The 129,607-nt window shown below is 34.6% G+C and overlaps 3 protein-coding genes across 4 annotated transcripts; 1 reads left to right on the top strand and 2 right to left on the bottom strand.

The window, feature by feature from the left end:
• The first annotated feature begins 26,336 nt into the window (after positions 1 to 26,336).
• LOC106136926 (cyclic nucleotide-gated cation channel alpha-3) lies at positions 26,337 to 118,037 on the top strand. Its single transcript, XM_060954551.1, has 13 exons — positions 26,337 to 26,445; positions 60,507 to 60,636; positions 72,909 to 73,049; positions 76,837 to 77,021; positions 80,402 to 80,899; positions 95,917 to 96,060; positions 111,429 to 111,621; positions 114,812 to 114,912; positions 114,992 to 115,129; positions 116,343 to 116,510; positions 116,755 to 116,896; positions 117,311 to 117,559; positions 117,950 to 118,037. Exons 2-13 carry the CDS (start codon positions 60,509 to 60,511, stop codon positions 118,035 to 118,037), a joined length of 2,175 nt encoding a protein of 724 aa, XP_060810534.1. The 5' UTR covers positions 26,337 to 26,445; positions 60,507 to 60,508.
• Positions 37,733 to 44,254, bottom strand: LOC132904352 (uncharacterized). Of its 2 annotated transcripts, none has more exons than XM_060954414.1 (3): positions 43,287 to 44,254; positions 42,531 to 42,653; positions 37,733 to 41,898 (listed from the first exon to the last, which is right to left on the bottom strand). In XM_060954414.1, the coding sequence occupies exons 1-3, from the start codon at positions 43,543 to 43,545 to the stop codon at positions 41,882 to 41,884; spliced, it is 399 nt and encodes a 132-aa protein (XP_060810397.1). In that variant the 5' UTR covers positions 43,546 to 44,254; the 3' UTR covers positions 37,733 to 41,881. The 2 variants fall into 2 exon arrangements, with proteins under 2 accessions (XP_060810397.1, XP_060810396.1); XM_060954413.1 differs by having other exon boundaries at positions 43,287 to 44,246.
• On the bottom strand, positions 107,234 to 108,886 carry LOC132904369 (uncharacterized). The gene is made up of 2 exons (XM_060954576.1): positions 108,661 to 108,886; positions 107,234 to 108,578 (listed from the first exon to the last, which is right to left on the bottom strand). The coding sequence occupies exon 2, from the start codon at positions 108,504 to 108,506 to the stop codon at positions 107,382 to 107,384; it is 1,125 nt and encodes a 374-aa protein (XP_060810559.1). The 5' UTR covers positions 108,507 to 108,578; positions 108,661 to 108,886; the 3' UTR covers positions 107,234 to 107,381.
• Positions 118,038 to 129,607: the final 11,570 nt, after the last annotated feature.

Raw genomic sequence — 129,607 nt, 5'->3', positions numbered from 1 at the left:
TTAAAAATAAAATGGGAGTAGAAAGGTGAAAGAGATAAAAATTTATACTCAAACAATATAAAACTGTATACTCAATATACAGTTTACAGAAACCCAAAAATAACCTAAAAATAAACATTCAAACAGTTTTGTTTGGTCATCTGCAGATTTATCAATATTTGAATTTCTTGAGGCTCACGATTAACCAATTATATTAAATTGATATCAAACAACGTCAACATTTACCATTATTAAAAGGACATAAGAAATTAAAATTTGCTATGTGTATAATTTTAGAGTAGCGGAAGTAATACGTGAGAATTTGGAAAAGGTTTCTCAAATTCATTTGCCACGATACCTATATACTTCTTTCGCTTCATCCACATTCATAAGTATTTTTATTTAAAGGCAATATTTAAATAATAAAAATTTATCTAGTGTGATGTCGTGCCGCAACGGTCTTCTCGGCGTCCCTCTTATATTAGCTCTCTTAGCCCTATAAAAGCGCGCACACGCGCCCCAGGTTTTCACCTTTGGACTATCAGCGTTCACCAAGTTAATTAGCTCGCTATCCTCTAGCGGCTACTTGCTATAGCGTAACCTACTACCTCTTTTAACTTCTAAAAGTAGTCCAAATAAAGTTTGTCTTTATTCTATCCATTTTAAATTATCTCTCATTTCTCTTACTTGCGAAGGTTTACTAAAATGCCACAAGAAATACTATAAGAAGGGAGAAAGAGAGAAGCGCTTCTTGCTGTCTTGCGTCCTTACCGTAAATCACCCACTTAGACGTCCGATTTAGGTGCGTTTGGAGTCTAATCTCTAAAGACCCGATTTGAACGTGTAATCTATACGAACGATTGCCATTACGACGTTGACATAAACCACTGAGAAATGGTGACGTAGCGAGTCCTGGGGCAAGTAGCAAGCCATGTCTTGCCACACATCGTTAATAAAATATTAGCATGTAGGACCTTCTTATCTCCTTTTTCTTGTGTTCTCCTAGACGAAGGTTCCCGGCACTATAGGACTACTGCATATCTTTCCATGGATGTCGTAAAAGGCGACTAAGAAAAAAACTTGGATATTTTCTTGTTGGCTATGGGCTAACCTGTAACTATTTTAATCTCGATTCTATCATAGTGGCTTCTCAGCTGAACGTGGTCTCAGTCTTTTTAACACTGTTGGCTCTGTCTACCCTCTAAGGGATATAGATGTAATTACATGTATATGTGTATGTATTTTTATATGTTTTTTGTTCGTAAATAATAAACTCAAAAATTACTGTACCGATTTTTTTTGTGGCACATAGACTAAAAAACTTTCAATAATACTTATTTCTAGAAATTTCGAGGGGAGCGAACAGACGCATCAGTCTTGAAAAAACTGAGAGGCCACGTTCAGCTGTATGACGTAATGATTGAATTGACATTCAAATGAAAATACTCAAATAATTCATAATATTAAAATATTCGTACAAATCTTCTATACGATATTAGTAGGGAAGTATGGATAAACGTCATTTTTCGAATAATATTAAATAAAAAAAATATATCAAAAAGCGGATGATGAAACGTAGCTGTTCGAAATATTTTCATCTGAAAAAGCGGTAAATTTCAAGTGATGTACAAGTGGAATGCGACGCATATCAACGCTTTCTCGTCCCGAAACATTCGGGAGTGAGAGCGTCAGGCAATACAAATAAATATTGGTTATGTACGATGACTGTAACCTGTATTTACGATTACATATCTGCTTCGACGCTGGTGTTTTCAAGAAGGTTTGTATTTAAAGAAATGTCGAATTGAGATAAATCTTTGGATATTTTAAAATTATATATTTTTAATCTGTTATAGTTTTCCTTAACAAAAAATCATTAAAATTAATAAAAGGCTAGCGAAATTATGTATATGTGGCTGCTATAACAACAAATACTAATAATAAAATAATAAGGGTTTCCCCTCACAATAAACGTTTATTCTCGTATTAACAGGTACTTAGACGCTTAAAATTTGCAGAGAATTTTAACTTATATATTACCTTTCAAAATAAACAATTAATAACAATATAGTTATTATTAACGGGGACTCCTATAAAACAAACGTAATTTTTAAGTAATTTTTCTGACGATTTTAATAAACAGGTAGAACGTGAATATAAAAAAAAATAGTTACAAACGTGATGCACTTGGCCGGTTTTTTGAAAAAAGTAACTTGTCTATGCACTTAACATAGTAGCAGAGATTCTATGTGAGAAATTTAAAATAATCGAACATGTAGCAACAGAAACGGCGCGTATCGGTTTACCGGCGGCGATTGTTCTAGAGACGTCTCCGCAAATTGAAAATGAAAACGGAGAGGGAACAATTAAGATGAAGTATCGGACGGATATAGCCCGACATTCGATATCGAAGCACAACTAGTGCTGGCTGTGATCGGCAAACAACTTTATTGTTATGTGACTAATTTCATCTCTTGTAACACTTTACAGGGGCAATAAAAGTCGACTTTATTATATATCTACAAAATCGTAAAGATATCTGTGTTTTATTGCGCTTAGATAACTCAATTGTACGATAAGATAAAAGGTACAAGGAGATCAGAGATTTCTTTCTAAACAATTTACTTTGGTAACAGTAATTAATAATACTAACAAGATAAAATATAATAAATATACATAAATTTTTAATCCTAACGGGACAGACAGACAGAGCCCATTATGTCAAAAAGACTGGAAGATAAAGTTCAATAGTATGTCTTTATGATGGTATTTACATTCAAATAGTGACATGTTGCTAGCCCATCCTGTTAAGAAAGAAGAATCCCAAGATTTTTTAAGCCTTTCCCTTGATTTACTTTTATAATCTGCACTTTGACAACAAAAATCAAAAAAGGTAATAACTTATTAGTCATGACCGAGAGCTACAATTTTGCATACAATCCAGTTGCCAACAATAAGGAACTATTGAATCATACAGTGCTACGCACGTCTACGCCAGTTCGTAGACCACCTACGGCGTAGCACTAAATGTATTACGATTCCGTTCACTCAACTAGCCGATCCGACGCCTGACGTTTACCAGAACAATATAAATCGTCATAGTTTTAGTAGAAGTACGTATATATGATTGTTATTGCTTTTCACGCAAACTATTTTCAACGGCTTTTGTTGAAACTTTACAGTTATATAGCCAAATATCAGAAAAATCTACTGTTATAATCTAAAGCCATGTCAGCGAAGCCGCGGGCGGGCGCATTAAAATATATCCTCCATGAGGGATAAGTCCACATTTGTAATTTTTATTACCACTTTTTAGGATAAAGAATTCAAATTACATTTACATACATTTTCACAGGGATGTAAAGCCCGGGATTAACGATAAATTGTAATTTAAACATAAACAAATGTACTTATCTCTTAAAATATATTTTAAAATTCTCACATCGTTACCAAATACGGTCTGCTTTTCCTTTTAATTTAAAGAGATTTTGTTATTTATTCCTTTTGTATGTATTGGATTGTACCGCATAAAAGTTAACAAAAAAAGGCGGCCTGTGTGGCGCAGCGGTAGTGCGCTTGTCTGTGACACCGGGGATTCGAATCCCGGTCAGGGCATGATGAGAAATGAACTTTTTCTGATTGGCTTGGGTCTTGGATGTTTATCTATATAAGTATTTATTATAAAATATAGTACCTATCATTGAGTTAGTACCTATCTCGTAACACAAGTTTCGAACTTACTTCGAGGCTAACTCAATCTGAGTGATTTTTTCCGTATATATTTATTTATTTAAATAAACTTCAGTTTCGCATATTAGTTGGGACCTGTCACTTTGTAACAGAAGAGATGTCACATTATTAGTATGTACTGTCACATTTGACGGTCGATTAACTGTAGATATAAATTATAAGTTAACAAAGCTGTGAATATAGAGTAGGATCGGATCATAATTAATTCCAACTAGTAAAACTACAATATTAATTCTAGTTAGAATAATAATGACGCGAGTAAACTCCAGTACTATTTATACACTTTGATGTAACAGCGCTGAGTTATGTGCTTTTGATAAATTATTAATGTTGTTATACAAATAACATAAATTGTTCAAAATTTTTATGATATAGCTTTACAGTTGAATGTGGCCGAGACCGTCGGCTCTGTCTATTTCGCAAGGGATTTAGACATTATCATTTAGTCGTATAATAATATGTATGTTATGTTTTATGATAAACAAAAACTTGCTTCAAAGCTGGTCTGGTAGTGAACATAAAATATAGTGGTGAACTGTTTCCTTTCCCCGCATTCAAAGTGAACGTCAACCAAGTCGATCAAGAGATGGGGAAGGAAGGAAGAAAAATAAGGATTCTTCCTTTAAGCAGTGTGCTAATTTGAAATTCTATCAAGCTATACATATTTTGACTACTGGCTCTGCCTTTCCCGTAATGGACAAAGACGTGTTATGTGTGTGAGTAAAATCAAATATTTCTGACGAAATTTACGCTATATTGAGTAGTAAAGCAAATGAGAGAATGCAATAGATTTCGTAGCACGCTGAGTGCTACGCCGTAGGTGGTCTACGATCGTAGACTCTCGTAGCACTGTAAGATAATTTTATATGCGTATTATTTTAAATATCGACCAAAAGCAACGGTTTTAAGGGTTTTCTTTGTCAACCTAAGATCAGCTCAGCTGTCTTCAATTTTCATGGAATATATAGGGTGACATTTAAAACAATTGCTTCTGAGCTGTTTGAGCCTATTTTTATTTAAATTAAACGTCGTCATTTTTACATTTAAAAAACCCTCAAGAACTACGTCACACGCTTTGTTAAAGACCAATACTACAAAAAGAAATTAAAACTAAACATGTAAATAAATGTCTGAAAAATAAATTATTATTCTAGTATCAAGATCAAGTATAGTACAGAGTTGTCGAGATCGCTCAGCTGAATGAATTGTGTCGTTGACCTCTGAATCTTACGCGTCGCTTTTCCGCCGGCCGGGGTGATATGACGTATTTAGGATCGTGGATTTTGATACTTTTATTTTTTTTCGTACTTTCTAAAATATGAACCGATATTTTTCTTTTAACATTTTTAAATATCCTTTAGATGAGTACACTTAACAGTTAAATTTATGCAGTTGAATTAAAAGTCACCCTGTATAATGGTATTATCATAACCGAGTCTTTGAGAGCCGTTTATAAATAAACTATATATTGTAGAGCGAAATGAAATGTTGGCATGTTTATGTTGTCAAGTTTGCAGAAAGCGCATTTAATAACCAACCTTTTGGTTACAGAAGCCGAATCATGGAAGGAGTGCGCTACTCTCGTACAAATGCTCTTTAATGCCCCTTTAGTTGTTTAATGCCGTATGTTTTCCAGCTCTTTACAATAGGATCTTTTCATATCTTCCCTAAGGATGTCGTAAAAGGAGACTTAGGCAGGGGCTAAATAAGGTCATCACTTACAAGTAGAATCTTAAGTTTATTAGCCATTCCCTAAGTCACCTTTGACGTCATCCACGGGGAAGATATTATAGATAGATAAGTGCTTTGAAGATATGGAGTGATCTTATTATAGAGTGCCGGGATCTACGCGGTATAATGGGTATATATTTCATGAATTGCCCGCGGGCTGCCCACGCCATGTTTGCATGGAACAAAATGGAATGCTTAGACCCGAGGTGTCTCTCGTATCAGATGGCCGACGAGCACGTTCCGTTTAATTTTAAATGCACACAAGTAGTACAGTAATATTAGCATTTATGTAAACTGAAGTGTTCCGCCTTCTTATTTCGTACACCACAGACGTTGGGAATAATGTGACTTTTTTTTTGGTAAATAATAATAGGATTTTTGTTAATTTAAAACTGTAACCGGATGTCCCGTCACTACATTACTAATTGAAATGCTAAGCCCTATAACTAGCCACATTTTGGTTTGTCCAAGTTTTAATGATTCTTCTAAGATCGTGAAAAAAGTAATGGAGCTATCAAATCGGGAACGAATGTTCTTTGGAAACAAAAGATGGGTATTTTCGAAATGTCCCATACCAATGGTTTGTAACAATATTAATCAATGTTAGTTGTTATTGGCGAAGAAAAACATAGCATGCGCACAGCTTTCTTTCCATATAACTTCCGGTTATATATTAAGTCAAGTTAAAATGTGCCTTTGAGTCTTGTGAACAACTCTTTCTACCCTTTACGGGAATTAGTCATGATATCCGTATGTGTTAATAAATTAATAACTATTAACTACATTCGACGCTGAAGTAAGTTTTATTTCATTCCTCGACACGCACATGCCACATCGCCTGACAATCACGGCTAAGGCCGGCCTCTTAGCCGCCCGTGGTAATCTCGTGAGCTCAATAAGGCTTATGTGGATCCCCTGCAAATGAACTAGCCGGTTCTCGCGTGCCCATTGTCTGTAGGATTGAAATCAGGAAGTTGGGTACACGGCTTTAACTATGAAGAAATTTAGCAAACGATTTTATAACATGGAATCAGTCTTTAATTATACCCTCGGGCCACAATTCCTAATTTAAATTAATGAAAAGCAAATATTTCTCAAATATTCTAAATTTAAATTATAAGTAAATGTTAAAATGGGCTCGGAATGAGATTCTATGGATTAAAAAATAGATCGCGGAGTAAAAAAGTATTACTTTTTGCCTGTGTATTTGTTCGGAAGCATGATATAACTATATCACTCACGTACCTACAAGAAATTCAAATAAAGATTCATGTGACTTTCTTATATTTTGAGATTGATTTAACCATAGAAATCTATATTTCCTTTTTATTCTGAATTCAAATAAACTAATATATCACTGACGGGACGGTGTTATATAGTCGCATCGGTTGAAAATATTACAGCGTTTAACGTTCCGAAACAGTTATTTATACTTTTTTTGAAAGTTTACTAAAACAGCGGCCAGCATTTAAATTATTGTTCAAAATAAATGCTTCACCGAAATGTTTGAATGGTCTCCAATTTTTAAAATAATATTATGTATGTGCCATGTAGTTCCCGCCACCAATTGAAAAAAGAATAGGACCACTCCAACTCTTTACCATGGATTTTGTAAAACGCGTCTAAGGGATATAAAATAAAATTGGAATTCTTCTTTTAGGTGATGGGCTAGCAACCTGTTACTATTTGAATCTCAATTCTATCACTAAGTCAAACAGCTGAACGTGGCCAATCAGTCTTTTCAATACTGTTGGCTCTGTCTACCCCGCAAAGGATATACGTGATTTTATGTATGTATGTAACATAAACTATCCTAAATATGTATTTATGATTAAATACTAACCTATAACAATACTAAGTTACTATTTTTAGCCAATCACTAGCAATCATCATAAAATCAAGTATCAAATTATTATTGTCTCTCACTGGAGGTGAAGGCAGAGACTTCATCTTTCCATTTGCTACATTACTCTTCTGACCTTTCGCCAAGACGTCCCCAATTCCAGTCCGGGATTTCCCCTTTCAACTTTACAGTCACACTCTCCTTGTATACTTGGATAGTCAACGTACTAGAACTGAAATTCAAATTTTATGAACTGTATTTGAATTGTCATTGTTTATGCGCAGGCGCAGGGCGGTGAGCGGAGGCGCGCGCGGCGGAGATGGCTGCGCCGGCCAGCTGATAGCATGCGGGCGGCGGCGCGCCGGCCCGCCCCGACCTAGCCGATCGCACCACGACCGCCACATACACGGGTAAATATTAGCTAGAGCTTTATATTCGACTACAAATATTTTAATGATTATAAAATTATTTAGATAGTTTACTAACTCTTAGTGTCATGAATTTCAAAAGTATTTCGTGACCCAGAGTGCTTTCAATACTATAGTGGAGCAACTCTGTTACTACGAGTGTAGATCACGTCAACTCATCTGTAGTCATATTTAGATTTCGTTAAATAAAAAAATGTAATTAGGCAACGGACATTAATGACGACAAGAAATACCTACGCATAGTTACCAATACATTAGACACACACATTCACGACTTTCATATACAATAATATACTTACTCAAATACAATAATATACTTAATATTTACGACCTCTACTATGAGGGATACGTAGAACGATAAGTAGTTTAGTAGTTAGTGATTTTTTTTTCTTTATGAAAAGCCTCTAATAATTTCCTACTTCTGAACTATTTATATTCTCTTATTTAAAGGCTATTAGTAAACTCTATTTATTTTATTAATAAAATCGTTAAAATCATCTTAATAAGAATAGGTTTTGTACTTACTAATCTTATTTAATTTTTTTAAATAAAGTTGTATTAGAAATGATTTGAAAAATGCACCTACTATCGTATACTTGCACTTTGGGCAGGAATCGGTGACCGCAAGTGAAGATGGCTCAGTCAAGGACCAAATATTTTGCTCGCAGTGTCGATGCCCTTTCTATGGGTAAGTTACTTTGATGTGAGGTCCCTCTCCAGCCTGCCCAATGTGATGTAATCTCGTGATTAGAACCAGCATGGAATCATGCCCATTATTGCCCATGGACCACAAGGGTATTTTGTCAAATTGACGTTTTATTCGAAATCTGCTAGATGAGTTATTATTGATTGTTAATGTTAATGTTGATGATTGACTCGCAATGAGTGAAGTACATATTGTCCAACAATAATTACTCATGTTACCACTTCTCTTTTTCCTGAACACCCCAGAATGCCCATCAATAGTAACCGGCACCACTGTTTTCTTACCCTGTGAAAGTGCTAAAACAATTTCATAAAATGTGATTTTTATATGTGCGAGTTTAACCTTACCTAAAAGTACTCATCCATCATTAGTTCCTGAAAAAAATCTTTGCATTCTCATAGAATTTGAAGGTTAGTGTTCCTTTTAGTTGCATTTAAGAGAAGATTTTTAGACGTGTATTTTATAAATTATCAATACTAATATTGTTTGTCTTGTTGTTATTTGTGTAATAAAATCTCTAATGTGATAATATACTTACCTGATAAATCAAGTCACACCGTAATTTTTGTAATATTTCGACTTTTTGATTTATTATTTTTCAAAACAAATATCAATTAAAACGATTGTATATGATGTAACCCAGATATAAAGGTAGAAATTAGTTTTGAAATAATAACAGGTTCCCAGCATATAATCTCTAGCTCAGTCCCACAACAATACAAAAGTAAAGATGCAATTGTACTATCATAGACCTGCATGAAGGCAAGGTAAAATAAGTTCGGGTATGATAAAGTAAAGTAAACTGAAAAACTGTAAAGTTTCAGTTTTGACCAGTCCTATGGAAATTTTGATATTCCGCACAGTTTTGGCAAATTGGAGAGTTACAAGCTTATAAATATTGATTAGGGTGACTGTCAGTAATAGTTTCAATAGTGCCGGACCTCGGGCTGTGCGATTGGAATTACTAACGAATATTTATTACTTATACAATGCCTGTTAGTGTTCTTGACGTACGACGGATTGCTATAATTCGCAAACTCGGTTACAAGGGTCGCCGATATTGAATTATGCCAAAACTTGTTCACCCTTAAAATTACAGACATGCCTTGGGCTAAGGAGCCTTTGCACATTCAAACCTCCGGTAAATATGATCAAATGTGAATGACATTCGTATATTTTCGACACAATGGTGCGCACTTTGTATTGCTTTGTACAAGCTAATAATTTTGTTATTTGTAAGATACTGAGGTACACTGTTTTATGGACTGCAACATAATAAACAATACAATTACAGTTATAAAGTACGCATATTTTAAGTTGTGTTGTTCAATTAATTGGGTATTATCTTAAAACAGCGTCTACTACTACAGACTAATTATGGGGCATACATACCTATTTTCAATTATTTTTAATGGTCTGGAAACTAAAATATCTCACTTGTCAACTAACACCGCGAACACATTCTAAGCTACACAATAAAATAGTCTACTGGGATTCAAACAATTTACTGGGACAGGTAAGCGCAGTACCCTTATACAGTAAATAAATAAATAAATATATACGGGACAAATTACACTGATTGAGTTAGCCTCGAAGTAAGTTCGAAACTTGTGTTACGAGATACTAACTCAACGATACTATATTTTATAATAAATACTTATATAGATAAACATCCAAGACCCAGGACAATCAGAAAAAGTTCTTTTCTCATCATGCCTTGACCGGGATTCGAACCCGGGACCTCCGGTGTCACAGACAAGCGTAGTACCGCTGAGCCACAGAGGCCGTCAGTACAGTATAACGAAGTCCCTAAAATATTCCTCTTTTTCAAGTTATTTGGATAAAAATAAAAGGAAGACAGCCCTGTTGTGGCTCGGGGGAAATTTTTGACGATTACATTTGCCGTTTGTATGTGGCCATCCTTAAAATTTATTAGCTCGTTCTTTCGTTGACGACTTTGTAAACATAATAACTCGATGTTATTTAAGGGTGACACATAGAGTTATGACAGCACTTAATATAGAAATGGTAAGAAGATGTAATGCCAGCCACATTTTACTGGCAGTTTGTGTATTAGTTCATTAGCAATTTACCAGTTATACAAATCATGCATGTATTTATATGCAGAATTTGTATTTTGCCAGAAATCTAAAATTTAAAAAAAATATTTATTCGTGTTAAGAGTACCATTATAAAATATGCCTCATCAAAATTTTTTTAGTTAGAGACAAAACTATGTCAACATTCATATATCTATTATGTACAATATTATTTAGGGGATATTCTTCTCGATTTATTTTGATAGGACGGGGATGAAAACAGTTATTAATATCCAGTTTAATTATATTATTATGGCACCAAAGATAACTGCCTGGTGGGCGTTCCTCATTTTCTGAGAAAGCATCCATTTCCTTATACAGGAGTGTGAAATAAATTGCTGTATTATTGAAACTTTAAAATGAAGAATGTAACGACTTTATGAAATTTGCCAAAAGTTTCCGAATTGTTGACGATTCTTCAGTACGGTCGAGGGGAGGCGATTTAAAATTGAAATATATGTGAGCGAGCGCTTTTTTTTAAATCAAAGACCTACTATTTCAACATGGCTTCGCATGGTATACATTGTATAATGTTTTAAATAAAATTTTGGAAAAGAATAGTCTAAAATAATGAAAAATACGCTGGTGCGCGGTTTTAAAAGTAGAAAGAAGCTTGGAAACAGATTTATTAATAGGTGGAGGACGACTTTGTATTATATATGTTAAGATTACGTTTTTCTTAGTAAGGACTCACTGAATATTAATATTTTTTATTAAAAAAACTTATTTAAAGATTGCATTTTATATCTAAGGAGAGCCTTGTGTATTCTATTTTTAAATTTATGAAATCCTAGTTATTGCAACAACTTTAAAATCACGATGAAATGAAGGCTGTTTATTTATGAAGCCTCGGAGCCTATCATTCGTTTTAGTAGTCTGGCAGGCGAGCGTGATGCTTTTAAATTTTTCTAATGAAACGGCCCGCGCGCTAATTAGGCGCACTGCCTGCAAAACTGCCTCCTCAAAGTTTGGATCGCTCCCTTGGCGAGCAGCTGGGCAAGCCCAACTTAAAGGGAGACTCGTAATACAAAAAGTTAGTGCGCCACTCTAGAGACGATAAAAAAATTGCAGAATTCTATTTTATTTGGAAATTCTGGGAGCTCCAAACTACTCGACTAAATTTTTATATAATTAGACTTCAAAATGCGATTTCTGGTGTGAATAAATACAAAAATCTTTAATAAGGATGTTAGTAATATGAGATATAATATTGCTGAATGAAGTCAAAATTGTAACTTTAAATTATGAAGGAATAAAAATTAGTATTTTTGATTATATTTTTATATTAGCTATACGTTAAAGTCTCCTCCGCCTCTTACAACTACTTTTTAATAAACAACCAATGCTAGAATGCTTTTATTCCAGAATAAGTTGTCACTTCGCCGCTAAATCTGTAATTTTTTATGAGAATTCAATGAAAAATATTTGCTGTGACAAAATATTTTAACTTCATGTTCGTACTACAAAGGCTTTGTAACTTTTCGGGAGAGGCTCTCAGCATGCATGAGTGGAAATTCGTCTCCTAGCAACGGGCAACTTTTTCTAAGACATGCATGAATAAGTAAAGGCACTTGTCGAAGAAAATGAGAGATTTGTCGGCAGTCTAGTTAAACGCAACACAGGACGTGTTTGTGTAGGGCGGGACGGCTAGCCCTTTGCCCACAATGGATATTGTTACTATTATTTACCCACCCTATTTTTGGAGAGCGTGGCCAATTTATGTATTACAAAAATAAACGGCCCGTAGAATATTTTATGTACGGCGTCGGGGATATTTTAAGGCCGACTTTTTACGCTATATTTTTTTTTGTCCTTAGGCATATTTTGTCTAGCTGTCTCATAAGACCATTTTGTTAGTAAACACTGTTGTTTAAAATAGGAATACTAGAATTTTCTACTAAAACACTTAAAGCGCTGTCGAATAAATTTCTCAATGAATTGAGAAATTTAATTTCATTTTTCTTGGCAATTAAACAAAAAGAGTGCAAACCTCTCATATTATTATAAGCACTAGTTTCGCATTTTCCTGACTGCGTGTTCTTTTTTTCTAAGATTCTTACTAGCATTCGAGAAATATTGCCTCGGAGACATCATTGTAAGTTTGTCTATTTACCTCCTGTTAAGAAGAGCCCAGGGTATGACAAAATCATGATTCCAGAATGGAAAATCCCGCTCAAACTCGAGATACGATTGCCGTCTGACTTTAATGGATTTGTTATAGGGAATCCGCACATACATATATTAAGCTACATATACATATTAAGTTTATTTTCTTTTGTAACAGCAACATTTAGTCAAAGAGAGCGTGTGAAGCAAAGCTATAATTAAACCCGTGTTGTTCCCTCGTTTGCTCAGGACTCCCGACGATAATGCAAGAGTAAATATTTTTAACCCTCAGGTTCTTTGCTTAATACGTGTTAAACATCTAATTTAAATTGCTGCACTATCCTATGTTTTCGCTTCTTGTGTGTGTTTTGCATGTTTGTCTAGTTAAACGTAATCTTCAATTAAATAAATTTCGGCAGATATATAACGATATTAGACACAGCTGAACATAGCCTATCAGTCTTTTCAAAACGTGATTATGTGTATGTATGAATGTAATAAAATAATTCAACTATATTGTGGTAATTACTCCTCCAGGAAAGAGGCGTGATTTATGTAGGTATTTTGTGGTAATCCATACTAATATAATAAATGTGAAAGTGTGTTTGATTGTCCGTAGTTCACATCAAAACTCTGAATTCATCCTTATGAAATGCAAACATGTAGTGTTGAGTACGGAGAGCTACATAGGGTATTTCCACGCGGGTGGAGCCGCGGGCGAAAGTCAGTAAAATATATTTATGAAACTAAATCAAATCAATATGTTATCAGTTAACATATGCTTACGTTTTCTTAAAATACGTGTTTCCTTTAGTCGTACAAAAGGAATATAGTAGACAATATTCTGGCTGGTATATATGAATATATAATGAACGCATATATGCGCATAAATGTATGTTCTCGAGAAAAACACGCGGCGATTGTTGCCGCAGGGCTGGAATTTCATGGATTTGTATTCCTTTTTGTGGCTTCTTCTGAACATAGTTCGTATTTGATTCAATACAGTTTACGATCGTTTCTTAAAATCGACAATAAAATTGAAAATTTTAAGCTTAGTCTATTAAGGGAATAAGGGTATGGTCATATTGTTTTCTTCTTCCTGGTGATTGTCCCGGTAATATCCTCACCATTCTGGAGAGGAGATCGGGACGCGCCAATGAGCTGTGCATATTATTATTTTGCTTATAGTTTTAAAGGGGTAAGGTCTTCAAAATCTTTAACTTTTTGTTGTTATTTCAAAATACACAATTTTCAGATATTCTGTCTGGTTGTAGTACTAAATAACATTTATGTTTATGTATAACATAGATTTCATGGCATAGCCTTTTGGGACGATGTTTATCCATAAACCGGGGAAATCTTAGACCACACACTTAAGTGAGGAAATCCGATGGTCCCCAGTTGACAGTCCCTTGGCAATAGCCGTTGTAATGTTGGTTAGTTTCTTAGTAAAATGAATCCATATCTTTTTAAACAAAATTTAATTTACCAAGAAACGAACCAATGTTTTACATAAGTGATCCGGCAACTGAAACCAGGGTGTGTTTTCGTTCCTGTCAAAGCAACTGAAAAATTATTCAGGCTGAAATTATTGATTTATAAAAATAAATCTGTAGACATTACCGAAAGATATTACTTTCAGAGAACAGTCAGTAATTCATATTTCTTCTTCAGATTTCAATCTCTTTGTCGATAGATATTGTTTCTCAAACAGTACTTTACATAACAAATATGTTTTCAAGGATCTCAACAAGCGAATTGTCTTGAGACGAATCTCGGGGTATCGGCGCGCGTGACTCACGGCGAGGAGCGAGCATCTACTTGATTTTCAAAACACACTTGTTTGTTCGTGCATTATATTTGAGCATATAGTCTCTTTATACAGGATATTGTTAGAAAAAACTATTTAAAATTAGATATATATTTATTTTTCTACATAAAGGGGCAACAGCGTAAATTGAATATGAATATTTTTGCTAAACTTCAATTAATGAATTTATACAGCAATCATATCAATCGTTTATGAATCGTTGAAATTTTCACTAAGTAAATTCAAGTAAGTACCACATTTTGTTAGAATGTCATCGTAAACTACGTCCAAATAATGTTCATGGTAATATTTCGAGAAATTTATAACAGCATTCTATTAGCAAGGAGGTAGCGCATAATCTCGGACGGTCTATCCTCTAGTTTGTGAGTAGGAATGTGCCTACAGTACACATAAATATGTGTTTTTTACGAGATCTCTCCTAGCCTTCTTCCTCTGCTGTCTCTCATAATAATGGACTACATTCTTTACCTTTAAATAAGGGCTGATATTATATATAATTAACGGTAGTGTTTATCATTTAATAGCGTTTTGAGGAGTAAACTTAGGATTCTTAACTTGTAACTCCTTTGTCTCGTACGATGCATTTGGATAAATTATATATAAGTCTTTTTGTACTTATTTCTTGAAAATACAGAATTGAATGAATTTAATAAATGGCCGTAAGAAAGATGTTATTCATATATAAAAATATACATGCACGGCGGCCTTTACTTCATTGAGAGCGTGTTCGTGGTTATTTTATTAGCGGTCTGTCAGAGCGATTGCCGCCTAATTTCCGCAACGTTTAGAGTTGGTCATGTTTAACGTGGCCTATTAGTCTTTCAAGACTGCTGGTTACCCCGCAAGTGATATAGACGTGATTATTTATGAATGAACGAATGAATGTTTAACTTACCCTGGAATCACGCCACTGAATTAAAAAAAATGCATATAACATAGTCGTTATTCATAAGTACATTAAGGCAAAGTTTACTTTACGTCAGCCTTTTCTTATGCCCGTGAGTGCCCTGATATTATCTGATCCTAAGCTAGGCTGATACTGCACTCTACTGCAACGCTGCGACAAAGACTTTAATATCGCGTCTGAGATCATTATTCTAGATAACTGGAAGAAAATGCTATTGTCATATTGCTTTTATAGGAAAAACGTTTGATGTAAAAGCTTTGATACTGTTGCTGGTACTAAAATAACTACAGGATAGAGAGCGTTCTTTTTTTATTTCATTTGTTTTCAAATGCTGGTGAAATTTATACAATAGGCTATTTGACAAAGTTCTAAAAACTATCTTAGGCTATTTATTTGTTTATAAGGAGCCCTACAAAAATACTTTTCTGCCTTTATTACAGCTATTTTATAAAAAAATCGAAAAAGAAAATGCAATATTCAAATATGCCGCCAAAACGCGACTTTTAGCAATATGGCGGCCATGGCATGCAGTGACGTAAATTTCGTGTAAATATCATACAAAGCTTGTTGGTGTTTCGAAAAGTTTTGATTTTCTCTTGTTTTATTTAACTTGTGACACGTCATATGTGTGAAAATTATTAAAATGAGTTCCTATAAATGTTGTGCAGTGCCTAAATGCACTAATACAACAATAAAATCTACTAAATCGTTTTTTTCTATGCCGATGGATTTGAATATTCGCAAGAAGTGGTTTCAGATAACGATCTAAGATCAGTGGTTACCAAGATATACTTACATACATTGATGTTTTCACATTCCTCAGTTCGGCAGCATAGAAATCTGGATTGTCTTTGAAGAAGACGCTAACCATTATTGGGTCCACTTTTGCCAAAAGTGGACCTACCAAAAGTCTTTTGGTAGGTTTCGACTGTCAGCTTTCGCAAAATTGGTTTCCATTATTAAATACCTATGTTATCTGAGTAATCCTGAGCGATCAAACACTTATAAAATCTTGAAAAATAATAGCGAACACTAAGGAACGGTACGATCCACAGTCTGTTTATGGATAATTGACGTCATAATAGAAATAGCCAATCACGTTCGTTTTTAGTCACGTGACAGCTGCATGAAAAACCCTAATTTTCTGAGACGGATTTTGTTAAAATAATGCAATATTTTTATCTCGCGTTATTACAAATCGCTCCAAAAAAATAATATTAAGACTGATGACATAAAAGAAATGTATATTTTTATTACAGTCAAATAGCCTATACTAGCTCAATAATTGATGCCTGCTATTTCGCTCGCAGGGCTAGCACTAATGCAGTCACGACAGAGCTAAATATATTTTTGTCTTTAAGCGAAATTGATTATTCTTCATCTGATAATATTCTTTTTATGAGATTTTTACTTGAATAGGCGCCCATTTACAGTTTTAATAGTTTTAGTGTTCTTTTGCTTTTTAATGGCTTCATTTTAACGTGAAGTTAAAATAAAAGTCGGTTTATTTATTTAACTATGATAGTTAAATAAACCTGTTTAAATGACACAGATACGATACATTATTATACCTCTCTTTTTGGTCGGCAGTTAAAATCAATAAAGAACAATTTACTTTTATCTTACGAGCCTGCAGAGAAAACTAAAATCCCAGGCGTCATAAACATTTTCCTAGTGAAAGGGTACATATCTTTATATCGATTTAGTGTGGATATATTTTTATTTAATGTACTAGTGGTTTCTGATCTAACAGTGAAGGAAAACATCATTAGAAACCTGCACAATTAGGCAACTGGATGTGTAACCATGATCGGTCCAATACGGGTTAGGATCCCCTGCATATGTAATGGCGGTCAGATAGGAGTCGCTTCGTGTTAAAATCTGACTCACCCAATCCAGGTTTCATTGTCAAAGGCTTAACTCAGGCTTTTCTTCAGAGCAGAAAATGCAACCAAGACTAAAGCCAGGAGCAAAAAGTACCGTGTGTTTCCTGGCGTTTTAGCATGGGGCTACTCCACCCCCAATACACTCTAGAAATTGAAATTGTACTTTAGGCTCCGTTACATGGAGAAGACAAGCTGGAGATGGTGGAGAGTCACTCACAGTCAAAAACTTTATTACTAAAACAAAAATATTAAAGCAGATGTCTTGTTCATCATTGGTATGTGAAAAAGATGAAAAGAAAATCATATCATCTTAAAATGCATAACTCTTTCATAAATACCAATATTGTCGGTTCACCTATTTTGTCTGGATTACCAATGATAAGTGGCCGAATGAACAGTTTCATAGATTAGTCAGTCACGCTTCCGGAACACATGTACGTGGCTTGCGGCGCGCACGCCTGCCAAAGCATTAGTGAAGCGGATGCCATTAGGTCACTCTATTAGAGACGCATCCGTACCGTAATCCTGATTCAAACAGGAGATTACAGAACGTCAGGATTGCGAAACATTGACCTTATATACACGCTTAATATGAAAGGTCAATGTACTACCATATCTTTATCATATAGTATGATCACGCCTCTCTACCGATATATCTCTTCCACCACCTTCTATTTAGAGTGAACTCTTAATCTGATGTTTCTCAATTTTTTGTATCATTGTGTAATATGTAGTATCATTACTAATTATGTAACTAGCTCTTGTAGGTAGAGTTAGAAGGCATATCCTTCGTTCTTATTTTTTTGACAATATTTTATTTGTTTTATTTGGCTAATGTTGAAATGATTAACATTATTATAAAATTCCATATTTTGTTGTGGAATGGGCCTTAAAGTAAAATTATAAATCGTTGCCATATGAGAAAAACATATTTAAATTTAAATTCTTATATATATTTATATATATATTTTTAATGCAATAAAAGCAGCAAATGTGTATTATATAACAATTCAAAGATTGGATCTTCCGTTTTCATCAATATGAGAAAGGTTTGAAAGCAACCATTGCTAAATCCAATCTTTATATCATGAAATTTAACTTTTCGTCCGACGGCGCTTAATTTTGTATTAATAGGTTTAAAGAGATTCGAATTGAAAAAGGAAATCCGGATCAGATTGAATTTAAATCGACGGCGATCGGCAGTACTTACGGTTACCGACAATTTTGGATTTAACGGCATCGGTGACGCCTGATATCGGAGTTGTCGGAACATTATCTGCAACATAGGAATGCATTTTTGATGATATAAAGTCCCAGTGGTCAGAATATTTAGATTGCTATGTTTCTTTTTCTCACTAATCATTTGTTTTATGAAATGAATTTTTAATAATAATAAAAAATATAAGTACAAAAATGCTAAACAAATTAAATGGAAGAGATCCCTCTATGGGATAAGTCCGCCATCGCATGTGATTTATTTATTTTATAATTATGTACTATTTATTGCAACTGTGTAAATAATAAAGTGCAATAAATATATTATATACAAAAAACAAGAGATTTTTCCCAAAGAAAGATCAAAACCTTGTGTTATGGTATACTACCTCAACGATGCTATTATTATAATTTCAACAAATATCATCATCTATATACATAAATAGACATTCAGGACTTAGACTTAGCTATTTGAAAAAGTTAATTTTACGTTTTGATCAGATCGGCGATCAAATCCTGGACTTTGTAATTCAAAGTCAATAATTTTGCCTTTGGCTCTGAGTTAAATATGCCGTCAAGATGGCTGTATCTAAATAAAAAATTAATTACATCTATCTACTCTATTTACCTAAAAAGTAATTCACAGTTTACGAAAATCGCGTTAGTTTACAGTTGTACCTGGTTGTTTTTGTTTACGTAAGGTTTACGTTATGTTTGACCATGAGAAATACGATACTAATGATTTGTTTATCATTTTGAACTATTAAAATACCTTCTACAAACATCCATAGGCTGAAGAAGATATTTTAAGTTTACATAAAGATTTCTTGACATAAATGTTTTACGAGAGTTACTTGGGAATGTACCTATATATCAAATTGACATTAGTACATGGATATTTTGTTTAGAGCCTTGCAAGCTAAATATTTTATGACCTTTCTGGGTAGGGTCTATAAATCAAATGAAACCCTGTCTTACCCATGATGTACGTATATCGTCTGTTCGACCTTTCAGAACTAAATTTGGCACGTTCTTCTTTCAAAGAATTAACTTTGATAGGTACTCAGTGGTTTTTAAAAGTTAAGTTGCAAATCAATGATTTTACGTATGACATATGAGCTCATCTCTCCAGTTTGTAGATCCATGTCGCACATGATTTGGAAAGCTACTCGCTTGTAACTGAATCGTTGATTTAAAAAATAAGGCTCCGTAGAGAGGCGAGAGGCGTTGCAACTGGCCGTAATTTATATTTTAATCAACGTGCCCGCTCGCCCCGGATATGACTGACGTCCGCTTCGAATGCGCCAACGGTCTATTTATGCCCATAAATATTACAGAATTCCAGACGATCGGCTTTCGCATGCTCTGCAGGACCTCGCTATATATAGGGCTAATGTAATAGGATGTAGGCCGTTGGATATTTATGGGTCCGTACTACCAAGGCCTTTCGATAAAACATAATTCTAAGAATGACATTCATCAAAAACATTGTTTGAATAGTATTTTTATTTTTCAAATAAAACTATTGTTCCGTGTACAATTAAGTGTTTAGGCATTTCTACTAAATAATTGTGAGCGGTTTCTGTACTTGAAAGGTATTTGCAAAAATCGATAAGGGGACACTATAGTTATATAATCAACAAAAGCCAAATATGTGACTATTAGAATTTGTGTCACAAGAAAACTATTGCTGCGACTTGAGTGTGGTTTCCTAAGAAGTGTTCGGCTTGGTCCAACTTAAAAATTGGTAAACCATCCTCACCCCTCTAAAGGGCAACGAAGTCGGGTCTTTAAGTGAACTTTTACGGCGAACGAAGTCGCGAGCAAAGGCTAGTATTATATAATGTACCAAATCATATTTTACATGAAACCAACACAGCGCACAGAATGGAAGCTCGACGTTATTAAGGTTATTTTTCACCAGCTTAGGATGCTTTATTGCAGCGGCCATATACTTATGGCGTATTAACTTACTTCCTTTAACAGCTTTTGGCACACGTCCAACAGGGAAGTCAGAAGACAAAACTTTGTAGTCACTAATCAAACGCTCTCTACTTATTTTTATACCCACTGTAAGTCTCCTTTATCTAGGCCCCAATATGAGTCTTAATGGTTTGAGTGGAGGAATATATCACGTCTTTAACTGTTATATGATTTGAGGATTACCTACCCTTCGTTTTCGCCCTTTCTACTGGTTTGTCGAACTCATAAATTTTGCTGTTTAGATAAAAATAAACATATTAATACTAAGGTACCTACTGATACTACCATCATATCGAGTGTAACATTAGATAAAGAGAATAATTACTTACATACGCTGGTTGTTTGCAAGATACATTAGTATATGTCTGATTTTCTATATATTTTATGGTATACTTTAACTTTAACCCGCAGCTTCGTCCGTCTGAATTTAGCGTCACCAACAAAATAATACAGGATTTTCGCAAATCCCACGACTGGGATGAAAGATACTCTAAATTCGTGTAGATCTCTTTAAGCATATGAAATATATATAAATCTTCTTGAAAATTGATTAAGTACAAACCGCGTGAAGAGCAAACAAGCAAACAAACTTACTTTCGCATTTACACTATTACTTGGGGTTTAAAGTGATAACTATGTAACAATTGTTCTTACGCTGACTGTATGTTTTACATCTAAGCAGATAAATTACAAAATGGCATGTCAGTAGGCGCCTTTATTTTAAGATATATTGGGCATATTTATTCAAATACGAGTACAAAGCTAATAAGGCATGATATGTATTTCAAACTAAAATTTATTTCGTATCGCTAGAATTATCCGAAATGCGCATGAGTATGTAGCTCTGACAAATAGTGACTTGAATATAAAATTGCTTTTGTAGTCCGTATTTCATGGAAAACTCATTGCTGTATATCGAAATTCATATGTTTTCAATAAAATCCAGTCCCTTTCAATATGTTTAAATAAAATAAAGTAGTTATAGTAATAAACTAGTTATATTGCTGCTGCATCTGACAAACAACTATAAGTTATGTGAATGTGTCGACATTATTATGTTTTAGAATCTACACATTTATACAACAACATTTATACAGAAATATGTACCACTAGATTACAATATCAGATGATTTTCGTATACTATATACTTTTAAAACAACTGTAAAAATTGGCTGTTTTTGTTATCCCGATCCCAAAGTAAAAGCATGCAAAGGTTCAAATTAGGCAAGCCTATCTCCTAGTTCCTTTATGTCAGTTTAGTCTATTTTTAGTTTCATTTTGTCAAATCTTTTCTGAATCCCTAATCGATTCGTCAATCTGAGTCAAAACTTTTAATATTAATCGGAAGTTATGACAAAAGAGAGCCTTAACTATTTTGTTAAAATATTAAATATTGAACAAAAACAGGTGATAACAATTACGAGATCGTGACAAAAAAAAAACCCAACATATCCTAAAGACAAGTCTACAGTATAAATGTATCGTGCATCATTGTAGTTCTACGCTATTTGGCTAAAGAACATTCGAAAAAATGCTAATAAATTAGTGTCGTTGAGACGGCCCCTGAATATGTAAATGTAAGTAAATGTTTCAACTACATTCACTTTGCATTTTCATTGAGTTCTTCATTATGAACATCGCTGTCTCACGATGGCTAACTAGCGAAAAATTATGGATATAAAAAGATGACGTATTATTTTGCAGGCAATACATAAAATCACGTATCTTTTCTAGAGAGGTAGACAACATCTTTCACTTGCCCAATCCCTGCATATTTATTTTGCTTCATCCAAATTCATAACTCTCTTCATGCAAGGACAGCGATTTCGAGTACTCTTCACCTGACTAAGCCTAAACGCCTAAAGCCGATTTCATCAAGGTACGTTCGTCCAGGTCTTCCCACACCACGGTTCTCATTCAAATTCTCTTTATATCTCCTTAGTCAACCCCTTTCATTCATTCTCTCCACATGATCAAACCGTCTAAGCAATCCCTTTTCTATTTTTGTCGCTATGTATTCTTTAACATCACAGCTTTTCCTTATCACACTCAAATGATAATGATTACCAAAATGTTTTAGTAAAAACCTTAGACAATTTTTATTGAACGAGCATAAATATATTTAATAATTATGAAAATGTGTTTACGTAATTTATCGATGTCATAATGGTTGCACTGTCCGATATTTACCGGTATAATTATTGTGTAAAATGTTCAAGTGCTCATTGTTGCATGAATAAATTTAATCAAGTACAGTATTATGTTCATTTACTAATATTTTGCGAGTTTTGTACACAGTAAGTGCTTGTATTACTTACTCGTGAAAACGAAAACATAAAATGAAACCGCACATTATACCGAACATGAAATAACCGTAAAATATAAAAATCCTTTTCTGGAACAATGCACTTAGATTTGAGAGGGATAGCTTAAGAGGCCATACATACTTAAACATACCTATAATAACGTTCATGAGCTAACAGTCTCGAAAAGTCTGGAAGTCTGTATGGCTTACTGATGGAATTGAGATTCAAATAGTGACAGGTTGCTAGCCCATTGCCTGAAAAAGAATCTCAAGTTTAATTTACTTTATGAACTTGTAAATAAAAACAAGATAAATTTCTTCAGTCAGTTTCGTCATTTCATTATGATAAACCTATCATAAATATAGCTTTCACATAATGGTTGCACATATTTTCCAGTAAGTAAATGGCACCAAAAATATACTCCGCGTGTTATGACCCATTTGACTAAACATATTGTGCTATTATTACCTGTTTTATCTATCACATTTATGTTTTGGGGTATACGATATTACCTTCGCGGTTGGCTGGTTAACTTTATCAACACTTATAACTGTAGAATGGCTGATGTGCAGACTGATGATAGCACGTACATAAACGTTACTTGGATTATATAACTTTTGCATCGCCATAAAGAGGTACAATTAAAAACTAACGAGAAGACTGGCGATTATTTCCGCGGGTTTTTAAGGAAATCTTGTCAAACGTACTGACCAAAAAACCTGCATGCCAAATTTAAAACTTCCTACACCCGGTAGTATCGACTGTTCGTTTTCAGTCAGTCATGAGTCATTCAGTAACGGAAGAGATATATATATATATATTACCTATTGGACTTTTAATATTAAACTTCACAAACTTTATATTCCTTCATTTCTAATAATTGCATGTTCTTACGGTGTGAGAAAAATTGTGGAAACAGACTGTCTCAGATGGGCAAAGCAGCAACGAATGCAAGATTGATGAAACATACATTAAATTGAGACAAAGGACATTCCATCACCCTTCCAAAAACATGAATAAAATACACTGGAGTCCCGTTAAGTACTATCAGTAAACTACGCTACTAGTATTTTTTTTTGTCATTCGGAACAAATGTCGTTAGATACCTAACATTACAACACATAAAGTAAGCCAACGACTCCCCGAGGTCTCCCTTCTGACTCTATCATCCGGCCTAAGATGACCTCTTATCTCACAGGATAGTGGAAGCTGAAAAGATCTATCAATTTCCCGTCGAATTTTACTGAGTATTAAATAATATATAATACTAGCATACCTACTGTTGGTTTTTAAATTGAATTTCGTTTTGAGTTTTGCACGGAAATTATACTGAACAATTTTCTGTGAAGATTAAAAAATATTGTTTATTTTGTGTAAAGTCAAACCTTTAAAAAGGAAGTGGTTTTTAAGATAAATTTAAAAACCGCTTTGTGAAAATGACATGGAGTGTTCCAGACATTAATTAAGAGATTTTGATAAATAATAATTAAGAACAGTCTATTAAAATTCTATCTAATGGTTTCCGTTTCTAGATATATTGAAATTTTAAAAAATGCGAGCTTGAACATCATTCTAGAAATCAAAAATGTAAGTGAATGAAACAAATGGGATATTCTATACAAGATAATTTTGTGAAATTTATGAATGTGTTTCCAGTAGAATAAACTATAACCTGCAGTGGCTATACTTACACTTTTTCTGCTTTAGAAGACGACAAAAAGATCTTCTGACATCTAGTGAATTAAAACTCCAAGGGATCTGCTGTCACGCAAGCAGACCGTATAATCTTTTAGTTCCAATCAATTAGTTTAACTAGTCATGGATGTCGCAAAAGGCGACTAAGGAAAAGGCTAATTTACTTGGGATTCTTCTTTTGGTGATGGGCTAGCAACCCACTATTTGAATCTCAATTCCATCATTAAGCCGAATGTGGCCTTTCATTCTTTTTAAGACTGTTGGATCTGTCTATCCCGCAAGGGATATTAGAGATAATTACGATTGATACCTACATATGTATATATATTTAAGTAAACAACAACGATTCTATTTCAAAGTCTCAGAACGTCCTGTAGTTGCTTCCTAATGATACTCAAGTGCTACTTTGTATAGAACGTAAGACAAGGATATTGCGTTGTGCATTGTTGCATGATGTAAAGCAGTAAAGTTTACAATAAAGGTAAGTATCATAAAACATTCATGGAGATGAGGTTTTGAAATGGAATTACAAAGAAATGGATATAAAAAGCTTAGATTTTCTCTGCATAGAGTGCATTTATTTTAAATTGTTTGCTTTTTTCTAACATTTATGTTTTTTTTATAAGTAGGTAATAGGTTATGAACCATTTTAGCAATGGTCTATTATATTAACGACGACGCAGAGATTATATGATGTTGCCTTCACTCAATTTGAATAAGTCCACAATTTAAACATATACTTCTTGTTCAAATTGTGTTATCTCAGTGTCATGTTTAGCGATACAAGGATGCAAATACATTTTAGTACAAATTTATGAAAGCCGGTTTACGATAAAAATATTGTCATGATTTAATATCAGGGACTTTCCGTACTTTTCCGCGTGAAGTAATGTCGCCTTACGCGCCGTTGACTTTTATTGAAAGGGTTGGTATCTTTTAGCGATTGATTAAAATCTTTGATCTTTCGAAACGGAGTCGGCAAAATATTTTATTTCACTTGTATTTTTGTTCCTTTGAAGATTTCTGTGACTAAACAAATGTTATTTCAAGAAATGTTTTTGTGAAGACATGATGGATTACGATCTTTATAAGATGAAATACAATTGAAGTCGTACGAGTATAGGAACGTCAACTGATACTTGCTTGTCTAAAAATCTTAAACTTACAAGTTCTACACAAATATCGATTTTATATTTTTGCCCGATGAGCTAGCAACCGGTCACTATATTTAAATCTCAATTCTATCATCAAGCCACATAGCTGAACCTGGCCATTGGTCTTTTAGAGACTGTTGGCTCTGTCTACCCCGCAAGGGATATAGACGTTATTATTTTGGCCTTGCTCGCTTTGCATGTCTACTTAGAATATTTGATTAACATTTAAGGTTTAAATTTAAAGCATATATTAGGAACGTAACGATGATAGGTAGGTACCTAATTTATTTGTAATTTTAGACATAAGATAGTACCAATGAGTCGGTTAAAAATAAAACCATTGCTAGATAACCAAATTTTAAGGTTCGCTTGAAGTGCGGTGAGGAATCTCATGCAAGAATACATTGAATTTGATTCAGGCACTGCGCGCTTTTCCAAAAGGTGTTGGCGCTTCGTTCCAAATCGCTTTCTTGAATGCAAGATGAAAAGACGACAGCGGAAGGTGTGAATGGTATTACAGGTAAATTGTATTGTATGTATCGGGTACCTCTTCGAGTAAGGAATAAGGAAACGAATGTGAATTTCAGAAGGCGAATCTTGGTGAAAAATTCAACATACGAAGATGTCAATGTTATCGATCTGTATTTCGCCTTATAGAATATAAACAATCTTGTCGCATGTAATTGTAATGTATGTATTTGTATGATTGCAGGCGCGCTGGAGACGGGCGCGTTGGGCGGCGGCGGCGGCGGCGCGCTGGGCGCGCTGCGAACTGCCGGCTCGCCGCCCGCGCCCAGCCTCGGCGCCAGCCGGCACAGCCTCATTGGTAAGTGACGTTTATCTCGCTCTTTCTCTAATCGTTGCGTCGTAACGTTAATGTAATGAAAATTTTGTGTTGAAAATATTTATTTAAGCTAAGTTTTTTTTACCAAAGCTAATAAGGTACAATACAAATAAGTAGCTTGCGTGTTATACGTAGGTACATGTTTTCAAACTTTACATTTCATTATATTATTGCGATACCTATAAGTCATTTACATACAAAATATTTCATACAAAACGTTTCTTACACTTATGAAGGTAAAAGAAAATAGAAAAAATAGTTTTCGGCTATTTAATCAGGGAAGCTATTTTACTACACTTGGATCATACCACATTTAATGTTCTTTGTTTGAAAATGTTCGTTAAAAAATTCTTAAGATTCAAGAGTATTTTTCCCGAATAATGAGCCTCATTAGACGAATTTCTCTGAATCTAACGACTCTGCCCTCAGGCTATGTCATCATCCATTTACGTGATCATCCATTCTTGGGACAATGAAAAAATTTGTCGTAAAATAAAATAAAACGTAAAATTATTACGTTTCTGCAAAATGTTTTGATACAACTCTCGACTTTTCAGAACTGAAAACAGAAAATAATAAAGACAAATACCTGCAATATGTGTCTACGATTTTATTTTGTTTCTTTAACGGAAAATGTATTTTTTGTAAGTACCTTGTTTATTTTTAGTTTCAACTAAAAATACTTCTGATAATATTACTAAGAATCATTATTGTCTTTACCTAATATTTTGTTGGAACCAAGATTCCAGGCCATTACGGTACACTAGCTTTCGCTTTCCTACGCGAACCATTCCAATTTTTCGCGTTTCGTTGGAAACTCAAAAGCTGTTAGGTAGTACTTCTTCACAATCCATAAAAGGTTTCAGCACTATTGCAGTATTTTACAGCCTTGAGGTTTCTGGTCTGTCAGTCACTCCTCCCTTTTTATGATTTCGCATACCTTCTATCGATGAAGCTATTGACTACTAAAGTAGAGTAGTAAAAATATTCACAAAACATAATTTAATATTGAGATATTTCCTTCAAGAGCATTGGCACTCTGCTGGAGGACTGGGATCGCCAGTCGACGGTAATTTTATGTTAATTAGAGAATTTAATCACAGCTGCAAGTCTTGCTGTGGAAAGGTTGAAAGAGTTTACATAATTCACTTAATCCGTGACCTTTTGAAGCATTATGGGTACTTTGTATTTACGGCCTTATCTCTCCTCTAAGAATCTAGATGAGCTTTTTATAATTAACTTTAACTTGAACGTGGTAGAAATTGTAATCTATACAAATACTTGTAATATTATATTTGAAAGTCTATCCGTTATGCTTCACGGCTAAATCGGTGGATTGCTTTTCATAATCTCACACGGAAGTGAATCCCTTAGCCCCGGGCAATTATAAGTATAAATCTATACCTAAATGATACCCTGTTGTTGTAGTACTAATGTTGGATCTATGTACTTATATAAATTAATCATAATGTTACATGTTATTGATGTGTATTTATACTGAAAGGAATCGAAACCACGGCGCATCTCCTCGATTGCGCCGGTTTAATTTGGCGGCATAGTTTAATTAACAGGATTCCAAGTGTGTCCTGAGGAAATTGATGAGTTGTGTAGTGCGAGGGAGGGTGAGACTGCTGGTAGGGCGCGGGGGATTGAGGTTACTCGTAAATTTACGCTGCCTACCCCGCCTTGATTAATTTATTTTCGCAGAATCTCTCAACTCATCTGAAAACGTATAATAGAATAGGCCTTCCAAGGCCTTTGGCTTAGGGTTTTAGCTAGGGAAAATACAGATATTCCAATTATCTTCCGTGCCTACATATAAAGGTCTTGCGCTAGTAAGTGAATCAGAGACTGAAAGATAGCGCATAGAAAAATACTACTGGTTACAGGAAGATACATTTGCTATATGATATGTTTTGGGAGTGCCGTGTGGTTTCCGGCAATAATATTAAAAAAAATAGGATCACTGCATCTCATTTTCCACGGATTTCGTAAGAGGCGACTAAGGGATATACTTATAAACTTGGGGTTCTTATTTTAGGCGATGGGCTAGCAACCTGTCATTATTTGAATCTCAATTGTATCATAAAGCCAAACAGCTGAACGTGGCCTTTCAGTCTCTTCAAGACTGTTGGCTTTTTCTCCCCGCAAGGGATATAGACGTGACTATATGAATATAAAGAATATGTTCCTTAGGAAGTTAAGGTGAGTACGAGGATAGGCCATCCTGAAAGAAACGGCAAATAAACGAGATTATGTATTATCTGTATTTCTGTTAGTAACTTTATTATTATATTGTTGCTAAAAACACAGCGACTTGCCGCTTTTTACTGAATTATCAAGTTCCTTTATTGTTTGCCGGTTGACTGGAAGAGATCCCTTCACGGGATAAGTCCGCCATTGCAAGTGATTTGTTTCTTTAAAACTATGTACTATTTTCTTGTTACTATGTAAATTTCTATGTAATAAAGATATTACAAACAAAAAAAAAACAAATAATGTAATTGATATAGTATAGTAGACGAATGCAGTTTTCAGTTTCGAATAACAATTTCTCTGCCATCCACAGGTAAACATTAAACAACAACCCGATGACAATATGATTAAGTTTTCTTAACAAAACTGATTTCCGTAGCAATGTGTAGACCGTAGTCGATACTGAATTTACGAGTACTTATCCTGCGGTTTCAACTTTTATTAACCTCGTCAACAGTTCTACTTACAATCTATGACGACATTTTACTTGTGATAGTGTAAACCAATTAGTTGTTGTCAAACAAGATAAATGGAAATTTTATTAAATTCTGTTCTCGTATAACATAGGTAAGAAATAAGTTCTCCTGACTTGTGTTCGAGTTAAAGATTTCGTCGAATGTCTTACCGATTTTTGTATTGCAAATGAAACTTTTTGATACCTACTCATTATATATTCTTAGGTTAAGGCATATTCGTCTGCTATCATATTCTCACATACATGAGTTTCAAATCGCTGAAGAAATTGAGGTAAACAGAGCTAAGAACAACATCGATAGATAGGTTTACCTAAAAGTACATTTAGTGCACATACTTAAAAATCTAGAGATTTAAAAAGGCATACAATAAAAGACGGTGACAATTTAATACAATTTCGTGTCACATTCAAAACAAATAACGCTAAAACCTTTGATTTGTCTTCTCCCCCAAATCAAAAGATTTATTTAACCGATGATAATACATTGTTTGTGTTTCATATTTGAACGACTATTTGAACGCAAACAGGGTCGTACGTGAGGAGAGAGGAGCTTTATGTAAATACACCGACCTATAGATTGACGTATAGATTGCACTGCGATGACGCCTTTCGTGTTTTGTTTCTACACAAAACTAAAGTACAACCTTCCGGTTATACCTACGAGCCGAATCATGGGAGGAATGCGCTGCTCTCACGTTTGCTCTCTATTAACCACATAGAACCTGTAGTCTAATTTTAAATCTCGGTACCTGTAGTAGTTTGTTTACAAGTCAATGGCCTTTTTAAACAAACCCGTAAAACTTTTCAATAACATGAAGTTAACTGTTCTAAAATGTGTTGTAAACGCACAACATACATAGGTGCATGTCGTAGTTCAATTTGTCAAAAACGTTTATATCATTCATGAAATTCTATACATAGATAACACATAAATTTGTGCTAAAAATTACGGAAATTAATGTTGAAATTCCATGGCAAGATTAACTTCCGTAGGTGCTTAAGAAATTTCATAACACATTTCAATTTTTAATGTTTGCGGTCTGCGTTCTCGTTTATACAACGTTTTACATTCCGCGAGCAATCGCAAAGCTTTTATGTGGAATTGTGTTACCGAAACGAGATTACAGTAGTAATTTCCCGTCGCCGGGTAATTTGACAAGTCACGTTGTGATAACGATAAATAAATCGGAACTCCGCAGGCATTATCGAATTACTGCATAATGACAATTTAAAATGCCTATCGATAAATTTAAATTGTGAACGTCATCGAAACAAGAGCTTCAATTTGTGCAATGTTTAGCAAATTTCGGGGTGTAAGGCGCCAATAATTTTGTTTTCGATTATATTACAATGTTGCATTTCGTATTTTATTCATACTTTTAGATACTTAGTGGTGATTGCCTACAATCCTACATGTCATTTGCATCTCGTCTCGGGTTAATTGGTTTAAAATTTTTCTGTACGATTTTACACGTTATCATCGGGAAATGGTTAAAAATATTCTTAAAGTCAGTTAGCACACGTTGCACGTCTAATTAAATTGATCACTTAAGGGAAAGCGGTTCAAGAATATGTAGTCCTTTAACAGTGGTTTTGGCATGTGCATCAAGCATGCATAATGGATGCTTTCACGTGGAGAGGAAGTCTTATTGAGGCTTAGTGGGGTTCGCAACTTCGGGGATTAGATAGTCAGTAATTGAAAACTTGCCATGAACCTGTGTTTATAGTTAAACAGCGTCATTAGAGATGACGTCTTGGGAAATAACTTGTCGATATCAGTCCATAACTCTGTGTATTAAATTACTCATGGATGCGACATTAGTTACCTACGTGTCTAGTGATCCATAGCTTTAGTATTGAAAGTTATTATTTACAACGGTGGGGTCCAAAAAATATAGTTAAGATGCTTAGCTTGCATAGCATGGTGCTTCTTTATACTACGTGTAATGTTGGTCCCGATCAGTTATTAAAGAAAAAATGGTCCTAGTTTTCATAATTCAGCTGAAAGATTCTTTGGCTAAAACTAAGACTGTGTTAGGTTGACTTTTCTAGATTTCTGTTCATTCATGAAATTCAGCGTACATCGAATTCCGTTGCCAACGAAAATTTCTTTCATATTGTGGACATTTGTTCGCAAATGTGATAAGGATCGATTCTAGCGAGCGTGCTAGTGACGTGGCACGGGACGTGCCTGACGTACTGCGATGGAATCAGCATAATGGCACGCCGATACCAGCGCCGGCACGTGACGAAACGCTCCATGTCTCAATATGCGCTCGTTTGTCGTCAGCTCATCCAATTTCAGATATGTGGAGCTAGTCCTAGTGACGTCAATAGTTTCTTGTAAGATTTATGTCGTGGACCGTGTAACAGATTTTTAATATAATAATACATACATACATATGGTCAAGTCTATATCCCTTGCGGGGTAGACAGAGCCACCAGTCTTAAAAAGACTGAATGGCCACGTTCAGCTATTTGGCTTAATGATAGAATTGAGATTCAAATAGTGACAGGTTGCTAGCCCATTGCCTATTAAAGGATCTCAAGTTTGTAAGCCTATCCCTTAGTCGCCTTTTACGACATCCATGGGAAAGAGATGGAGTGGTCCTATTCTTTTTTGTATTGGTGCCGGGAACCACACGGCACATTAATATAATAATAAATGCTCGTATTGAATTTTGACATTTGTTTGTAATGTAAGCATTTACACCACGTTTTTACTACATTATGAAAAAATTCGCAAAAACTTACTCTTCAAGTGCACGCTTTTATTAACCTGGCGATCAGTACCAATGTTATGAGGTTGGCAAATATCAACATTTTAATTGGGAACTGCTACCCAGAAAAAATGTCATTCATACTTCTTCTTTCCTTATTTATATAAACTGGGTGACTAAATCATTAAACTTAAATTAAATTAAATCTGTGATCAACTAATTTATCTCCAACTACGTCAGTCACAAAAAGGAGTAATAACAGCATCAATAACTCACTACAGTACCGCTGCCCAATCAATTAGGCCCAAAGCTGAAAACATACAAGTTAAATGGATAAATTGTAGTTGGGATGCGTCAATGATTAATAGCGAATCGTGTCAGTAGGTTTCCACGCGTCCGAGCTGACCTGTCACGCAATGTCCCTCATTGTCACGTGTTGACCCACACTGTCACGCGTTGACACATCTGTCACCGCGATATCACCAAATTGAGGAAATGACACTTATATATGTCGATAATATCCCCCGCAGGGAAGACAGAGCCAACAGTCTCAAAAAGACTGAAAAGTCACATTCAGCTGTATGTTTTATGGAATTGAGATACAAATATGCAGTGGCAGGTTGTTAGCCCATCACCTGCAAGAGGAATACCAAGTCTATAAGCCTTTCCTTTAGTCGCCTTTTACGACATCCACGGGAAAGATATTGAGTAAGTAGCTCTATTGTAAATTGCCAGAAACCGCACTGCAATAATATAATAATGTGTTTGTAGGTATTAAAATTAATTATTAATTACTCAGTGAATAAAACTGAACATGTAGCATGTACTAAACAGAGCAGTATCCGATTTATTTTAATTTGTACCATTATTATTTTCCAACTAAAAACGAGCGAGTGCAGATTTTCTGTATTTTACCAAAAAAGGCAGATTTTTTTTATTCGTCATGCGCAATTAATTCTATTCGGCCCACTACAGTTTCAAATTCTATTGAATTCGTCGAAATCTAAATTTAAAGCTTCAATCATGGCTGGGCACGCTGATGTAGTATCGATTTGCGTTATATTTTTTCGATGCTAGCGTAATTCGATATTGCCGTCGTCCGCCTCGATGTGGCCCGTCGGAAATTTAATTGCTTTTAATAGCTAATACGAGTATGTATTACGTAACAGGAAAAAGCTCCAATGACTTTTTTAGGTATAAATCAGTTAAGAAAGGCAAATGAAAGATGTAGAGCGCAGTTGAGTAGATTATATCTATTATTTATTTCAAATTTATTGCTACTTATATTGGTTGTGATTGGAATTTAGGACTGGAAATAAAAAAAAAATGTTTATAAATCAAACGGTTGGGTTGGGTTTACGACGTGACGCCAACGTTCCGCGCTTCAATAAAACTGGTAACATATCCGCGCTATGATATACCGCGTCCGCATAATAGAACCGGGGTAAGAACGTAAAACTTTCATGGGAGTCACAGGAAAAGGGAGAACAGAAGTTTATATTTCAATTTTTCTTTCTCATCATGTTTTATGTTAATACTAGCATTGATAAGTGTAATTTCTAATCAATACTGCAACAGATTAATAATGATAACTTTTATTTCTTAACGCAGGCTTTCGCCCAATTTTTGCAATTCATCATCCGACTCATCCTGGGAAAATATCTAGTATTCAATACCATTCTAATGAATCTTACGAATGAATTCTAATTTTCATACGTATTTCTTGAGGTATCGTACAAGGCCATGGATTGAAATCATCACACATTCCAAGAAACAAAATTTAGGTTTAAAGAGTTATTCTGCAACCTTGGTTGCAAAGGTGAGAAGGGAGTTGCTTAGTGTTAGAACTTGTTTCAGGATTAAGTTATAGGTGTATCTCTATGACTTCATTCAATAATCTTGAAATGATCTCCTTTGGCCTTTCCGAGGGACGTAATTGGGCACTAATCAAATTGACTTACTACTCAACATCATTGATGATAACCTTCTGTGTATTATACTTACTTACGGCGGTTCCCCTTCAATATCCGGGTATATGAGTAACACAGTCGATAAACTGCCATTGCGCACGTAATTCATGGATTTAACAGGATTTTCAAAAACTTTTTACAAAAAATGTAATGTACCTACCTATGAAAAAGAATATATTAAAAGTATTTTTGTGAAGTTTAATGAAGGTTTTATTCATGTGAGAAGTATTGATTAAAAAGAGTACAATACAATACAGAACATGATATTTTAATTAAGTCTGTGTCAATATTGATAAGTAAAGTTGACCAACCTGCTTGAAGAGACAAACAAGAAAGTATCTTTATGCCCTGACGCGTATTACAAGAACTGTCTTACGAGTATTCAGAGCTGCTACTTAAATGTGACTCTTTGGTATTTGTTGGCTATAATTAGATATTGCAAATTGAAGCTCTTCTACAGTTAGGTACATGTAATTTGCGTCATTAATTTGTATCATTCATAGATAATCTATAGTGTAGCTCGTATAAAAAAATGACGATTAGAAATCAAAATCATTGAGGTTACTGACAATTAGGTACGTTATTATGCTTGAATATACGCATAAGTATCCATTGGAATATAGCTCCGTTTAACAGGTGATATAGCCTGAGTGTTCACTTTTTATTGCTATTTGTCATCTTCGGCTTGATTAATTCTGAAGAATCGACTTTTGGTCTATTGGGTGATATATAAGAGTGCCTATACATTAGATTAGTGTCATGCACGTGAGTAACTTAAAAACTAATCAAATTTGCTTATGGAAAAGTGGATCATCGACTTTTGATTCATTAGCATTCATAAGAGATTTAATAAATGGAAAATCTGCGTCTTGTATGAAAACTATTATGTATGGCTTAATCTACATAAAAATTAAGCAATTATGATAAAGACATTTTCAACAATTCACGAAGAAATTGCTCATTAAAGTAAGAATATTCGTACCGAAGAGCTTTCTTTTTTTTTTCTAGAAAAAAAAGCTATTATTACGGGGAACAGACACAAAAAGAATATGTTTGTAAATGCAGACTGGAAATAAATTAGGCAAAAGGTAAAAAGCAAGGAACGAGAGTCACAAAAGAATAAAAAATATTAGTAACATTTGAATGGAATCCTCGACACGATCGAAAAAAGGTTTATACCTTTATTTTGTTACCAGAAAAAGTAAAATTATGACTGTGGAGATCAAAGACCGTCATTTTAATTATTGATTTCTTAGGTGTTAATAATCCTTCAGGTTGATCTGAAAGAAAGAAAGAAATAAAGAAATCGTTTATTTGTAAAACAAGAAAGGTTATTATAATACTTACATACATACATATGGTCACGTCTATATCCTTTGTGGGGTAGACAGAGCCAACAGTTTTCAAAAGACTGATCGGCCACGTTCAGCTATTTGGCTTAATGATAGAATGGAGATTCAAATAGTCCCAGGTTGATATCCAATCGTCTAAAAAAGAACCCCAAGTTTGTAAGCCCAATCCCTTAGTCGCCTTTTACGACATCCATGGGAAAGAGATGGAGTGGTCCTATTCTTTTTTGTATTGGTACCTGGAACCACACGACACTTTTTTACAAAATTGTAAATATTTAAAAAAGTACTGAACCGACTTTAATGCCCTACGAACTAAAATATACTAGAATGTTATAGACGGGAGTCGCTTCGTATAAAAACCTGGCTCACCCAATCTAGGATTCATGGTCAAGCGCTTACCCCGGGTTCTTCTCCAGAGAAGTGAGGATGCAATAGACAATAGCCAGGAATAAGAAGATTGGCACAAAATAAACTTAGCGAATGGTAGTGTTAACGTGAATTTTATTGTGAAGTACATTAAAAGCCCAAATTTAACAAATATTTAAATCTCTGAAAAATGGAAAAGCAACGCCAACAAGCGGCGACAAATAATGTGTGAGCCTCAGTTGGCTGCCAAAATTTTTACCCGATGTTCTGGTAACGAGGTGTCCAAATATTTCATTTAAATTGTAAAATGTTGGTCATTGTCAGACTTAAAATATATTATAAGTGTTTTTAAAGTTGATACACTGGCTTTAAACATGTTGATTTGGTATCGCACTTTCTAACGTTTCGATATTAAAGCTGTGGTACATAGGTTTTGACACTAAAACTTTGAAAAGATATCCAAAAAAATTTTCAAAGCCTGAGGTCGAGTTGATTGTAAGATGTTATTACAAAATTCAAAATAAGAATGGTTATTTTATTTCAAAGTATTCGTTCTATTTCAAAGTTGTGGGTGCAACATATTATTCTCGCAATGGCAATACCAACACGCTACACACCAGGTCTTCATTTCCATTTTCATGAATGCAGAGTTCAAAGGATAGTCGGAGTTAGTTCTGAAAAGTTTAGTTTAGTAGAATACTGCATACATAGGAGGCGCTAGAAAGCACAGAAATGATAGTAGAGTTTTTGGTTTGTTTTTGTTAGTTTGCACGATGAAAATGCATGTCTGATAAAAATTAATAAAATAAAATTTCAATTTAGGTAGTGGTTTTAAGTTTTTTATTTTCTATTTTCTTTCTGTTATTGCGGATTATGAGTTGAAAATAATGAAAATGTAAAAGTGTACAAAAATATATTATGCGCACTTCCTAGTAAGCAGTATGTTTCTCACAGAAAATCGTGCTCTTTCTTAGCATATGTTACTAAATGACATTTGTTAGACTCAAACAGTACTTTAGTATAAAATAGTTAGGCACCTATATCATTCAAACGATTGCTATGTTTCGCAAAACAGGTCCGATAGCTTTACTCCTTCAAAATACCTTACTTGTCTAAGTCATAATAATAGATTTCGATTTCCTTAGTCTAGAAATTCGAATAAAACTACAAGATGTTCAACAGTTTGCATTTCCTGACGATGCAGTGAGGTCTTAAGCAATAGCTAGTTTTATATAGGCGTTATAATAGAAATCGTCGCGATAGGCGGGCTGAGGGCGGGGGCGACAGACGACGCCGCATATCTACTAATTGAATCTGAGAACTTGCTCACAACTTTCCAAGTTGCGCGAAATTTGATTAGCTCGTCATCTTTCTTCGGGCATTGAGTTTTTTTTAAACTTGGAATTAGTATTTATCGCTTGATCAATCATGATTCATGACGTCGCTGTATTGTGTCGTCTTTTTCTAAAATAGATTGACAAATGTGGTCTTAATTAATCACACAACATAGTTTTATTAAAATACTAGAGGCCGCCCGCGACTTCGTCCGTATAGAAATCCTATCAAACCTGCGGGAACTCCGGGATATTAAGTAGCCTATTTGTTACACACCAAATTTCGTCGTAATCGGTTCAGTAGTTTTTGCGTGAAAGAGTAACAAACATCCATACTGACATCCTGGCATATTCACAAAGTTTCACATTTATAATATTAATACGATTTTATAGTAACACTAGCGGACCCGACAGACTTCGTTCTGTCAAAAAGATTTGTAATATGACAGTTTTTTGTTCCTGTTTATTAGACCTACATTGCTTAGACAACAGTGAACTTTATACATTAGCAATAAAGCTCAAATTGACTGTACGTATTAGTTAGAAAACGTTTGTATGGGATAAAGGAAATGACTGTTTTTAAGGTTTTTTAGGCAATTATTTGGTATTTTTTCTCCGTAAAAACCATCCTTGAGAATAAAAAGAATTGGCCAAATTGGTCCAGGCGTTCTTGAGTTATGCGCTTACCAACACATTTAGCGATTCATTTTTATATTATTGAAAAAGTATGTAAATGGATAGATTGTAATGTAAAGTGGACTGTATGTATTGGACTGGTAAAATAAAATTCCTTGAGTTAACGGACAAGACTCGTGTCGCTTTATTGCGGTGACCAACAGGAAGGAAGATCGGATGTACAATGTTGCCATATCGAACAAACAAATTAAAAAAAAATAAAATATTTTAATGTTGGTGTTCCAACATATTGCCGGGGCAAAAGAAGGTTATATTATGTGAAACATTTTACAAACTTAATATACCGTGAGTACACTATAATAGGTACATAAGTAGAATGACATAATATATAATATTAAATATAAAGATATGTAGTTGCCATGCATTGTACATAAAGTGAAGTTAGAACTGCACTACAAGTTACAATTACAGATTGTTAATAGCAGTACAACACTTAACAGACATGAAAACATATGTAAGGCGTTTTAAAATTTACATTAAATGTTTAAAAACTATGCATGCCCTTTTTTTAATTTAAAATGTAACATTCTTACTTGTGTTTTATAGAAACACTAAATTTGTGCTTGTTCTATTAGAAAGAACTAGATAACAAAAAGTAACTTAATACTATTTATACGAAAATGTATGTAAGGCTGTTGCTGCGCCTATCCCTACGATAGTAAACACATATCTCGGGGTCGGTACACAACACCAATAGGCGCAGCTACTGCCGTTCTTCCGTATCTAGCGGTAGGACACATATTTTCACTACTGCTCTTCTATGTATATGGCCGTTTGAAGTTTTAACTTCAACTACACGGACCTTTCCATCATCGCCTGGATAGGTATTAATTACTCTGGCTAAGGGCCAGTACATTGGCGACAAATTTTCGTCCTTAAGTATAACAAGTGAACCTATCTTTACATTTGGTTGAGAGATCTGCCACTTAGGTCGACATTGTAATAAATTCAAATAGTGCTTACTCCACCTTTTCCAGAATTCTAATTTCATATCATTACATATTTTCCAAAATTGAGATTTAGTAATAACAGTAACATTTGCATCTGGGTATGTATTTAAAGCAGTACCTATCAAAAAATGTCCTGGAGTAATGCAGGAATAATCAGTTACATCATTAGATAGTGGCATTAAAGGTCTACTATTTAATATGGCCTCAATTTGACATAAAACTGTGTACAATTCTTCATAAGTTAAAATTGCCTTTTGTAACACTCTAACAAATTTTTACAACTTTTTACACCACTTTCGGCCAAACCGGCGAATGTCGGGGAATAACAAGGTAAATGGTGAAATTTTATCCCTTTTTGAGCTGTAAATTGAGAAACTAATTTTTGATGTTCTATGGAGTTATGTAATTTGTACAAAGCATCTAACTGCCTCTCCGCACACCTGAAGGTTGAAGCGTTGTCGCTGTATATGTCAGTAGGCAACCCTCTTCTGGCAATAAACCTGTTTAAACATGCAATGAAAGTCTCCGTCTTTAAACCTGAAGCAAGCTCTAAATGCATTGCTTTGGTTACAAAGCATACAAACACACAAACATAACCCTTTGTGATTATTGGCTTTCTAACTCTTGCTATTTTCAATGATATTGCTCCAGTGTAATCTAAACCGACTTTTTGAAAGGCGCGACATGCTTTCACCCTATCAGGAGGCAAAGAACCCATCAATTGCTTAGAAGCTTCCGCTTTTAATCTAAAACAAATGGTACACTTGAATAAAACTTTTTTAACTTCTCTTAAACCATGTACTATCCAAAATCTTTGTCTTAATGATGACAGAGTCAGCTTAGGGCCTGCGTGAAGGTTTCTCAAATGTTCACTATGAATTATTAAATTAGTGACGCGCGAGTCTCGCGGCAAAATGATTGGATGCTTCTGCGAATATGGCATATCAGCATTGTGCAACCGGCCTCCAACACGCAGCAAACCACTGTCATCAATAAAAGGAAAAAGAGATTTTAAATTGCCTTTGACAATTGCCTTACCACATATTAAAGCATGAATATCATCCTTAAGGAACTTTTGTTGTTCATACATCACAATAATTGACAAAGAGTTATTAAGTTCCTGACTAGTTACATAGTTGAGCTTATTTCTATTACCCTTGGACTTTGCATTTTGACAAAAACGTAGGACGTAAGCTAACACTCTTTGCATTTTATTGATATCTGAAAATTTGTCCAGAAAATCTAGACATAATGTTTTTGAAATAATATTGGTGGAAAAACAAACCATAGCGCTCAAGCATGTGGAAGAGTCCTTGACCTCAGGCAATTCTTGTGGCATTGTAAAATTTAAATTGGGTTTATACTCACTTGAATGTAAAAATGTTGGTCCCCTCCACCAGAGGGGGTCAGCTAACTCGTGAGGTGGCACTCCTCTACTGAGACAATCCGCTGGATTCTCCTGCGAGCTAACATGCGACCAAGTGTGCGCATGTGTGAGTTGTATTATAGCCTTAACACGATTGGCTACATACGCTTTTAACGTGTTTATGTTAGTTTTAAGCCAAGCTAAAACGATTTGTGAATCTGAATAAAGAAACACATCATGGATTTTTATTTTTGTTGATAGTGTGTCATGGATTCTGCTAGCTAACTTAGCGAGCAGTAAAGCAGCGTTAAGCTCCAGTCTTGGAACAGATAAGCTTTGTGAAGCAGGATTTATGCGCGATTTTGAGCATAACAAGGAAACCTTAACATTGGCTGCCTCGTCAACACATCTTAAGTATACACAACAGCCATAGGCAGTAGTGCTGGAAGCATCGGCAAACCCAATAATTTGTGCAAAGCTGCTATTGTGCAACCTTATGTAACGCTCTATAATTAGTGGTTTCATTGAAATTAAGCTAGTGTAAAACTCATGCCATGCTTGAAGCAACTCCTTATCAGGTAACGAATCCCAGTCTATTTGAGCTTTCCACAGTTGTTGCATGATGACTTTAGCACCTACCACTATGGGCCCAGCAAATCCTAATGGATCAAAAAACTGGCTTATAAAACTAAGAATCTCTCGCTTACACTGAGGCATATTACCAATAGGTTTTGGACTTGACACTATAAATGCATCTGACTGAGTATTGTAACACATGCCCAAAGTTTTTAATAAATGATTATTTGTTTGTAAATCTACCTCATCAAAATGTTGTCTATCTTGTGGGATGTCTTGTAATAATTGTTCTGAATTAGACACCCACTTATGTAACTGAAAACTACCTAGACTCAATAGTTTACATAGCTGCTCTCGGGCTTCTATCAAGTTATCCGAGGAACAGTCTGAGAAAAGAATATCATCAACATATGTACAGTTATTTAATATAAATGCAGCCAATGGGAAGTCATCCTTGTATAGCTCAGCTAACCATTTCAAACACCTAGTTGCTAAGTAAGATGAACTTTTCAACCCATAGGTGACAGTGTTTAGTTGAATGCACTGAACACTATCATTGGGATTATATCTCCATAGAATATTTTGTAAAGACCTGTATTTTGGATGTAATAATATATTGCGAAACATGTTTTTTATGTCTGTTATGAAGAAATAATTATCTACTCTGAATAGTAACAAAACATCAACAAGTTCCTTTTGTACTACAGGCCCATTAAGCAATAAATCGTTTAAAGAAGTCTTATTGCTGGTTTTCATAGAACCATCCATAACAACACGACATTTTGTTGTTTTCTTTTGTAAGTTAAGAACTGGGTGGTGTGGCAGGAAGTACACTGGATCAGTTGTTAAATTGTATTGACTGATGTCAATGACTGTACCATGCCCTTGATTTATGTATTCATTAATGAAGTCTGAATACAATTTATAAAGACTAGGGTCTTTTGTAAGTCTAGCTTCTAAGTTATAAAATCTTTGTAAAGCTAAATGTAATGAGTCTCCTAAAGACTGATTAATAAAATCTAAAGGCTGTTTTAATGGCAGGACAACTTGCATTTTGTTATTTTGTGTGTCCAGTTGAATATTTTCTAAAAATATATTTTCACACAATTCATGTTCAGAATGTGTTTCTGTAAATGTTTCAGGAACCTTTTCACATTGCCAAAATTCAGTAAGAGTATGATTTAAGCTAGAAGTACATGTTTCACAAAATAAGGAGGTTACTGCTTGGTTGTGTTTCAAATAAATATTATCTGAGTTAATGCTACCTGCGACTACATGACCAAACTTTGTATTAAGTAACGGAGGTGAAGCTGTGATGTCCCCATGCCCCGCACAGTTGTACCGGCTAACTCGAGGCTCAGGCGGCAGCAACACCTTAAACACAATGTCAGCACCCAATAATATATTTATGTTACTGGATTGATTAAATGTCTTGTCAGCCAATACTATATTGGGAGGCAAAACTAATTTATTAATGTTGAAAGTCTTCTGCGGCAATTTTGAAGTGATTTTTTCAAGTAAGTAGCACACAACAGAAATGCTATAGTTCTGTGTCAGTGAGTGTAATTCTAAATTTACTCTTTGCTTTAAATTGTTAAAAGTTTGGCCTATGCCTGTAACAGGAGTACTGGCAGTCTGAATCTGTAATTTTAATAACTCTGCTAGCTCTTTGGTCACAAAGGATACCTGTGAACCTGTATCAAGGAGAGCCTTGACATAAACCTCAGTTCCGTTGCTCGCTAAAAGTTTTACCTGTGCTGTAGGCAACACAACTTGTTCAGTAGCAGATCCAGCCACCAATGTGACTGGTGATGGGGCCTCTTCCACATGGAGAAGAGAGTTATGATCATTTTTACAGATCTGACATTTAAACTTATACCTGCATGGCTTATTGTGGTTATTCAAACATATTTGGCATAGATTATTAGCTGTAACAAACTTAATTCGCTCACTTATTGACATTAATTTAAATTGAGAACAAGAAAAAAGTTTGTGGTTAGACTTACAAAGTATGCAGCTCTTCTCAGCGCTGGCAGGCTGTACCTTCTTCACAGTGGCTACGTGGACAGCCTTCGGAGCCCACAGTACCTTATCTCGTTCCACATTCTCGAGCGCTAATGCTCGCTTCTCTAAAAATTCAATAAGGCTTGTTACACTAGGTTTTTCTTGTCTACCAAGTTCGAATTCCCTGTTGCAAATCATATCCAATTTTCTTGTTAAAATGCAAAGAGTGATAGGATCCCACTGATCAACAGAGTGGCCCAAGTTCCTTAATGCAGCTAACTGTTGCTTAACAATAGACAAAAAACTTCTAATATTAACAGCTGTGGATTTAGTCATAGGGCTTATATCTAACAATACATTTAAATGGTCATTTGTAATCTTATACCTATTGTTGTATCTATCATTTAATATTTTACGAGCTTCCTCATAGCTTTCAGAACATAAAGGTAGATTTTTAATAAGCTCATGAGGTTCATCCTTTAAATAAGATTGTAAATAGAATAACTTTTCAATACTTTCTAAGTTACTATTTTTATGGATAAGAGCATCAAAAAGCCCAATGAAGGCTTGGTAATCCCTGTATTTACCAATGAAAGTTGGAATTACTACGTTTGGTAACTTAATTTTACTTTGTTTTGAACTTTGACACATCACTACTGGGTCCTGATCATGTATTGAAGTTTGACACGACACTACTGGCTTCTTATCATGTTTTACAGAGAGTCTTCCAATTTTAGTGAGCGCTTCCAAATACGTACTTTCAACGTCGTCCTCGGGGTCATCAGGATCCATCGCTAAAATGTCGAGGCGTAAGTCCTCCCACTTAGAAAATGAAGATCGCAGACGTTCTTCTCTGACGCACAAAGCGTGTTTGTCTAACTCAGAGGCGCTTGGATCACGCAGGGCGTTATGCAATTTGGTGATAACACCTTTAACGGCAGCGCGTTTGCGTCGAAGAGCGGCCAAATCATAGGACTCAGCAATTGCGAATTCCGATTCGCCCTTATCTTTAGACATTTTGTTAAGACGGCGTAAACACTTATTTGTACGTAATTTGCACTGATGTAACGCACTGATTATGTTTATTTTACAATATTACTCGCAACACGATAATTAACGAAACTCAGCTTTGCTGTGATGTAACAATTAAAATGGCGGGCGAAAGTTGTCGTCGTAGTCTCGACGACAGCGCATCGGACCAATGATGCGCGTAGACGCCGCTGCAACAGCGCCAAATAGCTTCTCGCGTCGAAAATCGGCAACTTTACCGCGCCAATGCATCAATCAATGGGCGCGAATCGTGTAGGTAGGCGCGAACATGTATCGTTGAAATTGAATTGAAAATAAAATTGACACGCACCATGAAATGAAATGAATGTAAATTGGCAATGGATGATGCCACTATAATAATGAATGCAACATGTAGGTACTCCCGTCTATCCGGTGCACTGTGATGGCGTCTTCCCGCGTAGCGTCTTCTAACCAAAAGGAACAATGCGGAATTATGTACTGCACATCACTCACACTAAACTTTTGGAAATTTACTGGCCTTGAAGGACCATGAAAAAGTATGTAAATGGATAGATTGTAATGTAAAGTGGACTGTATGTATTGGACTGGTAAAATAAAATTCCTTGAGTTAACGGACAAGACTCGTGTCGCTTTATTGCGGTGACCAACAGGAAGGAAGATCGGATGTACAATGTTGCCATATCGAACAAACAAATTAAAAAAAAATAAAATATTTTAATGTTGGTGTTCCAACAATTATAAGATGTAATAAATAAATATTGTTACAATATTATATTGCAATACTTTAGGAGGCATTCAATAGTATATCATAAATCCCTCTGATCTATATCCTACTCTATGTTAATTTCCCCCATCGCGTAACAGGGGTGATACTCTGTAGCATAGTATAATAAAGAGGCTGTAGTGTCGTGATATACGTGAGTACAAGCAATGATTGTTACAATCAAAATATTTTGAAAGGCTCCAATCTCCCCTCCGGGCCCTACAAAAGGCTCGTGTGAAAGTCGAATGGATACATTACCGTGACAATCGCCCTAACGCACTCACGAGGGCCAAACGTGTCATTTATCAGCCCTTCCTCTTTCTAAGGTCATTTGGAAGGTCCTCGTCTATTAATTGCTGGGTTTAGCCGTTCGTGCATTCTGGCGTTATCTTCTCTGCGAATGAATTAGTGGACAATTAAGGGCCAGAGTTGTGAGATTACGAGATCACATCGTAGCTAGAGAAATATGATGGTACACTTCATTTGTACGGGATCACATTGCGTTAATAAATCAAAAAATCAAATACCGGTATATTGTCACTATTCAAGCAATGGCAAATCTCCATTTTGATTATACATATATATCCTTCACAATTATTTTTTTAAGTTTGTTTTTCAAGTTACGTATACCACCAGTTAGGTATTGTAAGTTTTGGGTTTAACCTGATTTGTATTATTTAACAAACATACATACATATATAAAATCACGCCTCTTTCCCGGCAGGTAGGCAGAGACTACCTCTTTCCACTTGCCACGATCTCTTCATTCTTCCTTCGCTTCATCCATATTCATAACTCTCTTCATGCAAGCTCGGCGGTTTATTATTATTTAACAAACAAATGTCTAATTTTTTTAATTTTATATTACGTTTTAAAAATAAAAAACAAAACCCTTGACAGAGGATTAAAATGTTTTTAATATTCAGATTATTATCTTTGCCAATATTACCTATCTTTATACAATGCTACAGCCCATTTTCCTTTAATTTTCGTCATCCTTTTCCGCCATCGGCTAATACCTGAATGTTACCGCAACAATTATCGTGATAATTGATGCGTTTCGCAGATGACGCCCTTATTGGTTTATTGATTGCCATTTTGCCCCTATAGGTATAATAATGTAGTGAGAGGGTGAAACTTAAAAGAATATTAACGTTATGATACGTAATGTGGTTACATTTGTGCAATTTTCATATTATTCGGGTTTGTATGGTTCTTTATTATGCATTATTTATATCACAAGCGTATTTTTAAATCTTTATTTATATACGTTTTATTCATATTTTCAATTAAAACTAATTTAGATTATTTAAAATAGGTTAATTAAATTCATAACAGAATAATCACTGCGTACTTACAATCTTTGTAACGATTTCCACCAAATGTTTTGTCATTGCCCGTTCGCAGCCGCAAAAATGGCAGCGAAAGATCTTTGAAGGGCTCAAGAGTTTTCCATTGTTTTCATTATCCACGTCTGATGGAACTCGACAAATCTATTCTCATTCAGATTACGTATAAAGAGGAATGAAATTAATTCTTTTCTTGTTAAGAGATTGCTTCGACTCCATTTTTTCATATGAATTTACACGATACCAAATCTTTTTTAATCTACCTCAGTTGGGGAAAAATCCAAAGATTATTCGCGGTGGTGTTGTAAATACCTTGTAATGAAAAATGATATGCCTTAATTGCTCTAATTTGGTAAGTGAATTACCAAGAAAATTATGGAAATTTGCTTTGAGAAATACTTGTTACTTAACAAAATGAGATTGTGAAAGATGAAAATAAAATATATTTACCTATTAGTACCATCCTTCAAGATTTTATTTTTGTTATAAGTTTGAAACTTTGATATGTATATTCAAAATTATACTTTGTATGTGGTAACATAGTTTCGAGGGCAAGAAATTACAAACAACAATTTTTAAAAATCCCAATACATGAGTAAATGGTCGATGAATCTCGGAGGTCTATTCATACGAATATATTTTAGTGACACTTAGTTTATTTCTATCATCATTAAAAGCCAGTAATAAATAAAATATTTTTCTCTAGACCCAACGGGCTCGCTGCTTCGCCTTAACTGATAGCGGTTGTAAGTAGCGGTATAAAACGTGAATTTGCTCCGGCGTGCCTTTTTTACAAAGTCTGACCCCACCACATATCTTATTCATGGTTTGGGCCCCGGGAATGTTCTGAGGTGAAAGTTAGCCGGCAATCGTGTAAAAATTGCTGAATTGCAATGAAGTTGGAATTAAGTTCAGGTGAATACATGAACCGAGGCTTTGAATAAATAACTTAGAGCGATGATTAAGTAAAAAAAAAAAATAAGGATAAATCTAATAAGACGAAAAAAAGGAAATATTGTTATGAAATGTATGAGAGAGACATATGCATCGACAACAAACGTATGACGATTGCATGAACAAACTACATAAACAAATATAAAAAAATCCTCATGACACCAAAAAGTGGGGGTATATTTTGTAATTTATCTTTTCAGTTTACCCAAACGCTTATTAGAGATTAAGAAAAGTTACGAGCGCGCGTCCTACATATAACTCGACAAAGAGCTAAGTTCGATTTCATTAAAATTAGGACAAAAGGCGGCGTGCAGGTCTTATCAGTATTAGCTGATCTCTTGGCGACGAGTTGGCAACTTCGGTAATTGCATGTTCACCGCATAAGGCCTCCACGGACTTGTTATGTACTTTTGTGTGACGACAAAATCTGTACGATGTAGGAATACTGTGCATTGTGGGCGATGGATGTGATGGTCATCATCAATCAGTGGGGTTAAACACGAACGTTGGGAATGACTATTGTCTTTTTTAGTCTTATCTTCTCCCTTAGACTTATTATCTCTTTGATTAGGATGGAGAGCCCTCCTGATACTTAAGACTTATTGAAAATTCTTGAGTACTCTTTCTTTATTTTCTTGTGTTCCCAAGTTGCACCTCTCCCACAATAGTAATAGCCGCCCAAGTAGCATTCGACTTTGAAGAATCTGGCTTCGGCTTTTCGACATTTATTTGTGCACTTTGCCGATGGGTCATATAACGTATCCACATTTTTTGGTCACTACGTCTACGTGTGCCCCGGAGGAGGTAGCATGGAAATCCAATATTTTATATCATAAATAACATATTAACAACTTAAACTCATCACTTTGACAATTTCTGTTATAAATTTAATTTACATATAGCAGGATAATGATAAAATAATAATAAGGTATATAAATATAGCCTGTAAGTATAAACTAGCAACTAAAGTAAAATCGTACATTGGCACTGAATGAGAAAAACTGAATAGGGAGACGTAATTGATGGCCTGCGGAATCAGTTGTAGCGCTAGCAGCATACAAATGGACGCGGATGTCACAAAATATAGATGAAGTACAAGTAAAGCTCTAGTTCATATGCGTACTGTTAAAATAATTCATAAGATACTCACTGCTTTCCGAATTCCGGATTGGAGGCAAAATACATAGAGAGCCAACAGTTTTTAAAAACTATATATTTTATTATGGAATTTATATTCAAATAGTGACAAGTTGCTAGCCCATCGCCTACAAGAAGATCGACAAGTTTATTAGACAGATTCCCTTAGTCGCCTTTTACGACATCCATGAGAAAGATATAAAAAGGTCGTATTCTAAAATGCCGGGAATCACACAGCAGTTTTGTGCAGATACATATTATTTAACTGTTTATGGCGACCTTGGCCAGGGCATCTGTACGTCTGTAGGTTGCCATTTTGTATAAGATACTAAGACGTTTCCTTTTTGGCACTCATGCGTGGGAAGGGACGATGAAGGTCTCTGATATAACTATCTAATGTAAGTGCAGAACAAAACGTACTTATTGCCAGCGTGAAAGTTAGATGTGGTAAAAGAAGAATGAAGGAAGATATGATCGGTGTAAAATTGACTATGCACAACAAATAATAGGGTGGTATAGTATCGTTGAGTATGACGTGCCAGAAGTCTGGAACTTATTTAAGGCTAGCATAAATATGTATGGCATAAATATGTGTGGAGCAAATTACAAACATTGTGTTTGTAATTTGCTCCACACATATTTATTTATATTATAAAAGGTATATACGTATGTAAGGAAATCAGTATGCGTTGAATTTAATTTGTGATACAATCACTATTGTGGCTGCCGTTATGCGGTCACAAATTAGAAAATGGAGTGCATTTACGCAATTTGAAATTGTTGGTTATGGGGACATATTTATTTGGATTTTGTGAGTTTTTGATAATATGAACGTTTAAGTCAGTTATAAATTTATAAAGATGCCTACCCCTCCGGGAAAGGGGCGTGATTTTATGTATGTATGCATAAATTTATATAATATATAGGTAACTTATTTTATTACGTTTTCTCTGTCAACTTTGTCTGAAATTACGATTAGAAGCTAAATATATGTTAATTCGGGGGTTTTCTATATGGAATTCCAAAAACATCGCGAGGTCGTTCTGTGTTCTTGCAAAGCAACATTCTTTTTCCATTATACAGATTTACTTGGATTTAAGTACTATAATACTATGTACTTAATATTTTCATGTTACTGTGTAAATTTCTATGCAATAAACATATTACAAACAAATGATCATAATCGGTGAAAGATGATTATATTGAAATAATAATATCATTTAGTGTCAATCACGCGTTATACTAACTACGTAAGTAATCTTACTGTGGCAATTCCCCAGACATTTGCACAAGTTAAACTCCGTTATAGCTGAAATAGTTATCTTCCCAAACTGGTTTCCTACTAATTCCCGGTAAAAACACTAAGTTCCCAGGTGCAGTCACTAAGATTGAGATTTCAACTTACAGTTGCACTAAAACTTTAGGAAGTTACATTCTGCAGGAAATTAAGGTATTAAAGGGTCAGAATGGAAACATTTTGGAGTAAAACTATGTGTTAATTAAATCACCATTAATGTTTTGATATCAAAAGTAATGATTAGTGAACAAAGAAATATGCAGTCGTTTACAATTGGTAAAATTTCTACAAGATTGATTTTGTAATTGCATAATATTCTTGACATAGTAGTACATCACTTTTCATCACCAAGTATTTCATCGCTTGAAATTCGCTATGTACTTACTGAAATGAAAGTTATGATCACTTGTTTCAAATGTAACCATGACCAACTTTAAGCTGAACTCCCAAAGTTAGCCTTTGATGCCAAATAGGTGGCAGCAACATGTACGCTCAAATTTCAGTTTATCGGTGGATGAAACACCAATATTTAAAGTTTCATCTTGATGTTGGATAATAAGTAGGTACATATTTTCTCTTACACGGAGCATACCTAATACGCAAAATACCGAATTCACTTTATGATTAAACTTCATTTCCTATTTACATTTATCCTAACTCCCCATATGTCTAATTCGCTTAAGAATCATTTTGCTATGTAACTACCTGAAGCTCACATGGTTTACATAGCATTATGCCTGAATATCTGAATATTATCTAATTGCTAATTACATACATTTAATTCGCCTCGTCCCTCGCATTGTACTTAATGCTTTTGTTTTTATTCCCTTTGAGCTTTTCTACGTGTTTCATTCTTACAGTATTTAGCATATTTTAAGGTTAACGCTGCTTTTGACTCTATTAAAATATTATACACCTAAATGCAATTTTATTATTATCTACTCCATGTTTGCTTTTTAAGGATTTACTTTATAACATATAAAGTCTTTTCAATGATCCATTCTCATTAACTGAGCGTAAAACGCCCGATAACGCCACTCGGCACTTCGACGTCTAGCTCCTCACCTCACTCCGGATTCCGCGCCTCACTTCACTCCGATTTCCGCGCGATCAGTCACAAGCCGGTTCGGAACCTGCTTCCTTGATTTTTCACGGACATTTTCTCTGGCAGATAAAGCGTAACTCTTTTGTGCGAAAAAACTTTTATCTCGGTAAAGTCGAGCGCACATGATAGAAAAGTTGGGGAAAGTTACTCGGTCGTATGCACCAGTTGATGCCACTGAGTTTTGAGGGAAAACTAGAAACTTCACTAATGGACAAGATAGTTATTTAACTGAATTTATTAATATTTTATGCTCATGAAAATATAAGCAAAATAAAAAAAAATACTTCATTACGACTTATAACTGGCTCACTAACGCCATAGTCGTGATGGCTAATTTTTATCTTATGTACCTATATACCAAAACAGTGAAAAACAAGCAACCAATAACCAATTTTTATAACTTAAGCGGATATTCACCGGGTGTATAGGTGTGTTAAGGTTAATAAAGTTGAGTTACAGAAGTGCTAGTTATATCCATATGACATCCTGTCTGACCTCCGCATATCTTTACAGGAGAACCTAATTCATATTGTATCATGGCATAAAAGCTGCACTAGGTCAATCTGCCTATTCCCATAGTTGTTTTTTCTTCTTTCTGACTCAACTAATTTATTTTTGCAAATAACGAGCAATGCTATCAGTATTAATTAGGTAAGTAAGTAAACTAACATTTAATTTAAACACAGTATCGTAATTCTGTGAAATCTGACTTGAAGTCAGTAACTTTGAAGTTTTTACTGCCATGAACGGTAATTACCGTCTGAAATATCCGAAATCAAAGGCACATTGTAGCGCGGTCCTTAATTGCGAAATTCCCGTTTAATTGAAAGTAGGTTAGTTATTAGCCATTAAAAACATTGTAACACCACGTATATAGTACCTACATAGTTGCAATGGAAGATGATTCGGATAGTGTATATTTCTAATAGGTTACTAAATAATACGGGACTAATCACATAGATTGAGTTAGGCCCAAAGTTTGAGAATTGTGTTATGCAATATGTAGAAGACCCTTGTTGGGTCTTATGGTAAATATATTTCATAAAAAATATCCATATTGTATATAAACATTCATATCTGATGACGATAAAAAAACGATTATCAACAGGATGTCACCACATCAATCCTTGGATCTTGAGATCCAAAAGCATATCACTAATTTGCCATCATTTATTTGTAATTTTGTATGTAAGCTCGGAATATTTCTTGCTCGAAGATTCCCAGAAGAGTAAACCAGGAACAGTAGCTAGTGTTGGTGAAGAAAAATTTTCATTTTATACGATGCCTATCAAGAGAAACGAGTAATGGGAAATGGGGACCCATGTTACATAAATCATATTATTATGCTAATTTGTGTCGTTTATGAGCAAGAGATACGGTAACGGTATTGAAAGAGCAAGTTTTATGAGAGCCGTGAATGATGCGAGGTGGGTGCGGGAGAATGTCGCTACATATTTGTAAATAGAATTATTTTACCTACGTAGTTATATTGATACTAATAAACGTTCTATCACTAATTTATTTTGTCGCCTCCACACGGATGATATACAATCAATACAAATCAAATAGATAAGCTAGCCCCTAAGTATGTTCGAGACTGGCTTGTAATAAAGAAAATACTTGCGGGGTAAATAGACCTAATAGTCTTGAAAATACCCCCTACAGCCGTATAGGTATATAAAGGCATTCAGAATTAAATAGTGGCAGCTTGCTAGCACATTGTGACACCGGAGGTCCCGGGTTCGAATCCCGGCCAGGGCATGATGAGAAAAGAACTTTTTCTGATTGGCCTGGGTTTTGGATGTTTATAATTATATGTAAATATATTATATAAGTTTGTATTTATTATAAAATATAGTATCATTGGGTTAGTATCTCGTAACACAAGTCTCGAACTTACTTCGAGGTTAACTCAATCCGTTTAATTTGTCCCGTATATATTCATTTATGTACTATTGTGTAAAATGGTTCGGCAATATAAAGTTGACAATAGGAAAAACAAAAAGAAAATTAGTCAAGTGATGAGTGAATATGAGTGAGTGAAAATTTATGGACTACCAAGGAAATACAGAAGCATACGTCATGTGTTTACAATGAAATAACATACAAAACAGTTGCTTCAATAAGCAGTAGGTAATTAACGAAAATCTATATTCCTACACAAAAATATAGGTGGAGTGCGATTTCATATAATTTTTTATTGATTTCAGAGCATTAAGTAAGTGCATTCCCAGACACCTGTCTCTTCAAACTTGTTTAAGATTCTATCAAAAACAGCTTAATAGTGTTGGCATTAATTAGGGATGTCTACCATCTTAACGAGCACCGCGGTAATTACTGAAACCAACGTTTATAAATCATCTTTCCCTTGGTTAATGTCTCCGGAGCATCTAAATTAAATATAATATTTATTTTATGCTTCAGATTAAACAATGTTTTCAAATATTATAATCCAGCCTACAAATTGTTATTTGCTTGTTGTCTTTATTGGACTTTGAAAGAGCGAGAAATGAATGTAAGTTAATAAAAAATAAAGTAGTTTTATATTGTACAAAGTCATACTCTTTAAATATCTTTATAAATGTATCTCCGAAATTTCCTGGAACCCAAAGTTCTGGCTTATTGCTACAGATAAGTTGAAATCTTTAAACAATTATTAAAAATATATAAATATTTCAATTGATTTACATTTTAAAACAATTACACAAAGTTCTTTATGTATGTCTAGACCAGCTCTTAAAATGCATTAACGTAAGATGGAGATTTAATCTTGAGAAGGCGTCTTCTAAGGAAAACCTTTGTAATAATAGTATGGCTTGCATTCTTCCAGCCCTGCTTCGTCACTTTGTATTAAATCTCAATTTCCCTGTCGAGACAGCAGAGAGAAGTGAGGATGATGCATTAAAGTTAAAATGATAGTAGAAGTTTAAATAATTAACAGAATTTGGCTCCAAATCAATGGGAAAAGATTTATCTAGAATGTATATGATGTAGAAAAGTGGTGCAGTTTTTTCTTAATAACTATAATTACACGTTTCAGTGAAAGAAATAAGGAATAGACAACATGAACATTTCGTAATTGAACATGAATTTTGATCAAAATGCTTATGTTTTTGTAATTAAATAATTTGTAGAAACCATTCTGAATGCCGAGGGTTTGTGGGGTGAGTGGTTACGAAAACAGAGTGATTCTCTAGAGCCCTACTCTTTTAGAGTTGGTTAATTTAGCGAAGTATCCAACAAAATTTGAGCCGCATCTGGCCGCCAAGCGTTCCGCACGGAACGTGATAATAGGAAATATTCATAGCAAAGTGGCGAAATAAAATTCCCAAGAGACCTAACTAATAATACGTTTCCACCGCAGTCGTTGAGTTTCCACAACTTTTTGAGCCTCCAGGCCGGCCGTTAATTATGTAATATTCCTTTCGACTACAGAATAAGAAAGCCGGCCTCAGTTATTTCTATGCTCTGTATTCCAATAAGTCGGCCCGGAAAATATAGAATGGAATATTAAATGACTTGAATTGCAATTCAATAAAGAAAATTTTGCCTCAAAAATGGAGACTAATGTATCAAAGGTTCCGAGAAAGTCTGAATTTAGGCTGGGGTTCTACTATTCGCAGAATTATATCCACAGACTTTACGACTAAAGTGCCGTATAACAGCCGCCGACTAACAGTTCTTCATACCTAAGGACTGGACCGGGATCACAAGGATGAGTGAGAGAGAATTTTAGTTACAAAGCTCCGTTGTCCTTACCTACAAATTAACCTTTCCATTCTTGCGTTCCGTGTTCTTTGTCTTTAGAGTTACGTGTTTGAACGTTTCGCTGACTAATTGATAAGTGTATTTGCTTGGATTGGGTTGCTAGCACAGAGATAGGTACTAGTAAATTTTAATGATGTGTTGCGTCGCAATGCGGCGTGCCCCAGGCGAGTAATGTATGGAACCACAAGCGGTTAAAGGCGTTGCAGAATAAACCAGTTACACCACGCTCGGGACATGAGATTTTATGAAACAGTAAATTATAGTGTATAAGGTTGAACAGAAATACTCATATATTTTGTATTGTTCACAGATAGTTTGATAAATTTAAAATTTATATTTTGTTGTGACCTACGGTTTATATTATGAAATGGATATTTTAAATAATCTTTTAAAAAGAATAATTATGAAAAATTCGCATTGCAACAAAACTAGAACGATCTAGTTATTTAGTAATCACAAGATCTTTTCAAGTCCGACTTATTGAGTAGGATCTTTATCATCCGTACTAATCATCCCTCATTTCTTTTTTATCTCGTAATTACAGTATTTGGCGTTCACGAGTTCATTGAAACTGTTGACGTTACTTAACAAGGTTTGCTTAATAGATTCCATATTTTTTTACATTTTGGTAGGTAGACATATTTAGGGGTGCCTATTTATTTTGAGGATTTCCATATTGTGCCGACTTTGGTAGATCATATTTTACGAGAAAATGGAAACCCCAACATCAAAATGGAAACATTCACTCTATAGGTTGAAACAAAATATGTCTGGCAATAGCGCATAGCTTCAGTTTCAAGTCGGCACGAATGTAAATGTCAAGCAATCAGATGCGAGGCATTATGTAAAGAGGCGCGCCCATTCAGCCGGGTGACGGCCCCGCCGCTACTCAAAAGTTATTGTGCTTATTTCAAATTGTACTCGACTCTCGTTTCGCTTACCTTTGAAACTTTATTGTTTATTTTTAAAAGCAGAATGCAACTCATTCTTATTTTTATATTATTTTCAGACAGTTATGAAACTTCAACAATAAAATGTTTTTTTTTTAACAAAAAATCTGACGTTTGGTTTGGTCGTCTTTGACCGGAGTAGCGGTCAAGTAGATACGTAATTAAATTATATCGGCTAATATTCGAGCTTCGTGATCATGTTTATAGAGATATGTCACAACCTCCTTGTTCATTCCTCATTCTTTAAGAATTATAAAGTGTAAAATGGCTACCTTTTCTTCACTCAATCACCTTAAATAAAAATTAAACTCGTATTTGCATATATTTCATAAAAATGCAGAAATACAACTCTTTCTAAATAGCCTCCACTCACGGCCTCTTTGAAAATTTGCAGCTTTCACTTCTCAGTAAATTATATTTTTTGCGGTTTTAAGGTTTATGTTGTCCCTAAGAAACTTGGTTGAATAAATTAAATGGCCGATGTTCTTTGCAATAATAAAGCTAGTAAACATAGAGTACCTACTTGAAAATCAAAAAGCGCTCATAAAATATTCGGATTAAATGCATTTTTCTGCTTGCCAAACGTCTGTATTAATTCTGTAGTGATGTCGGCAAAACCTGTATATGTCGGCGAAACCTGTAGGGGGAAGTCCCGTAACGCCGGACGGCACCTAGGGCCGGACACTCGTACTATTCAGGCGAGTATAAATCAGTTCGATTCAAAATACAAGTGAAAGGGATGCTGGGGCACACAGGTACAAGATCACGCGCCGTGCCTCTTCAGTGACGCACACGGCCGCGGCAGGAGTAACCATTTGCTGTTTTAGGCTCGAAATCACGGCGTCACCTAAATATCAATGTAAGTAATTCTAGTATATTTATGCATTTACATTTGAGTAGTATTCAAAGATAAAATCAGTACTCGATTGTTATCCGTAAAATGGTTGAATATTATTACATCTTTTAAACAATTTTAGTAGGTACCATCTAATGAACGAAAATGTGTGTCCCTTCGCACCGGACACTAAGTCGTCCCTTAGTGCCGGACAGTAAACATATTGATATTGCTTGTAAGAAATTACGTTTTTTATTCTAATTATTTAAGTTTGTTTTAGAGTATAGAAGAAAGAAGATAATTAAAATGGAAGAGAAGAAAAAGAAAGGATCCTGGGATCCAAAGAGCTTACAAACTGCTATTGATAAGGTTACGTCAAAAGAACTGAGTGTAAGACAAGCTGCAATGCGATACAATATTCCTAAAAACACTATGCATGATAAAATAAAGGCCCTAAATCGATGAGAAGAAGTAACAATGAAAGCAAAGTTAGGTAGGTTCACTAACACCTCAGCAGCGTATGAAGAAGTTTTAGTGGACCACATTAAAGATTTATCGATTAGATGCATGCCCCGCTCATGAAAAAAAAAGTTTCTAAAATTAGCATACTCATACGACTTAGCTGAAGTCATGAAGAATCCTCATCGATTGAATAAAGAAAAAGGCAGTGCTGGTAAATACTTTTATTACGACTTCATGAAAAGGCATTCTGACATTTTGTTGAGAACATCGGAATCGACAAGCATGATGCACGCCGTATGATTTAACAAACCACAAGTGGATCTATTTTACGACAAAATTGAAAAGCTGATGAAACAGTACAACATTCACACTCTCAAGAATTTATAACTGTGATGAAACTGGTGTCAGTTTCGTGCACAAATATTCGTCCGGTACTAGGTGCCACTTTTTAAAATTATGTTTTTTGTTACCAAAGTTTGTTTGATAGTATTAATTATTTTTTAGCAGAGGTTGCATTTTTGTTAATTTAATTTGATTTCTAACTTTGTTATCTAATATAAGTCATAATATTATAAACATTCCTAAAATATTTTATGTTTTATTTTTAAATAACCTTAGGTGTCCGCCACTAGGGGACTTCCCCCTATATATCGGCGAAAGTTCCCCGACACCGGCGGCGGTGCGTTAACTATCTTAGTTTCCAACTTCGAACACTGAATTTTATGACCGGCCAGTGTTAATGTAAATTGAATTTTTAAAGCTTGGTCGCCAATGGATTTAACTTTCCTTTTATTCTTAAGATGTATTTTTTTTTATAAAATATATTTGTAAGTACATCATCTATGCAAAGTAATTCTGGTCAATGAGTCAGCAAATGTTCAATCAGTTAGCTGAAGAATCTCCCGTTCTTACATACTTACTTATTTCATAAATATGTTTCTTTTACGTATTGCTAAGCTTTTTGAAATAAAATTTTGTGCACATTTAAAGCTGTTTAGGTGTTCCAGTGGTTATTTATACTTAGAAGACAATGATCTAATAAATTACTTTATTACATACATACATATAGTCCCCTCTACATCCCTTGCGGGTAAGATAGAGCCTTAGTCTTGAAAAGATTGAAAGGCCACGTCCAGCTGAAATTCAAATACTGACAGGTTACTAGCCCATCGCCTACAAGAAGAATCCTAAGTTTATTAAGTGACCTTATTCCATGTGTAGTGATTATATGTTATTAACAAAGACAAAGAAAATATTGTTTTACTGCACAATTCACTCAACTTCTCAAAGCAATAACGATGATAAAGTAACAGATTAAAACCTTGTAAAAATTCTAAGGGTGCCTTTATTGGAACAAGAAAGGAAAATTACGGGTTCTTTACTTTTTATATTCTCCCCGGGACTAATTAAAATAGAAAGAGTTATTAAAGAAATTGTTATTACGAGTTTGAGAGTGAAGCCTTTCTCACCAACCTGCGCTGAAACTTACTTATTTATGTAGAATGTTAATAATTTATTCTTAGATACTTTTTACTTTAGAAAAAAGAGCGTCGGTAGTCGAATGGTTAAGCCCGGCTAAAATGCGCAAGACATGCGTGTGGGGCACGTTCAAATCCTACGGCGGCCATGACCTAATTCAACTTTACTATTTAACATTTAAAAGTTCATGAATTTTAGCTCAGAGATGATCAATACTGTACAACGTTACCGAATAATATATTGCACACCCACACACATAATACAATATTGTTTTGCCGGTTGACTGGAAGAGATCCCTTTATGGGATAAGTCCGCCATTGCTAGTGATTTGTTTATTTTATAACTTTGTACTATTTTCTTGTTACTGTGTAAATTTCTATGCAATAAAGATATTACAAACAAACAATCTTTATTCAGTCTAGACTTGACTGGAAGAGCACGTTTAGCTGGATGACTTAATGATAGAGAAGGCTATGTGAGTTTTGATTAACTTTTACGATCTGCGTGAAAATATAAGCACATTATGTTTTATCTTTACTACTATGCCACTATGAATAGAAACAAACATATAGTCACGTCTACATCCCTTGCTGGGTAGACACAGCCAACCGTCCCAGTAAGACTGAAAGGCCAAGTACGCGTATATGGCTTAATGATGGAATTGAGATTCAAATAGTGACAGGGTGCTAGCCTATCGCCTAATAAAATAACCACAAGTTTATAAGCCGTTCCCTTAGTCGCTTTTACGACATCCAGGTGAAAAATATGGGATGGACCCACACCACATGGCACGATGTCTTATAATCAGCACCGATTTGAAGAAAATAAAAACATATTTTTCTTCGAACCGTACATTTGCGAACATACGTACGGACATAACGCATGATAAGCAGGCGTTATGTTAACAAGGCTGCCTTCCGCACTGCGACGCAACATGTCATTAAAATTTACCGAAACCACTGCGAATGAAACAATCCACGTACGCTCGCATTTACATAATAGCTACACTTAGTTGCGTGACGTCATCTAGCATCCGATTCTTGTTTCTTTGACAAATGACCTCTTTTGGCGCCGTAGAAATGTTCTTCGTTCAGTTACTTGAATTTCTGGGTTCAATTCGCGGTTAGGTCGAAATGGATAAATACTTATTTATTTTTGACTAGTCGTTATATTTGTTGTATTGAGTAATACTCATCCAAACTAATATTATAAATGCGATAGTTCGTTTATTTGTTTGATTGTTACGAGTAGGTACCTCTTCACAGGTTATCTACTGATTTAAGTTTGGAGAAGGATATATGGCACCTTTCATCCCGGTAAAAACTTTAGTTCTCGTAAAATTTGCGAAAAACCTGAACCTTCTTTTGTAGGTGGCGCTAAATTTGTCGCTTTTTGTAGGTGGTGCTTAATTCGTCGCTTTTTTAGATGGCGATATATTCGTGGCTTTTTGTAGATGGCGTTGAATTCACGCGGCCCTGGCTGCGGGTAAAAACTAGTAATCCATAATCATAAGACACACGTGCGACGGTTGTTTGATTTGTGTAAAATACATACATACATACATATGGTCACGTCTATATTCCTTGCGGGGTAGACAGAGCCAACAGTCTTGAAAAGACTGAATGGCCACGTTCAGCTATTTGGCCTAATGATAGAATTGAGATTCAAATAGTGACAGGTTGCTAGCCCATCGCCTAAAAAAGAATCCCAAGTTGGTAAGCCTATCCCTTAGTCGCCTTTTACGACATCCATGGGAAAGAGATGGAGTGGTCCTATTCTATTTTTTGTATTGGTGCCAGGAACCACACGGCATTGTGTAAAATAATTCCTACTTATAAAGTCACGCGTCTTTCCTGGAGTGGTAGATACTTATGTAAGCCGTAATATTAGAATTGTTTTTTTTTGCATTTTCATTTAATTGATAGGCCCGCAACAACAATGTTACTATGAAGACAGAAAGAAAAGCTAACAAAGCCACTTATCTTCAAGTATTTTAAAAGTTCAACAAAGAAAGAAGGGAAATTAAACTTTTCAGGTCTGTTATTCAATTTGCTAAAACTATCGAGTTAATAAAAGTATTCACGTGGTTGTCGTTTTAAAGTTTAAGCTCTTTATTTTCAGTTCATTAGGTGACTTCTCGGCCAGTCGAGTTTCTTTCGAATCTCGTAATTTGGTTCGGAAGTTAGAGTGGGTGCGGGTGGTACAATGAACAAAATTGTGGCAGACAGCTTATAAAAGAAGTGCTCCAACAATGGAATGATTCGATTTGGGCCTTTATTCATTTCTTTCGTTTCATAAGGCGGTGCGTGTTTAATGCCTATTGACTTTTAAATAAGGCCTGAGATAATTTTTAATTAGCTAATTTTATTTATACCACTCATTTAGGTATACCAATTTGAATAACATATAGGCGAATACAAAATTTCATATGTTGATATTAAGTTTATATCGATGATTTTGCACAAAATATATAAGTGCCTGAGTTGGTTCCTAACAGGCAGAACCTAACGTTAGTTTCTGTAAGCAAAACTTTTATCGAAATTTAAAAGTTATTTGTCGGTCCCCTTACTCATACATTCCATCATTTCTGTGGAAATCATAAGAAGCGACTAAGGAATTCAGTTATGCACCAGACGCTCTAATTACTAATTTTATAAACGCTTAATTTCCAAGCTAACCTCATAAGGTCCCCATGTTAACGGTAGACCCAATTGCCCAGTAGTAAATCAGATAGTAAAAATTAGAAATGGTCATAGGCTCTTTCTCATGGAAAACATTCGACACCGACTTATGTTATTAATGACAATGTTAATGACGACATCGACTTATGCTATTATTTTCCGACAGAAATGATGACGTGCCGACTGGGCTCGCGGCGGCTGGGCGGCTCCCGCGGCTCGCTGCAGACCGGGCCGGGCTGCACGGCTGCCAGCGAGCTGGACCTCTCCACGCGCTCCAGACGTGCACACAAAGCCAGGTATGTGCGTGTGTGTGTTTCTAAGCTACGTGTGCATATTCTTCATAAAATATACCTAACATTACCATTGAGATATATGGACTTAAGTTTTTCAAATATAAAACTGCTAATTCAAATGACTCTTGCTGTATACAGTTCCATCATACTTGCGTTTAAACATGTTGTCTGTTTCATTTCTATTCGCAAAGATTTATGCATTCGCTGTATTTAGCATTTGTATGCTTAAATGTAGTTAAACAGATAGGGTAGACTACCCTTAAATTGACATTTATATCGTAAGTCATTATGTTTATTTTTAACTTAAAATATTAATTTTCTTATAAGGTACTTATGTACGCTTAGACATGGTAGTTTCACGTTAAAAGCTTACTATCGTTATAGATGTAACAGCGAGAAATTAGACGACATGCAGTAAAATTTATAATTGCTGAAAATAAGAACAAACCGTATATCAATAAATAATTTTACACACAGAATTGTATCTATCTATTCAAATATTTTTAGAAACCTGAAATAGCTTCATCCAATACTTATCGCTTCGAGGAGGCGAACGAAATGTCGTATTACACGATCTACCGAACTTGAATATGTCATACCGTATCAACGGTGAAAATGATTTAACTTCGCGCATCGGTGGGCTAGTGGTGGAAAATTTACTGTTTGGCTTACCGCTTATGATGATCAGTTTTGAGTATATATTATATACCTATATTGATTAATAACAAATAAGACAAGCAGCTAAAAAAGGATGCCTTCAATCAATTCTGATCGAAAACTTTGTACAAATCTTCTTATACTTAAACACATACATATCATGTATAAAGATATATATCAGATTAAAGAATCTTTAGCTCGACAGAGGTAGACTATAGAAGCATATGTATGTTACCATATATACATACATACATAAAATCACGCCTCTTTCAGAGGCAGAGACTACCTCTTTCCACTTGCCACGCTCTCTGCATATTTCCTTTGCTTCATCTACATTACCGACTATATATATATGTATGGTTTCTAAAAATACACGCTTACAAAAGGCGGACTTAATGCCGTTTGGCATTCTCTACTAGTGAACCAGCTAACCAAACAGAAAAAACTATATTATTATATAATTATCCAAATAGCAAACAAATCTCTAAAAACCAGAGTAAATTCTAAATGATATTACAAAAATACGCGAATACCAATAAGACATCATATTCGTTCAACCAGCAGCAAGAGATTTTTACTCGGTTGTGTAAACTATTTATTTGTTCATGAATTCAACATGGTTACAGAAAATGAACTCGCATCAACTTATAGGTCTCTGGAAGCCCAAATTCTGAAAGTTTTATTGCTATTCAAACCTTTATAATATAGTTTATGACTACATAAGGTTTAATATTATTTACACGAATTACCTTTTCACTTTATTATTCGTATTTTGTATTTTTAGACACATTTTGTCGTATGTATAAAAATAATAGAGTACTATTACATTTTAAATCTTATATTTAAGCTTCCTTTAGTTCTTGAAACCCTATAATAAAAGGAAATTAGACAAGATGCAGCCTCTCCAGCGTACAATGAAAATTTTCGTATCGATCTGCCTCAACGTATCCGATACTAATAGATAATGATATATTATGATTGATACGGTATCTCAGGATATAAATATCCAAGCTGGTATTGAGATCCTCTCTAAGTAGTTTGTACGTATTTATGAAATTGCGATTGAACTTTAATTACTTATGTGAATGAGGAATAACAAAACTACTCGTATATAGATAGTAACTTAAATATATTTACTATATATACTATGGACATTTTCTTTATTATATTCGCTCACAGCTCCGCCTGCATGAAAAATGGTTCAGTGGTTTTGAAGTGAAAGGCGGACAAACAAACATACAAAATCATTTATAATATTAGTATAGGTTTCATGATATCTTCTTGCTAGAAGTCGTGGAAGATGATACGCGAGCCAATGAACTTAAAGCTGAGGAGGCCAAGGACCGAAGTAGAGAGGGGCTTCTAATAGCGTAGCGGTGGAGGGTGCCACCACCGTAAAGATCGGAGAGATGAGACAGATATTTCATTATAGGTATATTTAAAAGAAAATAGCTTAAGTAGAAATTATTAACAGAAAAACGTAAGTAGATATAAAATGAGTAAATTCAGTGTACTTTTCTAAAAAAAATTATCCATATAGTTCTAGCTATCATTTTATCCCAAACAGATTGTTCACTTAATGTGATCATATCGTCTTTTTCATACGTTGTGTAATTCTGAATCTTTAAAAAATTGGCCAGGTAAGAGGGAATAATATATAGTAAATTTTCTTAGGTTAAACGTGCAGTCTCCATTAGGCCGCCGGTGGAGAGGTTCGAGGGCCTGTCTGTTGTTTGCCCAGGGAGCCAAGGGCTCTTGTCCTGAGCGCCGCTTTAACAAGTGTTGACTGGAAGAGACCTGGCCTATACGTAAAAAGAGCCCACCTCAGTTGTCATACTTTAATAATTTTTGTTCAAATTGATAAAATGTATGTAAATTCAATACAAATATCAAGTTTATATCCCTTACGGGGTAGAGTTTCCAGTAGCCCGAAAAAGACTCAAACGCCATGGACAGCTGAATGGCTTAATGATGGAATGGAGATTGAGATAGTGACAGTTGCTAGCCATCATCTAAACGAAGAATCCTGAGTTTATAAGTCTTTCCCTTGATTGACTTTTACAATCTACGCGGAAAGAGAAGGCCTAGCAGCCTAGAGTATCCACTTAATTATTCTGGCACCCTTGGCTGACACACGCGGCACGCACGTTTCTATTTTTCGCTACAAACAGTAAAAAAAAATTAAATATTTTTACTTTCTCATAATATTTTCGTTATTATCTAGATCAAAATAAATACAATAAAAAAAAAGATTTGCAATATTTGAATTAACATTATGTTTTAAAACTTTAGCAATGTTAAATGCTTATAATTCTAAAGATTTGCAATTTGGTAAAATGGAAGTTTCATCGAATTACGTTCCGGGCCAGAGTATCAAGCAAGCAATTGAGCAGGCACTCCTTGCAAATTTCAGCTGATTACTATAGCATACTCTCCTTTAGGTAATCTACATATTTATTTCTATTCTTGAGAGAAAAACGCTGTAAGAAAAGGGAGGTTTCATTTTGTTTATTATCGCCTTTGCCAGTAAATTCCAGCGAGACTTACAATACACATAGGTATTATAATATACCTACTCTATGTAAGAGATATACTAAGCTCGCATTGTACACTTGTCTCGCAGTGAGCAAACCTCGTTTGACCCGACAGCAGTCGTAAAGAGGCGAATTAATCGTTCCTGTCTCAAAATACCTCCCGTTATATTAGTCTTACTGTAAAAATGTCGCCCGTTTTCATTAAGACGTGAAATTAAATTAATTTTGATTCATTTTATGTTAATATAACTGTATGCATGTTGATAAATATGGGAAAATTGATTATAATCATTACATTATCTTTGATACTGTTTAAGTTTATTATTTTAGTATAAGAAAGACTTCTTTGGTTTGCCGTTAGGCGCTAGTGTCTATGTAAACAATAATTGTAAAAGGTATAACTAGATGGCGTTAAAATATTTTGAGTTTGTTTTGAAACGCGATATGGTTTACCTTATGATTTATTATATATGTTTGTGGCTTTCAAGCCTCGTGGCTTCACGATCAGCCCATACGGATCAGGATATTAAACATTGGTCCTATCGTATCCGGATATTTTGGCGCTAGCGGCGCATTGGATCCAGCGCACCTATGGGCAGTGGATCGCTGTTCGGGGCGCACTTCATCGGGTGACAGGTGCAGGTGTACTTGTCAAGACCTGAAGGCGGCGGGGCGAGGTGGATCTTCCCTGGCGAGGCAGAGGTGACCCAGAGGCGAGACACAGGAAGACTTCGAGGCGAGGCCGAGGTGGTCTTGCTTGAAGTAGTGAAGTGAAATTGCAGTGAGTGAGTGATTCAATCAATCAATTGGATTCAACTGTGAGTACTTTGAAGTCATAAGTAGTCAAGCAAAAGTAACCCTTAAATTGTAGAAGATTTGAACTTTAACTTTTAGTGCTAGAAATTAGGACTTAGAATAGTTTTCCCAACTCTGTTGAGACGGGGAACCTATGTCCAATTTCACCCAGGATTTATTTGTAAAAACACTTGTAAAATTTTCACGATTTGGTGTGAACTTAGAAAAATAATTTCAATTTTATTTGGACTTTGAAATATCTGACAAGAAACAAAAGCTAGTGAACATTTATTGAACTTATAATATTTTCAATAAGTTGTATCGTTTCATCTTTGTATTCAAAAAGTATATTTATCATTCAAAATGGAAACTTTACTATGTAAACAGGATGATCTTAAAGAAAGAATAGAAAAGTCATTCATAAATTATAAGAAATCCCCTAAGGAAAGAATTAAAGAAGCTTATGTTGAAACTAGGTTAGAAAATCTTGAAACGCTTTGGCTTGAATTCACGACTAATCATAAAAAGATAGTAGGTGTCAAAGAATACAAGCAAAGCACTTATTGTAAACAAGACATGTATGATAGTACAGAGGATATTTACATTGATTATAAATCTGAATTGAAGTCTGTTATGTCACAATTTAAAGAACCAAAGAAATGTGAACAATCTACTTCTAATTACAATGAGTGCAGTACACAATCACAAGTTCGTTTACCTAAAATAACAATACCTAAATTTTCAGGAGATTATCTGGATTGGCCTAGTTTTAAAGACATGTTTACTTCGCTCATTCATAAAAATCAGTCTATTGATAAAGTACAAAAACTTCATTACTTAAAAGGTTGTTTATCTGGAGAAGCCGAACAAATTGTAAAACATATTTCTGTGTCTGAGTTAAACTATGAACGTTGTTGGAATCTATTAGAGTCTAGATACAATAATAAAAGATATTTGTCACATTGTATTCTAAAACGGTTGTTAAGTCAAAAGAATATTGTTACTGAATCGGCTAGTGGTTTAAAAAGTTTGTTAGATACTACGATTGAATGTTTGGAAGCTTTGTCTAATTTACAAATACCAGTTGAGACATGGGATATTATTATTGTTCATTTGATGTCATTAAAGTTAGATACTGAATCTAAAAGGCAATGGGAGTTAGATGTTTCTAATATCAATGGTACAGATGAATTACCTACATTTTATCAATTTAAGGAATTTATTGGGAACAGATATCGAGCGTTAGAATTTATTGAAGGTAAAAAATCTCAAGGTAACTTTTCTAAACCTAAAGTACTTCACGCTGTGACAAATGAAAGTTGTTGTTTTTGTAATGAAAGTCATCGCATAATTTTTTGTAAGAAATTCGGAAAACAAGACGTTGATAGTCGTCGTGAATTTGCTAAAACAAATAAGTTGTGTTTTAAATGTTTGGGTGCAAGTCATTCAGCTAAATTTTGTACTAGCAAAAATAATTGTCGTATATGTAAACGTTCACATCACTCTCTTTTACATTCCAGTGTCGGAAGTACATCTGGGACAGGTATTTCTGAGGCCAATAGCGTTCAGAATACTGATGTTAAACCACTCATCGAAAATAAAGCGGTTGCCAAGGATTCTGGTAACTCAGTGGGAGAGTCCTCAGTCGTGTCATGTTTTTCGGCAGATCGCTCTATTAAAGAAGTATTGTTAGCTACAGCTTTGGTAAGTGTAGATACACAAAAGGGTATGCAAACAATCAGGGCAATTCTTGACCAAGGCTCACAGGCGTCTTTTATCACAGAGGCAACTGTGCAGTTTTTAGGATTGAAGAAAATACCAATTAAAGGTTTTGTTTCAGGAATTGGTGAAAATTCTCAATTATGTGCTAAGTCAATTGTTGACATAAAATTACACTCTGTCTTTGATAAAAATGTCGTTATCACGGTAAAGGCGTATGTTTTAAATTCAATAACGAGCTTTTTGCCATCGAAGACAGTGGCCCTTGAATGGGAGGAATTTAAAGATTTGCAACTAGCTGATCCTCAATTCCATACACCTAATAGAATTAACATTCTATTGGGAGCCGAGGTATACGGCATGGTTTTGCGTGATGGAATAAGAAGGGCTTCTAGCGGCACACCAGTTGCCCAGGCGACATCGTTGGGATGGATCGTCTCAGGTGCTGTAAAAGAAACATCTTCAGCCTCGAATAACATCGTGGTTATGCATGCGCATATTGATGACAATGAGATGTTGAAAAAATTTTGGGAGCTTGAGTCTGACGCAGGGTTGAAGCAGGATCGTATTCTGACAGTAGAAGAACAGAAGTGCGAAACAATCTTCACAGAAACTACTCGACGGGATTCAGAAGGTAGATATATAGTAAAACTTCCATTACGAGATTCTGAAAATATGTTACCTTCAAATTCACGAGAGATTGCTGAGAAAAGGCTGCTGTTGTTGGAAGCAAGACTCAAGAAAAATGAAGACCTGAAAAAAGAATATAAAAAAGTTATCGATGAATATATAGAGCTGGGCCATATGGAGTTGGTTCCTGACTCAGAGAAGAATAAAGTAAATGCTGTTTACTTACCACATCATGCGGTGGTAAATTTACAAAGAGATACAACCAAAGTGAGAGTTGTATTCGATGCATCCTGCAAGGGAAAAAATGGTAAATCATTAAATGATGCACTAATGTTAGGACCTACCTTGCAACCGGAACTTCGGCATTTAATAATCAAATGGAGAACTTACCCAATCACACTGTCAGCAGATATTGTAAAAATGTACAGACAGGTGAAAGTTGATGAAGAACACGTAGATTTACAGAGAATTCTGTGGCGTGATAATGAATGTTCTGAAATAAAAGATTATCGATTATTAAGAGTCACATTTGGTACAGCATCTGCTCCTTACCTGGCAGTTCGAGCACTCCAACAGGTAGCACATGATGAGGGTGGCGTCTATCCAACTGCATCTGAAAGAGTAAAGAATGATTATTATGTTGATGATCTTATGTCAGGTGTAGAAACAGAGGCTGAAGGAATTAAATTGTATGAGGAAATGAACAAGTTACTTGGAAAAGGTGGATTTACGTTACAAAAGTGGACAAGTAATAATGATGAATTTATAGAAAAACTTAAGGAAATAGGAAGGAAAAAAGATGAAAAAGGAACTAATGTAAAGGAAGTTCTAAATTTAAAAATGGATTCTACAATAAAAATACTTGGACTTACCTGGTGTCGCGAAGAAGACTCGTTCAAGTATGTGGTGAAGTTAATGCCACCGAAGATACCTGCAACTAAAAGAAGTATTATATCTGATATTTCTCGTCTATTCGATCCTTTAGGTTGGGTCGCTCCCAGCATTATTATAGCAAAAATAATAATACAAAAAATGTGGTTGGCTGGAGTAGATTGGGATGAGGAAGTACCAGATAATATAGTTCAAGAATGGTTTAAATATCGAGAAGAATTGTTAAAATTAAATGAAATTAACTTACCTCGATGGTACGGCACACGCAAAACTGATGAAGTTGTAGAATTACATGGCTTTAGTGATGCGTCAAAGTTGGCATACGCTGCTGTGGTGTATATTCGCATCATAGACAAGGATGGTAAAATACATGTCGCTTTAATCTCAGCTAAGACTAAGGTGGCTCCAGTTAAGCAAATTTCCATACCACGCCTGGAACTTTGTGGAGCAGTTTTGGTAACAAGGCTGCTAATTGAAATCGCGGGTGTTCTTAATGTGGAGAAATCTAACCTCCACGCGTGGACGGACTCAACTGTAGTGTTAGCATGGATTAATAATCATCCTAGTCGCTGGCAAACGTTTGTGGCAAATCGTGTGTCTGAGATTGTCACGACATTAGAACCACAACAGTGGTCGCATATAAGCACTAAACATAATCCAGCAGATTGTGCTTCACGGGGAACACAACCTGCTCAATTGGTAGAAACACCAATATGGTTTTCTGGTCCTGATTTTCTTCATGAATCTTCTATTACCTATACTAAACTTAAAACTGCTACAACAGATTTGGAGCTGGCAAAAGTTCATTGTAGCACGGTAGAGCATTCAATAATAGAAAGGTTTTCTTCTCTCACTAGACTCATACGAGTAACAGCATATTGTCGACGTTTTTTGAAGATGAAGTCTCCTCGTCAGGCTGTTTCTAATTACTTAACTAGTGAAGAATTGTCTTCAGCTTTTGATTGTTTAATAAAAATAATACAATACGAACACTTTGAAAAAGAAATAAATAATATAAAATTAAAAATTGATATAAATAAAAAAAGTAAAATTCATAATTTAAATCCATTTATTGATAATAAAAATATATTGAGAGTTGGTGGTAGATTAGAGTTTTCATGTTTACTTGAATCTCAAAAACATCCAATTTTACTACCCAAATGTCATTTGACTTCATTAATCATTGCTCACGCTCATCAAACCACAATGCATGGTGGTTATCAACTAATGTTGAGTTTTTTGAGGTCAAAATATTGGATTCTTGGCATGAAGCAATTGATTAAAGGACACATAAGAAAATGTGTCAGGTGTATAAGATTTGCAAAGGCCCCTCCAACACCATTAATGGGACAATTACCAACGGTTAGAGTGACTCCAAGCAGACCGTTTGCGAACAGTGGAGTTGACTTTGCCGGTCCGATCAACATGCGATCAGCTCGAGGACGTGGACATCACTCCTACAAAGGTTATATCTGTTTATTTGTTTGTATGTCCACCAAGGCTGTACATATAGAGGCTGTTAGTGACTTAACAACTAATGGTTTCTTGCAGGCATTTAAAAGGTTTGTTGCTCGTCGTGGTCCTTGTCACAATATGTACAGTGACAATGGAACTAATTTTTTAGGAGCATCCAGAGAACTCGAGCGTATGTTCCAGTCTGAAAAAAGGGATATTTCTCGAGAGGTAGCAGAGTTTTTGGCAACTAATGGAACCAGTTGGCACTTTATACCTCCTCGAGCTCCTAATTTTGGAGGCTTATGGGAGGCCGGAGTAAAGTCGGTTAAAGGTCATTTAAATCGTGTAATTGGCGATACGACACTCACTTACGAAGAAATGTCTACGGTTTTGGCTCAAGTTGAAGCTTGTCTAAACTCGAGACCTTTGTCGCGTTTGGATAAGGAAAATGATATAGGCATGATTTTAACTCCGGGACATTTTATTACAGGTGATACGTTGGTTACTGCGCCAGATTATAATTTTCAATCTTCTAATGTTTCTTCATTACGAAGATGGCAGCATACCCAAAAAATGCTACAGGATTTTTGGCGTTGTTGGTCAAAGGAGTACCTGGCTCAGTACTATTGTAGATATCGGTGGTCAGTACACACCCCCGAACCTGGTATAGGGGAGGTAGTTTTGGTTAAAGAGGATGGCTTGCCTCCAAGCCGTTGGTTATACGGTGTTATTGTTGAAAAACATCCGGGAAGAGATGGTGTCACCCGGGTAGTTACCTTGAGAATTAAAAATTCTCATATCAAGCGGCCAGTCTCAAAAATCATTGTACTTCCCGTTACTTCATAAGAAGTTATTGTTTTGTTTTTGAATACAGTCCATTGCTTTGTTTTTTGTTTGTATAAGTTAATTGATAACTTTTGGTTTACCCACTAATGATAAATCAGGGATCCCCTCATGGTGGGCGGATATAAATTGAAGGACAACCCTGGGTTTGTCCTTGGTGGGCGGTTATGTTTAAGTTTATTATTTTAGTATAAGAAAGACTTCTTTGGTTTGCCGTTAGGCGCTAGTGTCTATGTAAACAATAATTGTAAAAGGTATAACTAGATGGCGTTAAAATATTTTGAGTTTGTTTTGAAACGCGATATGGTTTACCTTATGATTTATTATATATGTTTGTGGCTTTCAAGCCTCGTGGCTTCACGATCAGCCCATACGGATCAGGATATTAAACAGATACACTGGATTATTTTACATAACTTTGATTCTTTTTTGAGCCTAAAATTACAGGAGCTTACTTTTATACAAAATTATTTATTTACATCTATCACTACAATTTAATTTATAGACTTTTTATAAAATTCCTGACTATCTTGAACCTTATCGATTTAACCAAATGTTAGAATACAGTTATACTATATATTTTGCTAAACATTTCTATTTTATAAAATAAAGTGTAAATAAATAATACCTACCTACGCTTTTTAAGAACAATTCATACAGAAAATAACAAAGGAATAAATAACAATAATTATATGTTGCCTTTATATGTTGTGGAAAATTTTCAAGTCGAGCATCTCAATACCGCCAAACATAACATTGAATGTATTGAAACGGCTATTGAAATAATATCGATTTGAACCGGCACGGTTCTGAAACGTTCGCGTCTTGGCTGCGTATTATGTAACATACAGTAGCAGACTTCAGGAATAAATAGATCTGAAACTGCACTATGAAACCAATTTCAATTAATTTTTTAATGTATGTATGTGTTCGCATGTTTAATAATCTGTTTTTGGCACTTCAAAGTAAATGTAGCTTTGCATTCGCCAAGGGAGTGGGACTCAATATAGGAAGATTACTTATGTTCTATAAACGATTCCTCTCCTACTTTTTAGATAAATTTTCTTATAAAATTGTGTTTGTTCAGTTTGTTTTTTTTATTTGTGTGCGGCAAGCGATGTGAGTTTTTAAGCGAGTAAGGTCACAAGCTCAAATAACGGTTAATATCTAGAAAACTGTCGCAGTGCTGGAATCGAAGTTTTAGTTGTTCTCATGATAAAATAATTATGATAAAGTTTTTATTTTTCTAAAGTCTATGCAAGGAGCAAGCAGCACAGCATCGGCGGCAGACCCCGCCGCATTTCTGAGCGGTTTATATCTCGTTTCACGGTACGACAGCTCGAGCCGAAGCTCTTTTAGCCCCGTCCCGATGTCGCATTGGCAAAACCAATTTCTACCGGTGGCTGCCCGCGTGCTACTAAGGCGATTGAACTTCAAACGAGTTTTCCCTTTCTGAAAATCTCATATCTACATGTAACTTTGTAGATTACCGCAGGTTTTGGGATATCGGCTTGGTATGATTGGTTCTGTTTGCCTGGATAAGCTGATTCTTTTTGTTGGTTATCTATTCATCCTTCTTTTAGTATATCACACCTGTGTACTAATTAACTTGATTTTTATTTGTTTTATTGATCTATTTTACTAAATTTTATAAAGATATAAAGTTTTTAACTTTGTTTGTAAGGGCTAATCTTCGGAAATATTAAACCGACCATGACAATTCTTACACTGTTAAAAGGTAAATTGTCTGCAGTTATTTGCAAGTATGAGCTATGTATGTACTTAGTTTTTTCTGGTTCACTTGGAAAAAAATGCTCTTGTTCTCTGTAAATAAATATCAGCAATAGCAGTATTGTTCACTGTATTAATGTCTTGGGATGTTGATGTAATTTTGTTAATTAAGAAATAGCCATTTAAAATTGCGTACCGTGCCATTATAAATAAAGGTTAATACCTGTTATAAAATATAATGACCCTACCAGGACTATGGCTGATACAAAGGAAAATAATAATTATATGAGGCTTTTATTTACATGCTCCATATAGAAAATGGATGATACGCACGCCTAGAGGCGTATCAAATATATTACTCGCAGATATTCGGTACGCGCCTCGGAAGAGATGCGAGGCCTATTATATTTCCATAAAGTGTTGGGATCATGTCATCTAAAACTGAAAAAGCTCTAATGTGTCGCCTATTTTATTCATAGAAACTCAAACTATCGCAGAATTAATATTAAAGGTGCACAAAATTGACCTTCGGCAATCTATATTTACAATTTACGATACGATATTAGCCACAAATGTAGACACATTTTTATTTGCAAAAAATATAGAGTTCACCACCTGAGGAAAAGCTCGGGTCCGCTTTTCTTCACGATTCTGGATTGGGTAAGTCAAGTTTTTACAAGAAGTGACTCCCAGCTGACCGCCGACAGATTGATCCGCAACCTTTCCGGGGGAACTAACCCTTAACAGTACATGGTTGCAGGTAATATGCAGATTTCTTCATAATATTTTTCCCCAACGCAAGAGCACTTGTCAGCAATGAAATGAATGCTACGTATGTCAGAAAAGTTATTCATACACGCCCACTGCAGGAAGTAAAGTGCATCTAGAACAGCCACGCTTGTTTGAGCTTTGCATTCAACCGACGATGCTCATTCAGCAAAGTATGTACATATATAACCCTTGACATATTAAGACCTATTGTATCCCATACCCCAGCACTGACCACAAACTTTTGTCCAGATTAAAATTGCTGGGCGCAAGCGAAGCGCCTCTACTGAGCGGTTGGCGCAGCACGCCGCACACGCCGCATGCGCCTGCGACGCCAGCGCCGCACCACTCGCACAACCACCTCGCACCACCCCACTGCAACGGCACTGATAGGTACTTTGCATGTTTTATCCGTAGAAGATAAATATATCGTTTCTTATGCCTCCTGGAGTTGATTCCGGTTACATCATATATGCTCTTGCGACGCCGCAAGAGCACGGTACTATGCATGCACCCTTTGTAGATAATTTATCCTTAACATACTTATATAATAGAGGAAATATTTTTTATTTTTGTACTGATACGTTTGTTTTTCTTTTTGTTCATAATAATTGCATTATCATCATATTTTATAATTTATATATGTATATTTGTTATTAACAAATGAACTCAAAAAATAATTGGACCGAACCCAAACCTTTAGGCTTGGAGGAGGAGGAGATATTTAGGATACGTGTGTGATCATGAACCAGATATTTTAAGGGAATCTGGTCTTGGTGAAGTTGGGATCATAATTACACGTTCTATTCTTTGTTGATACGAATCCCAAATCACTACCTTTTATTGATAGCTAGTCTTTAAACGAATTATCCCGTCATTTTTTCATTCTTGCGGGAATTTCGCAAATTCCTCTGTTTGTGTACCCCTTGAAAGAACACAAGAAACCAATTGTTTGACCAAGCGGGTTTTGCTGTCAGTTATACGTCAATCAATCAGTAAGTGTCCTCTTTTATATATTTAGATTATTAAATCTTTATTAACTTTGTCTGACATGTACTTTTATTAATACTAATTTTTATATTAATTTTACCCTTCCTGTAACCACAAATCCCCAAGGAACTTGAATAACTTTGTCAAATTTCTGTTAACTGCGGCAATAGTTTATTAGATTATATATTGTCTGTTATATTTTAATGTTTAGTAGTGGCTTTTTTTTATTAATTATTGACATTTGTGACAATAAAATTCAATATTATAATCGAGTTGATTTAAAAGATATTATGTTTTAGTTTATTATTTGTATGATCAAATAGAAATCAAACCAGGAAATTGGCAATCTTTAAATGACATACAGAGGCTTCCGAAAAAAGGAAATTGAACTAATGATTTTCCTTATTCCGAGCTAGTCCCATGAATTTAACAGCGGCAATAATATTCTCATTACTAAAGCGATGCTATGAATACATACTAATTACAAAGTCAAACACAAAGCCTACTGAATACAATGAGAGGGTAATCATTTCGCATCGTCACAGATTAATAAAGACCCTGATTATATGTTATTGTTCATTTGTGTTGCAATAAGTACAAAGTCATGTTTTACCCATCGTTAAGGGAAGTTTTAAGTTGACGGTCATCATGTAAAACTTAAGTACTTAGTATGAATAAACTGTTCTGGATTCTACGTGTGATTTTGGACATAAAAGATTACAAAAAACAAGCGAACAATTTATCTACTTATAGCCTAATAAGTCTTTTTTAAACAGAAGATGTGTTAGGGGGTAATTTTTTTATATTATAATGTTTCATCCTCCGTATGCTCGAGGTGGGCATCATCAAACTGAGGTATATATACGTATGAGGTTTAATAATAATGATTAAAATTACACAGATGCTATCCTTCAACTAAGATTCCTTAATTCATCATAAAATAATAAGAATATTGTTATTTAAAACAATAGTATACCTATTGGCCATCATCATCGAACAGACTTCATACCATTACACTCAAAAGTAAATACAAAATTTTATAATGAACTTCATTCTCAATGGCCGACGACAGTTTGTTTTTCATCAAAACCTAACTAAGAATATCAAATATAAAGGTTAATTATAATTACTGTCAAAGCAAAATCGTACATAAAACAAATTACAAATAAACAAAATCATTTACAAGAAAAATGGTAGAGTCTGCGAACGCAGCAACTGAACAAAAAGGTCAATAGAGATTCCGTAGCTCTTAATGAAACAGTGAAATGGCGAAATTGTAGCCCGCTCTAATAAACACGTTAATAAGCTGTGTTGCCAGCTGTCGAAATGGAAATCCCCGTGTGTACATAATTAAATAAATATGTCAGCCGCAACCGATGCGGCCAAATTAAGGCACCTACATTCTGGTATGTTTATTAACGAATAAGCTTCGTTGGACTTGACTTGATATACTTTACTGAAATTGCCAAATGAAGTTCATATTTTACATATATTTTTTTGTTTTAACTTACAAATTGAAATCCTTTTTGTTACTTTATATTTATATTAAACAATACAACTGAAGGTATATAGATCAGATAACTCAGATTAGCTATAATACAGAATTCTAAAGCGTTACAAAAATGCTTACCAAACTTGATTATAGATAAAAAAGGAAGGACAATTAAAGAATTCCTTTATTTATAGAAGTGGTTCCATTTATTTTATCAAAGACTTCGATTCTAAGAGAGAGACAGAATACAAAAGCTCAGTTTTTGTCCACTTTGATCAAACTTTGCTACAGTTAATAAAAAAGTAATATCAGAAGTCTGTTGTTTACAAATTATGAAATATTTACCCATATCTGGTTAATATAATTAATAAGTTAATAAATCAATGATTAATTAATATATCCATCGTAACCCTTCGCTCGGTTGGCTTCAATACCCCTATTGGGATTAATTGGATATCCATTTGATATCTTTACAAGGAACCCTCAGGTGGTAATCCTAATATTAATAAATGATTAGTAACTTTATACAGTACACACATCTTCACTCAACAGCTTAATTCCACATAATCGGCTAATGCAAGCCATTTCACGCGAACCTATATCCATTACTAATGACTACTAAGTTAATTGTTTTGATACCTTCATATTCAATAGATCTTTATCTATAGAAATGGTGACTTCTGTAGAGTAGTTGGTGCGTTTGCCTCTGAATCAATTGCCGATTAGATTATTAACTTTTTTTTTTAACAAGTCTTCAATATATTAAGCTCTTGTGTTACTGAGAGCACATTGAAAAAAAACTTCTTAGAGATCTTGTTAGTTAGACTCCCAAATATTCCGACGAGAACGGGTAATCTACAAGATTTCTTTTAAGGCCTAGGCAAATCAATAATTCAGATTTTCAATAATTTCACAACGACAACAATGGCGTGATCACCAAAAATCAGTTACCTCTTTATTATTCTGTTTTGATAAAAACCGCAAAGATTAGAAAATTTATCAAAGATCAGGGTCATTAAGGATATTTAAAAAAGTTTAAAACTGTTATCAGCCCAATACTAGCCAACTTTATTTGATCTGGAGTATATAAACATCTTAAAAGTATTAAATAATACTAGCTGCTATTTTGTGCATAATGGTGATTTACTAAGTATTCAGTTAAACGTTAAGTAATTCATAACTCGTTCCATATTCAAGCTTACTGTCAGTACTGGTTGAAGAGTTTCTAACTATTAATTATTGCTAACTAGCAGTAAAAGCAACTCTGATGAATTACATTACATTAATGTTATGCTTACGAAGATCCAAGATCTGTCTGGTGAGCTTTAACTCGAGGTTAAGTGCTGAGCAGTGAATTCAACAGATGAAATGCAATCAGAAATACACTGTAATGAGAGATAGGTTTAGCTTACGTTCATATGGTACCAACTATAAACTTTTAACATCGCATAAATTTTACTCCACTTCTAATTTTCACTTTACTAATTACCCGCTCTGTTGAGTGCCAGAAGAAAGCCCATCTCTTTTAAGAAAAATGTGAAAATATTCTGATGGTTAGTAGTACAAGTAGAATGCGACGTACACATTGCCATCTCAGTAATATGTTTTCTCGCCTTTTATCAAGAAATTAATAAATTAAATCAATTAATTATATTTCATTTTAATTATTTATTTTTAATAATACCGTTTTGTCCACAGTAGCAGCAGAGGACTCCGGCGGAGGTCAACGTATGCTAGCGGTCGCCTGCGGTCGGGGCCACATTGGTCCTTCGTATTCGACCCTGCGGGACGGCTGTGCTACTATTGGTCTATGGTCGTCTCCTTAGCCTTCCTCTACAACCTTTGGGTTATCGTTTATAGGTTCGCCTTTCAAGAAATTAATGGTGAGTATATTATATTTTATTTTTAAAGTAATAAAAGTAAAATATGTAATTGAGACCACGTAAAGGTAACAAGCTGTCTCTAGCGAACCTCGAACTTCGAAGAAAATATCTGAAAATTCAGTTGAATAATGAGAAAGAAAGAGAAAGATTTTATTAGTAGTAAAATACATAATAGAATTTAAGTAGTCATTGAGAAATAACTTTACAATACCTATGCGTAAAACCGGAAACTCAAAGTTTGTAAGATGGGTTTCTAACAATATTATATTGCATTCAAACCTTGCAACTGGAAGTATAATCGAATGTCAAAGCGTTCAGAAAATACGAGTATATCGCTGAGTGTTTGAGTGCTCACTTCAATACATACATTTTGCGAGCAAGAAGTGAAACTAGTACTACGTACCTACCATAAACTTTTCGTTTGCAAAATGCATGACGAATATTTCGGTACATGTTTCAGTCAAAGTTGTTGTTGTTAAGATGGCTCTCGATACGTGAATCCCAACTAATATTATTTATACGAATGTAAGTTTGTTTGTTTGTTTTTTCTTCACGCGTTATCTACTGATCAAATTAAGGACGTCCTGGTAAAGGGTCAGGTCAAAAGTACCCGAAACCGCCGAGCTTGTATGAAGAGAGTTATGAATGTGGACGAAGCGAAAGAAGTATGCAGAGATCGTGGCAAGTGGAAAGAGGTAGTCTCTGCCTACCCCTCCGGGAAAGAGGCGTGATTTTATGTATGTATGTATGTATGTTATCTACTGATCCGATCTTCTTTAAATTGTATCATCATAATTATGAGTATGGAGAAGGGTATAAGGTACTTTTTATCAAGGAAAAAACTATAGTTCCCGTAAAATTTTCATTCGCGTGTATTCTCTTGTAGGAGACACTCAATTCGAGCGGGTGAGGCTGTGGATAAAAGCTAGAAAGGCTATAAATAAATCTGAGACAGTTGCTAGTGCTGCTGTTTTAGATAAATATTCAGTTGTGGTCTTGTTGATGGGTATATAAATTCATAGTGATTGTTTAAATTTGGTTCGGACATCGTATAACTACATAGGCTTCTTTTCTTTCTAGAAGATGATACCACGGGAGCGACGTATACTGTGAGATAAATTAATTATTTGTCAACTGTAAAAACTGCTCTCGGAAAAGATCAGAAAAACTAGAGTGAACTGGGAATGTAGTTAAGAGAAGAAGATAGATTTCAATAGTATAGCGAAGTATAATCACGTCTGTAAATCTAATGGAGTAGACAGAGCCAAAAGTTGTAAGACTCGAAGAGCACTTTTTTAACTGGATAGTTAAATTATCGAATTAAAATTTAGATATTTTTACATAAAATTCGTGACATAAATAGACTACCATCTGCAACCGTGAAAGTGTAGTGACGTCACAGCACCTTTTCAGTCAATACTCGGTGACTGCAGCCGGCGCGAGCTTTTGATGCATCGCTTTCATACACTGAAACTTTAGTTCAAACAAAGCACACAATCCCACACTGACGGAATTCGAAAGTAACTGTGAACTACATTCACTGAATTTTGTCCTTGAATCAGTTGAAAATTTTACCTTCTCAGATCAAAGTTACTCAAGTATTACGATTATTTTAGATTTAGTATATAGATACTATATTAATACAAACTGCTTCTTGATTTATAAAATAGAGGTACTAGTTTCTTTTTTTATTATTTTTATTATCGGTCTTCATAAAACTGCATCTCGTTCGAGATCCGATATTTATGGCTACGGCATTTGCAGGGAAGAAGGAATAGGCATAATTTGAGCTAGTGTGCACCACCTTAAACGTTATCTTAATTGAGGTCAAACGCATTAAAATTCCCAACAAACATATTCAAAATTGAGATTCAAAATAAATAATTGGTACTTTACACTTTGCCTAAGGAATCCGAGAGAAAAAGTCTCCAAATATCTCAATTTAAGATAACTGAGATTCGCCGGCGATCCAAGTTTCGTGACTCAATGCATAGTTTCCAGGAACTCGCCCCTCGAAGATTAAATTGCTCACCTAAATAACTTTTTGTAAGTAAAAGTTTCGAGTTTAGAATCAAACTTAAAAAGTTTTAGTCATTGAGCATTAGCAATTTTTCAATTTAAAACTCGTAATCACTACCCGCTTGTGATGACAAAGAAAAGATTTTATTTATAAAAGCTGATTGAAATTTTATTGTTAAAGAAACAATAATAGACATGTACCTTTATCACCAGCGCAGTTGCCTTTGCGCCAATTAAATTATTTAACAACCCAATAAAATAGCTTCGAGGTAAATGTCTGCGTCAAGCACAAAACAGTCTCACAAAATATAAATAGAACAAAAGGACAAACATTCAAGTGAATGTATTTATTATAATTTTTTTTCGTCAGTTTATGAAATGATTTTTTTTTAATTGAAAATGTGCATCAATTTTTTTTAATAAGCACTAAAATCTGTCATGATTTGTATAAATCAATCTTTTTATATCCTTCATTGTGGCGTGTTCCCAGTTACATCCTCTGTTTTGGATTTCGGTGCCTGGGGTTCGATAAATCTATGTATGTAATGCAAGAAACACAAAAAAAACTTCAAGATTAGTTGATGTAGCAGGCATACATACCTCCTATAGTCTCATATTCAATATTATGTACTATTCGAAATAGAAAATAATTATAGCAAGCGTTCTCTTACATGTATGTATGTATGTATGTTCTCTTACTTAAGTACCTTTTATTGACTATTAAACATATAAATATGAACCGCTCTTTTAAGTGTTTTTTTCTGTATTATTTTTATTTTGAACCAATGTAAAGTCGAAGGGTGGGTTTCGATGTTTTGCCTGAGCCGAGGTTCCTATTGTTCATTGCCTCTTGCTTCGATGAGTTTCCACAATACGTAATCTTATTCGCAACTCTTTCAAGTTTTTGTTTTGTAGGAAATTGATAATTTTTCTTTGTAAGGAAGTAAAATATGGTAAACAAAGAGAAAATTTATTCATTTTATAAAAAAGCTTCATCTCTAAAATGATTTCACTCTATTCTTTACTTAGTAGTATACTTTTACCAACCATTGCCTTCTATAAGTTATATCTCGTAGTGAAAGGTTTCGATTAATCTTTTACCTACGGATTTTGCCTATCACCACGGAGTTTTGGGAGTCACAAGTACAACATACCTTTAAATTTCGTGTTAATTTTAGAGAGGGTTTAAGTAAGGCTCGTTTGGTATACAACGTTATAAAATTAATCACCTTCAATAGGTATTTGTCAATTAAACGTTCAAAATAACTCGGCATATAATCGTAATAAAATCATAAGATGTGTACAATAAGAAATAAATATTGCTTATAAGAATCTAATAAGAAAACTCTCTTTTGTTACAGGCGAGACTTTAATAGTCTGGTTCTGCCTCGATTACTTTTCGGATTTCCTCTACTTGGCGGACATTCTGTTCCACTTTCGTACCGGGTACCTCGAGGACGGCGTCCTGCAAACCGACGCGGCGAAACTAAGAGCGCACTACATGAACTCCACGAGATTCTACATAGACTGCCTTTGTCTACTACCACTGGACTTCCTCTACCTCTCCATAGGATTCAACTCGATACTGCGCTCGTTTCGCCTTGTCAAAATCTACCGCTTCTGGGCTTTTATGGACCGCACGGAGCGACACACGAACTATCCAAACTTGTTTAGATCAACCAGTTTAATTCATTATTTACTAGTGATATTTCATTGGAATGGGTGCTTGTACCATATAATTTATAAAAACAATGGGTTCGGTAGTAAAAACTGGGTGTATCATGACACTGAGACGGCGGACGTAGTGAAACAGTATCTACAAAGTTATTATTGGTGCACGTTGGCGCTCACGACGATAGGTAAGTCCATTTTATTTCTCAACTTATTCTTTTCATTTATGTTCTAGTCGTAGAAACTTCTTTTTCTTAACCATTAACAATGGCGACCAGTAACTGAAATGCTATACATACGTATCATGTGTTTTATATTGATAGACATTATGTCATCTTTTATCTTCGCTTTTATTGACGTTATGGAAAATGTGGCTTCATGTAAAATATTCATCATCATTAGCACTATTCAGTGAACCTACATATTATAAAGTGAAACCCCTATTTTCTCTGTATGTATGTATTCACTAATCTCGGAAAGTTGTGGACGGATTCTTCCTGTTTGAAATGTTGAAAAGAGTGTTTTCTGAGGAAGGTTTATAACTGCAAATGCTCGTGCAAAGCCGAGGGTAGTTTTGGATATTTAACATCTAATTTTATTCTTAAAGTGGTTCGAGATCTGGGTTTCCAATTGATTGGCCAATACGTGTGTAATATTTAATGGAACTTAATATAATAATCATTTTCTTTTTGTAATTTTACTTACATGTTCGTCAAATCCTACAAGCACATCATCCAAAAATAAATAACCTTGTCTAAAAACGTACATTCTTAGATATTTTGATCTCATTAACAGGAGGCAGATATAGCTTCGGGTCGTTAAACCTCAAAGCCTTTAGTATGTTAAGCTTATATTTAGATTGGATTATAACAATAACCATGGCCTTAACCGAAACGATCGTACAATGGGGAGACTGGTTATGATTTTCACTAAATTGTATTTTTAACGTTAGAGATTCGTTCACTAAATTGTATTATATAACATTATACATTGCATGTATCCGACGCAATACGATTATCGTTAAGAAGATTCAGCTTTACCTTCAGCGAATAATAATAACTCTGGTCTTGTTCATTACGACGGCCCTTCCTTGTGGCCCCTTAATTTACCTTTGAAGATAGAAACTTAAAGGCTTCTGGCGCGAGGTGGTATACATAGGGCCCTTGAATTATTTAATCAGGTTAAACATCAATTGATCCACTTATATTGAGGAGAAGGTAGGGGAAAGCATTCCCTACGTTATTTGATACTGTTTTTTGCGATATAATACGTAAATTGTAAATGTTTGCTTTATCCTAGTTTATACAAATTATACAAAAAACAGCTTTATACAAATTTCAAACAAGAAAACTTTTTCCCACAATCTATATATATAAAACTCTTCCGTTACTGAGTGACTGACTGACAGACAACGCACAGTCTAAACTACTGGTCGTAGACAGCTGAAATTTGGAATGTAGGTTCCTTGGGATATGTAGGGGAGCACTAAGAAAGGATTTTTGGAAATTCAAGCCCCAAGGGGGGGAAAAGGGGTAAAAACGTTTCTATGAAAAATCTTATTCCTTGGGTTTATAAACTTGAAACTTGGCATGAACACGTACATAGGCAAGAAAATATGTTTGACATTATTAGTTTTTTCAAACTACCCTCCAATCGTGATTTAGGGGGTGCGATTGGGTGACTGATTTATTAACGCACAGCCGAAACCGCTCGGTATAGGAGTCTGAGATTTTGAACAGAGGTTCCTTTAGTAACATAAGTGAGCACTAAGAAGGGATTTTTGAAATGTCAACCCCCAAGGGGGGGAAACGGGATAAACTGAGCCGGGGCTGCGGGAAAGTTCTAACGAGATACCGTGGCCCCGGAACGCAAAGGGCAACTGAAGGCGAAAAAACGCTATATATAACCGAATACACGTGGGCGAAGCCGCGGGCGGAAAGCTAGTGAATTAATAAAATTTTTATTTTTATTTGAAGAAATATCCTCAAAATACTAACAAACTAAAAAAAACTCTTCGTTTAAAAAAAGTATGTGATTGACAGACTAAATTAAAAACCTCAGCAACTTTTATCTTCTTTATAATACCATTCCGGGCCCAAAAATTGTATGAAAACAATATGAGGGTGTTCAGCGAGCGCGGCCCCGGAACGGTCGTCGTTAAAGTAGATGACGTAGATTATGTGACGCCATTTTAATATAATTTCGCATTTAATGCTCGTAAAACCTCTTGAAACATCTAACTAGCGTTCTTGGAGAATTCTTAACGTGAATTATGCGTGTGTGCATGTGTTTGGATATTTATCGGTGAAAGATTTAGTTTAATTTGAATTTAGATAGTAATAAAAATAACGTATTTGGTATCACGAATTATTCTATAGTACCTGGGCGTCCTTTCTCACCGATCACCTCTGGATCATTTATTCTTGTTATAAACTCTTGTGGTACAATATACTGACTTCCTTTTTGAAAAAGAAATACTTAATTAGTATTTTATTGAAAAATATATTAAGCTGCCTGAATATTGAACGCAACTGCGACTTTTATCGAGCGATGTCAGCTCGAGTGTCGACATACTGATCACTGTAACATCGTTTCTACTCATGTGGTATTTGGTACTGGCATAATATTAAAAAAGAACACTATTAAGTTTTCTACTAAAAAATATATTAAGCTGCCTTAATATTGAACGTTAACTGAGATAAAGCTCCTTGTCTCGAGCGCTGTCAGGTCGAGTGTCGACTCACTGATCACCACTCGATCGTTTTATCTCGAGATGTCTGACACAACGACGTGTGAAGATTAGTCTGGGCTAATATAACTAGGCTGTATATGTAATATTTTTACTTAGGTTTGATCTTTTTATTAGGTTAATAAGCTAACTTAGGTTAACACAGTAATATATGTGTAATGTATTAAAAAATGCTTTCGAAATTCTGAACTCGCACACGTGATAGTTGGAATATTTTTTTTTTCAAGATATTATTATAATATAATAGCCTAGCATTCATTCTCCTAGTAGGTCTACTAGCGTAGCATTCATTTTCGTAGTAGGTCTACTAGCGTAGCATCCATTCTCGTAGTAGGTCTACGAGCGTAGCATCCATTCTCGTAGTAGGTCTACTAGCGTAGCATCCATTCTCGTAGTAGGTCTACTAGCGTAGCATCCATTCTCGTAGTAGGTCTACGAGCGTAGCATCCATTCTCGTAGAAGGTATACGAACGTAGGCCTAACTGTGACTACTAGCCATTGGTTACAACTTATTATCGGTACTTAACAGCTGGCACACACACTATGTTTTTCTTCATTATCAGCCCAGCATAGAAATAGTACAAGCTTTTCATTTTGATAATAATCACATAGATTGTGTAACAAATTTATTCATAGTTCTGTTAAATCCATGAATACAAACAACATAAACTAGCTTAGTATTAGTGTGCTCTCATATAAAGTCCAACTATTGGCTTCACTGCACTCTATTTCCGCAAGCAAAGTTGATACAAAGTTAAGCAAATGTTGCGTGAAGTTGCACGTCCGAAAATTGTTTCATTTATCTTCCGTAATAATAAAGCTCCACTAAATTGTATGAATAACACGCGAGGATGAAGTATCTGGGAGCTTTTCCCGTACAAATATCAATCGTTTGCACAAGCAAGAATATTTTCATTTGCATTTTTGTTGGCATAAAAGCTCCAAATTTGCTAGGTTTGTAAGCTTTATCTGAAATATAAGTGACACGATTTTAGGTTACAGATCCATATAATATTAGACTCTGCCATTACCTGTTATTGAGTAACTGGACAATGCATAGCATAAAAGTGGTCATTCTTAAAAAAATCACAAAAATTAAGTTCCTTAATTTTTTCGTGTTCAAGAGTTATTCGCCGGCTAAAAAATTTTCGTATTAAGTTGAAATAATTATACATTACAGATATACAAACGTTCAGTTTAAATAGTAACGTTAAAACCACATCGAAAATAGCAAAACCGCTGTAAATTTGTACTCAGTCAACTATGTACCGTTAAACAATTACAATTTGTAATAATACCGTACAGTGAATAACAATAGTCGTTGTGTGGCTATATTTTAGACCTTATTTCCTGAACTTTGTCGATGGCAGTTCCCGATACACAGGCTCCCGGAGGTCGCCATTTTCCGGTATAAACATGGAGTTAATTGCAGGAAAGATAGCTTATTCCTTCGGTGAATATTGAATAAATCGAAGCTCTCGATAATAAGTGGTATATTGTGTTGTCTGTACGTCTATTTTATTATTTATGGTGGAATGTTCTCTGCTAGGGCGCCTAAAGGAAAGGTAATATACTTGATTTATTTTTTGTAGGCTAGCAACCTGTCACTATTTGAATCTCAATTCCATCATTAAACCATACAGCTGAACGCAGGTTTTCAGTATTTTCCAGACTGTAGGCTATGTCTTCCTCGCAAGGGTCTATATCCATATCAGTCATTATATTTATGTTGTATGTAACAGGACATAAATATAATGACTTTTATATCCCTTTACTTTTAACCCAAAAGTAAACAGGCATTTGACCTTGTATCATAAGGAAGATTGAAGTCAAACTCATTCCAGTGGAAGCACATTTCTCTCTCTCTCTAAATTTCTTTAAAAAGTATTTACTAATTAAATATCATGCCAGGGTTTTATATAGGGGGAACGCAGAATGTTCTGGTCAAAAGCCAGGATCAGGTCCGGCAAGTAATAATCGTATGAAGGTCTCGACCCTGCTAACAGGGAAACCTAGTAATGTAGGTATATTGTTTAAATACGTCGATAATGTACAAAAAGAGCGTAAAGGACGTAAGCGAAAATACATAATCTTTGGCTATCCCTGGAAAAAAGGCTTTATCTAAATTAAAGTGGACATTTATAGGTATGTCAGTTAAACAAACTAACATATCAACGGTTGCTTGTATTGATTTGAAGTTAGACCCTGTCCTTAAGTAGGAGAGCAGTAAGAGAGAGAAATTCCCGAAATAAAGGGTTTTCTCGCTACTTACTCTACTTTCTACGCTGGCGAAGCCACAGGCGTTCTGTAATATATCAATACGTAAACATCAGCTACCTAAAGATAAACGAGAATACTGTACGTGTGTACGCAGCCGCGCAGTCGCTACAGACTTACTGCGGTCTTGCAATTTCCCCAAAGACCTGCAACTTTTCTTACTAAAGTTCCTACAGGCACATTGTCTGATATATTTGTTTTGTAAATTTAAACAATTTGAGAAGGTATATTGTTGGGTAACTGAACATTTATTTGGTACTGTTGGTGGATGCGATACATTATTGGAATTTGAAAAAAAAAAACACAAATTAAACCGGAACAGATATGCCGATAAGATTTTACATTTATTTAGTTCAAAATGAGATAAAAAGTATTATGATCATGCATGCAAACGTTTTAAATAAATTCTATAATAAAATTTAAAAGTGACGTTTCATTTTTGTCGACATTGTTGGGTGTGTCTTCTTCGTAACAGATAAAGGCGTAACAGTGACAGTGACCAGTGTGGTCTGTTAACAGTAAAAACAAAGTTTTAGCCAGCCAGGAAAGGTTTTAGGCTAGGGCTAGCAAACTCTCACTACTTTGAATCTCAATTTCATCACAAAGCTATCAAATTAAACGAACCTTGAGTTTTGTAACTGTTTCAGACCTGTCCATATCCTAAGAGATAGAGACGCGATGTGTGTGAATACACTGTAGGTGACGACGTTCGTTAGACACTTGTTCTGATGCGTAACTTTTGTAACGTTTTATTTTTAGGTTCTAGGTAAAGATAAAATCAGATGTGTTTAAAAACTGTGACAATAAAAAATATTATGTATAGGTATATTTGGCGATGTTTACATAGCTCACATAATGTTAATACAGTATTAAGATGATGACATAGCTCTTCTTTCATAAAATTAAAAAAAGCCCCTTTAACGATTTGTAACAAAAACAGTTCTACCTTTTATTGTTTCCACCTGTATGTGAACCAACCACATTTTTTGTCAGCGAGAGAAAATTTCTGTTATTTTTTTATTTATCGGTTTTTTTAACAGCAGCTGACAATTCCGAACCATTATTTGATAAAAAGCGAGGAAAATGGGATGAGAAGCGGCATTCAATGGCTCCACAAAGCATTCAAAAATCGTCCTCAAGGGACTCGTTCGATCAAAAGATAGCGTGAAATATGATAAGAAGCGACGTTAAGTATAAACAGACTTGCTGTACAAAGTTAAAGTGTATTTGGAAGGTTATTTTTATTTATATAAGAGGAAATTTTTTATAAATTTATCTCGTAGAAATATTGAACTTATATGGTACTCATATAATTTAAAAATAAAAAAAATATATATTTACTATTTTTTTAATATATTTAAGTACTAAATATCTAACATTTTTACATACATACATGTAATATCCCTTGCGGGATAGACAGAGCAAACAGTCTTGAAAAAACTGACAGGCCACGTTTTGCTTATTCATAGAATTGATATTCAAAAAGTGACAGATTGCAAACACCCCTCGCCTAAATAAGTCTCAAGTTATTAACTAGCCTATCCTTCAGTCGCCTTTTACGATATCCATGGGAAGGAGATAGAGTGGCCCTATTCTTTTTTGTATTATTGCCGGGAACCACAGGGCACTAAACACACTTTTTACATATTTTATAATGCCTTGATAAATAAATAGACAAACATTGACCGCATATTGTACTAATTAATTGCTTTATTTTACATTCGTTTTGAGTTTAATTAATTGATATATAATGTCAAAGGCATCCCGTTGCGTTGTTATAAAATGATCGAGTGAATTTATATTGCCAATATTTCAGAAGATACTAACCGCAACACAAAACAAAAATAGTCCAAATTGGATTTTTAAAACCAAAACTAACCCAAACTAAACAAAACTACTTCCTTATTAACATTCTTAGTTAGAAGAATAACAAATACCGAAGGAAATATACGAAGTTTACAAAAATATCTCAACTTCTGATCGGTTTGTTTTACCGATATCCGATTGGCAAATAAAGCCAAACTCTTTTGTAAGGTAAAATTCAAAAGAGTAAAATCGGTTTCCCTCATTCTTGCCTTCCATTCAGCAAATATTGATTGGAAAATGTTTGAAATGTAGTCGCGAGGGGTGTATGATACCTTGTATTGTGTGATCAGGTTTTGTAGGGATGTTGGGCCCTTTCAGGAGTTATGACATTTTGTGACGCAAAGAAAGACTGTTGTGCGACTTGTCGCCCGCGCTAAGGGACCTTTTATTGATGGATTTCATCCGAAAAAATGTTCTATCTATCATCTGTCCTTATTATATCCACTAATCGAAAAGTGCTTCGCTTTAGCTTTTGTTTAATATCGAGCCGATATTAAATTTAATAGGCTGTGATCTTGAGCCCCAAAACTATATTATTTAATAGTATATTTATGTACAACACAGTTTTTGAAAGACTGACTGGCCACGTTCAACTGTTAAGCTTAATGATAGAATTGAGATTCAAATAGTGACAGGTTGCTAGCCATCGCCTAAAAGAAGAATAACAAGTTTATAAGCCTATCCCTCAGTCGCCTTTTACGACATCCATAGGAAAGGGGACGGAAACTACCCGGCACCAAGTAACAAATATCAAATCTGTAAATGTTATTACACCTACGATAGTAATTTGGACTGTCTGATAGCGGCGAGAAAAGCAGAGGGGAATAGATCCAAATGCCGTAGTCCAAAGCGATGGTGGATCTGATTGGTGTTTTCAACCTCTTAGCGATCTCCGACAAGTTGGAAACATCAATTTCCCTGCATTGCACCAAGCAACGAATCGCAACTGATGGTAGCAAATGGTTGACAAAATCAGGAGTAATGATACTCAGCAACGAGTTATCTATTAAGAAGAAGAATAAACCTACATGTACCTACTACAATATAAATATTTGATGCAACACGATGACAACGACAATATTCGCTTACTTCTCTCTTACAAACTTAATAAGGGTTTACCATCACGTATGTCTAGCGGTGGACAATTCTATAGTGCCGAACAGATAATGAGGCTATCTGTGTTACCTGCAATTTTTTATATGTTTATGATTACTATGTAATTTATGTTCAAACATTTGAAATGTTAACCGAAATAATGACAAGAACTATATTCCAACATATTAGTTAAATCAACATGATACAAACACGATTTTCTATAATTCACATTATCTAAAGCGCCATATTCAAATTCATGTTACTTTTAATTAAAGCCCAAATGAATATAAATTGATATGATCATAAACAGATAAATTGTTCGTAAATTCAAATGCGATATAATTAGTGCACAGAGTATAAAGAGGTACAGAGCGTTCATTACACAGTGCATAAATTAGTACGGTGTTACGCTTCAGTTCGTTTTCATATTGTAGTTGCTAAATGAAGCCAGCATCGACCGTTTAGGTCGAATCAGCCAATTGTTATGCGAACTTGATAACAGTTTCGTTAAATTTTGTGCTAATGATTGTCTGTTTTGTTTTGAAAGGCCTTTTTGTGTGCAAAGAGTGGCTAGTTCATGGTTATTCTTTAAATAAAACTGCCACAAAACAATACGAACATATTTTTTTCTTTCGAATATTTTACAAGACATCAATAATTTTCTTTTATTGATAAATCAGTACAAACTTAAAGTAAGCTAAAACTGACAGATTAAATATCAGAGATTAAATTGACGAGAATGTTTGTATGAAGAAACAAGTTCCAATTTAGCTTTCTAATTACCTACAGACTGAAAAGAAACTACTGTTTGATTAGAGTTACGCAACTGTGAAGTAAGTTATAATGAGATTGATTTACTACTATTGGTCGAATTATACACCACAACTTATATACCAAAGATAATTGGGAAAGTTTAAATCAACTCAAAATCTTGATATACCTATTTCTTAAAGACTTTGTAAGTGTTATAAAACGGCGGTATTAAACAGAAAGCCATTAAGTCGTACAATTTGTATTTCAAGTTAAACGTGGTCTTTTCGAGACTGTTGTCTTTTCGACACTTACGGGATAGACGAGTCTGTCTATCCCGTAAGTGAAGAAACCTGATATTTGTAGATATGTATCATTTGATAACATTAAAGCGGCAAGTAAAGATTCAGTGCTCTCTGGTTCTGCACATGACAAAGATCTGCAAGTCTGTGACTGTTAAGAATTTTATGATGTTATTAATTTGAGGTCTTGGTTACATCAGTAAGTGCCACCAATTTCAGTCACCTGTTAACGTACCAGAAAAAAAGGTATGCGTTAATGAATTAATCAGGGTATCGTACGTATCACATCGAAAGGCTGTGTACTTATAAATAATTAAGTTTATTTTTTAATCTATTACAATTTATTAATCGAAAATATTGGTATAAGAATCCGCAAAGCAGGTTTATGTCACAGCAGAGAAGAGCCAGTAATAAAATTATATAGTGTGTAAAAATTTATCAAATCTTTACACACTATATCATTAATTTATAGAAACTTGTCTCAAATTGGGTTATTTAAAAATATTACGTCATAGTAGTATAAAATATTTCATTATATTTTCTCGATGTATTTCCGAACGGCACGAAGTGAGAATACAGTGACTGGTACCGACGTGCTATGCCTCCGAATGGACCTCGCGCGTCACTGTCATACCCTCCTCACGGTGTATGCCGGCCGTTTGTGGAAATATGAACGGTGTAGATAAATAATTTAATTTGTAGCGGTCTTCGGAAAATATGAATTGAACCCCTTTTGAACTTTTGATGTTTGGTTACATCCGGTTATATTCTGGCATTTATAGTAAATATTACAGATAAATATAAGATTGATGATGTATAAAGCGAGTTTATTCACATCGTAAAAGTCCTTAAATTATTCTTCGCAATAAACAGCAATTTTTGTAACAAATTTTTTAATCCAACTTATATTATAAATATGAAAGTAATTTGTTTGTTGGTTGTCTCTTCACGCCTTATCTACTGAACCAATCTTCTTACTCTTGCTAGAATGATACACAAATTATAACACAATTTATTTCGTAAAATTTAAAATATTAATGAATGATGGCCGGTCGACCAGACACATTAAAAGGATTCTTTGTAACATAATATTGGTTAGTCTGCTGTTTCATTGTTGTTATGACATCGGATAAAGGTCCATTGTATAGAGAGGATTCTATTAAAATACCTATTGCTTCCATAAAATAATAAATATCCATTTAGGTATTTGATCCCCACGAAGTATTATAGAATGCTTAACTATATTTTATGTTTTTTTTATTTAAAATATGAATTATGTTAATGAAAAATTAGTATACCTAATTAATGCGCACGAAAAATGGTTTAGATTTCCGAGAGGTGAAAAAGTTTATGCCAATTTTTCTGGAAACTTTTTCAATTTTTCTTTTCTCAGAAACCTAATCAGTCCTTTTGCGAGATATTATACCCAAAAACGTCTAGTATTTTTAGACGGGTATAAAAACATAAAAGGAAAATGTTCAAAGAAAAGAATATCGTGAATATGTTAAAAAAAATCATATCAGATTTCCTATGAATTTTAATTTATTTTGCAAACAGTTCCCTCGCTCAACTTTGACACATTAGTTTTCTTAATCAACATTTGAGCGGCTTTACATGTCTAATCTCCGTGCATTAAATTTACATAGAAGAATACCTTGCGGCGCGAAAGTTGTTCACTTGTCTTAAGACTTAAGTTTCATCGGGATGCGAACAAAGGCAGTCTAAGGGACTCCGCAATGTCACTTTACAGAGGAGACGTCCAATCTACTCCGCTCATTTCATTGTTTGTAAACTTTGGCAGTTTCAAATGAGTGGTGACATTTTAAATCAAGAATTTAGCGTATTTAAGCGTATTTCCATTGTGGTCTGTGAAAATATACAATATACATTTTCATCGCGATAGTTTCATTGCCAAATGGCAAAAAAGGAACCCTTATTGTTTTGACCCTCTATCCACACAACAATTAGGGCAACCCCATACTTGACGTCTTTCGAGTCGTCGTCCTACTAACGTCTACGCAGCGTAGTTGTAAGATGCACATTAGCGCTATTCGATGCCGTGTGACGCTGGCTGCGACGACGACGCCTGAAAGCCGCCAAGTGTGTGAGGGCTCTAATTCGGGGACTACGCGTACAAAGTTGTAATTTGGAAGTTACTCATAGTTGTAATGTATGAACCACTAGAAAATGCCTTTAATATTATACTGATAAATAAAATGTGAAAAATGAAAAAATCTAATGACATGGAATACAAACCATAATTGTTTTGAACAAACTTGATAAAAAAGAGGGAACAAAATTGTAAGAGAAAAAGGAAAATTTGAATATTTCGATTAATAAGTATATTTTAATCAAAATCTGTTATCGTGCCACTTTACAAAGGAAAAGGGTCACAGCTGGACTGCAAAAATTATCGTGGTATAAGCCTGCTTAGCGTCGTCGGCAAATTGTATGCTAAGGTATTGATTAATAGAGTCAGGAATGAAACTGATGACAAAATATGGGATGCTCAAGCGGGATTTCGAAAGGGAATGGGATGTACTGATCAGGTCTTTTCCTTGCGGTGCATAGCCGAAAAGTTTTTGGCCAAGAGTCAAAAAGTCTATTGCACATTCGTAGATCTGGAAAAGGCCTATGACAGAGTTGAGAGGAATGAATTGTGGTCAGCACTTTCTATGCATGGGGTGAGCAGTCTCTTAATACGAGCACTGAAATTATTATATGAGGATTCGAGTGCTTGTGTCAGGATAAACGGAGCGCACACTGAGTGGTTTAAGATTGAGAAAGGCGTTAGGCAAGGATGTGTTGCGTCACCGTGGCTGTTCAACCTATTTATGGATAGCTGTTTGACAGATTTGAAAGAGTCTAAAAGTGGATTAAGGATGAATGAGTTACTCGTCAAATGTCTGCTCTATGCCGACGATCAGGTTATACTGGCGTCATCAGCGGAGGAGTTACAGGAGATGGTAAACTGTATGCATGAAGCTTTAAAAGAGAAAGGAATGAAAGTGAACGTAAGTAAAACTAAAACACTGGTTTTTGAAATGGAGAAAGAAATGACAGCATGTAATATTTTGATTGGAGGAGAAAAAGTGGAGCAAGTGAAAGAGTTTGTATATCTAGGATCAAAGTTTACATCAGATGGCAAGTATGATAGTGATATTGAAAGGAGAGTGAACGCGGGGAACATGGTGAATGGAGCTTTGCATGCCTTTATGAGCAGTCAGAAACTATCCAAAAAGGCTCGACTGGCTGTGCACAGGGGCGTGTTGGTCCCGACATTAATGTATGGGAGTGAAAGTTGGGTATGGCAAAAGAAGCATGAAAGCAGAATAAATGCAGTGGAAATGAGAGCGTTAAGGAGTATGATGGGTGTGAAATTGAGTGACAGGATAAGGAACAGAGTGATAAGGGAATGTTGTGATGTGAAAGAAGATGTAGTTACAGGAATAGAAAAGGGTATGTTAAGATGGTTCGGTCATGTGGAGAGGATGAATGAAAGCAGGTTGACTAAGCAGATATACAAGGAGAGTGTGGAGGGAAAGGTCGGAGTGGGAAGACCTAGACGAACGTATCTTGATCAAATTAAGGACGTCCTGGTAAAGGGTCAGGTCAAAAGTACCCGAAACCGCCGAGCTTGTATGAAGAGAGTTATGAATGTGGACGAAGCGAAAGAAGTATGCAGAGATCGTGGCAAGTGGAAAGAGGTAGTCTCTGCCTACCCCTCCGGGAAAGAGGCGTGATTTTATGTATGTATGTATGTATGTTTAATCAAAATCAAAATTAAAAGTATATATAATATATCATTCAGGTATGGAGTTTCTATATATGTCTCATTTTCATAGATCAAAATATTCTTTTGTTATGTCATCCCAAACGGCCTATACAATTTAGTTTAATAACGCTATCAATAAAAAGAAATTCGACCCCGTTGTCGCTGTCATCTCTAGAGAGTCGATCCGTCTTCTGTCGACCGTACCTGCTTATATGGATCTCCGGTCCCCAGGCACCGATATACTTCAACTACTCCGTACAGTTTTGATGTAACTATACGTAGCGATATGAGCACTTATCATGAAGAATCATAGGTAGAAGACAATAAAGTAACCGTTGTAGCTTGTGTTTTTGTTTTATATAGCTTGAGTTTGATATTTAAAACAAAATATATAAGAAAGGTATTAAGGCCATTTGTTTATGATGCCGTTAAAACAATTTCCATTAAATAGTATGTCAACTATTTCGTCGACGTATTTAAAAGAGTAAAATTTGCTCAATATTGTCTAATAAGTATTAATCTTTTTAGGTTTTTGAATTCATAATTTTTTCATTGAATCACTGCAATAACAAATATGCAACTGAATATATATAAGGAAAGTGATTATGACTTTTTTTTTATTTTTTGCAAAAAATAATCATTGAGTCAAGCAAAATAAAAGAGTAGTTCGCCATAATTGTATAAAAATAAGAGGAAACATGAGCTTAAAGATATATTTTTTTGTTAATGTTCAGTAAATACTCGCAATTAAAACACAATATGTTTAAAAAGGCTTAAATGTTTACAGACGAAATCTGAAAAATCTTTTACGGCCATATCAAGTTAGTTGACAATATACGGCGACTTTTAAAGCAAATTCGCTTTTTCACGTGTCCCTGTCACAGGTGGTGGGGATAAAGTACTTACACGCGGAGCTTAATCTGACATTGACTCGGGCGCGTCGAGATAAAAACGTAGCGGTACTTTTTACTTTAATATCTGCCGTACCCGACTGGATAAACATAAAAGCAAGCTTCACTAGCTACGACATCCATGGGAACGAGATGGAGTGGTCCTATTCTTTCCGCAAGGGATATAGACGTGATTTTATGTATGTATGTATGTTGATTAGCTATGTAAAAATGTGGGCAGCAGTTTCTTTCTCCATCTTATTTTAAAGTATTGATATTGCATCCTCATATGCAAATCGTTGCTCTTACAGAAGAAGACATCATGAGCAACCTTAGTGTTTGGCAAAATAATACGCACGTATAAAACTTGTGATATTTTTGCCTGACCCGAGCGTCAAAGCATTTAAGGATATATTCATCATCTTTCAAATATTAGTGTGAGTTGTAAAACGTGTGTATTAAAAAGAATTGGATACAGTTATTACAGTCTACTTTCTGCGTAGTAGCAACCGGCTTAGAATTTATTTGTGCACTGTCTGTTAGGTTCTAATCCCGTCATCGCTTCCTATGATATTCAAAATCGACTCAAATAGACCATTATAGAATATAACTGACTGGCTGGTGTATGTATATCCTGTTGCACACCTCTGTATAAGTTATAGGGTAGGAAATAATTTTCTAGCTTATTACTTTGCTACTTTTTAAACTGTGACAACGCCCAAGTCGTACCGTGATTCATACATGTACCACCACCCTAACCTCAAACCACTTTTCAATAGGTTTTGTCAGATATGATGCATTCCATTTTACCGCTTATTTGATGCGTGATATTGTTTTATTTTGTGCTCATTTTGTTGCCGTGTCGCATTAAAATTCATTTGTTTTATTTAAATGGAGCCTGGGATAAAAGCCACGTTCCCAATTTGGCTGTTCGGATTATGTTCGGATATAAACGCAGACGTAGGTAATAAAATAGGCAGGTGTATTAATCATATGCGATGCGGATAATTGGATTATATTAACTGAATAATTATGTTTTTTCATTTACTATGAATATTTTTGTGTCGCGTGAAATACCAACTATATTTTAAAATATGTAGGTATACTATGAATGATTTCAGTTTTTTTGTGTGTTTATGTGATAATGTTAATATAGTAATTTTGCTACAACTTTTACAAAACATTTGGCAAAATCAATGGCAAACCGCCTGGTATCATTTCAAAGCCCTAATAGTATTTTTGTGCTTAAGTCGCTTTCTACAACATTCATAGGGAAAATCAGAACGTTCTTTTCTGCTGTGATAAAAACCGTTGTGGGTAGGGATTTAGAATTGAAATATAGCATGTTGTTTTCAAGTCATCTATGGGAGTACTAATAGAAGATTCCTCGGAATTCACACGGAAAGGGAAATTAATGTTTCGCTTTACTTGGATGAAGCCGTGAGCGTTCTTCAGTAAAGAAATAAAATACTAGAGTTTTACAAGATAGTTTAATTTACAGGTGACCTGCCGCGGCCGCGCAGTAAAGGAGAGTACGTGTTTGTGATCGCGCAGCTTCTGTTTGGCCTGCTGTTGTTCGCCACGGTGCTGGGCCATGTCGCTAACATCGTCACCTCGGTCAGCACGGCCAGGAAGGAGTTCCAGGGTAAGTGTATCCAGGGTAATCGAATCAAATAAATGTTTGTCCATCTTTCATGTCAAAACACCTGAAACGATCTTCATGAAATTTTTCATACAATATGGTTTGGAGTACAAAGAACGCCTACTTTTGTAGGCCGGATTGAGCCGCGGGCGGAAGTAGTTATCTTTACATACTTTTCATTTTTATTTTCTACTTCACATTCTTCTTAATATAGTTCGCCGTTTGACGAAAAATTATCGCTTTATACAAAGATAATTGTTTCTTAGTGTCATATGTTTGCAGGTATACCTATGTGCAGCCCTTTCAGCACTCTGTAGAATTATTTGTGTTTTTTCGATACCTTCGGGCTTAAAGGGCATAACCAGATTCTACTGAAATTGGGATTATATCTGAATGTGAAATCACATACTAGTACTGAAGTTATACTGATATTTTCATTAGGATAAATAATAAATCATGTGTCTGTTTGCGAGGTGAGAGTCAGTGCTTCTTCTACGGCCCATTCGTTCATTATATTTAAATATCTATAAAAATACATAAAATTTCCTCTAATTTGAAATATAAGTGATTAAATATTTTAATTAGTTGAAAAGATAAATTACTTGTTACGCTGTGCAAAGATACAAAAATAAAAACCCTGTTTGGTGAGAATTTTTTTACATTTACGAACTGAACAAGATAATTAAAATAGTAAAATATTCCGTCTTTTATCAATTTGATATTTTTTTTCTGGCACGGCTAAGAAGCTCTAATAATTTTAAAGAAATTCGTTACATCTATTGAAAAAATTTGCGAACCCGAAGAACGTAGGTTTCTAGCGACATATTACAAATTGCCATGTATTAACTATTTGTCTCACAGACAGAACCGTGCCGTATATCCAGTATTTAATAAATCTTATAAAGGGGAAGTTCCGAAGCAAACGGCACGCTGCGCCGCGGCGGCTGTCGCATTAGCGTACTAAGCAGGTATACGTGACCCCACGTGCATAGTACGTGCCTCGTACTCAGCAGACAGCCCACGAAACAATCTCCACTACTATTTTAACCGCTTTGGTGATAAATGTACTTATGTACCTTTTGTTTTCGGTCGCTTTAAAAGTGGCAGCGCTGAGGTCAAGGGCACGCTGCCGCTTGGTTTTTGAACTGTTATTTCAACGAAAACAATATTTTACTGTTTGCGCTCTTTTGCGCGGTGACTTTGTCATCGAGACCAGTTACAGCATTTTTTTTTTTAATCTTGATATTGGATACGTTATTTTAAATTGTGAAGAACCGTGATCAATTAATTACACCGAACTTTTTACATTTTAAAGACTTGTTTTTCAAGCACTATTTATAAAAAAGTACTCAATAATACTTTGGTGGTTATATTTAACATAATCATATTACTTTACACCTACAATAGAGTCCACTCTGCCATCGGAAATTTAACGCCAGCACAAAATCATTGAGACTTTAACTCAATAGTTAGTAGTTTCCTCACTAATCAATTCGAAGAATGGCCAAGAAGAGTGTTTTATACACAGAGACCGGCAAAGTGTCAACAACTTTAATTAGCGCTGCATCTCGGTTGAAAAGACAATGGCGCCGACAGCAGAGAGCAGGGTGAATCCGTGACCTTCCTCGGTGGCGCTGCAGCGAAATAGGTCAGCGGCTTGAATTCTATAAATAGCTCGGCGAAAGTCGGGCGCCGCCCCATCCCAACTGCCGCGTCCCGCCGCCATCGATCTGCCTCCAGCTCCCCACGCGCTCCACGCCCGCTCCAGCCAAAGCCTAACAATTCGACAATAAATTGATCTACTGCCTGCTTGCCCAATGGCGATTGAGACGAAACACATGGCACCGTGCCGAGATAGAACGAAAATAATCAATTCACTTCGAATGTTCGGCAATGTTTGTTTAGGATCCAAAGTGCAGCAAGGGTTAATAAATTAAAGTATTAGCTATTTGAAAAGAATAATGGATGATGAAAAATTAACAATCTTTAGTAGGGTCCATACTTTGTTTTGTTTTGTATTTTATAACATCTAAGATCTAGTAAAACCACATTTAGGTACATGTTAGAAAAGTCGATAACAAGACACACTATTGCAAGACAGGGCTTAAGGAATATAACATTTATATTATTTACATTTAACGTATTTCAAAAAATACCATGAAATAATATATTCAAGTAGAATAATCTTACATTCTACTTTATAACTTGGTTCTAAATTGTATCGTATAACGTGTCTTTTCGTCCGGCCCGCTGCGTCAACCCGCCACATCAACATACTCTGTCAACATTGTCACAGACATCCCATGTGTGTGATTGTGTACAATATATGTAGGGATGAGATATGTATTGATGTAAGCATACATAACTATAGAAGACTAAATAGCAAGCTTCATTCTACTATTCTATGGGGAGAGAGATTATTCCATTTTCTACTTGACCACCAATACCATTTTTTATTTTTGTTACTTATTTTATATGCCCTGGTAGGAAAATATACAAATTATTTAGTATGTTACTATTGATTTCTGATTATTAAATCTTATCAGATATAATCATCGTTTTAATGTGTTGGATTAGCAATCTTATTTATACATCAGTTACGGGATTTCCTTATTAAAGCTTAAGCTAACTTGAAAGATATTTTTTTATTTACCACGTCTGCGATTTATGTGGCATATTTTAAAAACTCATCTTCTCACAATGCGGAGAAAATAAAAACGTGAACAGCGAATAAGTATAAAAAGAATCTCCGTCAACATGTTTTACTTTTATTATAAAACATTGTATGACAAAATCTTCAAAGAAAATAAATTTAGATTAAAAAATTCAGTTACTACGTTTTAAGTTTAGTGTGTCGTAAACGAGTCTCGAAAGTATTTTATGTGCGCGGATGAAGTTAGGGTTATGTTTGGAATGTAGTAAGTAGAATGTATAGCGGTTATGCGGCTATGTGAAAAGACTTCTTCTTCAGGGAAATGCAACTCACGAATGTACATATATCTATTATTGCTATGTTTTGAACATGGTTGAATTTTTTTTTATACCTTTACTAGCTGCTCGTGTTTTAATTTAAAATAGCTATTATATTGTTGTAACTTTATTATATTTTCCGTCAAGCCACACATTTTTGAAATTTTTGCATACAGATTAGACAGAGCCAACTGGTTTAATGATGTAAGTACAATTTACAAAGTAAATGTCACAAATTTTATAATGTTAACACAGAAAGTTGAATTTAATTTATAGGATTTTAAATAGATATATGAATGCTCGTCCATGCCTACGCGTTCGTTCAATTTCATCAACCGTAATGTACCTGTGCTCACGAATTCACAACTTAAATAACGTAGATACTAGCTCCCAACTTGAGTAATGAAATACAACATTGGCCAATCCCGTAACTTACAGCAAACTTGGTACATCCTAAACACACGTAGATACATACATCACTTACATCATTTATAAGAATGCAAGACTAATATGGAGCAGATTCTTAGGGTACTGCATTGATGTTATTATTTTAACAATAAATTATTATTACCATACTAGAGAATGCCTACGGTTTTACCTGCATAAAATAAAAAATCCCGTTTTTAAGTTACCGCAAGAAAATTCTGTTAAATCTTATTAGTGCACCACTCACATAAAGAAGTGTACTGAACTACGAACTGTACGTAACTGAACTCAATATATCAGTCAGTCAGTATCCTCTATAAAGAGTCTCTCCCATCTTTGCATGTTCTCAGTTGCACCCCCTGCTACGATGCTTCGGGGCCGGGCACTTGTTTATATTAGATAACCATTATTCTTCTATTTCAACACATACGGACCCCAAACAATGTCTGCAAGCAATTAATCGAGCTGTTCCGGTATTAGTCAGATAGTCAAGTAGGTGAGTTCAATAGTCTAGATTTAGTAGATCGAGACGAGTTTGGAGTGCAATGTAAACAATCCAGTGCAATCGCTTTCCTGCCAAGTACCTAGTTTATATTCAAATGGGCGATCGTTCTTTGGCGTCATACCGTACCTGCGACAGTCTTTTCGCAATATTGAATTCAACGAACGACGGTACACTATGAAAGAACGGAGATACTCGTACATCCGATATTGTTATCTCGTGTGTTTATGTATTTCGATTTTGCAATACATGAACACTATAGTTATGTGATTTAAAACTAATTTGCTTTAGATATTTTCATGAAAAAAGAAATTGATTTAATCCGGCTTTGAGTTTTATGTGCAAATTAATTAATTTTAAAGATTTTAGAAAAAATATATAACAACATTTCAGGGGTCATAATATTTTATCAATAAATTACAAGAACGAAAGTCAAATAATCCAAATAATCGGAAATACAATATCAGCTTGTAAATATTAAGCATAATGATCGTCGCATCACGTCGTAATATCTGTTCTAAAATTGCGCCTCATTTACTAAATAAGCTCTATTTTCCTCGTTTTCGCAAAAAAGTGTTCCACAAAACCAATGTAGCGTGGTCCACGTGGGTCGATGTCTGTGGACGCTGCCAGTTTCGTCGCCATAGTATAAAATAACCACAGTACAGAATGTGTAGTCTACAAATTCTATCGCTCTTTATTTGTTTATGTACACAAAAGAGCATACATTGTAGTACAAAGGTGCTATTTATTTCATTAGAATCTCTTTCAGTAGACCAACGAGTGAGAAGCTCTTTCTTAATATTGTTAACCGATATTGTTGGGAAATCCTCTTTTAGTGTACCCCTAGATCATATTATTATGTGGAACCTACATGCCAAAGATTTTACCTAGCATACTAATAGCCGTGTTGATATAACAGTCAATAATATTCCGATCAAATATACAGTCGAGAATATCCCAAACTGACTACTACTACTACAGAGAAGTTTGCAAAAAAATAAAAATAAATGAATGTACTTACATATTATCTTTTGTATTAATTTAATACACATTACTTTTGGTGCTTTTCCGCAATTTCCTCATTTTGTATCTTTGTCGCATGCCGCCATCATCCCGCCTGTATTTGAGCAAGATTAAATTACTCTTGCCTAAATGTCTGCACTGCACACAAAACGCACTACACATACACAATCTAAAGTGCACACAGACTTAAGTAGATACCTATAGTCTCTGATGGTTCCATTTTGCCTTTTAATACTCTTTTGGCCGTGTGGTGTTTAGCAGCGTAGATTATGACTTCATCTCTTTCTGTGAATGTCAATTATCACTTATCAATTACCGCTCGTCACGTCACATCAGTCCCTGTTGCATCTCAAACTTTTTTGATCATCCGGGTTATTTTTTTTATCATAGCCTTGGATTGGGTAAGTCAGGTTTTAACACAAAGCGACTCCCGTCTGACCTTCGCAAAATTTATATTTTGTATGTATTGTATATATTATGTACCTTCGTGTAACCAACTTTGTTCCTGGTACAAATATAAAAAAGAATAGGACTACTTTATCTTATTTCCTATGGAAATCGTAAGAGGCGACTAAGGGATATATAAACTTGGGATTCTTATTTCAGGCGATGGGTTAGCAACCTTTCACTATTTGAATCTCAATTCTATCATAAAGCCAAGCAACTGAACGTGGCCTATCAGTCTCAAGACTTCAAGACTGTTAACTCTGTCTACCTCGCAAGGGATATAGATGTGACGTGAAAACTTTATTTTACCTACTCCATCTACTCTCTTCACGGCATAAAAATTGAACTGGTATGCTGTCTTTAAGAAACCCTAAGCTAAGGATGCAATCGGGAATACGTTATCAGAGAGATAAGTTTGATATGAGCCAACGGAACCCATTTCAGAGAGGATCAACATTGTCTGAATTGTCTCATGATCAGGATTATGTTATCCGTCCGCCCGCCTATCAACATCTTTTCTTTTGCAACGTGAAATATGACATCCGTATTTATTAACGAGCTTATCCGAAACTGACGAGCTTGCATGAAGGGAGTTATGACTGTGGATAAAGCGACCGGTTTAAAAGTATCCGAGATTCATAGACTAATAAAAGCTTTTACTAAATATTCCCTCAAAGACAGAAAATGAAATATTTTAGTTTGATGAGGGCAGAGCTGCGGGGAAAAGCTAGTATAAATCAACTATTATCCTTCAGGCGTCAAATCTGGTTACATCCTTACCTTTCTGATGCCGCGGTACGAGTAGTACTCTCCGGGAAAGAGGCGTGATTTTATACGTAATAAAAGAATAAATCCTTTGTTGTTATAATAGAAAATTATTTTTTTCGTGTATTTACAACGACGCTCTTGAATTAATTTTTGGATTTAAAAATCAATTATTACTTTTTTATGCAATACAACTTAATAGAAATCTAGAATAGCTAGAAACCGATTCTAGTTACTCTTTTGGATTAATTGCATAAAATGAACCTAAAGTATCTTATCTTAATCTTCGATTTACATGAAAAACGTTTCAACCTCTCGAATTTCTAATCATAGAGTGAAAAAATACCACTGAAGCAGTTAAATGATTTAAGAATATTATTGCGTTTAATTTACCAAAGCATTCTTAATAATGACTGACTGAATGGCCACGTTCAGCTATTTGGCTTAATGATAGAATTGAGATTCAAATTTAATTTTTTTCAATTCATGGCCATTTAGTCTTTTCAAGACTGTTGGCTCTGTCTTCCCCGCAAGGGATATAGACGTGACCATATGTATGTATGTATGTATTCATAATAATGTTGTTTTTCATCAGAATATTTGCTCGTTTTTTACCGCAAAAGATTTGAAATAGTCCACGAACGAGTATGATTCTAATCGTGTATGTAAAACTTCTTAAAACTAACTAACTTAAAAGTTTTACAATATCTGCGTTAAACAATATACCCAACTGTTCGATTTCCTTACTGACAAATACATATGACATGTTATAGAACAAACAGTTGGAATCACGGCGAGAATCAGATGTCGCCATTGTCGACGTACGTCAGAACCTGTCACCTATAATGTCGGGACTATGCTAGGAGCGGTGAAGCGTGGGCGTTCTGAATGTCAAGTACGTGTTCCCTAGTTCCATCGTGAGGAAATAAAGTTCGTTTTTATATCGGGAAATATTCTAATTTTCTTTAAACTGAATTGGCGGTGAGCTGAGAGCTGTCAATAATATTACAATATGTGAAGTATTTATTATGCTAATATATTAAGCATCAGGATTCAAACGTCGTTGCAAAAAGATTATTTTATTCTATGAAATTGCTCTTAATATCTGTAACTCCTGCCTACTTAACCAGAAAAAATGTTACTTTATTTGTATGATATCTACAACAATGTTTTTAGGTAATCTAAATACCATCATTTAGCCCAACAGCAGACTTGGCCTTTCAATCTTATAACTTATAATCGATAAACTTGTGGTTACATGTATGAATTAAATATCTGCAACTATTTATAAAGACTATGTGTTAAGTTTCTAAGTAACCCTTTGACTAGGAAAGGGACGTTTTTACAATTGCGCCACATGTCAGCCATAACACAAAGAGGCTTATGCAGCTCGTGCAATATAGTGCTCTGACCTGAATACGGATACAGAATAACTAACAAACAGAAGAAAAACTTCAGTTAACATACATTTATCTTGTGTTTTAGTACGGGGTAAACAGAGAAAACAGTCTCAAAAAGACCGAAAATCCACGTTCGGCTGGATAGCTTAAGTAATTGCAATAGCCCATCGCCTAAAAAATCACATTTTTATTAGACTTCCCTTGATTGACTTTTACAATCTATACAATTGTTCCATTTATCTTACTAATTAATCATAGTAATTATACAGAAAATTTATAACTGACGGTTAATTTGACTCTAACAATGGTTATATATATAATGATATGAATTTGGTGAAATAATATTCTGATGTGTTGCTCTAAAAAGAGAAATTTATTTTTGAAAAGTAGAACGCAAGACAAAACAATAAAACAAAAACAACTTAAAAGTAATATTCTTACCTAAAAAGAGAAACGACATATAATGCAATTATTTCACTCTAAACTAACAAAATATGGAACTTATTTATTTTAACTAATTTATTTATGATATTTTGTAATTCAATTTTATAGTCTTGAGAATATTTGAATTATTTTTACCGGTTAATCAATTGACAGTGACATACGTCACAAATATTCTAAAATCCTATGATGAACCAAAGAGTTCAACATATCTGATGAACCAAAGAGTTCATTACATCTCCCCCCCTAAAAAGTGCTTTCTCGGATCGGAATTAGTTTAGTGATATGGAAAATATTTGATTCACACTTTTTATGACCTGTGTCAATTCTATAAATTGATTTAGAAAGCTTCTGTAAAACTTCATAAGGACCTATTTTTAATTCATCTAACTTTTTCCTGTTCAGTCGGTTACCATTTTCAACATAAACCAAATCTCCGACTTTCAAGTCATAATTAATTCTGTTTTTATCAAAGTAAATTTTATTATAATTGTGTGATTTTAAAGTATTTTCTAATGCAATTTTTCTATCTTCCGTCAAATCATTACAATTATCATATTTTAATTCCTCCGGTAAAATATCAGTATTTTTCCCTTCTAAAAGATAACTTGGGGAAAACCCTGTTACCGTGTGTTCTGTTTCATTATACATTTGGGTACATTCATGAGCAATAGTTGTCCAAGAAAGTTTATTTTTCTTCTCATTTAACCTACATCTTATTTTGTTAACCAAAGTTTGGTTTAATCTCTCATTTAAACCATTTGAAAAAGGCGCATTTACAGCTGTGAAGACAATAGGTATATTTTCTTTATTTAAATAATTCTTAAATTCTTTGGAATTGATACCCGGATATTGATCAGAAAGAATGAGACCAATCTTATTTCCCTGTGGAACTTTTTGAATCAGTTTTATAAAGTCAGTTGAATTTTGTGTTTTTGAAGTCAATATGAAAGCATATCTAGAAAAATGATCTACCAATAAATGTAAATATGTTTTAGTGGATCGTGAGCCACCAAATCCGCCCACAGTATCTATTGACACTATCTCAAAAGGATAAGTAGCAGGACCCAGGTGAGACATTAGTCCAAAATTGTACTTTCCTCTTGATTTATTCTTTATGCAGGTTTCGCAGTGTTCACAAAATCTTTGTATGTTGTATGATAAATTTTTGGCTGTATAGAATCGTTTGATTTTATTTTTCATTTGTTGTGTCCCGATGTGACAATATTTATAATGAACTTTCCCTATAAGTTTTTTACTGAATTCTTCTGTTAATACTATTTTGTCTTTTTTTCCAACCTTTTGATAATATATATTATTTCTTTGGGTGAATTTCTTGTTATTCAGGTTTACATCTTTATTCTTCTCTTGATCAGTCTTTATATCCTCTAATGTAATAAAATTTACCAATTTCAAAATATCTTCTTGATTTTCATATGGTTCCAGAACGGCATTTCTGCTTAAACTGTCTGCTTCTATGTTATATTTTCCTGGAGAATATATAATTTCAAAATTAAACTGAGATATATAATAAGTTAAATCTCCCAAATCTTCATCTGTTCTAGCTTTTATATTCATTTTCTCTAGTGGCTTATGATCTGTAAAAACTTTAAATCTTTTTCCAATAAGCCAATATTGCCAATATTTTAATGCTTCTTTTATTGCTAAACATTCAATATATATAGCTTTCTTCTTTTTTTGAGAGTCATTTAATTTCTTTGAAAAATATGCACATGGTTTTTCTTCTCCATCACTTTGTGGTTGTTTTAATACCGCTCCTAAGCCCAGTATACTAGCATCAGTATAAATATGTATAGGTAAATCCGGATCAAAAATTGCTAAAACAGGTTTCGAGCAAAGAATTTTTTTAGTGATTTCGAAAGATTCTTGACACTTTTCTGACCAAACAAATTGCTGTCCTTTTTTTAATAAATTATGTAGTGGGTTTAATATTATTGATATATTTGGTATATACTTTCCATAAAAATTTATTTTACCTAAAAATTGCCCTACATTTTTTTGTGACTTCGGAACCGGGAATTCTTTTATAGCAATTAAATTATCCTTTAATGGAGTGATTGTTTTGTTTTCGATGATATGACCTAGGTATTTCACTGAATTTTGAGCAAAACTACATTTCGAAAATTTCAATCTAAAACCTTCCTTTGAAATTGCCTCTAATAATAACGATAAATGTTTAATATGATCCGAGAAAGTCTCCGAGAAAACCAGAATATCGTCGATGAACGTTACAGTAAAATTTGATAATTTATGTTTACGTATAATGCTACTTAGAATTCTTTGGAAAATCGCCGGAGATGTCTTTAAACCAAAAGGCAAACAAGTCCACTGATAATGTCCTTCTTGTGTAACAAACGCTGTCTTCTCTCTATCCTCAATTTTTAATGGTATTGACCAGAATGCTGAATTTATATCAAGTGTTGAAAAAAACTTACATTTGGTTGTCTTTACCATCAAATCTTCTATCCTTGGAAATGGTTGTGATTGTGGAACCACAATTTTATTTAACTCACGAAAATCTATACATAATCTTGTTCTTTTCCCATCTTCTTTTTTATAAGCTAAAGTTACTGGCGCAGCAAAAGGACTATAAGACTCTTCTATCAATTTTTCTTCTAAAAGTTTAGATACTTGTTCTTCAATTTCCTTTTTATCTTGTATAGTGCATCTGTATGGTCTCTTACTACAATATTTATCCACCATTAAATCAATATGAGCTTCATACCCCTTCACAGTGCCTATATCATATTTATCTTTTGCGAAAAGGGACTTATATTTGCATATCAATTTATCTATTTCAGATTGCTTTTGAATATCTAAATGATTAACAAATATTACAAATTGGTCTTCTTCAATATGTTCATTAAAGTTTATCATATACTCTTCTTTGTTTTTTATATTTCTTCCGTTTTTGTTAGACTCTTTAATCATTTTTCCTATATATTCTTTATCTTCATTTGTTTTTAAATTGAGTACAATTTGAGCAATTTCTAACTTTTCATTTTGAGCTAATTGAAACTTTTTTATACAGTCTAGACCAACTAAAAAATTATACTTAAAATTTTCTTTATCTATTACAAAAACATCCATATTCTTCTCAATATCAAAAATCTTTATCTTCAATGTTACTATCCCTAATGTTTTTTTCACACCATTAATCGTTCTTAAATTTGCAGTTTTAATAGAAATATTATTGTTGCTTGATAGATTTTTTAAACATAACAATTTAGAATTTATCAAGGAAACATTTGATCCCGAATCATAAATACCAGTTGTTTGTAGAGTATCGTTCAACAATAATTTAATCTTGATTAATGGTGGTACAATCAGTTTTTTGGATCAATTTCATTTAATTCGGTTTCTAATTCAGAATTATTAACAGTTCTTATGTGTTCTCTTTTATTATTATAGCTATTATTTTTAAACCAACATAATGATTCTGGATGATAACGAGAGCCTTTGTTTTCCTTTTCACAAATTCTGCATGGTTTATAATTACTATCCTTTTCTTTATTTTTATTTCCCAAATTTCCGGCGTTATTATTTAAATATTTTTTATTTGCTAGATGTTCCAATCCCCGTATATTATTAAATAAATCTTTAGTTTCTTTTATATTACATCTATCAATCTTGTCAGCAATAAAATTTGGGAGTCCAGTAGCAATTAAATCAATAAGAGTTGATGAATCCATTGTTTTATTTATCTCCAATAAAAGCTTTTCTTTTTTTAAAGCATACTCCATTAACGACCCTTGCCTATATTTAAACAAAATTGCATACCTTACCGGAGACCACCCTCTATCAGCAAATGTTTCACAGAAGTTTTCTTTCCAAGTTGACCATTCCGAATTTAATGTATATTTTATAAGCATAGAACTATACCAGTCAAGACTAGAATCTTCTAAGAATAACCTTAATGCTTCAATTTTAACAGAGTCTTCCGTTATACTCATACGAGTACATTCCATTTCGAATATGTCCAACCATTGTGTTACATTTGAGGTTTTTTTATTAAATTTCTGCAAAACAAATTTCTCTGTCAATTTCTTTATATTATAGGATTTTCCAGTCTCTTTGTTACAGGCGTTGAAATTTTCAAAGAATTTTGTCATTGCTTCTTCTGAAATACAGGCCGCAGGCTTTTGTATGTCACATTCCTCTAACAAATATCCTTTAAACTGCATATTTCCATCCTCATCCATATATGCTCCTCTTATCTCCGGCGTTACACGTATCCAAACTTGTCTTTTGTCATGTCTTTTATGTATAGTATCTTTTAATTTCAGGTAAACTTGAGTTTTGATCACTTGTTCATGTAATCTTGCTGGTTGAAGTTTTTCAGGTATCAAATAAGTGTGTTTCTCAAATTCCAATGAAGTAATGCAAAGTACGTTTGTTTTTGGGTCATTTTCCATCGCTTTTATTACGAATTCAAATCGTATTCTCTCCATTGTGTAAAGGTTAGCGAATATGTCGTTTTATAATGATATGAATTTGGTGAAATAATATTCTGATGTGTTGCTCTAAAAAGAGAAATTTATTTTTGAAAAGTAGAACGCAAGACAAAACAATAAAACAAAAACAACTTAAAAGTAATATTCTTACCTAAAAAGAGAAACGACATATAATGCAATTATTTCACTCTAAACTAACAAAATATGGAACTTATTTATTTTAACTAATTTATTTATGATATTTTGTAATTCAATTTTATAGTCTTGAGAATATTTGAATTATTTTTACCGGTTAATCAATTGACAGTGACATACGTCACAAATATTCTAAAATCCTATGATGAACCAAAGAGTTCAACATATCTGATGAACCAAAGAGTTCATTACATATATTTACAAATTTGAACACTTCCTGGTCCATTACTAAGATGTGTTAACTCCAGATGCTTTTCATTTCGTATCTAGCACAGGAGACTGGAAACAGATACGTTTGCCTGTTTAATTCTATTTTAAGGCCTTCGAGCATTTAATACGTATGAGGGACGGGTTTTACGGCTGTTCCGCTGAGAAACTTATCCGCGAAGGAGCTTTGATCAGGGTAATAAAAAGCGTTCGTGGATTACATTAATGCCTGAGTTACAGGCGTTACAGGGTATTAAAGCTTTTGAATTTAGATCACGGATTCGTAATGATGACGTGCGGTTTGAACTTTTGTAACAGACTTAATTCTTTTATGCGATATCCATACTTATATTATAAATAGAAAACAACTGTATTTTTGTTTGTAACCAATAAATTTATACACTACTTTGGCACAATAAAGAATAAAACATTTCTTGGATTTTTGGATAAATCAGGTCTAGAAACAAATGGACAACGACAGACCCCGCTGCTTTTGCAGGGGAATTAAACCCATTAAAGGATCATATTTACAATACATCCAGTTGTCTGAATATGTCAATATTATTGCAGTGTTTGCTATAAAATTTATGTCTAAATCGTAGCAAGTGCTACATGACGGCTGTGTAGCAAACTATGTACCAGCTACGCTCGTAGATTCGTAGGCAATTTCGTAGCAATAAATATGAACACGCTACTATAACACCGACGACAACCGACTATGGCCCAAAAAAGAATATAAAATTTTTAGGGTTAATGTACGTATGTACATACCAACATATTATACACATCACGTCTGTTTACCGGAGGGGTAGGCAGAGACTACATCGTTCTACTTGTAAAGAGCACGAATCATTCTGCTTACGTATAATTTCACTAACAGAATATCCTAGGAGCAGAGAAGAATAGCAGCACTACACTGAAGTCGTAGAAGAGACTAAAGGCAAGACTGGTCATTGTCAGGCAAGCGGTCGATCGTAAATACTTTTTTAATCTTTTTTATATCGGAATTTGTTCTTATATTTATGTTTTAACCGACCCAAAGTTCAATCAGCTTTTTTCTATTGGTGACGGGAAACACACTGACCACATATTTGTTCATGAAATGAAATGTACTGAAATGAAATGAATTCATGAAATGAACAAATATTTGGAACACCGCGGTAGGAAAGACATGTATCAAACAGGATTTTGTCAATAATTAATAGCTTTAGTTTAATTTAAGCAAATATCTTGTTACCTTGTTGCATCGCTCTATCGAATTTCTCGTTAACCAATAATTTTGCAAATTTCACATTTAATAACAGCTAAATGGAATTTAAGCCGATTGAAATCAATTCGAGTCGCGTATTACGAAACCACACACGTACCCGGGGAGGTATTTTTAATTTAGTCCCCCATTCAAAACCGACGAGACGAGTGATTATCATTCGCTCTTTCCATCATTCTCATGGATCTTTTGCCGTCTAATTTATTTTCATTTCAGTTTCGTTTATCAGAAATATATCAATTATTTCTTATAACTTTACATGTCATAATACCATATCAACAACGTCTTAATATTTCATTTAAAATAAAAGAAGTGTGATATTTTTTTTAAATATGACATATAGGGAGTAAGAAACATACATACATATGGTCAAGTCTATATCCCTTGCGGGGTAGACAAAGCCAACAGTCTTGAAAAGACTGAATGGCCACGTTCAGCTATTTGGCTTAATGATAGAATTGAGATTCAAATAGTGACAGGTTGCTAGCCCATCGCCTAAAAAAGAATCCCAAGTTTGTAAGCCTATCCCTTAGTCGCCTTTTACGACATCCATGGGAAAGAGATGGTGTGGTCCTATTCTTTTTTGTATTGGTGCCGGGAACCACACGGCACCAATACAAATACAATACGAAGTAAGAAAGTTTAGTATTATTCTGAAAAATTTCATCTAACTGCCTATGTCCAGTATTTTTTTTAAGTTTTGGTATTTTGAAACAACCGGCTTAAGACCTTTTCCGTTGGAATATAATTAATATGGATAAGCGAGAGTGACCCGCTATTTACGAACTCTGAATACGAAGAATCTTAGGCATAAGCTAGTTAAACTTTATATTATCCGTATTATTGCCTGAAACCCTACCTGCCACGAGCAGATAGGAAACAAGAGCTTTAGTTAAACGCTTTAGCAAAGTTGTGATTGCAATTATTTCTTACTAGCATCAAGTTAGTGCCTGACACACGAGGCGCCCCACTTAGACCAACTTAACTTACTCGGCGACAGGTGAGATTAAGTGCGATGTGCAAAAGTGAAATTTAATTTTCTTACCTCGACTTTAAACGTAGATCCATCTCAGCCCATTTCAAGTGTGAATAATTTACGTCAAAGCATAAGCGGTAACAAAAACGTTGATCACAGTAAGAAAAATGTAATCCATATAATTTTTAGTTCTCGTTTGGGATGTGCGTTAATATGTCAACTAAACAGAGTCCTATTTTTAATTTTGTAATTAATCTCAATTTCTTTGTTGCAGCCAAGCTGGATGGAGTAAAAACGTACATGCGTATGCGCCGGGTGCCCACACACCTTCAGGTCAAGGTGATCAAATGGTTCGATTACCTGTGGCTCACTCAGAAGTGCTCTGATGAAGAGAAAGCCGTCTCCTGCCTCCCTGATAAACTGAAGGCGGAGATAGCTATCAATGTTCATCTGGATACTCTGAAAAGGTGAGTGAACATGGAGTTTAGTAGGGATTACCTGTTTTTTTTGTGTCTACTACTCATTTAAAAATTAATTTCTTTCCTTAAATCCGCGATAGAAAAATGGACATTATGGTATATCTTTGATATTTATCATTTCAAAAAGATTATTTTGGTATATTTTCTGTTTTTGTACAATAAGTTACACAAGTAGACTCTATGATAGTTATAATGCCATAAATTGCGTGTAATAAACTTACTAAAACTAACTTAAATTACCCCGTAATCAAAACTCAGTAATACAGATGCATTTTTTATTAATGTTATTATTTCCTGTAATTTGAAGGCCTCTGTGGCGCAGCGGTAGTGCGCTTGCCTTTGACACTGGAGGTCCCGGGATCGAATCCCGGTCGGGTCATTATGAGAAACAAACCTTTTTTTGATTGACCTGGGTCTTGGATTTTTATTTATATAAGTATTTACTATAAAATATAGTATCGTTTAGTAAGTATCTTGTGCCACAAGTCCCCAACTTATTTCGTGGCTAACTCAATTGGTATAATTTAATTTTTTACTTTAGTTTGGTTTTTATTTCTTGAGCACTTAGCTTAACTTTCTCTTTAATAAAAATTACCATGACATTAAAAGCAAAATACTACCTTTAGCATATCTACTACCTATTAACACGTTTATACCTGTTTTACTACTCTATATAATAACAATTTGTTTCTTATAACAACAACAATATTCTCTAGTAAGTTATAATGGATGAAAATATGGTGTGGTTCCGTAGTCAGGAAGATGAGAAAATGTAAACAGCTCCACAAACTCGCACAGAAACTCAACAATCAAGCCAACTCAACTACAAAACATAGAAAGTATAAAACTTATTTTTGAATTACTAAGAAATCTTACTTAACTAAAATACAAATGTACATTTATTCGAAGTAACAAGTACCCTGTGTCGTAAAAAATAAGTATTACTCCAAAAAAGATTATAATTTTTTTTTTATATTTTAAAATAACTTAGTACACATATAAATAATCTACACGTGTTTTAATATTACCAAGGTTTTATTACAAATATCAAATATTATTCATGAAACAATCAAAGTAATTACTTAACTTCTATGCCTACCTTATTCTGTGATTCTGGCCTGCATATTTTGCTAACTCGAGTGTGAGATATTTACGACCGGCACAAACTACTGAATTGTGTAATAGGTTCAGTTGTTAATCAATGTAGGAGAGAAAACCATATATTGAAACATGCAATACTTAGAATCTTAAATGTAATTTGTGATACAATTAAACCTTATTAGTTGTTTCATGAAATTCGAAATCAGATGAGATGTTTTTATTATATTTAATGTTATTATATTTAGTCTCTGCCTACCCCTCCGGGAAAGAGGCGTGATTTTATGTATGTATTTAATGTTAATGTAAATTTAAACATACAATACTTACAGCTGAATGTAGGTAGAGGTACGAGTATAATGAAATGTGAGTAGTTCTAGTCGGGTGGTTGGTACCCATAAACTCTATGATCACCTTCTACTTCTTCCCCTAACAAAATCCCCAAGAACGTATAAATTCTCTCTTGGTGGTCCTTAAATTAACATGTAGCTTATACGAGGAAAAGTGTGTAAATAAATCTGATAAGTAGTTCTGTTGCGAACGGTACGGTAATGAATCAAATTTACTTTCTCCAACTGGTTAAGTTACAGTAGTTGGTAAAGTTTGTTTTTCGAAATAAACAAAGATATATATTTTGAACGGTTATTCATCTTAACATTCAAGCTTGTCGGTTATGGTATACTTGACCTGGCCTTTAGTCATAATTTTAACTGAACAGAAATGAAAAGCTTAGAATTTTTGAATAAAATCGAATGATATGATGAACTTGCTAGTTTTATAGGAAAAAAGTGGATGACATTTGAGATAACGATGATAGATGACTTATTTTGATGGCATAAATAAGTGGATGCCAATATGAAATTGATACTATGATTTTTATCCCTCTATGTAGATTATATACCTATTAAGACTATAATTATTCTGTTTGCCAATAACAATAGTATTAAATATTGTTAATGCGAAAGAGGCAGACCGCCAAATTTACGTATATTCAGTTATCTGACACAGGGAAGTTACAAAGTGTAACTATATTACAATACAAGCCCATCCCATGTTTATATGATCAAGCAAGATTTCACAATGGTATCAAGTTAAGGGAGCATCCACTGGAGAAAGTTTACAAGGTATTTTCATCCCAATTAGTTGTTCTCCTGTTACTAGAAGATCGCTGTCATCAATCATAAAGTTAACACCGTTGTAGAATATAATTTTCTTTCAACTTTCGATGTTTGAAATTTCCTTATATGGTGGAAATTACCAACGTCAGTTAAGTACTGAAATATAAATAAAAAGCTGATATATAAATAAATTTACGAATAAGTATCTATTCTAACCGTGTTGTGTTTTGCTGTGTTGTTCCCGGCACCAAAAGAAAAAGAATAGGACGACTCCTCTCTTACCCATGGATAATGTAAAAGGCGAATAAGGGATAGGCTTATATACTTGGGATTCATCTTTTAGGCAATGGGCAACCTGTCACTATTTGAATCTCAATTCTATCATTAAGCCAAATAGCTGAACGTGGCCTTAAAGTCTTCTGAAGGCTGTTGGCTCTGTCTACCACGCAAGGGATATAGACGTGATTATATGTATGTATCTGTTCTAACTTTGCCGAGATCTGTCAAATTTATTATCAGAAAACAATGCCACGAATAAGACAAATAGGTAGCATTGTGTAAAAAAGCTACAAAAACTATCTGTACGGGTACTGTACGAGTATAATGTTTTGCATGCACATTTAATTAGAACACTTGGATTCTTTTGTGAAATTGCTTTGTATAATTAGATAAAAATTATATTCAGTAATAGTGAGTGTGCGCAATACACCCACATTAATGCAGAGCGGCAGTTCCAGCTTAATATCCCGTGTTGTATAATTAAAAAGAGAAACATTCGCTTTTTACGTCCATGAATTATTCAAAAGTGTTCGTTTATACGATCCGTAAATTTTTGTCGCCAAATGGCTCTACCAAGCTTTATGTTTACAGCTAAATTCTACACATTCATTAAATTGCGGGTATTGCTTAATGTGATATTGTGTCTGTATGATTAGTAAAAATTTTCCATGTCATTGTTTTAGGGTGGAAATCTTTCAAAATACCGAGGCGGGATTTCTGTGTGAGCTGGTGTTGCGACTGCGGCCAGTATTATTTTCACCTGGTGATTACATTTGTAGAAAAGGTAAAGGTTATATATTTTATGAAGTACACTCTACCTAAACCAAAGGCTTAAAATCTAATTTCTTATGCTTTGTCACAAGGTGAAGTCGGGAAGGAGATGTACATAGTAAATCGAGGGAAACTACAGGTGGTGGGCGACAACGGGAAGACGGTGTTAGCAACACTCAAGGCGGGTTCTTATTTTGGAGAAATTTCCATTCTGAACATGGGCACGGCAGGTAAACAACTTGGTAAATATCGCCTCGGCCCGAGACGCCACGCCATTATTATTATATGTTATTTTGTTGAAAAGTTTCGAAAAGCAAACGTTTCGAGGAGACGCTGCAGTCAGGCCGAAGGAGCGGCCACGGCGCTAACAACAGGTTTTGGGACATCAATCCGAAAGTACTGCCAATGCTTTGGGTGGCCACGTTGTTGTCTTCTTAACCTTTCTCTAAACACACAACAACATGGACACCATTCGCGGTAACACCGCCTTTGTCAGATATAATATTAGGGAATGCTTTTAAATTTTTATTATTTTCTTTGTTAACATAATTCGCATTTAATGCTATTGTTTCAATTGTTTCCGTTCACGCTCTTTACATTCGTTTATTTTTTTTATTGACATTCTGAACAAAGAAGTAGAGCTACACGGTAAGCTGCATTATTCATATTATTTCAATTGGATTTTATTGGCTTCTTTTTAGTCGTTCTCCAGGATTTTGTAGCATCTAGTGTCATGTGTTCTGTTCTCGTCTCATGTTCTCTCTCTCCTTGGTTGTATTGAAGGCAGTGTCCCCGATCGCTTTGCATCTTCCCCGATTACCTAATTTTTATATTTGGCGTGACCTCTTGGCGCATGTTGCCCCCTTATGATTAAGTGTACTATTTACCTTCATGTATTTAAAATCCTTAGTCTTCTGTCAATTGGGTTTATAAAGCGTTCTTTTAATTTTCAATACTTATAAAATTTGTAGACATGCTTAATTCTATCAAGAACTTACAATTTTTATACTATTTTTTACTTATACGCTTTGTATTTGTTATGAAGCACATATTGAGAACTCGATAGAGAATGATGCTTCTTATAGTTATTTTAAGATAATTTATTTTTAAACTTTTCAATGACATGACTCCAATCTGATTATATTTAATCCACCCTGCTAAAGTAAGGTAGCTACAGTGAATCTTTCTCCTGAATCGGCTTAATCTTTATCTCCCACTGATCTTGTTATACAATTACCCATTGTATGTGTTACCCTGCCACCGGTGTTTCGGTTTCCCTTAAACGATCTTATGATCTCTACTGGTTGGCATAAACTGAACAAGCGATTAAACAATTTGATAATGGAGCGAAATTAAAGTTAAAAAGTAAACAGCCAGAACAGATCATAAGCTCTTTGGGCCGGACACCGGTTGGCACGGAGTGTGTGTGTGACACGTTGACAGGAAACCGGCGGACAGCATCGGTGCGGTCCGTCGGCTACTCGGATCTGTTCGTGCTGAGCAAGAAGGACATGTGGGACGTGCTGAAGGAGTACCCCGCGGCCCGGGTCCGCCTGGAGGCCATCGCCGTCAAGAGACTTGAGAAATATAAGAAAGCGCCACTTGAAAAAGGCATGTACTCTGAATAAATCCACATAAATATGAAGATGCTGGTTTATGGATTGTAAACAATTATATCTTTGTGCTAATCTATATAGCTGAAGTGTTTGTTGTTTAAAGGGTCTATTTAAGCACACTATATTATTTTTATTTTCACTTAAATAAAATTTGCAGCAGATTTTTGTGTCTTCAATAGCAAAGGCATCACATCCTCTTGCAATTCAAGGATATTATAAATATATTATAACGGTTGTAGTGGCAATGGGACGCTGCCAATCGACGCCCGGGCTCGTGGAGACGAGTGGGCGCGTTCCTATAGAGGAGATGCAGCTCCCGCCAGCGCCCATGCAGCAGATGCACCCCTCACACCCGCCTTCCTACCGGGACCAGCTTTATAGGTAACCATATGACCGTACTGAGATACATAACTTCTTCTTAAAATCATGTACTTTTTTACCTCGTACCTCGATTTATCTATTTTGCCTCTCATCGCTTCCCTTTCCATTAACGTTTATCATAATTTAACGTAAATCTCGGATAGGCCAAACCTTTCGTAACGAAATTTAGACTGTTGAAAAATTTAACTACACGTACATATGAGTATATGCTATGTAAAGTAAAAAAGATAATGGATGTAGATTTACTTGTACAACTTTCACCCATAATACCAAAGATGTGGTAACACTATGAAAGACTCCGAAGATACACTTCACAGAGTACGTGCGTACGTACAGTTTCTAACTCTTTCAATATAGCCAGAAATGTAATAGAAGCCTGAAAATGGTGTCTCAATCAATGGTCTTACCCCACAGTTCGTCAGTAAGCCCTCTTCGTGTAGCATCTCCAGTAGCGTCTCTCGCGTCGAGCGTCCGGAGCAGCGCAGCCGGCGGCGGAAGCATAGCCGCAGTGAGCATGAGCATGGCGCCGCGAGTAATGCTCGACTCACATGACGCGTTAGAGTGCGAGATCAAAAGACTGCGCGAGCGCTTGTACACGGTCGAGACGGAGAACGCCGCCATGTCCGCCAAGTTGAGCCAGCAGCAGTGGGAAGTAGATCAGAGGTACATATTTGAACTTTACTCTTAAATACCACTTAATATGCCATTAACACTACCATTTCTTCCGTGGGTTCATAAGTATTTGAATGGAGTAAGTACTACAAACTATGAAGCCGTTTATTGACTTAGATTTAAAAATTCGAACAACAAGTGGAGCACTCCACTCTTTCTCTTGGACGTAAAAGGCGACTAAGGAAAAGCCTTATAAACTTGGGATTTATCTTTTAGGCGATGGGCTAGCAACCTATCCCTATTTAAATCTCAATTCTATCATTAAGCCAACAGCTGAACGTGGCCTATCAGTCTTTTCAAGATTATTGGCTCTGTTTACCACGCGAGGGTTAAAGACGTGGCGAATGTACATTTATCAATTAGTATTGTTATCTATCGCAGGCTACAAGAGATCGAGATGCAGATCTGCGGTGGCAGTTCGCTAAGTTCGCAGGAGGAGAATGAACGGAATCGCGAGAGCATCATTTAACGGCGCGCCTCGCCCCCGCCCCCCGCCGCGCGGCCCCCGCCTCTGCCCTGCGCTGTCCTGCGCTGCCCCGCCGCCGCCGTCTACTGAACCTTTCAGCACCCGCGTGCTATCTAGTGACATGTGAACCAATGACTTGTGTTTTATGAGGAAAATATTATTATGGAATATTAATACGAATTAACTTTATCAAATTTATATATACGTAGTATATACGACTCGCTAATATTTGACGAGTGTCGTGGAGTGAGATTTTGCCGAGACAATATTATCTTAAATTTAAATCGTTTAGGTACATCGAGGAGTGTGATGTGGGGAGTGTGTGAGCGGCGATCGTCGCAGTCTCAGCGTTCAGTTCGCGCCTCAAAAGGCCGTTTGTTTCTTAGTGGCTGTATGTTGTGCATACCTCGTGTCTATGTTAACAATATTTTATTTTTTGTGAACAACAGCAAGTTTGCGCGGGATTCCAGCTCAGATTTATTTGATGTAATGAAGTTTACCTATTTTGCCATTGTTTCCTGTTTCACGATAGCGAAACTTTAACTTCTCGAGTTTGTGTACAAAAGTTATCCTGTATCTTATAATAACTATCTGAAACTATGTGCCAAGAACATGGTAAAAATAGATATGTGTTATTGTATAAGAATTTTATGTTAGCCCACGAATGGAGTGATGGATATATCCTTGTCCATAAAATTTGAGCTTTAATTATAATAAAATCCCGGAAGACTTGATCACATTTTGATATTGCGTTTTTATCGTTCATTTGTTACTACACTAATAAAACAGTTTAGGAATAGTTAATTCTTCGTCAATAAATTTGGTATGTATAATAATCTATGTATATTCGTGAAATTACGAAGCAGTTTTTTCCGATGTAATAAAATAAATCGACCATAGTATGTTGTCATTTGTTATACTATGAAATGAATTATTACCTATGTATTAAGAGTAGCTTAAAACTGCAAAGTCAGTTTTGGTAATTTAAAATCACTACTGCCAAATAAGATTTAAGTAAGTAAAACAAATGTTTTAATGTAAGTTTATTCGAGTAACTGAAAAATGTTTTGTACTTTACATTCTTTCTCAAAAAATAAATACAACAGATTATTGATGCGTAGAAACATATTTTCCTGTTTTCAGCAACAATCATTACGTAATATTTTTCTATTGTTTTAATCACCTTTTTTAATACATTTTGAATATTTTTTAAAAATAAGTATTCGAACCAACTATTTTAATTTGAAATTACATTACTAAATGTCTGATATATTTTTTCCTATTTGTGAACAAAGAAATAGATTTGTATTGAAAAGTGAACACCGGTTTTTCTTCTAAACGTTAATATACGAGTTGCGTAATGCTCATGTGTCTACATAAGTGAATTTTATTGTTGAATCTTGTATTCTAATTTCATTAGCCCTCATTTCGTACTCAACGATTATTCAAAGACAAAGTCAAAAGTACCAATACACGAGAGCAAAAGTAAATTTAACTCAGCGTTAAGTGAATTGTAAATACTTATTCTAATGTCTATGATACGTGTTTATAAGCTGTTTTCATGATACGGTATTGTGTTGAAGTTGCTACCAGGAACGTGGTGGTAGAATAATAATGTACGTAGTCGGATTGTTTTTGGAACTACATGTACTTATATAGCGTTTCCTTTTGTTCTGTTCGAAATGTATGTGTCGATTTTGAGTGTTTGACCGCTTGTTTAATGAAATATGTTTTAGACACAAGAGGAGTGAGAATATGGAAAGAACGAGTGAGAACTTTCATACACCCGTTGATTATGCAGATTATTCATTGAATTTTTTAAGTAATGTTTTGTACATCCATCAACAAACATGATAAAAATGAAATATGAAGTTAACGCTCTAAAACAGAAAAATGGACTTACAATTATAAATTTTTAATTTCTATTCATAATTTGTTTCTTTTTTGCACAACTTTAATATATCTTACTCAAAATCGATACGTTTACGAACTAAGAGTTGGCATGTAAAGAATGTAAAGCTGTAATGATAATGTTCCATAGTAATTCCGTTCCTCTAAGAATCAGTTTGCATACTTCATCTCCTAACGCCCGAAATGATAGATAGGCGATAAAATTTTTAACTGTAAATAAAATATTTATTTATTGTTATATATTCCATAAATTTTTCTTCTTACATATTTCTCGATTATAAAATGGTAAGAGAGGTGCAATATGCAATTATATTAACGAAACGCAAGTGCTTTTTATTGTACTGTATGTATAGGGCGTATGCTGGAGATATGCTGGGTGGGTTGGAGCTATACCTACATTTATAACAAATTCAAATAAACAATACAACAATTTCAAAATACAATACATCAGTAAAGCGACACCTACAGTCCAATTCAAAATATATTAACTATGGCGCTGGATTAGATTGCATTGATCCATTTTGAATTTAGAACACCGCGAACAATTTATACCGGTGCTAATGGATCCAATGACGGTACTCTCGCAGTGACCGAGCACATTTCAACAGGGCCGGACTAAATTTTGTTGAAGAGCTTGAAAAATATTGTTTGTAGGTTTGGGAAGATTATTGTTACAAGATGCCCTGATAGTCAATATTTCTTTAATGTAATTCAAATTCAAAATTATTTATTTGCATAAAATAGAGTACAAAAATGATTATTTTTTCTCAATCTTAATCATAAAGTTTGCAATATGGCCTGTTTAAGTTTATTTAACGCAAAACACTTAATGTGTTCACTCTAACACTCAATATTAAATTCAATTTACAGAATTTCGTTTAGTATTTCGAAACAATCATTTAAATCAATATTTTATTAAAAAGCTGTAGCATTTAGTTTATCCACATAAATGTTTCACGCGTCCGATATTATCATTATGAAATATTATTCCAACTGTCAGTTTATTGTAGAAATTCAACCTCTGCAAAATTATCTGGCTCTGTCCAAAACTGGAAATTTACTTTAAATTGTGGGCTGCAATTTTTAACCCATGCCAATGAATGAGCGTGAATTTAGAGCTTATAAATGCCCGGGCTGTGACCAGGATGTAGTGTCTTGTCCGAAGTCTCAAAAAATGTTAGTACATACATTTTCTTTGGATTGACAGTGAAGCGCCGTTGACAATATGTAATCGAATGTAATGATAATATACCTATGTAATTAAGTATATATTGTTAAAGCTCAAAACGGGCTACGTTCTGGCCACATCCCTAGTACGGCTCTGATATGAAGGGGTGCGTTTAAAGTGCGGCCAGCAATCGAACATGAATGTCTAGCTTTTGATAGAGCCGAATAATTTTGCAGAGATTAATTTCTACAATCAAAGATCTTAACTCAGCCCGCCCGAGCATATCATAACTATAATTCATTTCGTATAAAACACTTTGATTTCTTCACTTAAAGCAATCGTTTCAACGAATGGTGAGGTTGGATCGTGGTTAAGTAGTGACGGTGACCGGCTTGTGCATTTTAAATTGGGAATTCAATTACGTATCGCACACGATTCATTTTATTGTTAATAAAAAGATTATGATAATACGATTGTTGCCTTTTATTTATTGACATTTTAGATGAGGCCCTAGATGATGCATGCAATTTGAGGAAGTTCTTGAAAATTCCTGAATTTAGATATCGGGGTACGGAGACTGGGGAAGATGTAGTCTCTGCCTACCCTTCATTTAAGATCACGCCGATTTTATGTATGTATAAATCCAGAACCTCAAACTAGCGACTATGGCTATAATAATTAATTATCTCAGTACGAAGATTGTTTTGAAACGATATTTACGTTTATATACGAGATTGCAGACACAAAAGCAGAATAGAATACAAAAGAAGTATAGCCATTCCGTTTCACGAGACTAACAAACCCGAGACAAACGCTAATTGAAAACTGTATTTCTCAGATAAACATTTATCTTAAATGCAACGCGGTCTCGCGGCGGCGGCGGCCTAATGCGGCGAAAAAGTGATAATAAATTAATTTATTGCTAAAAAATAATCATCAACTGTGCCGTGTGGTTCCTGCATTTTAGAAAATGACCATACCATCTAATTCTTATGGAAGTCCCAAGAGACAATAAAAGGATTTTCAGCAGGCACATAAATTAAGTACAACTTTAACCACGATTCAGTGTTGGTTAGGTTTCTAGTCAAAGAGGTCAGAGATCGTAGTCACCAGACCCGAAAATCCCGATTAGTTGGATGGTTTACAGATGGAAAAGTAATTGAGATTCATAAATTATCTCTTATTCCTGATAACTAGTAAGAAATTCTAAGAAATATATTATTTTGCTCTTGAGTTAAAGATTAGATAAAACTCCAACCTACTTTAAATTAAATAAATACAACGACTTTCCCAGCAGTTCATTTTATCATCAAGCTCCTTAGTTTGCTAGCGCAAGCTACTTTTAAATCATAGTGTTCCTTTGAACAGAAAAATTTCAGTATATCAGATATAAACATTTTTTAATAAACATAAATTGTATCAAATTCGACCACACTCGTAGCAACTGCTACGAAATCGTAGCATTTCGTGCTACGAAAAAAGATTGTTAGATAATACTCATCAAGTATTTAGTATGGTTCCTGGCAACAATAAAAAAAGAATAGGACCACTCCATCTCGTTCCCATGGATGTCGTAAAAGGCGACTAAGGGATAGGCTTATAAACTTGGGATTCTTCTTTTAGGCGATGGGCTAGCAACCCGTCACTATTTGAATCTTAATTCTATCATTCAGGCCAAACAGCTGAACGTGGTCTATCAGTCTTTTCAAGACTGTTGGCTCTGTCTTCCCCGTAAGGGATAAAGACGTGATCATATGATCATATAAGTATTTAGTCGATACTTTCTTTAATTCTTCTATAATATAATAAAGAGGGAGTAAATTAGAATGATATACAGTCCATCGGAGTACCAAACATAAATACATACATGCTTTTATTTGGTACTCCGACTTGTGACCCAGAAATGTATGAAACGATGTAGGTAAATGAGCCTGGCCATAGTGCGGAACCCGTTAAATAGTAAAAGAAACACTCTGAGTGGTTTCCTACTTTGTGGGGTTACCGGGATTTCCACTCTCGTTTAATATTTGAGTGCGCTCTAACGCGCAGTACGGCCGGCGGCTTCGCATTTTTTGTATATCTCTCTTATGCTGTGATATGAATATGCTTTGTCTGAATTCTGTAGAATTTGTATGAATATAAATTTTTTACCTTAATTATCATATAAGATAAGTAGGAGTATAGTGAGCAAGAGTTTATTTCTTCAAAAAATAATAATTTTAACTGGTCAGTTACTCGTTGTACACATAAATTATATATATTCTATGACACTTGCTTTGATGACAGTAACAGTTAATTTCATTGATGGGAGAGTACTTCTGCAGCAAAAGCAATGTGTGAAAAACAAATTAATACATCCACATTTCTTTCTGATCGCTTGTATATTAGAGAATTTATTCGAGGCAAATAAAAATAAGAGAACTCGAATCGACCTCGAAACACATACCTGACTACGATTCGTCTATTATGAGCACAATACAAAGAAGTATTATTTAGAATCAGTAAAACTAATACAGCTTTCGCTGGTGTAAGGTTTTCTCATTTAAATAGCTTCAGGGCTTTAGTGGGGTTTATATTAAGACTAATACCAATCACAAATGATTGCGACCGGGACCAATGACCTAACGTGCTTTTCGTAGAAAAAAATCGTTTTCCATCATTTATCATTATATTTTAACAAAACATTATACTTTAAGCGTTATGTGACACGAACTTAAAAATATAAATTAAATACACCCACAAAATCTTATATATAAAATTCTCGTGTCACAATGTTCGTTCCCGTACTCCTCAGAAACGGCTTGACCGGTACTCATAAAATTTTGTGAGCATATTGAGTAGGTCTGAGAATCGGCCAACATCTATTTTTCATACCCACAAAATGCAAAACAACGTTTGCCGGGACAGCTAGTATCATATAATATATTAAAAAACAACAGCAATTCGCACCATTATTTAGTAGTCCGGGATGAAAGATATTCTGGAGCTTCCTTGATCCAGCATCGTTTGTTAGCGTTGCTTCCAGTCGGCTGCACCTGAATCCGCGGTGCAGTTCAACCCACACGTCCATGTTAACTGCTTTTTGCATTTCACAACGGGGATTGTTCACGTAGTAGAAAATATAATTATTTAAGCGTATCTTGTCTAATTCTCTGATTGGATGATAAAGAGGTGTAGGCATTAAATTAACTTAGTATATATATACATATAATAACGTCTATAACCCTTGCGGGATAGACAGAGCCAGAAACAGGTTGCTAGCCCAACGCCTAAAAGAAGAATCTCAAATTTATAAGCCTATCCTTAGTCGCATTTTACGACATCCAAGAAAAAACTTACTAAGTATAAAAGTGAGTAGTAATTTTATATATTTGTAGTAATGGTACGTAGTATTTTTCACAAATGTTATTTTCTTATCAACTTCTTATACGAAAAATATAATTTAAAAAAGCTAATTTAAAAACAAATAAAGTTGATGAATGCCAAATTGGCGCTGTGTCAGCGGTCGTAACCTATTAGCTAGCTTGATTTTGTGAGAGGAAAAATGACAGCAAAAAATGTTTCAGTACCGAAGCGAGCCCTAATGAAACCTTTGGTCATTGGAGGCTGCCGGTCACCTCGGATAATTGAATTTTTATGGATCACTCAGAGATCCACACGGTAGAACTCGACATTCAAGAGGATATTGAATGTTTTTATAGTGAGCCCTGGGTGGAATTATACGGATTTGTGTTATTCTGGAATCCTGAACAAATGTATTTTAATTACATTTTGAAAACCTACTTAACAATTGATGAATACTTTTTCTTTTGCATCGTATTATTACAGATGTATCCCAACAATAAGGTTTTCAAATTACTAAAAGTGTTATTAAATTATTATAGTTAATTATGCTATTTATATACCTTTAAGGAATTACGATACTAACTGTTACGTATTTTCTGGAATTCCAGTGGTAAAGGAAACGACCATTGTTCGGGAAAGAACATAAAAACGTTTGAAATCTTTAAAATGTTTTATTTATTAATTTAACAAGATAAATCGACGCACACCAAAGCGGAATAGAAACGGAAAAGGAAACAGCAAAACAAAAATGTTGCCATCAACAAATATTATGTTTTTTTTTTAATTGAACAACCATAATTTTTCGTGTCAAGTGGACGAAGCCGCGAGCATACTTACATAAATAAAGGCCATATTAAAGAAGCAAATCCAAATAACCAATAGCATCCTAAGTTGTTCCCTTACATCAAAAAGTAATTTTACATAAATAAAGCCAAGATAGGACACGCTTTAAATTCAATCAAAAAGTTTTTATGAATCTGACAACATTATTGGATAAACAATAAAAATTCCGTTACGCGTTACGCCGAGGGTCAACCTTCGTGAAGAACCCAAGTCTCTGCAATACAATCACTTGACTATCAAATGTGATTACATTTATATCTAGTTTTTATAAGTTGACAAACTTGCCCTTTTAGTTTTGTTGAGACTGTTGCCTATGTCTATTTCAAATCTATGTTTACTAATGTTCACACTTAATAAATTTTCTTTTCACTGCTCTGAATTAGTCTTTGGCATTAGTTCGTTAGGATTTGACTTTGAATATTATTTGATAAAAAATCTTGAAGCGTTTTATCTGACTGTTTTATTTTTCATTGACTTTTTCAAATTACTTAGTATAATTTTTATACAATGCAAAAAAGTATAAAATACCATGCACCACTCAATTTCCGCAACGATGAATTCTCCTAAATCTGTGCGTTTTATATTATCTCGCTATGACTTGGCGTTATTTATTGCACACATGACGTTTATAATTGGAAGCAATATATTTCGGTGTAAATACGGTCTGGTAGCTCTTGTTCATATTTTATTTGTGTGGTACGGATAAACCGTGACTTGGATATAAATTCTTGTTCGGTGTTCCATGAAAATTTCTACACTTCCACTGCACCAAGATGAAGAGGTAAAGTCTTATCTAATAATATAAATTCTAAATTTGCTGAAGTGCTGTCTTGAGGGAAAACATCATAAGAAAACCTGCACATTCAGGAAACTGGATTTATATTATGTAATCATGATCAAAATATAGGTTAGATTTCCTTGTACGTTGTAGAATTCACACGAAAGTCACTTCGTGTAAAAACTTGACTTAACCAGTTCAAGATCGTGATAATTTGCGCACTCTGGGCTCTAGAGTGATGAGGAGTATGTTCTGTTTCTTCTTTGCATGCCTGTTTTTCCTATAGCACTTTAACTTGGAGCCTGGGGTCTGGGGATACTTTTTACATTATCCATACTAATTTTGTAAATGGGAAAGTGTGTTTGGGTGTTTATTTGTCCGTTTTTTCAAGTTAAAACCACTGAACCGATCTCCATAAAATTTTGCGTACATATAGTGTAGAGTACGAAGAAGAACGTAGAGTACATTTCACGCGAGCGCAGCCGCGGGAAAAAGGTTTTATATCAATTATAATGATTTTTCAAAACACCTTTGGAGAGCTCTAAAATTTAATATTCACGAATGCATCATTTTTTTAAATGTACTAGGTATTTTTAATTTTGAGTTACCCCTCCGTGCGAGGATCGTTGCAGTGATTATAAATATGGGTCAGACGTATGTATGTGTGTTGTGACGTCATAGCATTGTGGCACTTTTATTTTTAGCACAAACAAGCATCTTGCATTAAGAGCCACCCTTGTACTTAAGTAATAGACTCACGCTTTTTTAAAAACTGTTATGAAATGAATAATGCTATCATAAACAAATAATGGCAATACTTATATAGAGGACGCCCGCAGCTTCGCCAGCGCCTAAAACAAAAAATCCTGTTAATTCTCGTTCTTGCGGAAATTTAGTAATTACAGCACCCCTAAACCATATCAGAAACCTACATGCCAAATAACAAACTTCTAGACCCAGCCGATTAGGACATGCGTTGTCCAGTTGTCAGCCACTTAATAAATTTTAGAAACTACGTATGCTACTTGAGAGTCTATCTTTAAGCGACGGGCTAGCAAATTGTAAGGTACTCCGAATCTTAATTCTATCATTAAACCAGCCATACAGCTGAATTTGGCTTTTCAGTCTTTTTGAGACTGTGGAAGCTGCCAACCTCGTAAGGGATAAGTACGTGAAATGTATGTATGTATATATATTAAGTAAGTAACGCAGACTTTCATCGATAGTACAAGAAAACATCATTATTACCTATGTTTATTTCGCTTTTTTACATTACTACACACAAAAATTGCTTTTATAATGAATACAATCAGAAACCGCGGATGGGACGTGTTCCGCAACGCTCGCATTTCCCTGGCAAGCGCTGCTTAAAAATATTAGTTCGCGTCGGCATTTTCTTATGCAAATGTTTTGCTTATTTTAGGTGATCGTGATAGGACCCAGTTTCACGTGCCAACACTTCGGTCAACGTGACGGCGAAAACATATAGCCGCCAATTGTATATTCTGAATTTAAAAAGTCTTGAATTTAAACTGGAGCTGCCAACGCGCAGGTTGCTTTTTTACCATTGCCTAAAAGAACAATACCACGTTTATAAGCCTTAAGAACAATAAAACAATTCCGAATGTAAATCCTGTTGCTTATAGAATAAATAACGTAAATAAATAAAAAAATAACTTATCACATCCGGGTCGACTAACCGAGACCTTTTGATTCAGCCGAGCAAACATGTGCCGGCCGGTACGTTTAATAGCCACAATTAAATTATTAGTTTCAAATGAATCGAGGAAACTCACCATTATGATGAATTTATGATGGAGAAAAATTTCATTCCTTAATTTTATTAAAAAAATATTAAAATGAAATGCCTAATACCTACTGTAATGTAATCACGAATTCAAAAAAATATATATACAAAGAGTTTACCCATGTTGAAAATTTGGATTCCTGCGCAATATCTGGCTTGTAAAGCTCAATATTTGCAGTCGCATCCGCTGGCACTCAACGAAGCGCACATTTTTAATTGCTCTACCGAATATTTGTCACAAATCGGATACAAATTTTATTTGAAACATAAAAAAATATATCGTGAAACCAATATAACAAATACTATAAAAACTCGAAATATCTATTCGATTATTATTGATAAGATGATTAATTAATTTAATCACTGTTTATTTAAGTCATTTCATAAGGAGACGATTAATAAAGTACAGTAATAAGGAATTATTTAAAGCAAGACGGAATCAGAATTTAGTCACGCAGTCCCCTATAAAAGCTTTGTCGAATATTTTCAGGGCATGCCACTACATGCTGTTTATTTTTTAATACGAAAATGCAACTGGGAATAACTGAAGTGCAGAGAACATGGTAACCAGAAACAAAATAAACCGAATTCTCAATCGGTTATTTATCTGTTCATTTCATTTTATTGGATTCTACAAATATCCATTGAAGGCAATGAAGGGTAATTTCCCTCGGCCAGTGTTAAATTTTTATCTATTTGTTAGTTAGAGATCTGCAGCGCTGAAATTGCTATCGATTTGAGGTTTTCCTTTGTACTTGAAAATGGGTCATGGTATTGTTTCTTTATAAATTTATAATTTTCAATATTGTACTTGTTAAATCATTATTTATTTATGGTGAAAGATGAAACGTACAAATTAGATGAAGGGGTAAATCAACGGAGTAATTAATTACAACGTATTCATGGGAATCTTTGGAAGCACCTTTTGTTCAGAAGCAGTATCTGTATTAGGTAGGATCAGCATTTTACTCACCTTGATTTATCTCAATAGCTTCCCCAAAGATCTTTTATGTTTTTATATTATTGCAAAGAAATACTAATAAAAAATATACGAATATAAGCCAGCACAGAATGTAAAAATGAGAATTTTAGAATTTTTGTCTGTATGTATGTATGTTTGAACTCGTAAAATGCGATAATTGTTGCTATGATCCGAATGCAGTTTTCTCACATGTGTTATACTTTGTCCAATTTAGAAACTGGTGTACAAAAAAATTTCCTCAACCCCTTCAAGGTTTCAGTGAACTGTTATGACCAACGAGGTTGCAGGCAATGCTAGTCTAGAGAAATATACAACAGTGCAATAAATAAAATAATAATGCAATACATAATTTTGGCTTTAGCCTAAGATGTTTGTTTAATGTCCCTCACATCGTATTTAATGACGTTCACTTGGAGAACTGGCACTGAATTATAGCCGTGACATTCCATATTAAACAAGATGCCCCCGTGGTTGGTGAATCAAATATATTAAAATACAATGCCGTATTAATCAAACAAATAAAACTATACGTTACTGATTGACTGAATATAATTAATTTTTTGGGTAGTAATAGAATCACTAAAAGAGGATATCCCAAAATTCCCACGGGAATGGAAATATAGAGAAGTTTCTACTTTACGAAGGCGGAGCGGTGGACAATCTAGTCAAGTAAAATTACGACGGCATTTACTCCAACTCTGTCCATGTACTTCTTTCGGTGGATGGCATACAAATAAAC

This window comes from Amyelois transitella, chromosome 4 (assembly GCF_032362555.1).
Source record: "Amyelois transitella isolate CPQ chromosome 4, ilAmyTran1.1, whole genome shotgun sequence".
Lineage (NCBI taxonomy): Eukaryota > Metazoa > Arthropoda > Insecta > Lepidoptera > Pyralidae > Amyelois > Amyelois transitella.
The sequence above is the reverse complement of the archived record's forward strand: the minus strand, read 5'-3'. Positions and strand labels throughout refer to the sequence as shown.

Bases quoted from the DNA above. Each gene is read 5' to 3' on its own strand.
- LOC106136926 (XM_060954551.1), top strand. From the start codon at position 60,509: ATGATGACGTGCCGACTGGGCTCGCGGCGGCTGGGCGGCTCCCGCGGC. The intron at 80,900-95,916 runs GTAAGTCCATTT...TTTAATTTACAG, and splicing joins GTTGGCGCTCACGACGATAG to GTGACCTGCCGCGGCCGCGC. The intron at 116,511-116,754 runs GCATGTACTCTG...TAACGGTTGTAG, and splicing joins GAAAGCGCCACTTGAAAAAG to TGGCAATGGGACGCTGCCAA.
- LOC132904369 (XM_060954576.1), bottom strand. From the start codon at position 108,506: ATGGAGAGAATACGATTTGAATTCGTAATAAAAGCGATGGAAAATGAC.
- LOC132904352 (XM_060954413.1), bottom strand. From the start codon at position 41,577: ATGCAAGTTGTCCTGCCATTAAAACAGCCTTTAGATTTTATTAATCAG.